The sequence below is a fragment of the Amblyomma americanum genome, chromosome 5 (genome assembly GCF_052857255.1).
Source record: "Amblyomma americanum isolate KBUSLIRL-KWMA chromosome 5, ASM5285725v1, whole genome shotgun sequence".
Lineage (NCBI taxonomy): Eukaryota > Metazoa > Arthropoda > Arachnida > Ixodida > Ixodidae > Amblyomma > Amblyomma americanum.
In genome coordinates, this window is record NC_135501.1 from 158,593,309 (window position 1) to 158,737,487 (window position 144,179).

At 49.2% G+C, this 144,179-nt stretch overlaps 1 protein-coding gene and 1 non-coding gene across 2 annotated transcripts; one reads left to right on the forward strand and one right to left on the reverse strand.

The window, feature by feature from the left end:
• The first annotated feature begins 51,941 nt into the window (after positions 1–51,941).
• On the forward strand, positions 51,942–87,889 carry LOC144134287 (inactive tyrosine-protein kinase 7-like). The gene is made up of 12 exons (XM_077667235.1): positions 51,942–51,966; positions 52,707–52,994; positions 54,342–54,489; positions 64,466–64,602; positions 65,220–65,516; positions 66,460–66,798; positions 68,293–68,574; positions 71,336–71,608; positions 75,070–75,261; positions 77,014–77,247; positions 77,911–78,143; positions 81,201–87,889. The coding sequence occupies exons 1-12, from the start codon at positions 51,942–51,944 to the stop codon at positions 81,777–81,779; spliced, it is 3,027 nt and encodes a 1,008-aa protein (XP_077523361.1). The 3' UTR covers positions 81,780–87,889.
• A 25,698-nt stretch (positions 87,890–113,587) lies between these two features.
• TRNAS-GCU (transfer RNA serine (anticodon GCU)) lies at positions 113,588–113,674 on the reverse strand. The gene has a single exon. It is a non-coding gene; the product is annotated as a tRNA-Ser (tRNA).
• Between the last annotated feature and the right edge of the window lie 30,505 nt (positions 113,675–144,179).

A 144,179-nucleotide genomic window follows, 5' to 3' on the forward strand; every position in this document is an offset into this window, starting at 1 on the left:
CGGATTTCGTTTTGTCTCTTGATTCGTTTTTAGCCCACCAGAACGGGGTTGTTGCCAGCAGGTCGTGACGCGAATCACGTGGGCACACAATAAAATCGAGGGCGAAATGACCACGGGCAATGCACGTGACGGCGTTCGACAATCGATATCTTTACACTGAAGTAAGACTGCGCGATCAAGTTCAGAACGATGATTGTTGCAGAGTGCACGGATTCGGTACTTTTGTCGAAAACTACAGAACTCTAGTGAGAAATTGATATTGGGGACTCCGGCGTGGCTCTGTCTGCATCGCTAGAGCCTGAAATATCTCGAGGGTGACGGGACGCATACGTGGCTCACGTTTCCAGTGCTAAGTTCCAAGACTGAACAAGATCTCCACCGCTTTACCCAGCAAAAATCCTGATGGCCTGCGTGGTTTTGGCAGATATGCGTTTTCGGCTGTTATTTACTTGTGGCATATGTCACTCTGAGCACATAACATGTATGTGTTCGTTTGTAGATGTCATGCAGTGGCGGAGGTCATGTCATCAGGTACATGGTTCACCGTACAGCAGTCATTCGGAATAAAGGTCCTCACCCGTTGCGGTGAGTGGGAAACATTTATTACATGTTCTGCCGCTGATCCCAGGGTAGCGGGTGCAAATTAATCCGGACCCCTCCACTATACGGCGTCCCTAAAAGCGGACGTTAACCCCACAGTTTACAGTCTGTTATAAACTTCATCTTAGAGTTGAGCCTCTTGTACAATCCGCTCCGAGTCGATTTTCACGTCCATGTTCACGTCTACATTCGACCGGGTTTCAGCTGACGCCGAGCCTCCGTAGCTTCCAGAGTCCTGCACGGTTTTGCTGGTCGCTGCTGCCCCACCACGAAGTCCGGAGGCGCATTCTCGCCTCGTTAGGCTTAGCTCGGGGCCCTGTCATCGAATAATGCGTGCAGGTGGTAAAGGGAGAGAGCGGGCCGGAGACCTGTTATCTCTCTGCTGTTCTCGGAAAGAGGCCGCCCTAACTAGACAGGCGCCAATGGGCAAGGAAAGACTATAACGACCCCGCCGGACGGGGTGCCGAGTTCGGTCCGAGCGACTCATTTCGTGCACCGGCCTTCAAAATGCCTCGGGAAGTGTGCTCCATCATTGCGTGCACTGTGTTAACCAAGTGCAACTATTGGTTTGCTTTGTTTTTTCTCGAGGCATTAGCTGTCTCGCCTGTGTCGGCCGCTAAAAAGGTGCCACTTATGGTTGTCAATGGTGCACAAACCAGTTTTTTCCTACCCATGCATGGCCTCTTTCCTGAGTGCTCCCCCGCCCTCACAAACACACACATTTCTTTTTAACTTGTTTGCTTTAGCACTGTATCGCCCACTTGGTGGACATTGCGGCGCCTTTTTGTTTGTTTCAGTTTTCGTGTAATTCAGAACCTTTCAATAGATGTTATGTAATGCATGTTTGAGTTTTAGCATAGCGTCCTGATTTGCCATTGCGCTTCGCAATGAGTGGCAGTGAGATGACCCCCATAATGCGCAGGTCCACACGGGACGGAGAGGCAAAGAGACACCGTATGGCTCAGTTTAAACAAACAGGTATATTCAATAATTACACATGATTAAGATTATACATCAGAGGCTGGGGCGTCCGAGCTTACGTGCCGACGACTTCATGGGGGCGATGGAGTGGCTCCGGAGTTGGGCTCGAGCGGTTGCTGGCAGAAGCTGCACGCCGTCGGGCTTCGGCGCTGAAGGCACTCTTGGCGAACGATGTCGTCCTCAGCTCAGACTGGACTGCATCCGTTTACATGCGCTTTTAAGCACTTGATTAACAAAGGACTAAGGGCGGTCATTTCCAGTGGCCCGCCCAAAGCATCAATTCCCCAATCCAAAATAACATGCGAGATGGGGACCACCCCTTGGGTTGGGCTTAGCCTCGAACCCAGAGTCTGTTAACAATACAAACTAAATAAACAACAAAAACGCCACCACTCTCTCTCAAGTGAGAGTATACACAGGCTCTCTCTTCGGAGCTAATTCACTAGCGCCTGTCTTTCCACATTCTTGGCGAGTACTGCCTGTCCGCCATGACAGGTGTCCGTCACGGCCCTTCTGGGAAGCTGTGGGTGCCTTCCCGGCGATAGCCCACAAAGAAAGGGGAAGGAGGGAAAGAATGTTGTCTTCGCGGTAGCGCATAGCGTCGGCTGTGGTACGGCGCGCTCTGGCCCGCTGACAGCTCCCTTGTCCTGGAATGTGCCCGGAAATTGGGGAGGATAAAGCCTGTTTCCCCGGGGCGGCGGCGGGTCCGGTTGTTCTGGTCGTCACTCAAAGACCATGGCTGGGTAATTGATGATGCCGCTGTCACGGGTCTCCGTCTACGCCGCGCCGTCGAACGTGGATCCTCGTAGCGCACACGGAATGTCACAGCAGTATGGGCCCTTTTTTTAATATTTGAGCACCTATATAATAATGCGTGTTTGAGTCTAACGTCGTGATGTAAAACCCCATGTAAGATAGCCGGCGTAACGTGTGTGTAAGGTAGATGTAGCAGAAGCCGTGACCTCATGGTGCTATTCTGGGCACAAGTTCTCGCTGCCATTTTGTTTCTCCTACTGCCATTTTGATGTTCGTAAGTGCCACTTCATTGTTTCGAAGTTTTTGCCAGCACCGTTGTTTGTCCGGGCCTGAAAGTTTAGGTATTTGCAAAAAAAACAAAAATGCCTATAAACGCCTGCATGCGGCATTAAGATTTTGCCTGCCATTTTGCTGGTTTTTCGCAAAGGTCATTTTTTTCCCCAGATTTCTAAGAAAAATGCCCAAGACCCCTTCCAGCCTCTCCCGGAGAGAAACCGCTATTAATAAATGATAAAGTATAAGAGGATCACTTTATTTAAACTGCTGTTAACTCTTGGGACCACCCGGAAACAAAATATATGGTTGGTGCGCTATAGGGGCACTGAGGGAGAGTTCATGGTGAGCCATTTATCCTATAGTTTTTTTGTTCTTGTTTTTTTTTTTTTTTTTTGGGGGGGGGGGGTTCCAAACAGGGTGTTCATGTTTAGAGAAGTACTTCTTGTGCTAATGATACATAGCTGTGTGATGCGTGAATGCTGTGGGAGAAAGTGTGGAGCCTCAAGTTCAATGGAACCTAATACGATCATTTATTACTGCGTGAATCCAGGAGTGTCGTGCTTGTCTGATGTGACCAGTCGCGCGCAGTTCGTTGTAGTAGCATCATAAATAGGTCGACGTAATATTTAGATATTTTTAGCTATTCGATTTCGCTGCTGAACAGTGAGATGCATTACTCATAGCCATCATTTTAGGTTCTTAAGCACCTTATTTTGCAACTTTATAGCGCTTAAATTGCCTACCTATTTCAAAGTTTTTAGGCGACTTTACTTGCAGGCCCTACTTATGACCTTTCACAATATTCGTATGCGTAACGACTGCATTTATATTGACTATCCACACTATGACCTATGGATAGATAGCCTATGGATAGACAGACTGTAGCCGTACTGTTGGCTTTTTATAACTCCTCTAGTGTAGACTTTTTGAACCACAGTCAGTGCCAAAGAAATGGTGGCGATATCCGTACAACGCAATCCCCTATTTGTCCCCTTCCCGTTTATATAATCCATGAGTACAAACTTTATAAGGCCCACGTTACTGTCATAGACCATTGGGCAACAGACTAACCCAAGGCTAAGTCAGTTTGCTCATCTGTCTCTGTAAAAACACAAGCTGGCTGCTGATCCGGAGTTACCGTGTTCGAACCCGACCGCGGCGGCAGCGCTTTTATGGAGGAAAAACGATAAGGCGCCCGTGTGCTGGGCGATGTCGGTGCACGTTAAAGATCCCCAGGTGGTCGAAGTTATTCCGGAGCCCTCCACTACGGCACCTCTTTCTTCCTTTCTTCTTTCACTCTCTCCTTTATCCCTTCCCTTACGGCGCGGTTCAGGTGTCCGTCGATATATGAGAAAGATACTGCGCCATTTCGTTCCCCCCAAAACCAATTATTATTATTATTATTATTATTATTATTATTATTATATTATTATTATTATATTATTATTATTATTATTATTATTATTATTATTATTATTATTATTATTATTATTATTATTATTATTATTATTAAATAATGTTCCGAAGCCACGCGCATTTACAGTTGCACGCTGTCTCCGGTTCCGGAACGTTGTAATGCCCTGCTTCGCAAACATCTTGCTTACCGGGTCAGACGCATGCACAGGACTGACGTGGCAAACCGGACCTTGTCCCATGGCTTATACTGTACAACACACACATTGTCGTCGTCACCGCGGCGTGCAGTTGTCGCGCCGTCCATTAAGCCGTGCCAACCAACCGCCGCCGTCGCGACAGCACTCGTGTCACTGCAGCGCGTCGCGCGCCACTTCGTCTTCATTTTCTCATTTTCCAGCTCACCCGGTCTGTACTCGGGGGGGGGGGGGAGGGGGGGTGGCTAATGAAGACTAACCTCCTCCCGTTGACGGAACGAATTAAAGGCCGGAGACGGAGCGGGAACCGAGCCGCTCCTCTAATTCGCTTTGCCCTTCTCCCCTCTTCTTTGTCTCCCGGTCATCATCGCAGTCGGGAAAGGAGGAGGACACGAGGCCGGAGAGGGAAAGGAACTGCGGGAAGGGAAGAGGGAGTTAAGTAATAATGAGAAATGAAAGAAAGGTTAGATGCCGGAGTAGCTAAAGTGAGCAATACGCGGGGGTTTGAAACAAAAGGCCTTTCGCGGGAAAAGTAATAAGAAAACGGAAAAGGGGAAAAAAGGGACACCCATACGGAACAGTGGCCTGGAAATCGAGTTGGTTGCCGACGGGATTCATCTCGTTCCTTTTCGGCGCGGTGACTGGCGCGAGTATCGACGACGACTTCCAGGGATGAATTCGTCCCTAGAAAGAAAGAAAACAAAACGGGAACAAAGCAAGAAGTGCGAGAAGCGCGGGGAAAACGAGTTAAGTGAAACAAAGGGTGTGTGTGTGTGTGTGTGTGTGTGTGTGTGTGTGTGTGTGTGTGTGTGTGTGTGTGTGTGTGTGTGTGTGTGTGTGTGTGTGTGTGTGTGTGTGTGTGTGTGTGTGTGTGTGTGCGGGGAAGTCAGCCGATAGGCTTTGACGAGAGGAGGACGAGGCGGTACACTTTCAGCCTTCATTACAGGCTGGGAAGGTAAAAGGGAGACCTGCCTCGAATGACTTGTGGTGAGGAGGTTCAATCGAAAGGGGGTTGGGGAAGATGGGAAGAACGGTGTTGGATCCAGAGCCGCTTGGATAGGTGGTCTGGAACAAGCGCTGCACGCTGGGAATAAAGAATTGAAAATAAAAGAGTGACTGAAGAAAGAATTAAATAGATGACGCGTAAAGAACAAGCCGTGTCGCGTCGCTGGAGCTCTCGGGAGAAAGGTTAAAATAAGTATATTAAAAAAAATGTGCAGAGAGCAAGGAAAATAAAATGTCTGGGAAAAAAGGATGCCCATGTTTGAAATAAAAGAGCACAGCGCTAACACTAAAAAAAGGGAACTACGTTTTCACCTGGCAGAGGGCGCTACTTCCTCCACGGACAGCGCGTAGGGAAAGCAGTCGTGGGGATGAACAATAAAGAGGAAAAAGGAAGGCGTAAAGGCTCTTGCGGGCTCTGTGGGGATGGTGGTGATGGTGATGACGATGGCTGTGGGGACATCAGGGAACGGGGCAGCGCTCTATGGCGGTGTGGCTTTCGAGACTGCGGGTGTTTAAGGCTATAACGAGCGAAATCTCGTTGGGGTCGAATCAGGTGCCCATATCGAGGCTTCTGAACGGAGGGGGAGTATTGGAAATGGCAGTGGGCGAGAAGGCAGCATTGGGTTTTCGGAGAACAGCGAGCTCTTTATACTGTTTGCCTTGCTTTCCCCACATCTCTTATTACTTATTTTTTGTTTTTGTTCGCTTCCGCGCTTAATTTGGCTTATTAGCTTCTTTCTTGCTCGGTCTGCGTTAACTTTGCTGGGGAATTCTGTAATGGATGTTTTCTTTTCTCTTCTTGCTATTCGAAATTAGCAGTCAGTGAGTAGATATTTTCCCGTTCGTTTTGTCATTTGTTTGCTTTTTCACAAATATGCTAATTTTCGTCAGCATGCAAAATCAGTTTTATGTTTTCTTTATTTCTTATTGCTGTGATGACCCCCATAATGCGCAGGTCCACACGGGACGGAGAGGCAAAGAGACACCGTATGGCTCAGTTTAAACAAACAGGTATATTCAATAATTACACATGATTAAGGTTATACATCAGAGGCTGGGGCGTCCGAGCTTACGTGCCGACGACTTCATGGGGGCGATGGAGTGGCTCCGGAGTTGGGCTCGAGCGGTTGCTGGCAGAAGCTGCACGCCGTCGGGCTTCGGCGCTGAAGGCCCTCTTGGCGAACGATGTCGTCCTGAGCGTCTATGCAGTAGAATTTCAATAGTCGTCCGTTTCTTCGAGGATGGTTCACAAACCGTTCCTCTAGTGTCGTTCGGCTTGGAAGATGAACAGGAGGCGAGCTTGTAGATGATGACAGCAGAGCATAATTTTACAACATACATATACAGAGAGTTAAACTGGAAAAAGCAGAACTGAATTTACAAAAGAACAAACTTTGCACTACTTTACTCATCGACCGGGCAGGTTAGTGCCTAAGTAGCATCACATTACATGCTAAGCATGGAGCCCCAGCTCAGACTGGACTGCATCCGTTTACATGCGCTTTTAAGCACTTGATTAACAAAGGACTAAGGGCGGTCATTTTCAGTGGCCCGCCCAATGCATCAATTCTCCAATCAAAAATAACATGCGAGATGGGGACAACTCCTTGGGTTGGGCTTAGCCTCGAACCCAGAGTCTTGTTAACAACACAAACTAAATAAACAAAAACGCCACAACTCTCTCTCAAGTGAGAGTATCCACAGGCTCTCCCTTCGGAGCTAATCCTTGCCCCATGCATGCATACCGCCACCCACCATCGGACCGCGTCGCCCGTCAGCAACAGAGGAGGGGGCGAAAGGGCCCACGATGCTGCCGGGCTACCGACGGCGGGACACAGCTAATAAGCATGAAGGGGTTCGTCTGTCGCTCCGGGAAACCAGATTAAGGGTCGCCCCTGTCTTCCCACATTCTTGGCGAGTCTTGCCTGTCCGCCATGACAGGTGTCCGTCACGGCCCTCCTGGGAATGCGCTTTTGTTCACTAGCGCCTGTCTTCCCACATTCTTGGCGAGTACTGCCCGTTCGCCATGACAGATGTCCGTCACGGCCCTCCTGGGAATGCGCTTTTGTTCACTAGCGCCTGTCTTCCCACATTCTTGGCGAGTACTGCCCGTTCGCCATGACAGGTGTCCGTCACGGCCCTCCTGGGAATGCGCTTTTGTTCACTAGCGCCTGTCTTCCCACATTCTTGGCGAGTACTGCCCGTTCGCCATGACAGGTGTCCGTCACGGCCCTCCTGGGAATGCGCTTTTGTTCACGAGGCACGGCGGGAAGCTGTGGGTGCCTTCCCGGCGATAGCCCACGTCGTAAGGGGGGGGGGGGGGGGTCCGTGCGTCAAGCGACAATTTTCGTTCCCCGTATGTACTCGGGGGCTCTCGGTTTCCGCGTGTGCCGGCGTCCTGCTTTCTGCAAAGGTATGCAGCTGAAAAAGAGGGGCGGCCTTAAGCCCCAACTCGATGCACACACAAGGAATGTACCTCGTAGCACACAAGGAATGTCACATTGCTTTCAAGTAGTGTCTAGGAGGCGCGTATTCTCGGCTGTCTTGTCTTGTCTTTTAATCTCTCTTTGGTACAGAGCAACATTAAGTACGGAGGATTTCGCCCTATGTGGCTGGGCTAATTGTGTCGCCGGGTACTTTGTAACTGGATGTTTCCCATTCGGTGCTTCGTTTCATTCCCTGTGCGCGTCACAGCCTTAATTGGCTCACGGTAGTGTGCGTTAACGTGTTTGTGAAGTCCTCTTATATTTGTTTATTCGGATTTGGACGCAGACGAACTAATCTGAATATGCGAAACCTTAGCTTGAATTTGCGGGCTCACGTTGGCTGCATACGGAGATAGACGCACCTGCGGGTAGTGAGAGGGAGAGAGAGAAACATTTATTACTAATAATGGCCGTTACCAGAAGACTGCCGAAGGCGTGACCTAAGTTGCGGGCTGAGCAGTGTGGAACTTACGAGAGGTAAATGATTTGACGAGACGATACGCCCATTCCTCATGTAATACCAGGTACCCAGGGTACTGGACGAAATAAATAAATAAAACGCTTATTGCATTTGATGTAGCTCGTGTCTTGGTGCCACTATAGCTTCTTATGTTCAGGACCAAAGTTTCCCTCTGCAGAGTGAGGTGCGTCCTCGTGACGTCACCCTTCGCGACGCGAGAAACTCCTGCTTTCAATAACACGTTACCTCTTCGTGTCTGGTCACGAGCTCTGTCTTCACATGGCAGGTCAAATGCAATGGACGTCCTCTTGAACTCGTAGTTTTAAAATCGTAACGCTGACCGCCAGAGACAGTGGATTGAGCTGTGGAAACCTAATACGTGTCAGTGCGTGCGTTGAAAGTGTTTTGAAGCAGAAAAGAATGTAAAAATAAAGACGGGATGTGGCAGACGGAATAGAGGCGCCTGCAGGGGGGTGCGAAGCGGTAGAACAAATCTCGGAGCAGACGGAAAGACAACACTCACAACGCTCTGCACCTCCGCGCAGCTCGTCTGCACGCACCGACGAAGTCGCGGCCCTGTGCCATTCATCACGTCGCCGTCGGCACCATCTGCGCCAATAAAGTTGTTTCTCTCTCTCTCTCTCGCGCGCCCCCTTCCCTGCCTCCCAAACATCTCCCTCTCCCTTCACACCAACTTCTGCTAGAGATGGCGGCGGCAGGCTGAACCGTGAAAGGAGAGAGGGTGTGTGGGAAAGAAAAAAAACATTAGTTTGCGCGGTGGCCACCAGTGGCCGCCAGCGAACCTCCCTCCTTCTTTTCATCTAGGGCTATATATTCACCCGCACCTCTTTCGAACGCGGTACACTGGCGCCAACAGACACATAGCAACGCCGGTAACCCGTCTCCGTTCGCATTTCTAGCGTTTTACTGTATTCGCCCTGGCACACACGTCTTGTTTTCAAAGAAGAGCGCTTTCTGCCTTACCTCCCCGGGCCGTTAGAGGCGAAATGCATGCGAGGGAGGAACGACCGAAGAGAGAGAGAATATGTGTGTGATGGAGTGATAGAAGACTGAAAGAAGCGTGATGCAAGATGCATGAGTTTTCACTCTCGAAGCGCGGCTGAGAGCGACGCGAACATTCTGTCTGCGGGGCAGTCCTGTTTCCGTTCCTTTTCCTGTGCGCGAATTTGCGCGCGTCCATGTGTCTCCTGTCTCTTCGTCATTCGCACCGCGCCGTCGCTCGATGTGGTTGTCACCTCTCGCCTTGTCTGTTGCATGCTCCCTATACGGATATTGGCCGTCCCGCTTCATCGTGAAGAAAAGTAAAAAAAAAAAACTGAAACCAATTGCGTGTAGTTTGAAATGCATATTTACTACGTGCGTGCTTTGTCTCCGTTGACATCGCTGCGGATATTCAATGCTTGAGAAATAGAGTGTTGTTCGCTGTCGTGCTTGTACAAGTAACGGTTTATTGAATGCCAGTACAGGGCTTTCTTCTCCATTCCGGACATTGAAGTGCTCGCTTTAACGCTGCGCTGTGGGTTCCGAGATAAAGGAGCTTGTCAACGTGCGCGTGCCATTTTTAAGTTTTTTTTTTGTGTAACACGCTTATCCATTTGCTACATAGTCGAATCATGCGTCTCTCTGAGACTCGCTGCTAACTCGGTCCCCGGGCCGCGACTCCATTTTGCTCTTTTCTACGCGTCGCACTATTTTTAAACAACCTTTTTCTTCCTTCGTCTTCGAGGCAAAGTGGAAAAATTTATCCTTTGTTGCTAAACAGCGACTATGACTTCTTCAGCTGTTCGTTTCACTAAGACGAACAAACACTACCTTGCAGCTGCTCCAACTAAGGTTGCACTCCGAATTCTTGTTCACGAGGAAGAATATGCATCAGCAAGAATTAATATCAAAATTTCCTACCCTGAACGAAAAGGTGTTTGTCGCAGGCTCCAAAAAACAAGGTAAGAACTGCCTTCTCTCTCTCTCTCTCTCTCTCTCTCTCTCTCTCTCTATATATATATATATATATATATATATATATATATATATATATATATATATATATATATATATATATATATATATATATATATATATATATATATATGAAGGAAGCCAACAGTCACCGGAACCAAGGTGCATAGGGGAATGTTTATATTTTTTTTTATTTGTAGTGCCGATTAGTGGGACGATAATACTATAGAAACATTCCCCTATGCACCCTGATTTCGGTGACTGTTGGCTTCCTTCACACACACACACACACGCATATATATATATATATATATATATATATATATATATATATATATATATATATATATATATATATATATATATATATATTATAGCCTCCTTTTTTATCTCCCTATCTCATTCTTCTTTTATCCGGCCGCCGCTGTGGCTGAGTGGTTATGGCGCTGGGCTGCTGGCCCGAAAGACGCGGGTTCGATCCCGGCCGCGGCGGTCGAATTTCGGTGGAGGCGACATTCTAGAGGCCCGTGTGCTGTGCGATGTCAGCTGCACGTTAAAAAACCCAAGGTGGTCGAAATTTCCGGAGCCCTTCACTACGGCGTCTCTCATAGCCTGAGTCGCTTTGTGTCGTAAGACGCCCATGAAACCAATCTTCTTTTTATCTTTCTTGACTCCCCGACTTTCCCACTTTATCAGAGCTGGATCGGAGATGCATCTCTAATCCAGTTTCTGAGAGGCTATACCCTCCTGGTCTTCATTTCATGCTCTGATTGGTTTCCGGAGCGCTATATAAATGCCCGCCTTAAGCTATGTCTCGGTGTGTGCACCGACGTCCCTGTTGCCGCCACTCCCCTTCCCTGTCGCCGTCCTCTTGTAACCGTTCTCCATTCATCCGTCCATATCTGCATCGTCCATCGATTCATCCATCTAGTCGCGCGCACGCGAGCACGGTAAAACGTACCCGGCGGGCTCCTCCCGGTCTTCACTGGGATCCCGCACCCTTGTCCTCATTGCGTATTCGCGAACAGTACACGCGTGGCGGCTTCGTCTCGTCTTGGATTTTGGATTCCTCTTTCTGCTGCGCGGCACGTGCTTTGGTTGGTCCCGGTCAGAAAGCGTGTGCCGCCGCGAAACGAGGAGGGTGGGATGAAGAGAAGGAAGCTGGGAAGACGGCTTGTTTCGTCTGGGATTCTCTGCGCTCTGCAGCCGCCACGCCTCAATCGGCTGTGAGGTACCGTATTGACTCGGATGTAACGCCTACCGCTTGTTTCCTTAGAACGATCGTGGTTGCATGTTCCGAAGTTTCGTCCCTCTCTCGGAGGAGTAGATCCCTTGCAAAAATTTCTTTAGACAGTCTGTAGAGTGTCCGTAGACTTTTTCTATAAAGTTTATAGACTATATAGACGAACCCTAGAGAACAGTCTATAGGCAGTACAAATCGTATGGGTAGTTTACAGACAATCTATAGATTTGATCATGGAAGACAGTTGGGCTAGTTGGTGTGTATTCGTTAGTGACTGCGACATTGCAACTAGCGTGGAAAGCACAAGGACAGAGGCAAAAGGAACAGAAGGAACTAGCGTGCTGTCTCGTCTGTTCCTTTTGCCTCTGTCCTTGTGCTTTCCACGCTAGTTGCAATGTCGCAGTCACTAATCTATAGATTTGTGGCCATAGACTTCTAGTAAACTTGTCTGTAGACAGTCTAGAGACTACGAATAGACAAAAGGAAATATATACAGGAAGGCAAGAAAGTCTACAAGAAGTCAATAGACTTTCATAGATGATTACTATGAGGAATAAGCGCAAGGGTGAAGTGAACCCAGGAAATTCAAGCTCATGAGGGTAACTTTTATGGCAACCACTCGCCCGTGCTTCCTAAATGACACTACAGGAATTGCTCCTGACGCTCCTGTTGCATGCCCGCTCAGTTGAATTAGTGGATTTTGTTTACAGGGGCGGTGGCCTCAAAAACCTTCAGGCGGGCTTGTTTAAAAGTTGACCAAATTATTGCATGGCGTGTCATGTGTGGTTTGACCTTCCGAAACTGCACATGTCGTGTGCACGAGGGACGCCCCATGGAAGGTTGCGAAGTAATGGCGCCCAGCCGAATGCCATAAACACTGAGCCGCCGCGGCGGCTAATTAAATAAAGCGTGTTTAACAAAAGGCAGCCTCTGAATGAATGAACCATAACATGCTGGACATAAAACGAGGTCAGACGCCAAACATTGTGTTATTTTATTTTTAGAATGGCGCGGAGGGCAGCATACGTTGTTCAAAACGTGGAATTCGCCTGCGCCCAATAAATGATTTACTGCAACTGAATTGCTTCCGTCGCGGTATTTCCGCTTCTGTTTGAATAGCCCGATGGTCGCTAGAGGTCAAAGATTATTTCAGGCCACGTTTGAGGCGCAACGGACCAATATATCGCTGCCTCACTGTTTTATTTCTTTCCACGTGTTTTTATGCCAGCTTTTTCCTAGACATATGAATGACAACAAATCAGCAAGCAGTTGTGACGTCGCTGTTTCTGTATTCGTTACATGACTTGGAGTCAAATTTGACGTGAGTGCTTAAGTTGACTCCACTCTCGCGATCCATATCAGTTTTTTATTATTATTTTATTTCGATATACTGTCAAACCCAACCGGGGTTTTTACAGGGGTGGACGCACTTCAAAAAATACACAACTTCCAGATAAAACGGTTTAGAACAGTAAGCAGTTGTACAATGAAAACGATGGGTCTAGTTAAAGCAAGACAAGAACAAACAAATTCGATGTAATCAGTTATACAGAACAAAGTATATATCACCAACATTTTAACAATATTTAGTCAGTTTTGTGGCAATATACTCAGCTCGGCAAGCTCCAAAAATTTGAGGTCTGTCGGCTGCATTACAATCGAAGCGTCAAGGGCATTCCATTCGCGCACTGCTCGCGAAAAAAAAAGGAAAGATAGAATGTGTTACTGCAACAAAAAAATTCACCAAGTGTGAGAGGATCTTTGCGGCGGGTTATTCTGGAGTGGCTTATATTGACGAAGTCTTCAGAGTTGGGCTTAAATGAATTGTGCCGAAGTAAGTACAGGAATTTCAAGCGGTGCAGTTTCGATCGGATAGATAAAAGCTGAAGTCCTGCGCGATGCAAAAGTTCAGTAGGTGAATCTGTGCGCCTGTTTTGATTATAGATAAATTGCGCAGCTTTTCGCTGCACACATTGTAGTGCGGCTACGCTAGTGCCTGTGTAAGGAAACCGTGTAATGTTAGCATATTCTAATACCGAGCGTATAAGCGTAGTGCATGCCAGAAGCTTTATCTCGGGAGGCGAGTTTTTCAAAGCGCGTTTGAGGAAAAACAGTTTGTTCATTGCCTTATTTGCTACATACTGAACGCGCAAAACGTACGTATAGTTACGGTAATCGGACGCCCGGCCCTTAAAGAAATGGCCTGAGGCTTTCTATATACCTTTTATAGACTGTATTGTTTGCCTATACACATTTCCTTTTGTATAGTCATAGTCTATGGACTGTCAGTAGAAAAAGATCTACTAAGAGTGTATGGCCATAGACTGTTTATGAGATTTGTATTGTCTTTAAACTAGTTTATAGGTTTTGTACTGTCTTTGGGCTAGGGTTTGTCTGCAGAAAGCCTATAGACTTTATAGACAAAGTCTATGACCAGTCTATAGAGTGTCTAAAAGGCTTTTCTTAAGGGCCGAGCCATGCTCTGCACGTGAACCGCAAAGCTGAGGGTCACCCAGTTAAGCTCTCACAGTGTAAACTAGGAAGGACGCCTAAAATCGAGATGACACGGTACTCCTCCGTCACCCTCCGCCCTTCCTCCCCCCTTTGTTTCGCCAAGTCCGCAATGGCGTATTTATAGCCTCGGACTCCGAGCACGTGCCGCGTTCGGCCACGTTTGCTCCTCCCGAGCCGCAGTGAGTCTGTTGCTCTCTGCTTTTTGGTGTGTCCGTCCGTGCTCGTAGCGTGGCGTGCCACAGCTTCTGTTCCGAAGGCCATGTGCGCCTTTCTTTCGGAACACGCGCACACACAACGTTTACCCGTATGCGCGCGTGCGTGCGTGCGTGCGTGTGAGTGCGGGAGGATGTGCGTTCAAAAGGTTGGGGAAAGAAAGGCTGGTAGGTGGTGCGAAGAGCGACCGTCCACTGGTGGCAGTGGGCGAATGTCTGCAGCCGTCTTGTAGTGTGTTCCAGAAGGCACTGCTGTTGAGGCAGGACTTCGGCTTTGTAAGTGTCTTCCACAGGAGTACCCTTGCGATGTCTTGGAAGTGGACGCGAGCAGGAGGGATGCGGTTTGCTCGGCCCTTACGAAGTGTAGTACGATCGTACGAGATAATTTGCCATGTTACCTTAGAGGACAAAGGACTTGGGCGCTCAGTTACGTGTAGATAGAGACACAGACCAGAGCAACTAGTCCAAGTCGACAGACTTGAGAGCATTGATTGATTGATTGATTGATTGATTGATTGATTATACTGGTGCCGATCAGCGGATACAAAAACTTAAGCCTACGTTTCACGACAGGCCGGTGGGCAAGGCCTGTCAATTGCTTCTATAGCAGCTTTGGCGATGCTAACGTGTTAATACGCCGGGTGGACGAGCTCGTGCTGTTAGATAAACCATCTCTGGCTAGACTTCGCTGAAACCAGTATACAGAAAGCAATGAACAGTGGCTAAACAGCGACTTGACGTCGTAGTTGGCGCTGTGCTCTAAATGTATGGCGGGGTCTGTCTCTCCCATTTCTTGCAGCTCTCTGGACGGAGGAACTGTGCCACCAGGACAGTGTACCGGTTTATGTTGAACGAACACGCCGAAGAGGGACAAAGCAGAGTGTATGCAAATGCACACTGTCGAAATCAAGTCCAGCGAACAAACTAAACTAAACTAAACGACGTTCATTTTTTCTCAAAACGTCCGTCGTATACATGTAAGTGGTGGACCATCGTGCAACGTGGCTCTGCACTTCTAGCTATCCACAGTATACCTACGGTTCCTCTCAAGTCTTCTTTCGTGTACTTATTCGTTGTTCTTGCAGTTTGAGAGGTACTATCAGCGTTGCTCCTTGGACGCCGTGTTCACCATGAATAAAGGAGTGGTATACCCCGCCCGTCCTAACAGCTGCTCCTGCGGCGTAAGCTTTGCGCTCGCAACGGATGCCTACGTCCAGTTTCCTGCGCACACCCTGTTTATGTAGTGCATGTCCAGGCGGAAGGAGCTCGCGAAATATTTAATCGGCTCACGGAAAAGATCCATCGCACAACTGGCGTTTTGTGCCCAGGTGTCTTAGCGTTCTGCTCCCGTCGTCGCTTGTGCGTTGGGTATACTGAGTGCAAAGCATCGATATGTGCAGTCCAATCTCGTTATAACGAAACGGTTCGTAACGAAGTGATGGTTATAACGAAGGAGCGAAGATTCACCTTGGAAGCTTTGTAAACACGCTCTATAACGAAGGTACGGCTATAACGAGGTAATCGCCGGGAGCCTTCAGCTTCGTTATAACGAGGTTCAACTGCATGGTGTCATGTGAAAGCGAACGTGCCTCAACGGCGGTCGAGTCGCCAGCTTGGAGGTGAGTCGACTTCAGTTCGAGCCGACTCGAAGTTATCGGTACGAATTTCCTTAGTGACGAAAGCGTTTTTCCTTGACCTGTGCTCCTCTCCAAATGATTTTTAGTTTATTATATATTTTCACACTGAATTTTCACACTCAACAGGTATGTTTATAGTTCTAAAAGCATATTTTATCATTCATTTATTCATTCATTCATTCATTCATTCATTCATTCAATAACTACCCTGCATTCGATCGACTGTCTATGCGGCTCGGAACAGGTGTTTCGTCGGAAATAATCGGTTGAGTATGACGAATTCAAACAAGTGTGCTATATTCCTTCGTCCGAGATAAACGCTGCTGATGAAAGCAAATTTAAGAGATGAAGCTTTCCTACTCTTTTTCACAGAGCATTCCCGGATAGTCGGAGGTGTCCATTGCTCAGAGCAGTCCGCGAAACGAGAATTTTTTGTCCAGTTATTTGCTTTATTATGCAGCCTCCTCCCGCCCCATAGCTCATTATAAAAGAAGACGGCATATATATGCGCGCGATTTGAAGCGAAACCACTCTCTTCTTAATACAGTCTCTCCGCGCGTAGCGTATTATGTGACGACTTCTCTCAGAATGTCTCCTTCATTCCCAATTCACTTTCATCCCCTCACCGAGCACAGCCTTTTTCCCGCCGCGCGGTCTCATATTCACAGTCGTTCGTTTCCCGCAGAGTCGGCCGCCTTGAATGAGCCTCCTCTTTTTTTTTTTTCTTCTCCATTTTTATCGAGCCCGAACTTCTTCAAAGACGTTCCTTTCAGCCTCCTTCTCTCGGTCACTCTGCTCAGTTCTTCAGTCGACATTCTTCTTGGTTATCCCCGCTCCCTTTCTTCCTTTATTCTTTTTCCCCTATTCATCCCCTTTTTTAGGGAGCTCGTATAGTACGCCGTGTCCCGACAATGGCTAAATAATAATCTCCTCATACAGCGAAGCCACAGGAGTCCTGCAGCCTCCGCCAACGCGAAAGAAGATTCTCCCCTACGGCGACGCGGAGACAAGAGATAGATAATGCTTTTGTCGACGGGGGCGGAAGGAACGAATTTATGGCCGGATTCTGGGTGCTCCCGAAAGTGCATAACGAGTTTCATTGTCAGTGCGCGCGCCCCCTTTTCGGGGCAACCGCTTCATATTAAACACTCCTTCTTGGTACTTTTCTTTTCGTGTTTTATTTCCCTTTCTTTTCTCGGGCGCAATTTACTACCAGTGCGTATGCGACTTAAGAGAATCAGCATGACGCGTTTACTTTTCCCGGAGGGGGGGGGGGGGGGGGGGATGTTGCTGTGATCTGACCAAGCAAATCTTGCGGGCGTTATACGGGCTCACTCCCCGTTGGCCTTATCCCGCATACATGCCCTGATATTTTGTCTTATGTGCTAGTCTTCGAAGCTTTGATTTTGGCCAGCCTTTTGGTGCAGTGTGCTTTTGATTGTGACAAAAATAAGGGTTTTATCTTACCGCGCGCTACCCTCCCCTGTAGACACTGTCCTCCTTATAGCAACGATAGCCATATCGCCTAGGCATTGCGCAGTTTAGAGCACCGTCATTAGTATGTCTGTCGTCACAAAATACTTGGTGACGTCAATTAAGGGACAAGGCGAGACTGTCTCCGCTTGAGAGTTTGCATGCGTACTGAGAATGCTATAGAGAGGTGTGGGGTTACGCCGACATCTTGAGCCGCCAGTATGGTAGTTCATCCGCCATTCGGAATAACGGGAAGTGCATCGACCTTTTTGAGTTCCCTTCAGGCGTTTGTCTCTCTTCTCATACCGAAGTTTCAAGAGTTAATTTGTTCGCTTAACATAAGCAGTTCGTTAGCTTAACATGAATAATTTATTCAGTTATTTTCCTCCTACTAATCCTTTCTTGCTTGCAAAGCTTGGTATATTAGGTATTGTATTGTGTTTAACGTCCCATATCTCCCCTCTTTCGACCATCGGGTGGTTTCAAACTGTACTTCCATGCTTAAAAAAACGGGAGAAGCAATGATCACGTTTACTGTCATCATTAAAACCGCTGCTTCAACACAAGGAGTCAATGACCTACAAAATATTGCATCTTATATCCTCATTTACATAAAGTAATTAAATTGAGAATTCTTGAACCGAATCCCAGTGGAGCCATGCACTGCTTTAAGATATCAACGCATGCGAAGACCATGCTGCGAGGGTGAAGTAAAACCGATGAAAGACATGAAAAACCACAAGTGACATTCTTTAGAGCTGCCTCTCTGGATATACACGTTACTCTCCATCATTCGCTGTGCTGCTGAGCGATTGCAGCGCCCTCTAGCACGCCGCCGCGATACTGCACGGTCTTCGCTTGACCCTCGCGGAGAACGTCACGCCTCATTAGGCTTATCGGATGCGAAAGGCCGCAACCGTTAAGGTATTTTGCCGTCGTAAACGTCACGTGCCGGTTATTTTACAGCTTGCAGCTCAGGTCATGAAGCGTTCCATTCCCGAGGATCTGGCAAGATACACTGTATAGCTTCTTGGCGTGTGTTTTCTCGTTGTTTGTTTCCAATCCGAACTTCCCTAAATGATTCATAGTCTGCGCTATTAAAAACCGCGCGCCTCTCCTCTCACGTATTTAATACCGACCACGAGGGGGCGCTCGCTTACACCGGCGTGGTTCGCGAAGCGCAAACTTCGTGTATGCCGTGATTTATACGGTTCATTTCGTACTAAGCGCGCAGACTAAACCGAATTAAAATGGCACCGTGCTTCTCCGAGCCGTGGCGTATATATAGAAACAGCGGGGAAATTTTACGACCGACGGAGGCTGGGCCAAGTTTGACGGGTCGCGGCCACATCCACCGCCCATATGCGCGCACAGCCGTCACGGAGTAAGGCAGTTCACCCCGCGGGCTCTGCCTTACGTTATAATACCGAGCCCAATGCCGTGGCTTTATGTAAGCGGGTGAGCGGGCACGAAATTGTAACGCGTTATTCCTTTTTTATTTGTTTTATTTACTTCGTCTTTTGCGTTGCGAAGTCATTAAACCTAGCCGCCCATATAGCGTGCCGGTCGGCCGGCCCCAAGAAAAGGGAGGGGGGGGGGGGGGGGCATACGTGAGTAATTATAACGTTGCGCCTGGTCGTAAAAGCGCGTCTTCTGTTTATAGTATTTATATACGCGGCGTGGTTGTATACGTATAACTCATGTGGCACGGGCTTCTGCGTGAGCTGTATGTGGGGGGCCTTGCGAAGCACAATAAAACGACGGCTTGTGTTTATATTTTTTGTTCGTTTTGGACTGATGAGTTTTACTTGGCACGCTTGCACGTCACGGCGCGGGTTTTGATCGATTTTCAGTACTGTGCCTGCGTCGATACTGAAGCTCGGTTTATTTTTTTTTTTCTATTGCTGCTTTACTCGTCCCAGCCAGCAAGCAGGTACGCGAGTGCCGTAATAGCTCCGGCCGCTGTAATAACTGGCTCAAATTTTTTGGCATTTCTTTCGTCGGGAGGCGAGAGATAAGACTTTAATAAGGTTCAAAACTGGCGGCTATGTAGAGACTGGTATATGGCTCTTGCTTCGGCCCGATAATGACGTGGCGAAAAGAAAAATGTGTAAGGAGGCCACGTCCACGTTTGGGATCTGATTTGAGATTCTGCTTGCAACCGGATGGCATCCATTTTCCATCAGGAACAGTGCCCCCTGGCGCGTTACCTTCACGAGTTTTTTTTCTTTTTGTATGTGTGTATGTTGCTGGAATCGATAAGTTACGTTAGGTTATAAGCGGCAGACGCTTTAGCGCGTATGCGCACTGGTGCGAAAATGTTGCCCCCCCCCCCCCTCGAATTCTCTACATTAGACCTGCATAACACTACATTAGGCCAACCTATTAAACCATGTCCAGATTGTTTACTAGTTTTGCATTCGCTTTAGCCAATGTAACGTATTGGTATAAAGTAACAAATACTACACTTGAGCTCGACCTACAACAATACTGATTCAGTTCCTTGCGCTTTTTGTTTTTTTCCTGCCTGTGGTTTACATTACGAGGGACATCCATCACGGATGCAGAGGTTTCGAAATAATCGCCGCCAGCTTCGTACGTAGGAATTGTGCGCAAGATGTATAAGCGATAAGTGTTAACAGAAACATCGCATATTTCACACCTACGGTGTTAGACCACTTAGAAGCGTTGTTCCAAAGGAGAATTCATACGGGCTGACTATAGTACCGTTTAAACATATAGAAATCTACGCATATGCACCAGGTTTATCACTTCCAAGCGTAACTTTGTGAACTGCGCGGAAACTTCATTTATGCTATATCTTCGCGTGCAGCTTACTTAATTCCTCATGCTGCACCTTGACGTCATTTGGAGGCCTCCAAACTGTGCCCGCCCAAAGACGGCACTTTTAAAAATCACTGGCGAACAAAGCTGGTCTAAGCAACGGTAATGATACCACGTGGTGATTGCTAGATTTCTTGTAGAACCTCATCAACGAGGTTTCTACTTTGCATGAAACGATTGTCCATTGCAATATTACTGCGCCTTTCTTTTCATCTCTTCATATCTTTTAACCTAACCTTACATAACATGGTACTCCCTTTACGTACAGTGTTAACAGTTTTCCTTGTGTTAATTTCTAACAGCTGTGCGTGAGGGGATGCAATGTTTAATTTGTGTTGCAGCATAAACCAACATGGAAATATTTCGTAAAGTTCAGTTCGCTTTCGGAACTGCCGCTGAAAGTCGTCAAAACTATACTGGTTATGCGTATCACTGTTAGGCAAACATCGCCACGACAGTCCATATCCTCCTAACGGACACTTTTATTTGGGCGCGGGGGTGTGGGGGGGGGGGGGGGGGATGGCACCAAAATGGTTATTTAGGACTCGTGCTGCCATCTGTCGGCAAACAAAGAAAAATGCTTTGGACGAGCCCTACTCGTCTTAAACCGGACACAGAGGGCTTGAAAACACGACAAGCTGAGCTCGTCATGATCCAGAAATGACAGTTTATAAATATGACAAGCCTGGCTCGTCTAAGGCCGCTAATTTCAAACTGGGATCCATGACCAGCCACCAGGTATAAGGATCCTCGCGCATGTCTTTATATGAATGACGTGCATGCGTTTAGAAACAAAAAGAACTTACCGAATGTAGGGAAATATTTTCTTTTTCCGTTACTACGTAGCTGAATAGGCAGCTTTATGTCTCACTCAAGGCAATGACAATGTCCATGGCGATATCTTCATGTCGAGTATTCGTCCAGGACGACTGTTTACACGGACGTAATTAACATCTCGAGGTGCAGCTTTAACGAGCGTACTTAGGCGGTTTATTTGTTCCTCGTTTGCGTCAGTTTAAAAATATATCACGCGAGCGTTTGGTCAACCGGGAAGGTTATCTGCGCCACAGTTACATCCGAAATTGAATTGCTTCTCTGTGCTTTACCATGGCATTGCGACAAGTCAAGTCGTTATAGAGCACCTGGTTAGATCTCGCCGACATTAAACGCAACCCCGGCTGCTCGTTTCCAAGTTCATTTCATGAAAAATTGAAGAGGAAAGTTGATGGCCGAACTTTACAGAGGTTGAAGCGCAGGCAATTTCGAACCCCCCCCCCCCTCACACACACACACACACACACACACACACACACACACACACACACACACACACACACACACACACACACACACACACACACACACACACACACACACACACACACACACACACACACACACGCACGCGCACACACACACACACACACACACACACACACACACACACACACACACACACACACACACACACACACACACACACACACACACACACACACACCACTCACCGCCGCAACATTTCAGCGGGCCGCCACCGCGGTTGACACGCAGTGAGGCCGATATGGCAGCAGCGAGGTTGACAGGGCTCCCCTAATGGACATGTCGTGTCGCTTGTACGCGGGGAGAAGAGTGGGTCGGTCGCGGCCAACTGCTGCACTTTAGCCACACAGTCTCCTCCAGCGCTGAGCTTGACCGCAAGGGTGCGCACCGGCGCGCAAGACCGGAAGTGAACGGCCAACTGCCGCAGATCCACTTCCTGAGAAGGAGCTCCCATCGGGACTCCTCCTAATCGCCTGGGCTAAAATGTGTGTGTGTGCGGGGGCACGCTATGGGAGGACGTCGTCGTCTTGTTTTGTGTGTGTGTGGGGTGTTCGCCGCTTTCTCCTTGGTGCGGTGCTACTTGGCTTCGCTTTGTCTTACGACGAATATAGTGCACTGTACTATTACAGGCCATTCCGTGATACAGCTTCGATAGGCTGCCCTATGCTTCGCCATCGTGCGCTAGAGTGGATCTCACTGAGCTGCGCAGTGGTTGTATGCATAGGCTTCATCACAACACACGTTTATGCGGTGGTGACGTGTTTCGTGATGTGTTGTAGCCCGGTTTAATGAAAAAAGATGCGGTATCATGGTTGTGCGTGTAGCTTTCGGCTAATGATGATGATGATGATGAAAAACATTTATTGATGAAAACCATTTATTCATGAGTATTCACAAGAGTGCGGCTGAGCTGTCGACGCGCGCCGCTTTCCATTACCTCAAAAATCGCGAACCCGTGTGCAAACAGAGACCACGCGCGAGACTTTCAATCTGCACCTGCAGAACGCCGTCCGGAGTTTGGAGTGCTCGCGTTTTCTGCATCTTTGAGTCTGTTGTTTTTGCTGGCTGTTATCTGTGGTGGCCCAGATTAAAGCCAATGTATGAATGGGAGGGACATTCCCGATATCGTTCTCCTCCAGTGCACACCTCTTTCTCTCTTTTCCTTCTTTCACACCCCCTTTAATCCCTTCCCTCACGGTCAGCGCGGTTAGGGTGTCGACCGAGAAGTGAGGCGCAGTTGCTGCGTCCTTTACTCGCCTCAAAACCAATTTTTAATACTTGCGTGAGCAAGGTCCGCCTCCTTCGGCTTGAATAATCTTGGTGGTAAGGTTCAACGAACGCCGGAAAGTACCGTGTGTTGTCTCGTCTCGTCTGGCTTGTGTCTGGTTTGTGGAATACCAAAAAAGAAAGGAAGCTTTCCTCGGCCATATAGTTTCTTTTATTTTCCTTCATTTGACAGATTTTCAATCGAATGATGTATTGGATTTCAGCCAAAGTGTCCACAAGGATTCTATATTTCGTCCGTGAAATTTGCCTTGCAGGTAGTCAGTCCCCCCCCCCCCCCCTTTTTTTTTTCACTTGCCAGGCTCTCTTATCGCTCCATGCTTTCGTGAAAAGGACCCACCGGGAGGCTATAGTGCTTTCAGAAAAAAAGGAAAAAGGTCCTCCAAATAAAAGGAAGCGGTAAAATGCCACGCGTGCACGCACCCCCCGGGGGCCCGATGCGCGTGTGGAGATAGCGTGCGCAGAGCCGCGGCTCGTCCGTACCCATCAGCCGATTGAGTAACGAGCCCCGGGTTACGACCCTGGACGCATGGGCGTTCCTCATGCGTGCGCTGCGTCTGCTCGTGTCACGCCCAGGCCGTATAAGTGAATACAGCAAAACAGAAAAAAAGACTGAAAAATCGCATTCAGAAAGCGCTTCTTGCAGCGGTCCTAGCGTTTGTGCACGTGCGCATGCGCCCTGTGTTAAGATACTACGTGCGCGGCCAATACAGCAGCTGTGCGCTCCTAAGCCTTTTTATCTTGTTTATGGGCATTTCATGGCACAGCGGTTGATAACAGGATTGGTATTACGTATCCTCTTCGTTCCAGCTTGCATTGTGATGGTCAGTATGCATTCGCATAAAACTGCCGTACATGTACGGCACTGCCGTACATGTACGGTGCGCCCTCTGATGTCCCGCCAGCTCAACAAAGAGCGTTATCGTGAGTCTGTACCGAACAGCTCTGAAAGCGTACTCGAAGGTTCCCTTCCTTGTTGCGTTGATACAGGACGCGTATGACATCACGGACGACTGATGACGCTGCCTAAATTGAAAGAGGCCGTGTCATTCAGGAGACAAATGGCCGAAGATTCCTCGTAACGAAGCCCGGTGGTAGGTTGTTCGGGCCTTTCGAGAGACTTTCTGGGGCATTGATTTCGTGGTACTGGCTTCCGTTTTAAATAATGGCCATACGCGTGGCATTGCCTACTCCTGTTACACGTGCGGATGATTCTTTTCATCGACCGGGCTCCATATACCCATAGCGGGCATGTTTGTATTTGCATCTGCATCGCGCTGTGTACTATAGATTCACTCCGACCCGACGTGTCACGCCTAATCTCAAATCGATGCCCGTGCCTCGTGCAGCTGTAACGCTCGATATCGGAACTCGCTGCTGTACCGAACGAACCATTTCTGGATGACGAGGCGCTCTGTATATGCATCAGTTCGTCCTTCGCTTCTCCCACTCGCGGGTCGGTGGGTCGTCGCCTCCAGGGGTCACAAACTGGGCCATGCGGGAACTTCAGACAAACCCTACTGAAAATATGCTACGCGATTTAGGCCGCGCTATGCAACGAGTAACTATATTGTGTGCTCCCCAGAACTCCTGGTTTAGCCGTCTGACATGACCAGGTGGTTAAGAGCGCCATGGCATGGAAATCGCTCAGCTACCTTATGGGACCTCTCTCTGGTTGCGAGGCTTGGTCGAGGCTGCTTCTCCACATGACGAGGAGCATTGGAAACTTCTCTTTCTCTTTTCTCTTATTATTTGTTCTGTTTGCTTCCCTCGTCAACTAAACCAGGATGTTTAAAACACTTTATGTAAACTGCTACTATACGCTCTAATCGTGATATTAAAGGGCTAGGTATGTAGGCGCAGCAGAAAAGGATCAAGAACCGGGATGGGGGGGGGGGGGGGGGGGTAGGGATGTAGAGTTTTGTGTTGACGAACATCGCATGCTGTAAGCAGCAAGGAGCCAAAAAGAAAAAAAAAACACCAGGAACATTCATCACGTCACTTCCGGCGCTAATGCCCTCTATCGGCGCACGGACCACCGATCCGTTGCTGGCTATAGCGTTGTGGAACGAACGAGCGAACGGGGATGCAGTGAAAGAGGTAGAGAGGGCGTGGCCCGTACGCACATCGACTCCTCTCCAGGCGTCGCGGTAATTACGGGGTAATCAACGGAATGAGAAGGAGGATAGTGCGCATGCGTGATCGACTGTGTCGCGATCAGTCGCCGATCCTCTTCCCTCCCTCACCGAGGCATGTTTGGCCTGCATCGCGAACTCGCTGCGGTGCTCTCTCCTCCCCTCCGATTGATTGCCTTGGGTGCTCTATCGTGTTTCCCTCCCCTCCAGTGATGGAGAAGGACGCTTGTGCCAACTGCTTATATGTATCTTTGCAGCTTGCAGCGGAGACGTATTTTCGGCGAATGCTTACGGAGACTGCATTCGATCATTCTGCTTCGATTTTTGTTGTGAATTGGTCGATATTCGTTACCGTCGCCATTCACCACATCGTCATCGTCATTTACTTTGTATTCCAGCCACAACGGGGCACGCGGTGCAGTGAACGTATGACTTATGGGCCCTTATGGTAACGGAGTGGATTGCGTGGTTAGCGTAGATAACAACGTATACCCAGGGGCGCCAGAAGGCTGGCTTATACACTATCGGGAAACTGAGGACAGGGGGCGCCTCAGCTGGCTTCGTACAGGCCTGCTTAATGATCAGTGGGAGCCGTTCCTGTACAGCGTAGGTAATCAGGCTTGCAGTGACGACGGCAACTTTATCCACACTATAACGGCAGGAGGCTGGACTCGCGTTAGTCAGGCCTGCACTGTAAACACAAAAGGAGTGAAAACGGAGTAACCTGTCCTCTAGAGCACTCCCTTTAAGGGACAGGGTGTGCTTCTCAAGCCCTGGTGTAGATTTTCATCAGTAAAAAATACGGAACACTTAACGGTTGGCAACGGAAACCAATTCCCTCTTCAAAACACGCGAAGTTCTTGCAGTTACGAAGATTTTAACCGAGGCTTAAACCTCCTTGTTTTGCTAACCTTGGGACCTCCGGATCCGCGTTTAAAAGCCTCCTCTCATAACTAACTGCATCAAATTATTATGCTTTGCGGCGGGAACATATACACATACCTCCGTTGCAAGTCTAAGCATTCCGTGTATTTAGTGATTGAAATCTATATACTCTGGAACTTGGGCAGCATACCCTGCGCCTCCCATACAGGATTCATTGTGTTTAGACTGTACCTGTGAGATTTTCTATTTAAACCGCAGTCCATCTTTCTCTGTCTTTGTCCGTACACCGTACCTTACCGAAGCTTTTCGACGTTCTCCGGGGCACAAGTCCGGCACATTGAGTCCTCATCCTTGGTCTATATGGAACTCCCTGTTGGAGACCTTAGTAGTTCCTCCGCAAAGGGCCAATACCTTGCTCCTACGCTCGGTCGCTAGCCAAATGAATTACCGCCAACGGCTGCCATCGCTCCTTATACATCGTTTTGTCTGTGTTTCATCAAGTCCGCCATCAGTATAATCATCAACCTAACCACGTCCATTGTAGTACTAAGGCCTCTTGCACTCAGCTCCAGTGAACCGTGACCTGTGCCATCGGCGGCTAACCCATCCCCGAAGGCTTCCTATAACCACATCCGCTTACCTGACTATCGGCCACAAACTGCGTTATCTTCAAATCCGCTCACTTAGTGTCTAAGCGGCCATCGGTCAATCTGTTTTACTCGTTACATGACCCGCTCAAACCATGAAGGCAGGAAGGGAAGCCAGAGGCCCCTTTAAACGTTTCAAATTTCATTTGTGCCGCATTCTTTCTAAATAGGAGTTTATATTTACAAACTGCCTCGCTATTGTGTTTCTGTAGGCTTGCTGTAAGCTACCAGCACCAAACCGTAGGAGACGCCTGCACAACAAGAGACTACATGTCAGTTTCCCTCTCAGTTGATTGCTCTCTCTTCTTCTTGAGGACTTTCCGTTTCGTTTCCGCTACCTCTTTTACAAGACTCGGCTCCTACCTCGGACCATCTCTTCTTTCCCCTGGTCCGTGGTGTCCGGATATTGATGACCTCGCCGCTGTCTCTAAAGCCCGAACCTTCTCCGTGAAACGGAACCTTCCGCGTGCCCGCGAAGACGGCTGAACGGAGTGTACGCGAGGCGGGCTTCATCGATAAACCGAGTTCCCATTGTGTCTCGACGGGAAAGCTATATAGGAATCACTGCGAGCAAGTCGATCGCTGTGTTCTCGCTTGCCCAGCCGACTCCGTAATGGCTCTGTCACGGAGAGGGCGCAGGAATGCTTCGGCCCGTTTCGGTACAAAGCTCTCGGTTGTGTACGTGTGTGTACACCGGCGAAACGGCGGCGCCCGAGGAATGTCCTGTTCTTCGAAGGAGAGAACAGATTGAGATGTCATTCCCTAGCGGCTATAGGGGATGGCACTGCGAAGAGATGGTGCGCACCCTTACAAAGATATCTTTACACAGACTATAGATTGTCCATAGACTTCTGTCTATAATGTCTATAGACTCTCCATAGACAAATCCTATAGACTCTCTATATACACATCCTGTAGACAGTCTATAGACAATCTATAGATTCATGTCCATGCACTTTTAGTAGACTTATGTATATAGACAGTCTATATACTATGAATAGACAAAAAGTATCTAAATATCTATAGGAAGGCAATCTAGAGTTCATGAAACGTCTATAGACTGTGTATATACCATTTTGATAAGGGCAGGGTGGTTATACGAAGCAGCTCAGAATTCACTTGGAGTGGTATTTTTTTTGTTGTTGTTGTTGCTTGGAATCGCGACTAGCCGCTAGTGAAGAGTCCGAAAACTGTTTTCTGTTGTTTGAATAACCTGGTATTAATAACAGAAACGGGCCAACTAGTAAAGTTAAGAGAATAAAAGATGACTTGCGCTTTCGTCACGTGTTGTTTTGCAATGCCCTCTTGAGCTGTGCTTTAGCTTTCTATATAGCGTTTATTTTGCTTCATCAGCTGTCCTGTCTCGCTTGCTATGTGTTGTCCTCTTCGGCGCTCCAACCCTTTTCTGGAAACATGCGCCAACTTGCCCCACCCCCCCCCCCCCCCCCCCCCCCCCCCTTCCAACAACGTATTAGATTGGTCAGCGAACAGCGAAACGCAAATGGGTCTTTATCTGGAGTACACTCAAAAGCAAAGGCTACATTGACGATGGCGGGAACTCGCCGGTCAGCAGAACAGAAATGTCCCTCGTTTGAAAGTAACTGATTTCAGTTTTATTTGCTTCCGTGGCATTGAATACACTAACCGTGCCAACACGAACATACTATCATATAAATCGATTACATATGAAACCACTAGCCGTGAGCGAAACTGCATGTTTTGTTCAATTACGGAGTATTTGGTGCATCTTGTTAGTGTATCTTGTTTGTGGTTGCTATGTAATTGGTGCTTAGTTGAGTTAGTGTCGTTGGTAGTTCTTTGTGCCGGCAGTTTAGATTTCGTGAATTTCGTCGCATATGAGTGATGTACAAAAATCGCGTTTACTTGGCTTCCAGGAGACTCCTTTCTATTGCCATTGTACTGGTGAGCGGAACCGGTGTTTTGAATTTTTTTTTTCATTTTATTTTTGCCTCAGGGTTAAAGCGAATACTATCCGTAGTTCAAACTCGCGGTTACCAGCTAAACCTATACCACTGAACTAGGTTTATATCCTCTATCATTAATTTCAGCGCCGGCCTGTGCCGCCCAAGGGAAACTTAAATTACAAAGCAAAACTATTAACCCTTACATCTCCAAACAGCGACGCGCGCTTAGCGTTGCGTTCGCATCACGTACTCCGCAGTAGTTTTTTATCCCTTCCTGCAACGCAGTCCCAGGCGTCAATGAATCACAAGAATAAGCAAGATGGCCACGCACCCTCCCCAAATTGCGCCAGCGTTTACTTCGAACTGAAAACAAGCAAGAAAAAAAGCGCCGAACAAATGACGCCGCCATCGTGATGGCTCAGAAAAGCATTATAAATAACGCGAGGGGAAATAAACTGTTTCATCTTCTCTTCCAAATGCGCCACGCTTACCGCTCTCGCCCAAAAAGCCCTTCCAAGAGATGCTGCCCGCGGAAGTGCTGTTAATCTCCTTGATGCGATGCCGTACGTGAGGCCCTCTAGCGGCGTCGCTTTATATTTTTCCTCACCGCCGAAAAAGCAAACGCCGCCGAGCTGCGCCCAATCGCAGACGAAAGACAACATAACGGTTCCCGCTTCTGCCGCTCTATTTCCGGTTCCTCCGAAACAATGGCGTCTGGCAGACGACGCTTTGGTGCAGACGAAAATAAAACACCGCGGCCTTTCTGCTGCTCTTTTTTTTATTTCCGGTTCCCCCGCGGCATCTCCGGCTGGGCTCTCGAGTCGTTTGGCTTTGGATTTGGCTTTCTTCAGCCTTTTACAGCGCCCACTGGCGGGCGTAACTGCGGTGCACTTAAGTCCCGAGTGCTTCGCACGCTTCTCCGCTTTTGTGCAGTTTTTTTTTTGTTTCGGCGGCGCGAAGCTAAATTTCGTTAACGCTGCTTCGTCGTCGTCTTATTGTTTTCTTGCAGCCTGCTCTGTGGCGATCGCGGATCCAAATTTCCTCTCACTTAGTTGGAGTGGACCGTTTGTCTTGTGCCGACGCCTTGTTGCGGTCGTTTGTAACTGTTAGCGGAGAACGGGCCTGACATACGTTACGATCGTTAACCCTTAATGCGCGATCAGGTCTAACGCGTGAGAGCCGTTTACCGGAGAGTGGCTTGCGTCTTGTAATGTGACATGGCGCAGTTGGTGGGGTTTTATGGTAACGGTTGTCCTGAATGGCTGTTCTTGACTGTAATGCGTACCGTTTACTTTTATGAGCCGTTAGGCTTAGGTGAGTCTAGTTAGTTCACTGAGCGCTCTAGCTGCTTTTTTTTGCTTTTGCTTTGGTGTTTTAAATGCCGTAATATACCCAGACGCTATGCCATATACATGTCCTCTCAGGCACCGGAGACTGATGTGTAAGTTTCATTAAATTCGGAAATTTACTTCAGTTTTTGTATAGCGGGTATAGAGAGAGAGAAAAACTTTATTGAGGTCTCTTAGGAGATTGGCGGTTCGGTCTTCGTCTTCAGCGCTGTCGACGCTTGACCTCTGTCAGCAAGGTTGGGCCCCTATTCCAGGGCTCCACTGAGCCTAGCTGCTTCGCTTGCGTGCTGCACTAGTGCCCTTTGGGCAGTGAGCTCGCAGCTGGTGAGCCGGCCCTCCCATTTATCCGCACTCGGGGTTTTGTGTTGGTGGAATGCGTAGTTGCGTTCGCACTCCCAGGTGATATGGTACAGCGTGGGGGTCGCCCCGCACCACGGGCATGTGTGCCTGAATTGTGTAGGATACATTTAGTGTAGGATGTGTAAGTTAAAGTAAGTTCCCGCTTGCAGCCTCCGCCAACTAGCTGCTTAATTCTTGCTGCGTTAGACACTTAGGCGGAGGAGAGTATCTAATCCTCCTTCCTCTGTGTGGAGTTCGCTGACCATTCCGCGAACTCGTTGATCTTGTGTTCTCAAGGAAGGCCGCTCCAGTGGGGTCGGAAGTCCCCAACAAAGGGGCCCGTCCCGTCCCTGCCTCCCCTTCGTGCGGCGGACGTCCTCGTTTACGCCGCGCCGTCACGGGGATGACCCGCCGGGAAAAAACGCTAACCATGTACATACAGCTGTCGACATGTGGTTGTTAAGGGGTTGACGAGGTTTCGGGGGCGCACGAGATACGGCTTAGTATTAGCCGAGTGACCGGAAACCCACTATTCCCATAACGACTGTGTTCGTCTCGCGCGGTGTATTCTGTAAACACTTTAGGGATCGTTTTGTCGCGTGTGCGAAAGAGATAGGAAGGTAGTAACGGCTGGGCCGTGGGTGCCGTGGGAGAGAGTGGTCGCGTTTGTGCTGTTTGTCTATTTGATTGCAACCTCTCCTTTCCCAAATGTTTAATCAGCACTCTTTCCCCAATCTGTGATTAGTTGGCGGAAATCCTTACTTTCCTTTCCCTGACCACTGATTGGCGAGATGGGTCGTTTGTTATCTTATTGGTTGCTGTCCCCGCTAAGGGCGGAGACAGAGGGTTTAAAACCAAGCGCTCTGGGTTGAGCGGCGGCTGAATTCGTCTGATCCACGATTTAGTCATGTAAATGGTTTTCTCCTTGCTTTGTTTCTTCTCGTTTTTTTACCTATGTTGTAAATAAATAGTTAACCTTCTCCTTTCCTTGAGTAATGTGAATGTTTACGAGTAGAACCACCGGGTCATCAAGAAACCCCGATTTCATATCATCAAGTAGTTTCCTCTCATCGCCACCGGAAGGGGAAACTCGACTCTCTGTGAAAATTCAATATCTCCGAATATCCGATCTCAACGGTATAGTGGTGACCCAGGGTTTGTGGCTGCTCAGCTCGGTACGTGATCTCGCGAGTTAAGCTATCCGCCTTTTCGTTACCCTCTATTCCCGTGTGTGCTGGAATCCAACCTATCCTGTGGGTTGTGTTGTGTTTGAGATGCCCTACTCTGCATAGTCTACCTTTCGTGCAGTTTCTGCATGCTTCTTTTGAGAACATTCTCGCCTTCGGCCTCCTCCATCGTCTTGAAAAGTTGCGTTGAATTTTCACGTTGCACTGTTCTGCTCTGAGCGAGCCTTCTGCCCCGAGACTGAATAATTTCAGCAATGTGGGCGCGTGTCACCCGTTAACAGCACCCGCGACAGGTAAAACACGGACGACTAGCGCGATTGCATTTCGCCTGTATGGGTAAAGCGTTCTCCGTGGTTAAGGCCCGGTTTTTCTGGCCCGGCCGTCTGCACGCTTCTCTAATACTCTATATCCACCGATGAATGTCGCAGTCCACTTACTCCTTATTCGCTCGCTGGCGGTTGTCTGCAGACGCAGCTTTGGCCATGCCAGCTGTCCTCGTCTTCACGCACTCTATTGCGGGTTACGCATTTGATGCGTAATGTTGCCTTTGCTCTTTGTGCCGACTTGCGAGCATAACCAGAAGTCTTGTTTTGTACTGCATGATTGAACTGTTTCAGACTGATGTACAGGGTGGTACATTTTTTTTCTTCTGCCTTTTGAAAACTTGTATATTGTTATCGCAATCGTTGTACTGACCGAAGTGTATCTGCAAGATTTTGTTCATTGGTGCAACCGCATGTACAAGGGGCCAAGGCCTCTTCAGGCTCTCAGCCTTTAGCCTTGGCCTCCTCTTAGGCACTGTCTGAGAAAAAAAAAAAACGCGTTCATGGGAGTAAAAAAGAGAAGTAAGCTTACCTCGATCACACACCCTTCTATATAAGCGTATGCGCTAGAGGGCAGCTTACTCCCTTTATTACTCCTTTCTCTTTACAGTGTAGAACGTGAACTGTGAAATTGGAGCGAGAAACTGTCACAGTCTGTCAGCGTTTCCCTGGCGTCATTGGGAAAGGTGGCCTGTCAGAATCGTGTCGGTTTTTTTTTTTCGGAAGAGGGAAATCTTCTATACTTCCGGTTTTTTCTTCTTTTTCTCCCAACTTTTCTTTTTTTTTTTTACGGGGCTTCGCGCTTTGGCAGTTTTGCATTTCACGTTCCCTGTTCACGTTTTGTTCGTATTTTTTAAAAATTTTCTCCGTCGCCCGGCCCTCCTTTAGCGTCCACGCCGCGACGCTTGTTGCCGGGTTCCAATCTCGCGTGACGTGTCGGGGAGAGGGAAACGCCTCTCTCTCTCTCTCTTAAGCAGGACCCGACGCCAAAGGTTGAGCCGATGCGCAGTCGTGCATACACTCCTTCACTCCCTGGCCGACAAATTCGCGTGCTGCGTGAATAACCGCGTACGAGAAAGGAACCCAGTGGAGCGTCCTCTGACCGCCATGTCGTGGGTGACGCAATATCTACTGCACCCAGACTCCCAGAAAAAAAATAAAATAAAATGGAGCACTAAAACCATGTAGACTGAACCAAAAGGATACTGCGTCTTAAATGTATTCTCCCCAAGCTTCCCGCTTACATTTATTTTTAAATTGTTTTTGCGCAATCTTGTAACCTCTTTCATCTACTTGCGCCACCCGTCTTTTTGCGAGTACAGATCGGGCGATGCAGATTCTGGGAAATTTTTTGTCGTTTATTTGGTTATTTTCTGCGCTCACAGGGGGTGCGAGAATCGGTGTGATGCTCAGCGGACCGCAACAGCCGGGCTCGTAATATTCAAATGGCGAAGGAACGAACAGGGGAGCACCGACCGCGAAGCGTGCGGGCGCCTTGGGCTGATTCCGGGCAGTTCGCACCCTTTGCCCCGCAACGCTCGGGAGGGATGCGGTGAAGCCGAACTGCGCAATAAAAAAGGGGGCAAAAGGGTGTAATTCCAGGGGGCAGATGCATGCCTGATTACACAGCCGACACTAAAGGAATAGTGGTTACCGCACAGAACCGCCAAGTCCAATTCGTAGTAGCTGCTGTTTTGCTGCTCTTGCTCTAAAAGATGTTTCTGCACTTCTTTTCCGCGTGTAATCCTTACTTGTTTCTCTTAAGTCGTGTCCTGGGGCGCACATTGCCGTTGATTTCCGCTCAATGCAGCTTTTGGCTGGTTTCCGCTAGGAACCGGAGCATCGTCGAGGGAGAGCTATTTCGATTTACTGAATAGGAACTGCCCGTGCATGAACCCGAAATTCGCTCCCTCGCTTTTGGTCGAATGTGCTCGTCGCGTAGTGGTTCTTTTGGCTGAGTTTCGCTCGCCGCCGACGTTTCATAGGCGCCTAGAAAAATAAAAAAAAAAATATCTCCCTGCTTTTGGACTTATGTGGCGGACTCTATAGCCGCAGCCTTAGCAGACTAACCGGTTTTAGGGAAACACATAAAACAAGTATTGGAACTGCGTAAACACTGCATAAAAAAAGTCAGCCTACCCCTGCTCTGTACTTGTGTTTATCAGGTGTCTACGCCCTGTGACGTCAGCGTAAATCAAACTCAGCGTCGTGAAACAAGCCAGTGTTTTTCATACAGCAAGGCTGCTAAAACTACTGGTAAAGGACCCGGCCGCATAGGGCGTCTCATGACGCCTATACTCTAAAATGAAGTCTTCGTGTTTTATATGACTGGCGCGGTGTTCTGGGGAGCATTCTCTTGGCGCTGCAGTCACCTCGAAGGCCGGCGCGCAGGTCTTCTATACATAAGGGGGAACCTTGCGATGTCAGCCATAAATGTACAACATATCAGCTGGGGCTCTTTTTGGCTATTGCTCTCCGTTGTGCCATAAACCGCGAAATTAATTATTTCATTCATTCATTCATTCATTCATTCATTCATTCATTCCGATGTTTTCGCCCTTTCAAAAGGTGAAGAAATCACAGCGACAGGCGGATACGAGCTTGATTCACAATAAATCCAAATTACAACCAGCGATGCAGAGAAGGAAGGAAGGAAGGAAGGAAGGAAGGAAGGAAGGAAGGAAGGAAGGAAGGAAGGAAGGAAGGAAGGAAGGAAGGAAGGATGGATGGATGGATGGAAGGAAGGATGGATGGATGGATGGATGGATGGATGGATGGAAGGAAGGAAGGAAAGAAAGAAATCTCGGTCATCGGGGAGTTTGCTGTATTTCGAGCTGTCACCGCTGTACAAACGGTCGGTTAAACGAAAATCACGTGACTGAGCGGTGCGTCTATGCTGCCGTATCCGTGGGCTCTCACCATTAAAAGAGACCGTATCGTTCGCTGTATCTCACCATTATCTGCTCCTGTATCTTATCATCGCAACCCCCTGAGAGACCGGCGCAGCGTTGTTGAATCCAGCTCCACGATAAGGGCAGTGTACGCCGACTCTCTCGGCCTTCTTCCACTTGCCATTCGAGGGCGTCCTTTTCCTGGCGTCCTGCATCTTCGCCGAGCGATCGAACGGTTCTCCCGCGCTTGCAAGGTTTCCACCCCAACCGCTTCCCTTCTTCTGTCCTATATACTTCCCTACCGGAAATGCTTCCTGCCTCTATTTTTCGCCGCCTCAGGGGGGTTTCCCGAATTTCCTATCGCGGTCGATTTTCGTCGATTTATGTCCTTTCTCTTCTTCCTTTATATAATCTTTATTTTTTCCTTTTCTTTTTACTGCAAGACCTCCTGCGTACGTTGTTCTGCGAGCGTACATCCCACAGCGCACACACGGAGGACTCCCCCTCCGTCAAGGCGGCGTCAGCGTATCCCTGATTTCCCTTTGAGATTTCGATACAGCCCGCAGACAGTCTGCGCACATTTGTCACTGTTCTTCTTTTCCCTGCATATGTGTACGCGTCCAACCTCGGCCGGCTTCGCGGTGCTCAGCAATGCGTGACCAGACTCGGTATTATTCCCTACCGTTGGTCTTCCCCCTTTAGCAAACGCCGAAAGCATTCAACGTGAAGTTCGCCTATAGTAACCGCGGGATTGTCTCCGGGACTCGGCTTTTTTATAAACACAGCAGACTTGTTGTTTTCTTCATTTTCTTTTGCTGTGCCAATCAGCCGGTCGTCGTCTGTTCCTTTTGTTCAGTACATATCGACGTCGAACGGAACTCAGTCAGCATTTGCCTGTTGTAAACTTCGAGTTGATCCTTTATTATTTCGCGAGTGTTTTGCGTGGAGTCTCCGGTACGGAGCAGTGCTGTCGCAACCTGCAGGAGCAACCGTGGACGTGTGTGCTTGTCAGGCCTTATCACTTATTCATGTTTGTGCTAGCAGCATGTGCAGAATCTCTTGAAAGGAATTGAGTGCGTATGCACACCAGCTTTTACACATCCAAGGGATGTGGCACCTGCAAGATCTCCCGTAACGTGCACTCAAGGTACCCTAAATTCGGCATTCGCGTCGATCAAGGTTTCCTTGTTGCGTTGGCCGATGAATTCGCTGCTTGTAAGGAGGTTAAAGGGGTTCTGAAAGGGGCTCTAATCAAGTTGCAGTATGGCTGAGATGTTAAAGCACGCTCTTCACGAATACTGTTCAGCAAGAAATTTTCTAATACGTTTTCTAGAAGCTGAGTTATCTGTAGTCAGAATTTGAATTTCAGCGTCTTCGCGCCTTTCCCTCTCCTCTCGTCACTTTTCGAACGCTGGAAGGTCGGCGCTCCTCCGCCGGCCCCACCTCCGGGGGAGAGCTTCCTGACCCGCCGGAGCTAAGCGGCTTATTGGCCGAGGCCTTGGCAGCTGCCTCACGTCTGAAAGAACCTAACCAATAGCCACCGCTCAACATATATACGTAGATGCGAGCGACGGAGGAGGGTGCGAGCATGAAAAAGTCGCAGGGAAGGGCTCGCCAACTTTCGCGCGTGATTGTGGGTCCCCTGCTGCGTGCAGAAGTGTAATATTTGGCTCAGGTTTTCATGACAACACAATGCAGTGATTAAGCGAGTTGATGTGCTTTCCTCGGAAGGTGTTTCAGAGCCCCTTTAAAGTTTTCCCATAAGTGGTTTATCCTGACTGTCAAGGTTGATTTCACGTCCTATGTCTTATTATTTTGGTCCCAGTTTTCATATACATTGAAAGTATCGCGGAGCGATTTCTTTCGATTGGTTAAACTTGTTTTGCGGGCGCATCCGCGCAGGACTTGTATAAATGCTGTCTGCAGGCGCAGCGGGACGAAAACAATCACCAAACTTGTGGGACTCGCCCTTGATCGCAGCTCTTGTTGCACATTACACGGTGTTTCGCCTAAAATATTACAGAATTTTGAAAAATTCGCTTTTTGAGTTAGAAGAGCGCTTTTCCGGCATATCATTGTCAGCGGTAGAGCACATCGGAATACAGCTAAAACGCGTTAAATAGCAGGCCGGTCAACTGATATCGAATAGTTAGCTCCTTAACTATTACTGTTACTCTCCTTAATTACTGAGAGTCGTGCAGCCCACTATTTGTAATACCTATATCAGCTTTTAGAATTTCAAAAACGCAGTTACCCTCGGCGCTGTGGTGGCCCAGCAAATTTTTGGCTATTTCGACGAATTACGTGCACTGGAGAGGTTGCTTTGCCTGCAAGCTTCTCGAAAGCGCATGTATTTCGGCGCGATATAGCCGAAATTTGTTGGGCCACAGCACCGAGGCTAACGGCGTTTTAGAAATTTTGAAAACTGGTATGGATACTACTTACGGTGGGCTACACGCTTCTAAATATGTAAGGAGCCTAGCAGCAATAGTTAAGAAGTTAACTATTCAATATTAGTTAACCAGCCGGCTAGTTAGCAAATCTCAGCTGTATTCTGATGTATTCAGAATATAACTGCATTCAACTGTATACAGCTGACAATATTATGCCGAAAAAGCGCTTTTCTGACTCAAAAAGATAATTTTAAAAAAGTGTCTAAAATCTTACGTGAAACGCTCTGCATATATCTCCTTCGGCACGCATCGGGACAACGACTAGCTGCTGCATGCGTGGACAACTCCGGGCGGAGCTTTTAACCGTCTCGCTTCCGCTCTTTTCGACCAGCCCCGTTCACTGTTTCCGAACGGACGAACTCTTTAAGAAGCTCCATCTTTGTATCCTTGCTCAAAGCGTTACCCCGCGGTATTGCCCGCCTCACGCGTCGAGCTATTCCGCGAAGGAAGGCCTATCTATATACATGCGCGCCCCCACACCGCGCCCGTGATAAACACTGCGGAGCTGCGAATGCATCAACACACAAAGCGGCGTTTCTTCTTCATCAGCCCTGCTACGTCGCTTCGCTTTTTCTTTTATTTTTGTGGGCCACACGCCCACATGAAACCGTCGCCTGTGGCGCCCTCCTAGCAGACGCAGTTCGGCGCCTTCTTCGGTCTCTCGGTTGCCAGGTCGTATGGAGGGAGTGGCGGAGTTGTGGGGGTGTATATAACACGTGGAGTGTTGTATACCCCCTTCCATTGGAAGGTGTTCCGGGAACTCAACTGTATGTGCCCGCTCCCCCGTCTGCCCGCCTCGCGGTCCATCTGATACGCCGTTCCACGTCGGTTCATGCGTGCGCCCAGGACTGCCTAGTCCTGCACCCCGCTTTCCTGTACCGCTCCCTCCCTCGCTTTGCGTACTGTTTTTTTTTGTTATTGATGTTTTTGATGGTCTTGCCAGTTTCAGTCTTTGTTGTCTGTATTGTTGTTTCTGTTTTGTTTTTAATATTGCGCGCCGTTTCGATAAACACGCCGATCACAGAGCCTCCTTCTGTGTCGTATGCGGCACTCCTCCCTTTTCTGTCGTTGTCATACGGGATGAAGGATGTAAACGAAGCAGCGGAATACATTCGGGATCGATGGGCTCTGTGCATCACATTGTAGATACCCCCGCATACGCTCTGGTTCGTTCTCGTCGTGCCAGGTCGGTGTAAGAAGTGGCTGGGTTCCGGAGGAGATGTAGATGAGGCTCTGCTAGTGGTTACCGGTTTGACTGCCCCGTGAAAAAGACGATGCAATGGACGATCGGTGTGTGTGACTGCGCAACGCTTACACGGTGCCCCCCCCCCCCCCCCCCCCCCCCCAACAACTTAGGTATTCAGACAGAAGGGTGCAGAAGACGGCCTACTCACGCGAACCTATGTGCCGACCCAACTAGCCTCTTTAACCATTTTTTGGTGAAAAAAAGAAAGTGGTAAGAAACCGTAGCCGCCTCATGTCTCAGCTCGCGTTTACTGTATACGTGTCAGTAAGGCTTAAAGCGTTAAAAAGACTTGACGTGGCTCGGACTCACGTTTATGCGATGGCGTTAGCACCATTGCTTTCGATACATATATAGGGCTCGTAATTTTTCGTGCTACATTCTTTTGTCTCTATGTCGATATTCGAACGGCACTCTGGCCAAACTCACAGTCTTTGTCTCGCAGACAATTCGTCCAATTCGTCGCATTGCTGCGAGAGGCTGACCTCCGACGTCTTGTTCAGATGTTTGTTATCAGTCGCCTCACATATACCCTCCCTAACCTCTACCTTAGCTGCCAGGAACAAGACCGCGTTGACTACCTTACTGGACAGGCATACAAAGCGGCTCTGTCTCCCTCACCGGACCCCCACCTATAAACTACTGGCATTATGGGTCTACATCACTGTGACGGAGCTTTCGGAAGCTCATCTCACCGCTCAGTACGAGCATCTCACCCACATCACCACGGGACGTCACATACTCGACGAGCTTGGAATAAGCTTCGGAACGACCGACGCCGACAAGGCCCAGCTTCCGTCCCATATCCACAGCAACCTTATCGTTACCCCTCTACCTAAAAACAACATGCACCCAGAGTATCATGTCGCTCGCCGCAACGACAGGGCTAAGTCTCTGCACAAAACGTATTTGACAGATCGGACAGCGGTCTACGTCGACGCCGCCGAATATCCCGATCGCGATGCTTTTTCGCTCGCGGTTGTTAACTACTGTGGACGGCCGTTGGTTGCGTGCTCAATTCCCGTCATTTCGTCTGAAAAGGCCGAGGATGCGGCCATAGCCTTGGCGACGGTCTCCACCTCTGCAGAAAGCATCTTCAGCGACTCTAAATCAGCGATTTGTAACTTCGCCAAATGCCGGGTCTCCCCCGTCACCCTATCTCTCCTCCACTCCTCTAAGGACGAAATCCGCCCAATCCAATCGATCTGGGTCCCTGCGCACTCGTCCCATATCCGAGGGACAAGGAAGCCCACAATCATGCCCGAGGATTCGTCGACCGGGATGGGATGTCGCCCGTCCAGTGCACGGCGAGCGATCGTACGGTTACATTTTATGACATAACCATGCACTACCGCTTAGGTAGACTTCTATATACCCCCGCACATATTTCTCTAACCAAACCACAAGAGGTTGCGTGGAGGAAACTCCAAACGAACACCTTCCCCAACCCCGCGATATATGCCCGCATATACCCTGGGGTCTACTCTCCCTCCTGTCAAGTATGTGGCCAACATGCCACTCTATCCCACATACTCTGGGCTTGCCCTCAGGACTCCCCTCCGCGAGGTTTGCAGATCTCGAATCCAGACCAGTGGGAGGCCGCATTGCTCAGTTCTGACTCGGACACACAGATCCGGGTTGTGACAAGAGCCCTAGAAGTCGCCGAACGCCACGGGCTCATGGCCACTCAATGGGGATATAACCCTACACCATCTGCTACTTTTTAGTCGACGAAAATAAAGTTTATCCTCCTCCTCCTCGAACGGCTCAAAACTTCAGGCTTCCATGTGCGTTCTAATAGGAACTCAATGGAGGGCACTTGTTGCTCTTACAACTTACATGCTACAAGTCAAAACAGTTATCTTCGCTTTATCAGCAGCGAGAATCCTTTTACTGCCAGTTTCCGTAACGTTAGCGATCGGTATACGAGCGCATTGTTCTTCACGTTAGCGCGGTTTATTCGAGTTCTCCGTTCATTTTTGTCTTTTATTCGAGTTGCTAACGTAAGAATCGCAATCTTGAAAGCAATTTCTGTCTTCGTGCCTCTTAAGGCATGAGAGTGATGTGGAGGCTTGAAGTGACAGATGGCCACTTGCACTGAGGATACAAGAAGTGATAAAGTTGAGAGGCTTATCTTTCGGTTGCAAAACAGTACCGATAAGAAGCAACTTGGGCAGCCGTCTCGGCGTATTTCAGGTTTCTCTTCTCGTATAGGCGAGATTTAAGTGCTATACGGAGCAACGGTGAGGTATACGCTGTTCAGTGGCCAACCGAGAACCCGACTTCCTGGAGACTTTTAAGAGCATGTATAGATCAGTGGAGAAAAGACTTCCCAGAGGAGCAATCGTGTAAAACAGCGCCCTATTGGAGTTTATAGAAAAAAAAAACCCAGAAAACTGGAGATTTATGGTCTTCCACATTAAACTTTACTCGGTGAATAATGGATGCGTAAAAGAGCGAAATATTTAAAGAGACAAAAAAACGCTTAGAAATATCGCTACTACTGTCCACGTCACGATGATTTACTAAAGCGGCGTAGCTATCACGATCTCCCCAGCCAAGACACGCTGTCTTGGTTTGATTTACGGTGGTGCCTGAAGTGATTTACTCTTGGATCAGGCTTATACGGTGTATATAAGACGGTAGCGGAGTTGGACAGCTTTGAGCACTCGTGGTCTGTTTTAGTGCCGATCCTTATGGCTAACCCTTCCTTTCCAGCTATAGTTGTGTGTGGAGTCCCCGGTGGTGAGCGGCTCGTTAACGCTGTAACCTGTCGGGAACTCAACTCCTGCCGAAAGAGTGGGCAAGACGCAAGACTTGACTTGTTCAGTTCGTTCTTTTTGTTCGTTATTTCAGTAAGTTCACTCAGTTTAGAGTTACTCTACGCTGAGCTACGCTCCGAAATCCGCTCGTCTTCTGTGAACAGTTTGTGGGAATTAATTTACCTGTTCTGGGAACGACCCCAGCGCATATCTCTAGCCGATGTGAGTTATCAGCAGCGCCCAGAAGTTCGCCCTGGTACCGAGACGCGCCCTCACTATTCGTAGCACCTTAAATTTGGGCTAAGCAACTTACGCTTTCTTTGACGCGCTGTCCACGGGACCTTTTCCTTGCAGGTGTAAAAATTCTTACGGCGTACTCTGAAGAGATGAATTACCTTAGACCGCAGTAGAAAGCTACAACGGCCCCCGAAACTGGTTAGTGTAATGTAGGCGATGCATGAATCAAGTGGCACCAAAGACAGCTGTACGACAGTATAAATACCTTTATTTAATTTTCTAAGTGGAATTGCCCACTGAGGAAGGCAAGGGACCTCTTTTCTTTGGCCGATGAACGTGGAGCACTGTGGACTAACATCATGGGAACGCTGCAAGGGAATCATACCAAGCACGTGTTACTGGTGGAGGAGGAATTTACTGCTGCACTCAGCCTCGAATTTAATGAGGGCCAAGTGCGTGGATGGCGATTGAGTGAACAAAAACAAACAAACAGAATTGCATGCTCATCCAACGACAAGAATGACTGCCACGTTCATTTTTGTCGCCGAAACGCATTCTGTGACATGGACGGCACATTTTCGCGCCCCTCCTTTCGACATCCGCACTTTGCAGCAGTACTTGTGTGTTTGCGCTGCAGAGCTAACCTGGAGGACAACCAAGAGCATGTATGCATGTCCCTATAAGCGTGCGGCGTGTACGCAGCCACGTGCAGGAGCACGTGGCTGCATGGAGCATGTTTAAGGAGCCACGTGTAGGTTGGAGTGGGCTATACATGTAGTTCAGGTGAGTTTCGGAGAGCCAGCAGAAGTAGTAAGCGAACGGCTACCATGAGCGTGAAAGATTACACGGGCTAGTTCCAAGACCATTCTATGGAAATACATTTGTGCAGCTGTGGCGTCCGAAGTAGAGCGCGTCCATCTTAATTTCTTCCTTTTTTTTTTCGTGGGTCTGTCGTACTTCCGCATAGCTCCACAGATTGATATTCTGGTGCCTAACCTCATGATTAAAGGAATTTAAACCGTTAAAACCGGCTCTTGCGTGCCTAGTAGTTACACTGAAAGCAGAGCCGAGTTGGGAACCATGTTTCCTTCCGATAAGAAAAGATAAATAGGGAGACGCTTTAGATGAAGCACAGGAACCGCGGAGGATAACTAATTAGCAGTCCCCCCGAGTTTACGCATTACCTAATTGAGCGCCGTGCCGAACAAAACTATGTCGCGGAATTCAATTTCTCGCGCAAGAGGCGGCGCCAGGGCCCGTGTTGTTACGAAGACCGATGCGGCGCTAGGCGGAAGCCGCGCGCGCGCGCTTTTACCCGTGGCGCCATCTGTGCGGTCGCGGCGTCGGCGGCTTTTGAGCCAATAAGCGCAGCCGACGAGGCGCGCGCTTTGTATGCGGCGGCTGAGCCCGGCGCGAGCCATTAATTTTCCCGCGCCCAGCCAGGCCCCGGCACGTGGGGAGAGCTAGCTCTCCGTCTGATTAACCGCGCTGTCGGGCCACTTGTCTGGGACCGAGGAGGAATAGGAGGGAAGGGGGAGGGGGTTCTACTCTTCGCTCTATTCACGCAACTCCTATCGCTCCCGCACCTTCTATCGCTCTCTCTCTCAACCATTTTTTCCCCCCTGTGCTCTTCTACCTTCCTGGGCAACAGTACTAATGCAGGATCAGGCTGGGCTTTTGTTTTTGGATGTTTCCGACGTTCCTTGAGTTCACTGCCTGTGCCCCTTCACCCCTTTGACTGTTGTGCATCTTTGGAACTGTGGCTTTGCTTTTTTTTTTCTAATATTCATGGAGTTTGATTGATTCAGCATCGGCCTAATACGTTTTCGCATCCAGTTCTTCGCCCACATTTTTTTTTGTTATGCAAGAAAACCAGATAAGGAGTGCTTACTTAATTTGTTTATTTTTTTGTTGCCTGTGATATTCAGTGCCTGCTACTTGTCTTTGTAGTAAGCCACTGTTCTATCCACTAAATGAAGAACGAGCCCCAAGTACTGTGCAGGAAGGAGTCCGCCAAGCATATATGGTCGGTTTCTTTATTTACTTTCGAGCGGTTTTCATTCGCCTTTGACAATTGACACTGTTTTTATTGAGTTTGATTACGCGTAAAATATTTTTTTTTTCCTCACCACCCGAGTCAGTTTGTTTCTCCGCTTCCGTGTACGTTGTTGCTGATGCTGGGCCCCTGGAAACACACAAGAGTTCATTACCTTTTCGATAATGACACGCTTCACGGCGTCGCGCGCGCAGCCGCGGGTTTTCGCGTCTGACATCTTCCGGGCTTCTGTCATTAAACTTCGGGCACAATTCGATTGCTCGCGTCAGGGACAAACGCTTTTCGGAATAACTCCTGACGTTCCTCCTTCGTTTTCGTTGTCTCGTTCCTTATCTTTCTATTATCTGGCGTCGATGTACTCAAGGGGTCACACCTTTTTCGCGTTATCGCTAGTTTTTCGCCGTCTCCCTCACGTTCTGCTGTCGATTTTACGGACGCGCATTTGGGGCCTCAATTTTTTGCTTGACTTTGTGTTATTTTTCGTGTTAATGGGCTAACCGTATTCGCCTTACATTTCATGTTAATCCCCATCACCCCTTTCCCTTCCAGTCGATTTTTTAAATTTGTTTTTCTTACTCTGCCAATGCACGATGTCTTCATATCTAGACACCTTTTACGTGATAACGTAGTTAAAAGCCTCGTGACCAAAAAAAAATGTGTTGGTTGGTCATAACATTCGAAGATTGGCTTGAAAGAAATGACGTCACTAGACTGGATCATTCCCATTGGCCGGAGGCAGACGCCGTCACCATACAGTACAGTTCCCATTGGCTGCAGGGAAGCGTCGTCGCCACTGCAGAAGTGGCTTCACTTCCTGTAAAGGCATCAACAGCTTGGAATGCTAGCGCATTGCGAACACATAATTAGGTGTCCCTGTCATTTTTTTTTTCGTTTGTAATGGGGGGCACTGCGTTGCCGTATTTTACGCTGTTTAGAGTGTACTGCAGTGCATTTCATAGTATTGCATTATGCACTGTGTTAGCTGTTTTTCGCACTGTACGGACTACAGTAGTACGTTATGTCCTTTCTTCAGCCGCTTTTTTCTCGATCTCCCGTTGCGTAATGCCCCAGCAGAGACCCTTTGTTGAGGATAAATGAAATAATGATGATTATTATGAGCTCACACAGAATCCAGCTTTTCCTGTCGACTTCCGGGCTGTTGGTAATAGCTTTAAGCGGCGAAAGTCTTTGCGGTATGCGCATCTCACTGTCCGTACCGCGAATGAAATAACGGGAAAGAATAACTGAAGCAAGAAGTAATAACCTTTGCAGAACAATAAAAAAAAAAGGTAACGGAGAACTTAATTAGCGACGCCGGTCTCTTCCCTGAGCTCGATGTGGGAGCGAAGATTCTGCAGAATTAACTTTCCGCGTCTGGCTGGCGTCTGGCAGGAACATTCCCCGCGCACACTTGAGAAACAAGTTCGGAGCGTTTAATCTGAATGCCTGGCGCGGTCTTGTCGCCCTTCCCTTTTTCCTGCCCTGTTCTACCTATCTTTTATTTTGTGTTTCTGTATCTTCTATCTAGTATTTATTTCCTTGAAAAGAGAAAAAATATCTTCCACGTAATTGCTTCATATCCCGGGTGCAGTTTCCTTTCCTTTATGTATAGTGGAGCCTCGGCTGAAGCTCCAAGGCATGATGAAGTCAGTCTTCATTTAACTGTTTTCTACCTATGCTTTTTTTTAATTTTTATTCCCTCAAAATTTTTCACTCTGGCCTTGAATTTTTATTTATTTATTTGTTTATTTTTATTTGTTATTATCATCTTTCCCTCTGTCGCGACAGGAAAGTTGCAGGTGCTTGTTCAAATCGCTGATAACAAGCTAGAACACACGTGTCACATACCGCTTGCATGCACGGCATGGTGTTCAGCTTAGCCGGTGGTCGCACGGCCTCATTTGTAGCTAATTGCACTGACACTTCCGTCCATCCATCCATCCATCCGTCCGTCCGTCCGTCCGTCCGTCCGTCCGTCCGTCCGTCCGTCCATCCATCCATCCATCCATCCATCCATCCATCCATCCATCCATCCATCCATCCATCCATCCATCCATCCATCCATCCATCCAATGATTAACCGTCCTTTTCTGGATTGCAGCCAAATGTGCGAAAGGACGGCAGACGAGAAAAAAGGACTCCAACTAAATCGCCTTCCCTTACGGCACGGTTCGGGTGTCCACCGAGATGTGGGGCAATTACTGCGCCATTTCCTTTCCTGAAAAACCGGTTTTACAACTCGGGAGCATCACTTTTCCTATGTCCCTATATATACTTTCCTGGTCTGTCCTGTTTCCGCGCCGTTGTTTCATCCAGATTGATTACCCACTTGCCTCAACTCCCATTCGATGCCACATATATAGGAACACTGCACTCTGAGCAGAAAGGAGTAAAAAGCAAGTAGCTGTTCTTTACCGCACTAGAGTGCGCTAGAAGAGAGCTTACTCTCTTTTTTACACCTATACAGGCGCATCCGTGTTTAGAGTGTACTGGAGTAATAGGTGCCAGCACACGAGCAGAGAAACAAATTCAGTGCATTCGCTCAATGGTGTAAAGGCTGTAGGCAAGGTGGCCGAGGATACAGTGGCCGCAGCTGACGCAGGACAGGGTTAATTAGAGGAATAGGGGAGAGACCCTTGTCCTGAGGGTCATGAACTTGAATCGCAGCCACTGCGGCCAAATAGCAAAGCTGGCTCGCTCTCTTTGCCGCTGCAACCACGCGTGCCCGTCAACGGCCCTGCCTTTCTATGGCTTCGATCGGCACGGGAGAGACGCTAACGCCGGCAGCAGAGTGCGGCAGTTGAAGCAAAAAACAAGGTCGGAGCAACGACGACGCAGCGTTGGGTGCCGATTCGGTGCCAATGCCCCCTTTGCCGTCGCGGGTGGCTTGCTAATCAAAATCGACCCCTCGACTCAGAGAGCGCAAGCCGACGGGCGCGCTCCAGGAGACTGCTGATGTTGCGCGTTTGATTCGGAATATCGGATTAACCCGGCTGATAGGCATTGCTTTGATGTCGGCCGACGAACGTTTGCTGTCTGGGCAGTGCGCGAAAATCGTCGCGGTCGGTGTATATATACAAGACGACGCTAAACTGCTGCGCCAGCGTTGTCGAGTGCGTTACTCCCCGCTCACCACTGCATACATACAAAGCAGCTTCAAGTGAAAGAGAAGGCAACTGATGGATATCAAATGGCACTTGCGTGTTATTGTTCATTTGTGATTTTCCAGGTTTCGTAACATTTTCTTTGTGGCTGTAGGTGATTTTCGTGGGTATATTCTTTATTTGGATGGCGTCTATAATTAGTCCTCGTGGTTTAACATCCCGAAGCCGCAAGTGGGTTTTGAGAGACCGCGTCGTCCATGGAGCACTGCCCATCAATTTCGGTCACCGGGGGCTCTTTAACGCGTGTTGACAGTGCACATGGGAGTTATCGCATTTTGCTTGCATCTAAGTGTGCTTCTTCGTGATGGCAATTATTACTCGCTTACTGCGGTTTGCACGCCGTGAAGTGTTGCGATAATGGCCTATTCAGACCTTAACTGCTACCACTGAGTGAGCATTTATTGACAGACAGTTACACTACAGCGCCGAAAGGTCACGACTGGGGGGAATATGTCGTTTTGGCTTTCTATATGCAGCGTATATGGTCTGTACTGTTTCCGCTGCTCTAAAGTTTAAGCATGTGTATACGGATTTCAGTATGAGCGTACGAGTTTTGAAGTCTTTGTGCTGCAGCGACTTATTCGAAAAAAAAGTAATGGGTAATCAACAGCTGACGTTGCGCTGTATGATCCCAGATATATCGTTAATTCGCTTCTGACTCTAACCCTGTTAACCTATTTACGACTCATCCTTCAATCGTTTTTATTTTCCTTTTTTGTGCCCGTTGTATTAACGCTTGTGTGACTCAGTGTGCTGCATTTTGTTTTGTTGTTAAGACACGGTGGTGAGTAACAGTCGCTGCTGCGTCGACCTTCAGTCGGTTTTCACCACGCCAATTATCCCCTGAAGTGTGTAATCTCGGCTGAATAATGAGTTCCGGCTTATCAACTTCAATCCCGCTTGTCTAGCTGGCGTCCGCTTTCACGTTGTTGCGTCACAAGGGAGGCCTTCCCACTCTCCCTAGTACGGGGGGGGGGGGGGGGCGTTTTCTATGCGGTTTTGCTTTTGTCTCATTCTCACCCCCTCTCCTTTTCTCCCCTTTAATGCGTCCCGCGCCTCCTTGCACGGAGTCACTACCAGCCTGTCCCGAGGGTGCCGTCAACCGTGGCCCGTAGAGAGAGAAGGCGCTCCCCGAGCGCCGCCCCATTTTCCCTACCCTACAGCCAACTACGGGATTCTCTCCCGTTTCCCTTCGCTTTTCTAGGGAACGGGCTATCCCTTCGCTCCGCACTCCCTAAAGCGTGACGGGACGGCCTCCTTCCCTCCGTGCTACGCGCTCTGTGGGCGAACGCGTAAAACGCTGACCCACCTAGATTAGAACGGATGGAACGAACTGGGAGGAAAATTAATGGCGCCCGGGGAAGCACGGATCCGAAAATAGAGAAAGTGCGACGCGAGAATGAAAGTTTGGGGGGGACGTGAGTTAAGGCGAGGTGAAATTGGGAGAAAACGCGGCGAGCGATATAAATCAACGTGACTCATGTCGTAGCTCGCGAGTTTTCGGGAGGGCCCCCACGTCGGAAGCAGGTGAGGTCGTGACGTAAGCGCCAACATAACACGTGCGAGCTGTGGAGAGTATGGAAAACCGTAGCGGCGGATCAAGGTCGCAGGCACTGTGGATGCTTCGCCCTGAGGGCCAACTTGTAATTGAACGAACCTTATCTAAACGCTGCGATGCAGCCTTCGCCACACTGACCCCACGTGGTCGCCTCCAAGCGTATGTCTCGTTCGTTCTTAACGTTTTTTTTTTTACCGTGTTGTATAGAAGGGACAGCAGGGAAGAAATCAAAGGGATTGACATTCTGGGCTTGCAACACTGCGCGGTTGCTGCCCTGACAGCGTATTGATCGCACGAACTTGATCGGCTGTCGACGTCTTGTCGACGTCTGGGTTCCCTCGAGTGGTCCGGACCGGCGTCTGTCAATCACTTTGCGCCAGCGGCTGGATCAAGAACACTCCTCGCAACTAACACCGGCGTTTTCACAACTAACTGGAAACTACGTGTTCACATGACGACCTTGTGGCCAATGAACACCGGGCACCGGGCAATGAACATCGGGTCATCTTTGAGCCCATGAGAATAACGTATTGTTTTGGAAAGGCACTGAAATAATGAAAATAACCACAGCAAAACGGAGCTGAGCGGTTGTTATACACATGAACGTTGCGTTTAATCGTCTCTTGGTTTTGTAGCCATGCCGTGGTTACTTCAGGTCAACCAAGGTGAAAAGCCGCAAGTTTCTTGCTTTTGGTTCAGCTAGCTGCCAAGGTAAACAAGTTAGTAAAAGCTGTAGACTGACGTAACTTAGGTAGTAATGTGGGATTCTTGATAACACTAGAAAAAGTGAACAAAGGTTGCGGAGGAATTGTCTTCGAAGAGACCCCCGGAACGTTGGCAGTAATGTTATGCACAATGTACTCGGGTGTTCGAGGTTTCAATGCAAATCTGCAGTTTCCACTGGCGGTCCTCTTGCCTTGGCAGCTGTAACCAATACACGCCCTGTTAAAGTCATCCTTTGCATTACGTTAGTTTAGTGAACTGTAAGGAAGTTTATAGAAATAGTCGGGGACACGTAGTGCGACATTGAAGCAGCTGCAGTTTGCTGCTTCTGTAAAGGTCATCATCAGCAGCTGCCTGTCTTCGTCCACTACCATACCGCTACCCATGCATACCCATACTCCTCCAAATAACACTGTCATGTGCCAGCCGCTGCAACCTTCTCCCCGCAAACTTTCTATGTTTGCCTCCTGTTTAAATCCACTCGTTAGCACTCAGCCCTCATAGGTTGTCCTCTCTGGTGTTATCAAAAATACCTCCATGGTTTACGTGCATTTGTAGATGTGCAGTAACCCTGTCTTAAGACGGCTATCAATGTCTTCTTAGATGACCGTTTTTATTTTTCTCTTCGACCTTTCCAGAAAAGCCTTCACCGCACGTTTGCAAGTCTACTGGAAGGAGACAGCATAGTTATTCTGCTGGGACAGGCGTAAGCACAAGCGGCGGTTAACGTTCTCACCTGACATCAAGACTTGCTGAGTCCTATCATCCTAACCCGTGTAACCCCGCGCGCCTGCTTAGCGGGCCTTGGCGGCGCGGACACATTTCTCAACCGCTGCCAAGTAGCTTGGGAAGAAAGCCTCTCTGCGGCACGTCGACTGTATCCAGCATAGCATCGTTCATGCAGTTCCCTTGACACCGCCCCTGAACGGCAGTGGCACTGGCAGCAGCGTTCGCGGCCAGTCGTGACCTCGGCGTCGCGGCAAAGCGTGCCGCACGGTTCCTTGACTTCTTTGCAACCGGTCGGATCCGTTACCCGCCTCGTCGTCTGCTGCTGCTCTACGTCCTCACGCTACTCATGCTCCCGCTCGAGAAGCAGACGGTGTGCGCGGTGGCGTATGACCTCGCCTCGGCTTGTCTCGGCTTCCTTCTTGGCTCGTTGTTCTTCGTGATTCCCGGTGGCGCGTCTGTTCTGCTGCCGTCCATGCCGCGTGCGATCACGACTGCGTCAGTAAAACAAAATAAATAAAAGAAAACAGGAAAGAAACGGCAGCTTGCACGCGGAAACGTGAAGCATGGTACGGTGGAAATCGATTATGCGTTTTTTTTTTCTTACGTCCTTTCTGCTTGTGTTTTCGCCGCTACTCCGTTAGGAGCGCGCCTGTCGTTCATTTTCTTTTTCTTCCGTCGTGCCTGCGGTGGCGCTGCGGTCGTTTCTTTGTGCGTCGTCTGCAGGCCTCGATAATGAGGGCGATGGGGTCAAGCAGTGCGGTGTATATGGGAAGCCGATTACAGGCGTAAGACTTCTGCTGGCCTTGTGGCTTGCGTGCTCTTGTGCGCGCCATTTTGTTTTCATTGTCTTTTGTTTCGTCTTTAAAGCGAGCGTCTAAAAAGGTTTCTGTGGGCTCGCGATTTACTTGGCCCCTACTTTGGCTCAGAAGGTTCACGACCTACCATTACCCCCAGATCGTGGCCCGCTATTAATTAGGCCACACGCTAAGTTTTGATCGCTTTGTCCGGTTCCTTTGTCAGAGCGCCAGTTAAGGCGTCGGTTTTGCAGGCCGCCATTTAGCTTACTAATGGGCGCACATGCTTACGTGTTGTTCTCATGATCTAGCCGCTGCTCTTTTTCGGACTTCAAAGCAGCGCAACTCTGGTCCCAGCCCTTATCTAGTGAACACAGCCATTGGATAAACCTGGCTTGCGGCTGCACTATGTATTGAAGTTGGGAAGCCTTCGCACAAAGCTGAAGCAAAGACACTCTGTAATTTCTCTTTTTTAAGGGGTTGGAACGCAATTTTTTAAAGAGGCCATTCATTGTAAATGCGCATTTACAAATCGTGGTTGACACAGTACCTGATCTCGCACTTCCTCGATGGTGCATTTATATCTACCTATAGATCAGTATCATGTTTACAAACATAGGAGTCGCTTGAGGAAAGAGTCGGTGCCTTCGTCCCCCGTTACGGTTCGCGGTTTACTGGTCACAACGTTTCGGAGCCGTCTTCCATCTAGAGTTGTCTAGTTGTCTTGGCCCTCTAGTTTAAACGACCGTATCTGAGAGCAGGTGTAGCACACGCGCTCCACGAAAAGCTTGTCGGATTGAAAAAAGAACACCCCGCTGAGACTGAGCGCCTATAGACTTTGTGGGAGTATGTCCGCGCCATCACAACACCCGCTTATCGTGTCGTTTTAAAAGGATGTCACCTTCAAATTGACGTTGCGTACCTTCGTAGGTGCAGCTGTGGAAGGAGAAAACTGTTTTAGCGTGTTTTGTTTACACCCGCTTCTACACTCTAAACAGAAAGGAGTACGAAGGGAGTAAGCTGTACTCTAGCCCACTCCCATTTTATAAAAGAGGGTGCGCTGGAGGTCAGCTTGCTGCCATGCGGGCGTATTCGTGTTTTAGAGTGTACGGGCCGCTCACCTTGACTGATCCTTGTCTTTGAGGCATCTTTTACGGGCCCGGCTCTTAATTCCCCCCTGAGGAATCAACACAAGGCCGGACCAAGCTTCGGCCAAGCTTAGGCCAAGTTTGTGCTCATGCCGGGTGCACTTATCCGCGGCGGCATTCAGGGATAAGAACCCAGCACCTACCACGTGCGGTGTGAGGCTAGTGTTGCGATCCGTTGTCGGCTTGTTTGCTTCCTACAAGATGAACACCAGTGACCGGTGAAAGAAAGTGGGCCAACTGTGCGGCCTTGGTTTTATCTATTGCTACATGTACAGCTACAATGAATGTGAATGTGATCACAGTGATGTGATGTGATTGATGGTCACACACTCACCAACAGAAATGAAACTGCTGCAGAGGACCAGCTGGCTCTCAGATATCATGTATTTGCATGCGAAAAGACGTATCTACATTTAGTGAATACATGCAAACAAAATAAAAGGCTTTAACGAATTTTCAAGCTTAAAGTGACCATCCTTCAAGTCGCGTCAGGCTGTGCTGTGGGTGGCAAGTCTCGAGGACGCGCGAACGGTGATATTGGGGTGCACGTACATTCTAAATGGGTTAAGGTTCGCTTGATTTTACTAGCGCACATTAAAGAACATAAGTGCAAGTTTCGCATCCATAAACTTGGTCCAGAACCGCCTGCAGATAACAGAGCTTTGCTCTTAAATTGACGCTTCACAGCCCAGTGAAATTACCTATGTTCGCGATCATGGTGTCAGCGACCGCATACAATCGTGAGCAGTACGAGGGAAAAAAGCTTTTTACAGTATATTGCGCATTTTCTTGTTATTTTTTCACTAAATTTGATAATGACTTTTGAATATTATATGGCAAGAGGAAAACTGGTTAGAAAACAGAAAAAAAATGGCTGGGGCTCAACGTGCCATGAACCTAGTTATACGAGCGAAAGCTCGCTTAAACATGGCCTCCACTGTCTCAAATCAAATGTAAAGCTCAAGGTTCAAGGTCAAAGGTCATGAGGTCAGTTCATGCCTCATCCACATCGAAAATCGGAAGTTATACCCCGAGGAGTAGAGCTGTCGCTCTAAAAAACCTGCGCTTTTTAAGCGTAATTTTCGAAAAATCAATAAATGAATCATCAAACATTGTTCCCTATAACATTGCTCACGACTGTACATGTCTGGCGTGTCCTGTCACCAGGGTCTCTTCTCTAGGTTATTAAGGCGATAGCCTTTGATTGCTCATACTCGCAGTGACCGTCCGTCCGTTACATTGCCGCGTAGGTCACGTGGCGCCACGCTCGCGCCAGTTGCTCTTCTTCTCTGTCGTGAATTCAAGCGCGGCAAATTCAAATCAGTGCACTGAGTCGCAAACGACTTTCGCCTTCCCGCAGTTAAGAGCCTCCAAAGAATTTTTGTGTTTCTGCCTCGTGTTTTGTTTCCTGACCTTGTATCTATACAATCTACAACGCATTCCTTATTCTTTCCGTGCCTCTTTCTTCCTTGCCCCCCAGGGATCGGCGAGCAGGTGTCGGTGGAGCTGCACAGCCCGCCGTCTCCCCCCGAGCTGGCCGTGGGTGGCGAGCTGTCCCTTCGCTGCCGGGCCGAAGGGGTGCCCGAGCCGCAGCTCGAGTGGTTCCACAACGGGGTGCGGCTGTTCCGCAGCGAGAGGGTGTCCTTCCGCGGCCGACGCTTCCACATGGCCGCCCTCACCCCGGCCGACAACGGCGTCTACACGTGCGCCGCCTCCAGCGAGGCCGGCATGGTGCGCAGCCGACAGGGCTTCGCGCTCACGCTCGCCGGTGAGACCTTGAAAAGGGGAATGCCGACAGGAAGCCCTAACAAGATTTTCTTGACTGCCTGCTGAATTTTTTGTGGGCGCGAGCTAACCTACCGGAAGGTAAACAGGGCGCGTCTAAATTTCCCAGGCCACAGAGTACGCTTTTCGGTAGTACAGTCGAACCTCGTTGTAACATAACGGTTCATAACGAAATAATGGATATAACGAAGGAATGACGATTCCCCTTGAAAGCTTGGTCAACACGGCCTATAACGAAGTGATCGCCGGGCCACTTCAACTTCGTTATGGCGAGGTTAAACTGTATATTCTGTCACTTAAGACGCTTAGGATGCCTATCACGCTACCAAGGACCTCGGAGGTGAGAATGACACGAATACTGAAGAAGTTGGCGCGGAAAAAAACGAGGACAAGCGTGGACAAAGACAAGCGCTACTCACAACTGAAGGTTTTTTTCCAGACATATGCTCGAAAAAATAGGAAAACGAACAAGAACGAAACAATAAAATCATGAGCTGCCATGGGGTAACATGTGATTTTCATGACTTTATTGTTTTCTTCTTGTTGGTTTTCCTATTTATTCGAGCATGTGTCTGGAATAAGCATTCAATTGTGAGTAGCGCATGCCTTTGTTTGTCTACGCTGGTCCTCATTTTTTCCGCGCCAACTTCTTCAGTACGGACATCAACCAACTAGCCCAACTTTCTGCTCTCTTAAGTGAGAATGAGACTTCTGTGACTCTGAGGTAAGCGTGTGTCGCAAGTTGCAAGCCCCACTGCCGGGCTCAAAAACAAGTTCTCTGGCCTGGGAAATTTCGAAGCACCCTGATCATCGCCGCGAACACGCTAGGCAAGGAAGAGGAGCACACACAAAAGTTCAACGCACACTCAGCACAGAGGACACAGGATGAGGCCCACTAGCAGCCATCCGTCCTCGGTTCTCTGTATTCAGCGTGGGCCCTCCTTTGTGCTAGATTAATCTTCCGAGGCATCTGCTCTCTTGGGCGAAAGTCTCCAAGACGCAGGAAAAACGATTTGGGGCAATCGATTATATGCTCTTAAACGATCACTTCACACGAATGCCACTCATTAGTGCACCTGAGCCCGACATCGAACTACGGGTGTTGTCTTCAGCCACCGACTAATAACGGAGCTGTCGGCTTCGGTAACCGCTAGGGCGTCCTGAAGACTTTTGATCGAGGCCGTATACTTACAACCGGCCCCTTTTGCGACAGCGACGACAACACCTGTAATAGTGGCAACAACGAAGAGACAGACACCTGCGTTGTATAGTTTCCGTTTTCGGAGTACACGTGGCGACGGGGATCCTGTCCGTTACCACGCGTGCACAGGCGAGAACGTGCCCCGGATTGCCGTGCTGCCCGGCGACGTGACCGTGAAGCGCGGAGACGTTGCGCGGCTGGACTGCGTCTACGAGAGGGCCGCCGTCACCGAGTGGTACGCGCTGGACGGGGACGTGCCCCTCGCCAACACCACCAAGTGAGTGCTGACTGCACCGGGCAGCGACGTCGTTGTCCCTGTTGCCTTGCGTGTACACCGGCGCCGTAGTCGCTTTCAACCGTGTCAGCTATAGACGGTGTTTCACCTGAGAATTTTCACTGTTTTCAAAAATAGACATTCAGAGCTAGAGCTCTACTCCTCCGGGTACAACTTTCGATTTGGATGTGGATGAGACAATGACATGACCTTCAGTGACTCACAAGGTCAAACCGAGCTAAACTGCGTGGTGGTACGCTCCAAGCTATGGTAGTATGATGCAGAAGAATGGTGAGTTGGGCGAGTTGGATGTAGTTCATTATGGCGGTAAATTCAGCGCGGAGGGACTAAGCTAGGGCACAGAAAGGGGACAAAACAAGCGCTGTCTCGCAACTAAGTTTTATTAAGAAGGAGCGCAAATATATACATACAGAAAATCGGCATAGGTGCGATAGGCACGTAGTAAAAAAATAGCGTAGAGGGCACTGTCACCTCCAAAGTTCAAAAACCAAATACACTGCGCCACAGATCAAAAAGGTGATACGTCATGAGGCATCTAAAAGTCCTATCTCTCTTTCAAATAACGTGACCGAGGGAGGGCTGACACAGGCATCTTTTTTCTTTTCCATAACATACGCCTCCAGAATCTCTCGAGTGCGCTGGTCGCGATGCCGGTACAACACGGTGGTTTCTTTGAAATCAACTTTGCGAACCCGACCGCGGCGGCTGCGTTTTTATGGAGGAAAAACGCTAAGGCGCCCGTGTGCTGTGCGATGTCAGTGCACGTTAAAGATCCCCAGGTGGTCGAAATTATTCCGGAGCCCTCCACTACGGCAACTCCTTCTTCCTCTCTTCTTTCACGCCCTCCTTTATCCCTTCCCTTACGGCGCGGTTCAGGTGTCCAACGATATATGAGACAGATACTGCGCCATTTCCTTTCCCCAAAAACCAATTATTATTATTCACACCACTTTATTTTTCTTGGTGCACTCTGCACAGTGTTGAGCGATTATTGCACGAACGGTGAAGAAAAATAAAAAGGTATGCAAAGCTGATTTCAAAGAAACCACCGTGTTGTACCGGCATCGCGACCAGCGCACTCGAGAGATTATGGAGGCGTATTTTATCGAAAAGAAAGAAAATGCGCGTGTCAGCACTCCCTCGGTCACGTTATTTGAAAGAGAGATAGGATTTTTAGACGCCTCAAGACGTATCACCTTTTTGATCTGTGGCGCAGTGTACTTGGTTTTTGAACTTTGGAGGTGATAGTGCCCTCTAAGCTATTTTTTTACTACGTGCCTATCGCACCTATGCCGATTTTCTGTATGTATATATTTGCGTTCCTTGTTAATAAAACTTAGTTGCGAGACAGCGCTTGTTTTGTCCCCTTTCTGTGTCCTTAGTCCCTCCGCGCTGAATGTACCGCCAAAATGGTAGTATGACCACTTGATTATATGACTATGACCATTGGGCACCTGACCTTTACCCTTGTCCTTGACATTTGATTTGAGACAGTGGAGACTATGCTTTACAGTGCTTTCCCTCGTATAACTGGGTTGAAGCCAGGCTCAACCGCAGCCATTTTTTTTAGTAGAAGAGCATAGCATTGCCAGCGTTGTACTACATCAGTTTATAGCTAAGACGTACTAACTAGCAGGCTGCTAAATTAATATTGAAAATTTTACTTTTTAACTATTAGTATTAAGCTCCTAAATTACTGAGAGCCGTGAAGCCCGCAGTAAGCAATATCCATTTCAGTTTCGAGAATGTCGAAAACGACGTTGCCCTCGGCGCTGTGTGTCCCAACAAATTTGGGCTACATCGCCCCAAAATACATACGCTTTCAAGAAGCTTGCAGGCAAAGCAACCTCTCCAGTGCAGATAACTCTTTGAACTAGACCGCTGGCAATGCTACTCAGAAAAAAAAAAGAGCTCTTCTAACTCAAAAAAACCTTTTTTTTTAATTGTGTAAAGCCTTACGTAAAACGCTCTATATATGTCCGATTCAACCGTCCATCTTCACAGCGCTCCTGGAGCAGAAACGAAACGTTTTCACGTCGTCAACAATTGTTGGTGCTAAGATTTGAAATGTTCTCACCAGAAAACGGTGTCAAAAACATCCCGCCAGCTCCTTTTTTTTTATTTTTCATGTGCACCTAAGGCAAACTTGCATTTCCTGCTGGCCTACAGCTCTTTATTATTTTTTCCCGTATTCCTGCCTACACGCTTCCATACTGCTTTAACGCCTTACGGGCCATTTTGGTTATACGCCTCGCTTAGCGCCGCAGAGCGCACGTGTGTGCTGTACCAACACCCTCTAAATACTTTCTTCAGGCCTCTCCAGGCCCTCCTTTCCACACGCGCTACGTCACGCCAAGTGTCCGGTCAGGCTGCTCACCAAGCGCGGCTCCGCTCCGCTCGGTTGTCTCCCTCGATGTGCTCGCGCTTGCCCGGGCAAGCACAGACACGAACGCAGTCTTGCAGTGAGCGTCTAGCTGCTGCTTGAGTCTTTCAGCCTGGCGTTGGGTGCATTTCCGTTCGCTCCTCGCACGGCTGTGTCTGTTTCGTGTGGCCGTTTCTTGTGTGGCGTGCGTACCTGTGCTAGCGCACGAATGGGAAACTGATTGCCTGCCGTGTAGCGAGTGCAACTTCGTGAAACATGGGCCGGTGCTGTGTTCCCGGGTGCCGCGGGAACTACCAGAATGGTCCCAAAGTACGTGTTTATTGCTTCCCAAGAGACGAAGTACGAAGAAAAGCCTGGTTGCGAGCCATTCCACGGAAGGATTTCACACCTACAGAGCATTCGAGGGTAAGACTCTGAAATATTGCTTAATAGGCGCTGGTAATTATCTTAGTTGTGAGCTGTCGCTCCCGGAAAGGCATGCTGTCTTTGTAGGCAATGATATCACTTCTTACACTTATGTATGAATTGTCCAGGAAGCATTTAGTTCTGTGGATGTGCATAAGGCTTGTGTAAAAGCTGTGTAAATATGTAAAAGCTGTTCACTATTCAGACTCTTTTTACTTAGTGTTTTAGGCAATGGAGAGTCATGGCGAATGGCCTTGCTTCATTTTCTCGTGCAGGTGTGTGAACTGCACTTCCACGCAGGCGACTTCATTACGACGTTGTCACACCAAGATGAACTGACAGGGAAAATAATAGAGGTGAAGCGTGACAGGCTACAGTTGAAGATTGATGCTGCGCCTTCTGTTTTTCCAAACTGCCCAAAATACTTGTCCTCAACGCCTGGACGGAGTGAATCGCCAGAGACGAAAAAAGCAAGAAGGGAAAACGCTGCTTTGCAGGAGGCTATGAGGAAGTCACTTCAGTCTAATGAGCTTGAACAGAAAAGAAACAAAGTTTCATCTTACGAGGAGTTCAAATCTAAGTTGCCTGGAATCTGCAACACGAAATTCTGGACCGTTTCTGTCGATGAGCAGTGCGTTAGGTTCCTTCTCATCGAGAATGATCCTTCACCTAATGTGAAATGCGCCTTGGTAGTTCTCCCTGATCTGTCACTTTCTGTTTTCTTGAATGGAGTGAAGCTTCTGTCGCTTCCTTCAGGCAGGATTCTGCCAGCTCAAGTATGCGACACCTCCAGCCTGTCCTTGCTGCTAGAAGAACTCGAGATAGGCTTGCATAATATACCTGAGGTGACGAAAGAGTCGAAACATACTAAAGTATTGCAGTTTGTCGGTTCACTGCTTGCAGACCTCATTGAGGACAGTGATACGACGAAAGAACAGTCTTCTTTGCTGAAATTTCTGGTTGAGCAGATAGAGCTTCTCCTCGCGAAACAGCATGTGTATAGCGCAGAGCTGCTGGTATTCGCCAGTATTTTGAATTCAATTTCTCCTCACGCATATCACTTCACAAGAGCTGCATCAAGAATCATTCTGCCCCATCCTTCCACACTGCGCCGTGTTTGCTCAAATTACAAAGCTGACCCTCTTGTGGAGCAAAATCAACCGCACTGTCTCTCCTACATCCGAGAACGAGTCAAATCAATGAAAGACCACGAGAAGACAGTGACCCTGATGATCGATGAGATCCACATAAAACCATACTTCGACTACAAAGGGGGCACAATAGTAGGATCGTCGGTTCATTCAACGGAACCAGCAACAACAGCCCATGTGTTCATGGTACAATCACTCCTTTCTGCAAACAAGGACGTCATTCACATATTACCTGTGAGCAAACTGAGCGCAGAAATTTTGCACGAGCATGCTAAGAACATAATCATTAATGTTGAGAAAATGGGGCTCAAAATTATCGCTGTGATAACGGACAACAATGCTCTGAACCGCAAGATGATGTCGTTATTTGCTACAAGTCCTCAGGTGAGCATTGTCTATCCCCATCCAGCCGATAACGCTCGCCCTCTTTTCTACGTGGTCGATCCTGTGCATCTCTTGAAGTGCATTAGGAACAATTGGATTAACCAGAAAAACCCTGGAACATGCCTCTATTTCCCTGAAATGGACTTGAGTGGAGCAATGCCCGAAGGGCCTCCTCGTATGAAAGCTGCTTCTTTCGCAGCTGTGCGGCAGCTTTATTCTTCAGAGAAGACGTCGCTTGTGAAGGCTGCTTACAGACTGAACGCAAAAGCCGTGAATCCAACCTCAATGGAGCGGCAAAATGTAAAGCTCGCTCTCGACGTCATTAATCAGTTTGTTTCAAATGCCCTCAGGACACATGGTTCCGCGTTCAAGATTCCTCAAGCTGAGTCGACTGCTCTTTTCATTGACGTTATCCTCACATGGTGGCAAATAGTCAATGTTAAGACCCCTTGCAAAGGCCAGAGGCTAAGGGACAGCATGCAAGACCCTGTAAGGTCTGTTGATGACACACAGTTAGCTTTCCTGAGCGGCGTTGTGGACTGGTTGGACGCTTGGGCAAGAATAAACATCACCAGTGGCTCGCTGACGAAAGAGACTCACAGTGCTTTGCGACTGACATGCTATTCTCTGGTAGAACTCTCGCGCTACTGCTTAGAAGAACTTCACTTCAAGTACGTACTGCTGGGCAAATTTCAGACGGATGCGCTAGAAGACCGGTTCGGCCGTTGCCGCCAGCTGGCAGGATCACAGTACCACATTTCCGTGCGTCAGCTCTACGAATGTGAGAAGAAGCTTCGTCTTCAAAAACTTTTGACATTTCCACGCGAGGAAACAGAGTTTGAAGACGTAAGTGAGGATCTTGTCCCATGCAACTTTTCTGTGGCTGTCAGCGACGACGATATTACACACGCCCACTCTGACATGGATGCTATTGTCTACATTGCAGGATACGCTGCTCATGCTGCTTTAAAGAAGCTTTCATGTTCTGCTTGCTTCAGCACATTGGTGATCGAAAATCGAGAGATCGAAGCGGAAAATACTGCCATGATAGCTAACCTGTCGAGAGGAGGGCTGAAGTTTCCCCAGCCATGCACAGTTCACATGGTACTGATGACTAAACTAGTTGCAGAGAAGTTGTCTTTTGGAGCAACCGCGGAAGATTTTCTCTCCTGTAGAAATCAACGTGGTGTCGTGATTTCACAGACGATTTCCCTCCTGGACGAACACGACATTGAGACATGTGAAAATGGCCACACTGCACAAACTCTCCTGCGCTTGGTAGTACGCGTTGCAACCAACGTTGTTCTAAACAACTTTTGCAAACTAAGAAATGATGCCATACAAGACAATGCGCAGCAGAAGGCCGCAGCCCGGAAAGCAGCAACGCTTAAGAAGAAGTAAGTTTTATTCCCAAGCAATAAAAATGCTTTGCGCACACTTCATTGCTGGTGTCTCGTCGTTTTTTATTGTAAGGGTCAGATTAGCTGTACAAATACTCAACAGCGCAACATTATTGTGAGTGTCATTATTGCTGTGTGTGAAAGCTTTAAGCAAAACACAATACAGAATAAAACTAACACAATGCGCAGTAGACAGTGTTTTTTTTTTTCAATGTTCACGAACTTCTACTTTAACAACTAGATATACGCATGTGCGGTCTGTGCGGATGGATTTTACCGCACGGCAGACATCATGTACGTGATAGAACCTAATAATTAGATGATTAATTGAAATTAACTAATCAATTTTTTATTATAATGACCAATAATGCGAAATTGGCGGCCGTATGCTAAATTGTTTATTATAAAAAACTGTATTAGCAGCTCGAACTTTCTTGACAATAAGGTGTTCTGCAATAAAAAAAATATATAAAGCAGATAAAATGATAGCCTAAGGCGCGCACAAACTAGCGAATTTCTTTTCTGCAGCAACGACAAAAATGAAAATGAAGGAATCACTTATAAGGCAGCTACGTACGGCAGTACCCGAATAGTGCAGACGGGCGCGGCGCGCTGAAATCGCGGAGCGCGGGGCCTGCACGGTCCCTTGGCGTGACGTCACGCGGCCGGTGGAGAGGCCTTAGCATTGAGAGGGTGTTGGCTGTACTGACTCCTACTGCGTCGCTGCGTTATACGGTGAAGCGTGAGGCAGAGGAAGTATCGGCTCTGGAGCGCTTCTAAAGCACTCCAGACAGGAACTTCCTTGTTTAGATCAGATTACTTTAACGCGCTTTTTTTTTCTTCGAAAACGAAAGGAGCGCTGAAACTTTCGGCCTGTGAGCCATATATTTCTTCCTCCTTGTCACTTCAGTGTGCGCACCGTATTGGTGAGATACCCTCTGCATCTTTTCCTTGTTGTTTGGCCTGCAGTAAACGTCCTTCGTCCGAATGGCGCCGGTATACCGTGTCAAGACCAATCATATCACTTGTGCTGGAAGTAAATCATTCTTGTATATAGTAGCCGTAGTAGAAACATATAAAAAAGAAACACAGATCTTTGTACAGCCCAGGCTGACAGTTCAGACAAAGGAAATGGGCCAACCTTCTACCCGTGTTTCTTCGAACAGAAAAAAAAAAAAGATCTCAAAGCTTTACGGGTTATTTTTTTCTTTCCCGCGCCTCGTCACGCAATGGCGCAGACCCGGTGGTCGCTCCCCTTAAACGATGACGAATCGGAAATCCGTTCCCTCCGCACGTCACTGGGTGACACGGAGTCAAACTTATAAGGGAGATTTATGACGCGTCCCCGTATATACCGTCGACCGATGAACGTATTGGGAGTTTTTTTCTTTGTTTTTTTTTTCGCCGCCTGTCTACGGATCGAGCCGGCCCAACGGGATCACGGAATGTTCGCTGGCTGCAGCCCTGGAGGGCACTGTGACACGTGAAAGAGGGAGGCTGTGACGTCGGGAGTGGTTCATGGTGGAAACGACGTCGCTTGATGAGGGGGCGCTGAGAACGGTGACACTGAATCGTGTCGAAAGGAAATAAAAACAGAAAAGTAGCTCGCCGCCGAAATGTCGCCGTCAGAGAGATCCAACACTTACACACACGACACCGCGGCTGCTGGAGCTGGAGGACGAAATAGGCAGTAAAAATGTCTCGCCTGGCTCCCTGAAGTGGGCTCGTCTCGTATCCATGGGCTCGCAAAAAAAAAAAAACAAGAAAATTGCCGACATCTCCAGGAGAAAGCCTGTACTGTTTGACGAATTTACGAATGAAAAAAAATGTGTCTTCTAATAAGACGGCAATGCGCGACTTTAAAGGATTTCGCCTCATTAGACATTGGCCACCGTGTCGGCTTCTTTAAAAGTTCATCGCGTTCATGCAGGATTCTCTGTGCGTGACCCTGTCGCGTTCAAGCTAGAACACTTGCTAATTGTGCGCTGCTCAGTTCGTAGAGGAGTTAGATCATAGTATCATAATGAACTGTAATCATCACGGCAGGTATAAGCCTACGAACTGATTATGTTGCGAAATTATGATGAATGAACGAACAGTTTACACTTGGAGCACCAGAAATGCCGTATTTACTCGCGTAATTTGTGCCCGCCCATAATTTGCACACTCCGAACTTTTTTACCCGGATTTCTAAAAAAAAAAAAGGCCTTTACTCGCATATTTTGCGCTCTCTAAATTGTTCCGGGGCCCTCCACTACGGCACCTCTTCCTTCCGTTCTTCTTTCACTCCCTCCTCTATCCCTTCCCTTACGGCGCGGTTCAGGTGTCCAACGATGTATGAGAGAGATACTGCGCCATTTCCTTTCCCCCAAAAAACCGATTTTAATTATATACAGTACCAGACCACCAGCATGTACGCGTGTGCGCGCAAGGCAAGCTTGGGAAGAAAGGTGCGCGCGCGTCGCTGTGTGCGGATGCGAAAGTGGCGAGGGCACGAAGCATGCGCCGTTTACACGGCTCGCTCGTTCCCGCGGTCGCTTTCCCGGACAAACAGTTGAGCGCGCGCCCGAATCCGAAACTACCGAACCGTTTGCTGTTCGGTTTGCCCTATAGTCAGCCGGGTCCCACGCGAGGGCTCCGCTTTACCGCCCGTTATCTCCTTTTCCTCCCACTGCTGGCTTCGCGATTGTATGGTCCTGCGTTTATTGCTCTGTGCCCGCCGCGGTGGCTCAGTGGTTAGGGCGCTCGGCTACTGATCCGGAGTTCCCGGGTTCGAACCCGATCGCGGCGCCTGCGTTTCGATGGAGCCGAAACGCTAAGGCGCTCGTGTGCTGGGCAATGTCAGTGCACGTTAAAGATCCCCAGGTGGTAAAATTTTTTTTCCAGAGACCTCCACTACGGCACCTCTTTCCTCCTTTCTTCTCTCAGTCCCCCTTCCTTTATCCCTTCCCTTACGGCGCGGTTCAGGTGTCCGCCGAGATGTGAAACAGATATTGCGCCATTTCCTTTCCCCAACAACCAACCAACTGCCCTGAGCTGCGCACGCGCCGTCATGCCATTCCGCAGGGAACCACGTAAGGTGGGGCGGGAGGGGGTATGCATCCTATATTTGGAGTCAACTTTTTTTTTCCCCCAGCGAGGAGTGCTATATGGGAGATATACGTGTAGGCGGAAATACAGAGTATATATTGAGCGTTATGATCTTTGTAGGGATAGTGTGCAAGCTCTACTTCACGAGTTTCTGTGGCGCTTGACTTTGATTGTGACCTTGGCCCATGCAGAAATAAAATAAATATAAACAAACGCCGAGCGACGGGGTGTCTAACCCGTGGCGGCGCACACAGATCAGCTTCGCTGGCCACTGCACGAGAGCACCTACCACCGAAGCCGATCGCGCCTCGTGTTAAACTGCAACTTCTTCTTCTTCTTCTTCTTCTTCTTCTCCTCAAGTAATATGGCAACACACTCTCGCGCTTCTTCTTCCTCATCTTGTGCATTGCACGTCGTCGTCTTCATCAACTTGGTTTCGGTTTTATGGGGCTTAACGTCCCAAACCGACTCAGGCTGTTAGGGATGCCGTAGTGGAGGGCTCGGATAATTCCGACCGCCTGCGATTCTTTAACTTGCACTGACATCGCACAATTCTCTAGCATTTCACCTCCATCGAAATGCGCCCGCTGTGGCCAGGATCGAACCCGTGTCTTTCGCGTCAGCAGACGAGTATACCATAACCACTGAGCCACCGCGGCGGCGCTTCATCAAGTTCCGTCCGCGTCGCGAACAGGTCAGATCAGCTTGACCTCGATCAGGGCTTAATCTGAGTCTAATATTGTTGTCAGGCATATCGAGGATCCAGCAAAGGAAAACCATACATTATCCAACTAGGCTAAATATATGCTTTTGCACGTTAAAACCCTACCGCTTTTTTAGGACTTAATTTGTTAAGAAAATTTTCGGTAATTTGCGCACCTCCTTTTTGAAACCTTAATTCAAACAAAAAAGTGCACAAATTACGCGAGTAAATTCGGTAAGTGAGTGAATAGAGCATGCACGCACAGTTTGGATGCTCTTTGTAGTTTTAATTGCGATTTTTTTTTTAAGGCGTGGTGAAATTACGGCTTCAATGATGAAACTACGCTTCCGTGGTTTGTCTACTCCTAGCATGCAGCTGTAACGTGAGTCCAACTGAAATAAAGTGCGATGTTCGATCCGTGGCCGTCTTGTTCATTTCCTAGGACCACGATCCTGGGCAACTCCTCGCTCCTGGTCCACAACGTCCAGAGCTCGGACGAAGGGCTCTACCGTTGCGTCGGCGTCGGCCAGGACAAGAACGCTGCGCAGCAGTCCTTTGTGGCTCGGATCAGCCTCGCCTGTGAGGATTCGCTTCGTATTTAAGCACGTCCATTGGCGCTTCGAGGTAGAGCGCATTCTTTCCGAGATGAGCGGGACAGCTTATAGAGGCATGTAACAGTGTACGCACGATAGCAAGGCGGGCGAGATGGTGATACATTTTTAAAAATAACAGCGCTTGTCTTGTGTTTTCTACCCTTGAAGTCTCAGTTTTCCGCGCTGTTATATTTAAATGTGTGCGCAGCTGCTGCATGAGCATGTAGCAACTACGTACACTGTTGCATCCTCATGCTCTTAAAACTGCTATGCAGCGATAAGGGCGCCAAATCTTCTACTTTGTGACTGCTACTAGTTTCATCTCCAGATGTATCTTTATTTCTTCCCCTGCTGGTTTATATTTTGTCACAACTCCGGAATGAAAATGTTGCGAGCATCTGCAAATGTCGTTAGCATGAACTGGTGATTCAGTTGCTCTGTCAGGTGCTTAAGTTTTAGCATCTGTCCTGGGAAAAAGGCTATATGATGGCGCTCCAGTCCTTCCAGCTACAAGCTATATCCTTGAAGCCAGTTGAGCTGTTTTCTCTTCACCTCTCCTGTCACCTCGCTGTATTTTTCCCCCTCTCCGCGTCTTCCTCACAGACCTGGAGGACTTCAAGCACGAGTCCATCGAGCCTCCGCTGCCCGATGACCGCAGCGTGGTGGTCCCCAAAGGCGGCCAGCTGGAGCTGCTCTGCGTGGTGCCCGACGGGCAGCCGCGGCCCCGTGCCTGGTGGGAGGACCCGTCGGGCCACACCATCGGCGACAGTGGCCGCGTCCGGGTCTCCGGCACGCGGCTCCTCATCGACGCGGCCAAGAAGGGCGACGCTGGCAACTACTCCTGTGTCGCCCAGAACATGGCCCACACCCGCCGCACCAGTGTGGCGCTCTTCGTCGCCGGTGAGCATTGACGGCACTTCAGTTTATACAGTCACCTAGCTTTGCGGGAGAAAACACTATTGAAGTAATGAAAGGTATGATTTGATGCACAGGGCGTAGTGTCCTAAAGCGACATATGGGCTGTGAGGGACGTCTTTTTTTTTCTAAGTCGAAAGCCTTCAATGACTCATAACAGTATTGAAGTAATGAAAGGTATGATTTGATGTACAGGGTTTAGCGTCCTAAAGTGACATATGGGCCGTGAGGGACGTCTTTTTTTTTTTATGTCGAAAGCCTTCAATGACCCATCGTTGTCCGTCCGTCCGCAAAATCTGTCACACTACGACGTCATCAATGACATAATTGCTATAACCCATATACTCTTAGCAATTACTAAGTAATTGGTGATTAGTAATTAGTGAATTAGTCATTAATTAGTAATTGGTAAAATAAATAAATAAAAGAAAAATACAAAGTAAAATGAATATAGAAACTAAACATAAAATTTAAAAATAATAATGTATTTAAAAGTTTTACTGAAAATAAAATAAACAAACAAAAAAATTTACGAACCCAAAAACAAAAAAGAACAAAAATAGTCAAACAGAAAAAAGAAACTACAGAAAAAATGCAATGCCTACAGGCACTGTGGAAAAAAACCTGTGCTCTAGAATGTTCCATGCTTTCGCATTCCTGCATGTAAGCAGACTTAAGTGCGCTCAAAATTTTTTTTTTACTCTGCGGAACAGAACAGTGCGGGGACGGGATAGTAGATTAAAACAAAATCACTGAAAGATAAACACTGTACAATTCTCAACGGCATATCTTTCTTCTGCTGTGGTCCTACTTGAGCGCCGTTTGCTCACCTGACCCGGGAATTTGTTTACGAGTGCATGCTGCCCACGGCAGCCCGAACATCATTGCTACTTCCATGTCGTCATCCCCCATACTTGATTCTTTGCAGTGGCCCCTTCCATCTCGTCGCACCCACTGGAGCTGACCGTGGATGAAGGAGAGGAGACTTTGCTCATGTGCGCCTTCTCGGGCTCTCCAGCGCCCGTCACACGAGTCACGTGGCAGCATGATGACAGGCCGCTGCGACCCGCCGGACCCCCGGGCACAGGTGGAGACTCGATCGCGGCTGCCGTGAGCAACGGCGGGTCAGGCCACCTGACGACACACCCCAACGGGACGCTGCACATCCGCAACGTGGGTCTGGGTGATGCGGGCGACTACTTCTGCAGCGTCAACACTACCGGGTTCCCCGTACAGACGGCCAAGGTGGCCACGCTGAATGTCCGTGGTAAGTGCTTGCTGTGGGATCCAGATCGTGTTCATTTTACATTTTCCAGGGAAATTGATGAAACATTTTTCGTTTGCATCAGACAACCAGGAAAATTTGCTTTTCCTGTTTCGTCAAACCTTTAACAGCCAACAGAGACCAGGTTTCTTTGAGCTAGCATTTAACTGCTATTCATCTAGTAATGCGTGCTGTTTGGTTACCAGGGAATAATTAGATCTATTTTAAATCGGAGAGTCATTGGAACTTCTAGTTAAACTTCTCACCACCGAAACAGAACTCACCTTCACCTCAACCAATTTGACAAAGCTGCATGTCCTTTTGTTGTCGCCATATGATTCACCAAAGTGGAGGTTACTATATTTACATGGTTGTAGGTTATCTATATTTTTTTAATTTGAAAATATGAAGTGGGGGAGTCGACTTACAATTGAAACCAAAGCATGACACCATAAATAAAGGTGAGACAAACGCGATATCAGGGATGCTACAACTTTGTTGCATTTTTGCTGTGGGGCTCTGTGGCATTCATTTCTCTTGGTGATGGCCTTCCCATGGTTGCTAAGGAGCTACCTGATAACGCTACCAGGTTCTACTCACAAAGGAAAAGCTTAAATGTCCTCCAATTTCTTTTTTTTTTTACTTTCAACTATGCACTCAATGCTGAAGGGAGTGTTGATAGTTGATGGAAGGGCCGCTGTTGTAATCGCGACGGCGTCGCCACCTGCAATGGCAGCGGTGCTGGGGAGTGTCTGTAGCTGACGGAAGAGCCCGCCACATTTTACCGTTTTTAATGTAGTGCTTTGTAAATCGTCATTTATGCTCCGGGTTCGGTATCGAAGCAGGTTAGCGTCCGGCACTCGTTCATGGCTACATTCAAAATGGCTGTCATTCCTTACGCGGAAGAAATGAACAGCTGCACGCCAGGCCGCAAATTCGACATTTCGGTACGGGTGATGCAGGTGTGGCGGCAGTAGCGGGCAAAAATTTTCAGGTGTTTCATGTGATTTCATGGTGCGGCTGCTTGCGAAGTGCGGGATTTGGCAAGAAGACAACGCTAAAACTATGTACTGTGGGACTGCAGCAGCGATCACGACGACAGTGCTAGTGAGGATGATGGCGCTAGTGTGGATGAGTAGGTCAGTGACTAATGCATTTTCGTTTTGGAATATGCTCCCAGGCACGCCCGTGCGCGGCAGCCGCTAGCTGTTGACGATAAGAGGAGGCGGCCGGATAATGCTATCGCGTTCTACTATTAAAGGCGAAGCTTAAGCGAACTGCAAGTTTTTTCCTGACAAGCTATGGGGGTCGACTTACAATCGTGTAAATGTGGTCCCAGCAGCCATTTTATCTTTATAGTTTTACTTCATGTGAAACAACTGTACAATGCACTGTTCTCAACACGGTGAGCCTAATCTCCTTCCTTTTTGGTGTTTTCGTCCTTTCATTAATAGTCACTTCTCCTGTTCCTTTCCTACCCCGTCATCATTAATACAGAGCGCCTGAAGTTCGTTCCGGCGCCGGTGAGCCGCAACTTGGAACTGGGCTCCAACGCCAAGGTGTACTGCCGCGCGCGTGGCAGCCCTGTGCCCATCGTGCGCTGGATCAAGGAGGACGAGAGCCGCCAGCAGCCGTCGCTCGAGTGGCCGCCGCACATCCGCGACGAAAACGGCACGCTGCGCTTCCAAGGGGTGCGTGCACAGGATGCAGGCCGATACACGTGCGTCGCCACCAGCACGCAGGGACTCATCAATGCCACCGTGCGCCTGGACGTCATAAGTGAGTAGCGGGATATGGCAATGGCTATACCTTTTCTAATGAGGGTGCTGTCTGGATATTCCTCTTTCCTTTGCTCTCTTTTTACTCCCTTAAGAGGAAGGGTAGTTCCGTGCATAGAAAGCCCAGTCAATTGTTGCATGGGTGTTCCCTATATCAAGGTTGGAGTGGAAGTACAGAAAACACCCTTTATGTAGTTTAGCTATTCCTCTCTCCTTCATTATTTTTACTCTGTCATGATGAAGGGTGCACCTGTGGGTAAAAAGCCTAGTCATTTGTTGCTTGGGTGTTTTTATATGAAGGTTAGAGTGAAAGCACAGAAAACACCATTGATGTACCCTAGAACCCAGGGATTCATAAATGCCACCGTGTGCCTGGACATCATTAGTGTGTGGTGGGATCCAGGACAGACTATATATATATATATATATTTATTCAACAGGTGGGTGCAGTTTGGCTGTTCCTGTCCTCATCCTTTTGCTTTTGCTCCCTTTTCAGTTTTGTAAAGGAAGTGTGCGTTCTGTGGGTAAAGGGCTCATTTGATCATGCATGGATGCTTTTAGTGGCATGATGGGTTGCAAATAGAATAGTTGCCCTTTTCCCACATCAGAGAACCTGACATCTCAGCAATGGTACAGGGAGCCTACATGTCATCAGTGAATGCCATGGCCGGGAAGACGAGCGTGTTTAAGAGCGTTAGCTTCCTTCCTGTCTTCCTTCAGCCCCATCAAGGAAAGAACTGATGAACAACCTCGTCAACAATAGTATGTGAAAAATTAATTCCATGTCAAGGTTCTTCAAAAAAAAAACGTTCCCGTGGAACATGATGAGAAATTGCACACGCCATCCACGCGACCATTGCCGCCATGGCTGCCCCAGCTCGGGCCGAGTGTGTGAAATTGATGCTTGTTTTGTATCGGCAACTTTTTATACTTAGTGCACTGGTTGCTATATTAGAGCATGGAAAACAAGTTGACAGCTTTTAAATTGGAACTTATCACTTTTATCATTGCTGTAATTGCCGTGCATATTTTGGGCTATTATTGGTAAAATATGTTATGAACTTCAACGCAATAGCGGTGTAGAGAATGACACCCGCACCCGGTCCGCTGGAGTTGCGGCATGCGGCATGTCACAGTAGTCACGGTCTCCGAAATGGAAATTCGTTTGGGTGGTTGGGCAATTATAAATAAACAAATATAACACTACCTTGCCCGAAGCGCCTATGTCACAACGGGTTGGAGACAGAAAGAGAACGGCTTAATAAAAATTAAAAAAAACTAAGCTGTAACGCGGGCACACAATATGTTTGCAGCAGCGTGTCGACCCATACAAACAGTGCAGAGCTTTGAGGGAAGTGGTGTTATTCACCAGGAGAGTGTCTATGGGCATTTTCGCATGCAGCGCACACAGTGCAATCAGCTTGATGTTTGCCGATAAGCCAGCTTCCATCTAATTTCACAGTACGTTTACTTCTGCGCCTAATGACTGTACGATGTGCTGAGCCACAGCAGCATTTATTTCCTTCTCGACGTCTTTCCAAGCGGTAAAAAAAACTTCCCATTTAGTTTTTACCCACGACCAGTTCTGCTCAGTTGGCTCTCAATTGGGAATTTTTGCTTCCCACTTGACCCAGAAATGAGACCACTTCCCAGTTGGTCCCCAGTTCCTACCATTTGGCTCCCGACTGGGAGTTGATGTTTCCCAGTTGGTGGCGAACTGGACCATTTGCCTCCCACTTGGTCCCCAACTGAGGCCAGTTGGGTTCCAACTGAGGCCAGTTGGGTTCCAGCTTGGACCAGTTGGGCTCCAACTGGGTTTCAAAGTGGAACAGCTTGGCTTCCAACTCCAGTTACTCCCAGTTGAATTTCCAGTTGAAGGTTTTCACATGGGAGTGCAATGATGACAGGTCTTTCAAAGTACGAAACGAGCAGTGCAGAAAACAAACGGCCAACGCTGCAAAGCGCATTGACATGAACGTTAAGAGGCCCAGCCACGTGAACTGCACAAACCCGACTACACACATAACGTTCGACTTTCATGGCCGCCGGTGCTTTTGCAGCACAACTGCTATGGCTCGTTCAGTGGGTTGTGTGGCGGCCATCGTTGAAGCTTCAAAAGAAGCTAAGTTAGCAGGAGAGAGGAGGAAAGATCAAGCCCGAACGAGAATGGCTCTGATTCGACAGATGGCACGCTAGTGACGCTCGCGTGTACTGACTTGCCCCACTTCCGCCTGCATGCATCGTGCTTGAAATCGGTGACCAAAGGGAACATGCCACACCTGTGGACGGGCGATACCCCCATTCAGCTGTGCTGTCGGTTCCTATTACCGAGAATAGTAATTATTAATTTTGTCAATCAGGGTGCTCTTTTGCTATTTTCATACTCTTGTTTCACTCCTTGTTCACTCCTTTAGAAGGAAGGGTACCTTATAGGGTCAGCAGCATGATATGATGCTCACTAGGGTGCTCTTATAATCAGGTATAAATATGAACACGGTGACACTCATTTTTTACTCTTGCCTGTGTGAAATGCTGTTTATTTGCGGCATGGCCGTTTGGCTGCTAGTATTGGAGATGAGCTTATCAGTTGATTATGCCGTCATAGCTTTCTCCAACGTTTGTTTTTCCGGAAGTGCACATAAAGCTGTGCCTACTGCACAGATGGGGAGTGTAGGGTCTGGCTACTCCTTGTGTGCTTTAAATTTTCTATTTCAACACACTCGGTGACTGACAGATAATCCCATGATTCCCCACCACTGTAGTGATGCCTCGGTTCACGGTTCAGCCATCAACGACGCGAGCCGTAGAAGGGTACAGTGCCATGCTCCACTGCAAGGCCACGGGCGACCCGTCGCCCACCATCCAGTGGGACCGCAACAATGTGCTCAACAACTTTGATCCGCAACGCTACCGGGTGCTGGACAATGGTTCGCTGTACATCTCCGAGGTGCACCGCGACGACGATGGCAAGTATGGCTGCACGGCCGGAAACAGCGGAGGCCTGCGCCGCGTCGAGGCCAGCCTTGTTGTCCTGGGTGAGCACTCACTCTCTCTTTCAGTCCTGGTGTGCTTATTCAGAGCTCTTTGATCATAGCAGTTGTGAAAGTCTGCCTCAAACCTTACTAGTTCCTGTGGCCACTTCATGGAGGTTATCACATGGAGGCAGCAGTTGGGAGCGGCAGATGAGAACTGTCGCCGTACATCACCAGTAAAGTCAGAACCGCTGAAGTGCACTACTTGTTATAGCTCTTCATTTATTTATCGGAACTGTCATATTTATACACCGTGTTATTGCAGCCTTTTCTCTGGTTTTGTCACCATGGGCACTGACGCGTGCGTTTATCAACTACGGTTTAACTCGAATGTAATGCCTTTCTTTTGGTGCGAAAGCACTCAAAAACGCACCAACACCGACCAAGAATCTTGTCACTTGAACCGTTCTTGTGCCATCGCCTAGCAACAGCAATGTCATGTTAAGTTAAAAGGTAAAAAAAAAAGCAGAGCACATGGTTACATCTAAACTTGGCCCAGCCACCCACAAATGTGAGCTTGCACAACACCATGGTGACCTTCAAACTTGGCCCGGGCAATCTGCAAAATTTGGCCCACCCAACCCTGAAATTTGACCCTGGTAGATTTGGGCCAAAATCCATGTCTAGCTATAACTGACTGCGCCCAACATGATGGTGACCTCCAAATGGGGCTCAGGCCACCCCCAAAATTTGGCCCATCCCAAAAATTTGACCTTCCTTAGATGATTTGGACCAAAAGCGATGTCCAACCATAACTGATTGTGCCCGATACAATGGCGACCCCCAAATTTGGCTCGGGTCTATGCCAAGATATGAACTTGGCAGTTTGGGAATGCTTTCGCACTATACAGTCGCTGACCGATATTTCGGACTTGAAGGGACCCGAAAAATGGTCCGAATAATCGAACAGTTCGAAATATCTGTGAAGTACAAAAAAATCACTTTATTGAGATGAAATTGGCTTAAAAAGTAACTGATTTTACCTTGCAGAAAATTTCTCTTGCTGGTGACAATATGCGCCTGTATTTGCGCCAAAGTAGTGCTTTCACTGTACACACTAGACAGCAAGGGCATGGTGTTTAGCTGAATACTTCCCACGCTTCTTTGACGAACCCGGTGGCACAGGCGGGGCCACGATGACCACAACCTGAGTGTGCACCACACCGCTCGTCGAACACAGGCAGAGACAAAGCACTTTTCATTCAAAGCAATGGAACATCAGGACGCAATCACAAAACGGCAAACGGATGTAACTTTGTGAAGACGGAGCGCCACTCGGTCGACGTGGTCAGAGAAATCAAAGTGATGAAACGGCAAATGACGAACGTATGTGACCCGCCGCGGTGGCTCAGTGGTTAGGGCTCTCGGCTACTGATCCGGAGTACCCGGGTTCGAACCTGACAGCGGCAGCCGCGTTTCGATGGAGGCGAAACGCAAAGGCCCCCGTGCGCTGTGCGATGTCAGTGGACGTTAAAGATCCCCAGGCGGTCGAAATTATTCTGGAGACCTCCACTACGGCACCTCTTTCTTCCTTTCTTTCACTCCCTCCTTTATTCCTTCCCTTAATGCGCGGTGTCAGATGTCCGCCGAGATGCGAGGCGGTTGCTGCGCGATTTCCTTTCCCCAGCAACCAATTTTCAACGTATGAGACAAGTGATAACTGCCCACAACAACGATCCGACTGCTACCTCGAAGTGTCAGGGATCGCAGGGACCTCTACCGGCAAAAATGAGGTACCGAAAGTATGTCAAGCCAATCCAACTGCAGAGTAAATCCACCTCAATCCAAGATGGCGCCTTTTGCGGCGGCGAAAAGCCAATAAGATGGCTAATTTTGGCCCGCAAGCGACTGAAATTAGTCCCAAGAATCGAACTTTCGGACTTTTAAAGTCCGAAATATCTGTCGCAAATATGTATGTGCTTCTATGGGGTGACTGACGGTGCCTCACAGAAGTCCTAAATATCCTACAAGAATTATTGGAGTCCGAATTACCCGTCGGCTACTGTAATCGGTTTAACCAAGTTAAAACTGACAGTTTTTACCGAAAATAGAAGCAGAAAGTCACCCCTCGCGGTATGGTCGAATATTATGCAGGGGCACATGCACACCAGTATATTCATTTACTCACATGTCATCCCAGTACGGGAAGCGGAAAAAGAAGAAATGCTGTATACGTCAACCAATGGATGCCACGAATCGCATTCAACTAAGGCATCCGTAACAGCGCATTACATATCGGAGCAGCAGCGTCGCGGCGGAGTGTTGAGAAAGTCTTTATTCGATACAGCTCATTTTCACACCGAGTGGTAGTTCAACGCTCTTCATCCAGAGGAAAGCACACGAGGCCTAAAGGCTTTCATTTCTTTTTGTTAAATTTTGGAAGACACCCTCAACAACCTCAACACTGCCGATGTCGCTTGCTAACAACAGCGATTTGCTTCAGGTGCACGGAATGCTTGGCGTTGCTATTTAACCCGCTAAAGGCACTTCGCTGCTTTGCTTGGTATCAGTATATGACCCACTTCTCTACAATTTCCAACTTGCGTGCCACCGTGCAGTTTTTCGATGCCTCCACTCGTAACTCATTTAAATGATGCTGAGAACGGCCACTGCGGTGTTCAGGAGTCGTGATTAGCAGTGCGGTTGGATGACGGGGAGTTGTTTCGTTATTACGACGAGGCCTTTTCTAAACCGCACGGCCAATGCAGTGACGGCGTGGCGAGATTATGAGCTTACCTTCATATTGGTCTTATCTGAGAATCTTTTGCACAGGCTGTCTTGTAAAAGAGGTTTTCATGGAACCTTTGTGGAGTAACTGCCGTACTTTGTGAGGGCTCGAAGGCAGCTTCGCCTTCCTATGAAAACGAGGCACCAGAAAGTCATTTCTTGAGGTGCTTCTGTTCATAACCTTCAACTCACCTTTCCCTCTATTGTGGCCTCATTCATCACGCTACAGTCGTGTGCTTTTTACGCGACAGCATATGTGCCCTATGTCGGAGTGCCCCGTGTCAGTACTTTAGGCTACTGCTCACAGGCGTCGCGACAGTCCGCTAACCCCCAATTTTTTACCCATTGAGACAGCATGAATTGCTATACATCGCCATCTGTGAAGTTTTTCAATTGGCATTATCAAAGAGCTCTGCACTCTCCCACCTTATTTTAGGTGGCACTATAAAGTTGTACCAGGTGCAAGATGCAATTTTCACAGAGAGACCAGTATTATCTCAGCTCAGTGCAAATGCAAATGCAGCCACCTCTGCCAGTAGCGTATTGACAAATGCATTTTCATTACCAGTGGAGAACGGCTATCGACCTCGTGTATTAACTCCCGACTTCAACTAAACCACTCTTTCTTTAGAAAAAAACGATGTGGCTTTTGGATGGAAATAACCTCTAACTTTGGCATAGCAGTAGAGCATGTAGCTTCTGCGTCAGTAATAAACGCTGTCTTCCTCGCCGCATAGATTCCGAGGGATACTCATCAGGCAGCCTGCCAGGTGTGGGTGACCCCGGCGAGAACACCATGGCCAAGACCGTCACCATCACCCTTGGCGCAGCAGCCATCTACATGATGCTCGTCATGGGACTCATGATCTGGTGCCGCTTCCGCCGGGCACGCAGGAAAGCCCTACTCCTGTTACAGGTCACCTCAGAAGGTGAGGCCCAGAACTTGGTGGATTCAGGCGGCGTGCGGGGCAGTGTTCTGTAGCAAGTGAGCGATTGTAATGTACTGGAATGCCGACCGCGGTGCGGTACTAGCATGCTGCGCGGAAGGTATACAGGAATGAAGCTTAATGAAGAGAGGTGACACAAGGATGCATAAGTTATGGAAAAGAGGGAGGCCATATTTCAACCACGGAGGCCATCATGTCAGGGTTCACAGCAAGGCCAGTGTCCCTCTTAAGGCCGATTCACACGACGGTCCGTTCGCCCACGGCCAGCGCATCACGTGTTCATGTGCCACTAAAAACTGGCCTGCGATCCGATGACGTCAAGCGGATGCGACGGACCAAAAGAGGAGACGATGAGCTGTGTGTACCACGGTTGCCAGATGATTTTAAATCATTTGGCAACACTGGTCAAATTGGCTTTTTCCTCCCAACCCATGACTGCGACTGAAAGGTGCAGGTGCGGCCCTTTGTCCAATTCCTCAATGTCATCTTGCTAGCCCAGTTGATCGCTTTGTCATGGTAGCGAACACAGTGCAGCTTGTCAAAACAGTGCGCCAGCTCAACGTCACTCAAGAGAAATGCGGCAGCCGAAATATTAGCAAGAGCGGTAGTTGCCAGAGCTAGCGTGTGCATCTTCGCGGGCCGCCGCTAATTCCCGCGAGGGGAGAGGCACTTGAACTTCCTTGGTTGTCCAGTCCGCGGGCCGACAGCACATCTCTCAGTTTGGTGACGCATGAACACGTGATGCGCGGGCCGCGGGCGAACGGTCCGTCGTGTGAATCGGCCTTTAATGGCACATGGCTGAATCCACTGCAACGCTGAACAGAAAAGAGAAGCTCAAGCAAGCTTTCTGTTCAAATGGCATCTGGCACATAGTAACGGCATCGAGCGCTGTCCAGGTCTTCTAATTAAAGCTTTGTAATCACAGAGAAGATCGTATTGTGGACGGCAGCTTGTAGCACTGCGTTACAGTGATCGCATCTTATTATCGCCCGCAAGCTGTGATTCCCTCAGGCATCAAAGTTGCTCAAATGTCAAGGTTGCGTTTATGAGCACCTCAGCTGGGGGCTAAACAACGAACAGGCGTTAAGTGTCTATAAAGAAAAAGAGTGAACGTGTGCACTCGCTTTTGAGCAGCGCCTCACATGCTACGGCCGTGCTTGGCAGGGACAAGACCTTGAAGCAACCTTGAGGTTCAGTTTAGCTTGGGACAGAGTAAGCTTACTGGCTTGTGTCGTTGATTGTGACCATGCGTGTCTCTGGCTCATTCTGCTCTTCAACAAGGTCAGCGGCAGAAGTGTTGTGGTATGATCTGGATGGGACCCATTCGAAAAATGAGGCAAAGACCATCTATAACTCATCTTAGACAGTGCTACACCAGTACTGCAAAGAAGTTCATGTTTACATCTCTTGATGACGGTAGAGGCGGAAACTTTTTCGTTTTTATTTTGCGTCGCGCCTTTCTTAACCAACAAAAGCACACTAATAGCCCAGCAACATGCTTTTTTAGAGACGTAGACTGCTGGCCCTATCAAACCGGCATTATTCTGTTGTGTTAGCCACCTTGGGAGCATTGAAGGCAGAAACAATTGTTAAGCTCACTGAATACAATCGTGACCAGATTACGCTTAAGGTATGTCTTTGCTGCATTTCAGTAGCCCAGCTATGGCACACAGGGATTGCCTTAAATAGTGATATTCATCGGCCTCATTGTGCACTCATTTTTGTGCTTTCTAGTGGCAAAGCCTGATGACGACACCATTGCGCCGACCGAGATGCGCGACAAGCCAATCATCGCCGGGGCGTTACCGACACGGGACTCCATTGTGGCACATGGCGAGAACAACACGGCCGCTGCTGATGCCCTGTCGCATAGCTCGGGGTCGCATTCACAGCAGTCTCGACGCAGTCGCAGCTCCTACGACCGATTGCAGTACCCGCGCCAGGATCTGCACACTATGATGCTGCTCGGTCAGTGTTTGATCGTTCCCTATTGTAGCCAAATGTAACGTTATTAGCGTGCTGCATGCAAGTTATTCGAGGTAATGGCAGAATGTAATGAAATCGCACATAGAAGAGAGAGGAGGTTCTTGCCATCATTTTTTTTTCTTTCATGAGGAATATACTTTAATGAGAGAAGGGGAAAAGCAAGAGGTTGATCAGAGGAAAACACCAGTTGGCTAACTAGCACGGGGAAGAAAGGAATGTGTGTATATAAAGAGAATGAAGAAAAGAGAGCCATGTACAAAGGGAAGTATAGAAATCAAGTATCGACTCCACACAGGAATGCCCTAGTGTATTGCATAGGAATGACGTCCTCAGGACACAGAAAAGCACCTGGAAGGCCTTTAGAGCCAACAAGTGCTGAAATCCATTGTGCAAACAGGATGCCACCGCTTTATTCAACTGTCTTCACCAAAGTTGGTCATAAATGCACCCCTGCCCTGCTCCTTTCATCCATGTTCATAGATATTTCATTGATCTATGAAGATAGTTGACGGAAAGACAGGTCTTTGTAGATTTATGTTTTCCGAAAAATGAAAAAAATGTTTGTTTATACCAAATCAGCGTTCTCAACATCACTCGCTCTTTGTGACTGTCATTTGAATGCATTGCTTGTGTCTGGTGTTCCAGGGCGCGGCGAGTTTGGTGATGTGTTCCTGGCCAAGGCGCGGTCCATCTGCGAGGGTGAGGCTGAGACGGTGGTCATGGTTAAAGCACTTCACTCCCGGGACGAGTGGGCGCATGCCGACTTCAAGCGCGAGATGGACATGTTCCACAAGCTGAGCCACGAAGGTATTGCCCGCCTGCTTGGTGTCTGCCGCGACGTCGAGCCCTTCCTAGCCATCATGGAGTACACTGACTGGGTGAGTGGTCACGCTGCACTATGGGTACTGTGCATTATCCTGGTGCCGCTGAGCTTTGGTTTGCGCATGGGACCGCTGGATATGAAGAGTCCCTGCAATGGCTTTGAAGGTGGCTATAAAATGCATGCATTATTATAGAGTAAAGGCTATTGAACACTCACGCCTCGTACAATTCGTGAGCCGATTATTTACAAGTCATTTTTAAAAATTCTCATTCGCGGGTCTCGCGGCGATGTCCGCTGCCGATCACTCGTGTGAAATCTGCCCTCGCAACATCATAGGCTAGCGTGACGTCAAACGTAAGGGAACCTTACTAGCGTGCCAAAAACCGCAACGACGTTCGTAGACTAAGAAGGAGGGGTTTACGGCTGGCAGGAGATGGCGATGCATGGCTCCCTTCCACTTATTACCATGCTGTGGTGGGGGGGTTAGCGGCGAAAAAGTAGGCCAAACCGGATGAAACATTAGTGGGAGAAGCATGGTCCTGGCTTGCAAATATTTCTTTTTCTGGCTTTATGCGGTGTATGACTTGAGTGGAAAAAATGTGGAGGGTCATTTTTTTTAAACGTCGTTATCTCTGGTACCATGTAACCTATATTAAAAATGTTTGCAGAAGGATGATGGGTGGGTGGTTCAATATCTGTCAGTCTTTCGTTTTTCTTGCCCTAGGTGCACACCATTGCAGTTAGCCTTAAACTGTGCTTAAGCGTATTAAAGTACATGCCGCGGCCGCATTTCAGTGGGGGCAAAAGACATCCATGAGCTGTGTGTTGTCGGTGCATGTTAAAGAACCCGAAGTGCCCAAAATTGATCTGGAACATCCACTGTGGCCCCTCTTTCTTGTTTCTTTAACTCGTCCTTTGTCCTTTTTTTTCCTAGCACTGGGAGCGAGACAGTTTCTGTGCCTTTCCTTTCCTCATCACCAATTTTCTTCTGTGTTCCCTCCTGACGCCTGTCCCTTTCCCATGTCCTGTGTGTAGTCATGCGAACGCACGTGCTTTGCTGGGTTTCCTCGCGAATAAAGGTTACTGCGAATAAAGGTTACTGCGAATAAAGGTTACTGCCGTAAACAAATTTCTCGGATGATCACCATGATCACCGTTGTAAAAATGTGAATTTCGGCTTTTGCTGGAGTGTTTTCTTTTTTTGAAGTTTAAAGTTTATTGACGGAGATGTGTGGAATGTCTTGCGTATATGCCAGTACAGTCGAACCCCGCTACAACGAACGTCGCTCCAACGAAATATTTCCAATCCCCCATCAGCTTGCCATAGAAAGTAATGGAACAAATTTCTCATCACAACGAACCATTTTTGGGGCGTGCTTCCGCTTCAACGAATTTTTTGCTATGCGAAGCTGGGTTTAAAAATCTATCTTAGAATAAAATTAGCATATAACCGCCCATCTGTGTACTTCCGTAGGTCCACGCTGCTTTGTTTCACTAAAGTTTCACTGGAACCAATTGATCCACTCATTCAGACGCACATTAAGACCACCATTACTTGGTGGTGATGACAATTGGGCTGGCTGCCTTGCGACAAGGCGCGGGTGCAAGCTCTTGTTTCCTTCCAAGCCAGAGCCGCAACCAATCCGTCGCCAAAGGGCGCAGCAGCCTGGCAACAGCAGTAGCGCATTTGCCCTAGGTTTTGTCACTCATGCTTTTGCGCTGCAATCAACATCAACACGAGCATGGCGACTTTGTCTAGGAAGCAGAAGTTCTTTTCTCTTGAAGAAAAGGCACGAATTATCAGCGGCGCATCATCGGATGATGACAGCGACGCTGAGGATTTAGCACCAACATCTGCACTAAATGTGATGGAAGCATTTGATGTGCTCCACAGATTTATTGGTGCTCACGGTGACGACGTCGCGATGCAACTGCTCACCGAGGGTAAAGGTCGCGCCACGGCACTGGTGGCCAAAAAAAAGGAGCAGAAGAAGCTGACCAACTTCTTTGGAAATAAATGATGTTTTGGGACTATGTTGTCCAACCTGACAGTGTTTTTGGGCTGTTTTCGCCTCAACGAAATTTCGCTTCAACAAAATTTTTCACGAGCCCCGTCAGTTTCGTTGTAGCGAGGTTCAACTGTACAATCTTATTAGCACCACAACTGAGGTCTAACGATTGCCGTTTGGTGGCAGTCGCTGCGGTGGTTAAGTGCTTTTGGCATTTGGCTCCTGAGCCCATGTTCACAAGATCGAATTCTGGCCGCGACGGCTGCATTTCGGTGCAGGCGAAAAAACAAGAAAACTTGATTAACTAAGCTATGTTTTAATTAAAACATTGAGGATGAGCCGTTGTGCACTCCATTTTTGCTTCCTTACTTTTTCTTTCATTCTTCTTTTTCTTTTTGCTTGTGCTTCCTCTTCCCTCACTCTTGGGTTAGCTCGGTGCCAATCCGCTTGGGCGCCAAAGCAAGCCAAGCCATCTACGATGAGTTTCAGTTGCACAATGACTCAGGGCTCCAATTAACATCTCACTGTAAAACAAGCATGTGCTGTGCAGTGCCAGCGCACGGTAAGCAATCCCAAGTGGTCTAAATTAACCTGGAACCCTCCACTGCAGTGTCGCTCGTAGCACGTGTCACTTTGGGACAATAAAACCCACATATCATCTGCCACCTTTAGCTGAGGATGTTCGAGTAGTCGGGTGCAGTAAGCTGCTGTGGGGTAGGAGGTGGGATTTTGCTTTCTGTGCTTCCTATTCTGGCACATTGCTTTAAAGAATGGGGCATGCGGACCATAAGACAACACCGACGATAGCACGAAAGAGGGGGAGCTAGGGCAAGCTAGTGTGGTGTAAAGGTTGTAGGGTGCCATGACCACTCGCTGGCTGCCCAGCTAATAGGTGGCTTCACCTTCTGGCAACCTCCCTGAAGCGGCCACAGCAATGTCGGCATTTTAAAGTGGAGCTTCACAACTGGCACGATCAACGATGAGTGATTTATGCAGTGCGCATGCTCTCCCATCTTGCAACGAAGGTGCATTGTTGCCCCCATCGTCACTCTAGCTTGTCATACCCTCAGAATGCAACAGCTTCCTCTCATTTGTGCACACAGGGTGACCTCAAGCAGTTCCTGCTGGCCACTCAGAAGGACAGCCAGCGTAAGGGTCCCAAGCCACCACCACTGAACCAGGCGCAGGCCATTGGCGTCTGCCACCAGGTAGCGCTCGCCATGGAGCACCTGGCCAACCACCGTTTCACGCACCGGGATCTGGCGGCACGCAATTGCCTCATCACCTCACGGCTTGACATCAAGGTCAGCTGCCCCGCACTTTGCCGCGACTCGTACGCTGCTGAGTACGCGCAGCATCAGAACCGCTCGGTGCCCATCCGCTGGACACCAGGCGAAGCACTTTTCGAAGATGAGTGGTCCACCAAGAGCGACGTTTACTCCTTTGGCGTGCTTGCTTGGGAGGTCTTCACCCAGGGCCTGCTGCCGCAGGGGGACAAGGATGACGCGACAGTGCTCAGGCTCCTCAAGACCTATGAACTGCGGTGGACGTCGCCCGCGAGCGTCCCCACGCCATTCGCAGAGTTGCTGAACCGCTGCTGGCAGCGGTCGCCCAGAGACAGGCCCACCTTCTCCGAGGTGGCAGTCCGGATTGGCGAGATCTTCGTGGATAGCAACGTCTGAAGCCCACTCATGTCATCAGGTTTTTACATTCAGGGTCATTTGGAGTGGGGGTTACGGTAGGTCGTCACAAGTTTGAAAAGTTGTGGCGCAACTACCAGTCATTGCAAGGACACATTTGTCGAGGCTCTTATTAGAGCCTCATGGTTTATTTAATTCAGGTGTTTGGCTGGGCTGAGTTGAGTGCACATGTTGTCAACGTCAAATCAAATGTGAACAGTGAAAAAGAAGGTCCTAATTGATTAAGACAGAATAGGGGCACACCTAATTTTGAGTTAAAAAACACAATGACTTCTCTTTGGCAATGTCAAAGAACACTGGCCATACTTCCTCTCTGCCAGCTTATATTTTTTTGCGTGCTACCATCTGTATTCACTGTTCACACTGCATTTAATGTTGATGATACCAGCCAAAAAGCCTTTATTTTATGGAGGTTATATGCCAGGAGAACCACAATCTTGCTGGAGGGACACTTGAATGCATACTATGCTGCCATTTTTTTTTTTAATATTTGCATCCAGGGTGTTCACTTTACAAAATAGACCCACTAAGAGGTCTGAACCAACTTTTTGGTGCATGATACTGCCAGAGCACATTTTAGTGCATGCAGACAGACTGCAGAGATTTCTCTGGACAACACTGCGAAGCTGACCTATTTCTGCTTAGCAGTGTTTTTTTTTTTTCATTTTTGGGCTAGTCGCTCACATCTTCCAAATGGTAGAACATAGCTCAACACAAACAGCCAAAGTGAGTAGATAAAGGTACCTACTCAAATGTGCTTGTACTGCCTTCTGCCGATTGAAGACTACTGCCTCTTTCACGTTGATATGCAATTCCATGTCCCTTTCTCTGAGCACTCATAAAGCGATATCGCATTTCTCTAAAATTGGCAACATGGTGACGTAAAACTGACTGTTGAGTCCACAATGACACTGTTATTTAGACTGCGAAGTTTCTGTTTTTATACGTGACTTGTGCTTGCCTGCTGTATCTTCGAGGGCTATGCACTTAACTTTGTGCAGCAGTGGCACTGTGTAGAGATCTCTCACAAGTGCAGAAGGTGGAGCCCATGTCTTTTGTTCTTTCCAATTGTTTAATCATTACAAGGTCGCAAACACTGTGTGAGGTTTGCTCATTATGAAGTGTGGTCTTCACAAAGCATGGTAGCTACTTCTTAACTGCAATGCTTTGCTTTCTTGTGGACATGGCCATGGGCTGAGTCAAACTGAGAGCACTCTTGGATGTTTGCTGCTTCATCAAAACCGAACAGTAATGAAATGCTAACTCCTACCCATCTGCACTTTCTGTGTACATGCTCATTTTCTCGGCAAAGCATGAAAGTGAGCCTTGGATTCACTTCACACAGAACAGGGATCGAGAGAGAACTCTTCTTGATAGGTGGCCTGCCTGTTAGTGCGCAGTTATGAATTGAAGTTCTTTGTTTCTAGCAGTAGCGCACCTGTTCAGTGCAGTGCGACTGGTAGTGGCTGGCAGTCCAACAAGGAGCATAGCACCTCAGCCATTTGCAAGGTCATGGAGTGGGACAGCATAAGAGGGAGGCTTGGTTCAGTTCCATTGCACCTCTGAGGTGTGCGAGCAGAGCATCTCTGGCAGGCACAGCCATCGGCGCTAGGTCTCATATGTGTCTGTACTGTACATCTGAGCCTATCAAGTGATGGCTAAGCCTAACACCTGACACCTCAAAGCATTGCTGACTGGCAGCATATCTGACACAAGGTCCCCTCATGTGTCCTAATACCTGACTGCTAACACTGACACCTAAACCTTGCATCTGAGAGTATTGCTGACTGGCAGCACCTTTGGTGCTAGGTCTCCTCATTCATCGAAACACGTAGCCTAACAGCTGACACCTAGTTAACCGAAAATGTTCCACGGAAGCAGCACACATCTGTATCTTTTTTGAAGGCACGGAGGAGTTTGAAGATTGGCAGGACTCCAAAAACAAAAGTTGAAAGCAGAGGTGGTTCGCGTCGACAAAGCAATATGTGTGCTCTTCATTGGCAGGCTCTGCTGTACAGAACCAGTAACATGAGGCTGCTCATGAAAAAACAACAATGTGCCACAACTCTCATGGCTGCCTGACTATTGTCGTTGCCATATTTTTCTTTGCAACCACCTCGAATATTCATTTGTCTAGTTTTTTCTGCATCAGGCCATCTGACAGTCTTTGTTGCTTAATACAGTGCCACTGCATGCTTCTCCCTTTACAGGAGTGAACACACCCGCTTATGTCGAAATGCAGTCATTACTGTCAAGCAGACATCTGTATAATCTGGAACAGCAGACTGCCACTATTGCTTTACCTTAGTTTGCCATGGCTAGTTTGCTTAGCCAAGGTTGGTTGATAAGGTATTCAGCCATTCAAAGTTGCCTAATAAGCAAATGCTTTTACAAGGTTCATTCGTGCAATTCACAAGCTAAATGAATAATAATATGAAACATAAAGCTATATACGTAATTTCTAGCCAATAAAGTAAAGATGTGATCAGGCTCGCAAGTAGCTATGAGCAAGTTATTCTCAGCAAAATCAACATGAAAGAAGCGGGTTCATTTGACACGTGTAATTTGAAAATGTGCAATTGCATTGCAACTTTTGTTGTCCGCAAAAGTACAGATGTGTTTTTACTCGTTTCTTACCAAGGTGTACAATGCCATATTTCATCCTATGCTTTATATTTATGAGTAAATCTCGCATACGACTGCGGGGCTAAAGCAATGTAAACTACAAGCCATCGCTGAATGCGAGTGTCAACTTTAGTGTTCTTTGACCAACGAAGTTTTGTCATGCTGACACCTCACATGATGTTTTATATGCCTTTACTTCTATACATGTTTTTACATCTACTTTTGTCCCATCGGGTGCAGTTTTTTTACTGTAAATATGAATATATGGCACTCATTTGCCCCTCTAGCCTTTTGGTCGAGTCGTCATGCCAAGTCCAACGTTCCTGGGCTAGTCATCTTTGATCACCACCTTTGACATATAGGATGACGTGGTGCTTTTTATAAATGTTGGACAGCTTTTTTATGCAGAAAGTTATACACACTTTTACACCTATATACTTGATGTATACATCATATGTTTCATTGTGAAGAATGCAAGAAATGCGGAAAACGTGGAGGCACTTTAACATCCTGAAAAGTCCCAGCTTTTTTTTATGCACAGTATGATGTGTGTCAGATAAAGATTACTGTTAAGCTTTCCAATACGGCTGTAGCTTAATGTCAGTGCCTACCCCTGATTGGCAACATTAAAAACATATTAGCAACACTACATGGCAATTCGGATACACTAAGGTTTTCAACAAGGGACACAATAAAGTCCTTTATGCTTAGAAAAGGTTCATGAGGAATGAAAACTTTGGGATTTCAACGTTGCATGCTGTGCTTTCTTTGTGGCCTTTGCCACTGATAATTTTAAGAGCTGTACATCGTGCGCCAAGCTTTTGTAAACTTGCTTGGCACAGCAGTGTAGATTTTGTTCAGTGACGTGCAATTAAAACGATAAAAATGTGGTGATTCTCAACAATTATTCAGTAGGTCACCAGAATCATGATTCTTTAAAACAACTGCTTTTCTTCGGTGTTAGTATAAAATAATGACAGCGGTTAATTTCTCCCGTTAAGTGCTGGCCTTTAGTATTGCACTGTTCATCAGTTTCATTTCATAGGAGTAAATTGGCGCTAGGCGAATTCCGCTGTGGGATCCACTCTTTATCCAAAGTCACAGAGTGAAGGATGCAATGCTACAGTGGGGCAAACAATTAAGGGGCCAAAAGGACTTATGCTGCATCAGGAATAAAAAGAATAAAACAAGGATGCTCCCTATAGGGACTGTGCGCTGATGGAAGGCTTCTTAAGCTACGTGATACGGTTATGCCAGGCTGAAAATCAGCGGCCAGCTGCAATGTCTCGTAGGGCTGATTTCGGCACCAAGCATGTCCTAGCACTGCGTGCCAAGCCAGTGCTACCCAATGGACGTCTTGCAGACGTTCAGGATGTCTGCAGGACATCCAAGGGACTTCCAGTGCCCATTGTGCAGTGCTGTGGCCATCAGTAGCCATACTGATAGTGAATTTCTTGCCACTATTTTGCCATGACATACTGATACTGTGTTCTGCACAGGCAGCTGTTCAGGCTCTTGTAGTGTGATTTTTCACATAGGCTGCAAACATTTCATTTTTAGTAGAGCCTATTAGCAGGTTTAAAAACATCGAAATGTGTATTACCGCATGTGGTGAACACCGTAGTGATGTTAGGCACTGGTCCAAGTAATTGAAAACATCAACGAACAGTGAGCTATTGGGTAGCCAACAGAAACGAAAGCATCAAAGCATGGGTTTGTATGTAGGGGTGCATTTTCTTTTGAGAGTTAAGTTATATTTTTACATGAATTTAACCATGCCGGCCAATTCACATGGTTCTGGGCCCATTAGCAACTCAATTTGATTGCTTCATTCTTTACATTGGGTAGTGTAGATAAAAATTAACTTTGCTACTTTGTGTGTGTACATTGTAATGGCACTTGCATGCTGTGCTGAACTCATTAGAGCTGTGCTTAGGGATCAGGAATTGCTTTATGTTTACCTCAGCTATCAAGTAAACTTTTTGTTGTGAAATCAGGCTTTGCTCCAATCAGATGGCGCTAGATTATTCAAATTAGCTGTCAACTTTTCCATTCACTGTGTTGTACTTAAAGTAGAATTCTATTACGACGGAGCCCGTAAACAAAATGTACAGTTGACAGCAAAAGTTAATGGGATGCGAGTGCGGGGAAAAATTATTCTGTTGTAGTTGCATAAGCAAGCCTCATGAAATTCCCATCTGCCTGAGGAAACCAGCATGCTCCACCCATTGGTACCAGTACTAGGCAAGTGGTTGCATTAAGATTCTTTCACCCGCATCCCAGAAACTTTTGCTGATGACTGCACAATACACAAACCTGTCTACAGCATTGATATCTGTGTTATGGGTTGCACAGAACAATGAAGTGCTGGAGAGCTTGCATGTGAATGACATTTGCTCTATCTCTTTATGTTGCTACTTTTGTTAAGTATGTTTCTTCCCAAAACCGCACCGGCGCGATGTCACGTGTTGCGGGTATCTTTACACGCCAGTATTTAAGGCTGTTTCGATGTGCAGGGCTTCGGACGAATAACACATTGTTAATGAGAGCCGGTAGCTACCTGAAAAAAGCACGTAGAAATAGGCAACACAATATGCAGAGAGCTATGCTTCCTATTAACAAGGGTGTGCTTTGTATTTAGCGAACACCTCGTTTCATAACACCAGCTGCATGGTGCAAATAGCAAAAAAAAGTTATTTGTAAGGAATACTGTTTCTGTATTTGCATTTGAAGTCAGCTGTTATTCTATTCACAACTGGTAAGTATTTTCCCAAGTTTCTTGGTATTGAACCAGATACTTGAACTTGAATATTTTCGGAGTGAGAATGAAAATTATGTTCAAATTAGCCATTGTCATGTTAACCTTTAAATCACCTTTGCTTCAAAAAGTGTCTTGCATTTGTATATATATATTCACAAAGATTTCTTGAAGGATGCTATTTATAGCAGTTGACAAAGCAGCTTTTTGTGGTCACAAGCGGCACATTGTACTGAAGTTAAAATCAAATGGAAGAAATAGGCTAATGCTGTCATAGGACATAATGTTGTCATGTATCTGGACCATAAGTCAGTTACGTTATTGAGCATATTGGCATCAGAGCTCTACAGTGGCTTCCTAATACCTTTGCAGCTGTGTTTTGAAACACCGGTGGTTGCAAGGCATTGAGCGCACCCTCTATGCTGCCTTTTGTAGTTTTTTTTTGTAAGTGTGTGCATGTGGAGTGGTATGTTGTAGCTGAAGTGCTTTATTCCTAACATGTATAAAGATATTACATATTATTGACACCTGATCTCTGTATCTTTTGTGCTCGTCTCAAATGTTTACATGAAGTGTCCTCTGCCTATTTGTGACTCACCACTATTTGTATGTATGCTATTCACATACCCTTAGATTGTGACTGCTTTGCGTTTTGTACATAGGTGAACAAGCTTCGAGACTTTTTGAGAGAATAAATATTGCTAGAAAAGAGGTGAATGGTCTTAATGTCCCTTTATTTGCCATGCAAATCATATCTGAGACAGGCCAATAATACCAATAGATAATTCCATTTTTCAACATCAACAAGGAAGGGTAAGTTATAGCTTCAGCGAAAACAAGAACAGCATATACCTTTGAGTCTCCAAAGTGTGCTGTCAGCCACTGACACAGCACTTAATTGTGGCCACCTGCTTATTGTTTCCAGTGGAGGGTTGCCATGTTGAAAGCCCTATTTTGGTTCTGTGGGAGTTTATAATAGGGGGATAAATACTGCCACACTGTTAGCCATTTCCTGGCGCCACCATGCGGTGCGACAGCACCCGTTGGTCTTCCTTGTCTTCCCCGGCTCGCGCGTGGGTTGGCTCAGTGTGTCTGCTCTGCTAGTCCTGGTGTGCCCTTTTGCCCTTTCTGCCGGCTTTCGGTGATATTTTGGTGCAGGCACTGGGTAATTTCTCGATGTACGAAGAGCTCCCGGGAGCCTCCGACGAAGCCCAGCTACACCCCATGGACACGACACCTGTACACAAAGCAAGCTGCCACTTGTGAGGTTTGGATCTCGATCAATTTCGACTCCTGATGGCACCACCCTGTGCAATGATGTCCACTGCGGCAAGCGAGACCCTCCAGGATGCCATCAGTTCTTCACCGCTGCTTCTCCGTGCGCTGCACCGCTGCTTCTCCGCTGCACTCCCGCGTCGTTTCATGGCGACAAGTTCGAAGACGTCGAGGACTGGTTGGCCAGCTACGACCGGGTTGCTGTGTTTAACCTGTGGGACGAGGACCGCAAGCTACGCAATGTCTATTTTGCCCTGGAAGACGCCGCCAAGACGTGGTCCGCCATCCCCACTTGGCGAGATTTCCGGCGACAGTTGCGCGACACCGTCGGCAGCAACAAACGGAAGGAGCAAGCAAAGTTGCCCTGCAGTCCTGAGCGCAGCGACGAAATTAGAGTGTCGCCATGTTCGTAGAAGATATATCATGACGTGGCTCTTCAACCGCGCAGATCCTACCATGTCTGAAACGAAGAAGGTACGTCATCTTATGCGAGGAGTGAAAGAGAAGCTTTTCGTAGGACTAGTGCGCGACCCTCCTAGCAGAGTGGTTGACTTTGCTCAGGAGGCGACAAGCATGGGGCGCGCATTGCAGCAGAGGTTCGCGTATTACGGCCATCCAGCGAATATAACTGCAATGGACGCCAGCATGCCGCTGCCCGGCGCCGAGAGCGAGGCCCTCCGTGGGCTTGTCAGGAGCATTGTGCGCTAAGAGCTACAGAAGCTTCGCCCTGTCGAGCAACACCCGGGTGTCGGAGCCATCTTGGATGTCATTCGTGATGGAAGTCCATCGAGCGGTGCAGCTATATATAATGGCCTGTCCCCAGCCGCCGCCTGTGCCGTATGTCATGACGTAGTGAAGCATTACGCAGCTCTGCGCCAGGACCACCGTCGTTTTACTGTCCTGCTCCTCCTGCACCGCATTAACGCTTCGCCTTCGCATTAAGACTTCGCCTGCTCTCTCTGACGCGCGACCGCCCCTCAGAAAAGCACGCGCGTGGTGCGCATCGAACAACAGGCCCTTAATTGTGCTTCCACTGCGTTGAAGCCGGCCACATACTGCGCCTCTGCCTGTGTCGTCGGATGGGCCTGCGAGGGTTTTCACCAGACGCACCCCGTCTACGCTGTGGTGAACGACCCTGTGACATCGAGCAGTACCTGACGGCCAGAGTCCCCTCTGCGCCCTCGCCACAGCGCCCGTCCAGGCCGCCGTCGCCCCGTCGGTTCTCTTCCCCTGGTCGCCAGCCGTACATCCGGCAGTCCTCTAGTCCACGCCGGGACAACTGAAGACGGCGACCTCTGGGGGTAGGGCCGCCGTCGCTCCGCAATTCGAACAAGCTCCTCCGCTCGCCGACTTGACCCTTCAACCCGATATTTCACTCCCTGCTCCGACCACCTTCCGGCGCCCAAAACAGCCTCTGCTCGACGCCCCATCTCTAAGAACACCTCGACCCTCCACTCCGGAACATTCCACTGCGCGCGTTCCAGAAAATGAGGTTGTTTCAGCCGAATTACCGCTCCTCGCTGACAACCACCATGTGACTGCCCTCGTCGATACCGGCGCAGATTTCTCACTTATGAGTTGTGGTCTTGCTACCGTCTTGCGAAAAGTGCTGACACCCTCGCACGGAACACAAATTCAGACCGTTGGCGGTCACGTGGTGATGCCGCTCGGCGTCTGCACCGCTGGATTGAGATTCGCGGTATCATCTTCACTGGTTGCTTCGCTGTGCTGGCTTAGTGCTCCAAGCACCTTATCCCGATTTTCTTCGCGAAAATGGTGCTATCATCCACCTCCGCAAACTCACGGTAACATTCTCCGCCCCGTGCACCATATAGCCGACGACAGTGCGCCAGGCAGACCCGTTTTTCGCGTGTCCAACGGCCAAACACTCTACCACCACGTGCCAGCTCGTTTGTTACGATGGAGTTCGACAACCCGCGCGCGTCCAACGGCATCGCAGAAGCAAACCTGTATTTACCCAACAAAGGCAAAACCTCCTCAAAATCTCCCTAAAACAGCCCCTCGGGACATTTGGAATCTCCCCAGGAGGTGCTCATTTTTCATGAACACATCCAAAAAACGCCCTCACAACTAGCGGTGTCCAAAAAAGTTGTGCATCCCAGGGAAAGCCCCAAAAGGTTAATGCTTCATTTCTCGGCTCTGGCTCAATAAAATTATTTCTCCTTTCTCGTACAGCCTTAAATTCAGGCATCTAAGCGCACATATGTGCCAAATTTCAGGCACATGCTTACGTTACAGGTGAGTGTAATACGTCTGTCCACTCGTGTGAATGCATGCTGGTTCGGCCGTCCTGGACTTACCTGTTTATATGAAATGTGCTAGCATTTTACGCACAAAGGAAATATGAATTCAAAAAGTCGCCCGATCCCGCCCATATAACAGGAAATAGCAGCGCAATAAGGTTGTCATTTCAGTTGACTAGATGCTCTTTGCATTTAAATGAATGCAAACAGTAGACGCATATATATATATATATATATATATATATATATATATATATATATATATATATATATATATATATATATATATATATATATATATATATATATATAATTTTTAGGCGATTTATTAATCTAAGTACTATAATATCCCACTGATAAGCACAACACATAAAAAAAAACATTCCCCGATGCACCTTGGTTTCGGTGATTGTTGGCTCCCTTCGTAAGTTTGTAAAACGGGCCCCTCATTTCCTTTAACTTATCTGCTAATAGCTTAACGAGGGTCTCGGTTCTGGCAGTCTTGATGCCATAGGTAGCTTAAGAGGGCTCTCGCACAGTTTCCGCCCTCCCTGTTAGACGACGTTCCACGTCACGCTCGCGGTATTACAGGACGTGTTACGTCCGCCGCTATGGTCGAGGGTGGCGCTGGTGAACACTCAAGGTTCGCTTACACCCAATGAACATAAATACCCACGAGAGCAGCAGATTGGACAGCCGTCGCCGTAGCTCAGTTGGTAAGAGCACAGGACGCGATATTCGGAGGTCGTGGGTTCGGATCCCACCGGCGGCATAGTTCTTTTTTCTGCTGCTTTATTTCTTTAGGCGATTTATTAATGTAGGTACTATAATATCCCACTGATAAGCAAAACAAAAAAACATTCCCCTATGCACCTTGGTTTCGGTGACTGTTGGCTCCCTTCGTAAGCATATATATATATATATATATATATATATATATATATATATATATATATATATATATATATATATATATATATGCACCATTTAATACACAATGTACGTAGCGCTACGACACCAGCTTATAATAATGGCCACTTTTATCTTCAGCTGTGGGAAATCTGAAATATGGAGCAAGAAAAACATAATGCAGGCTGAAAGTTGACGCACATTAAGCAAATAAGGGATACAAAAGCATATATATGCACACGCAAAAGCAAACCTATGTAAAGAGCAACTTGGGTGCCGAAAGAAAAGACGAGATGGGCGTACGCTACAGATACGCGGTTTCAGGTCACGGATTTTCTGCAGGTTGAAACCTCCCTCTCGCTTTGCCTTTCGCACAAGCCTCGGAGTAAGCTTCAGCGTCGTGTTCTCAAAAAATGATGATTAGTTCTACTAGGAGCATAAACCAACATACCTTGACGACGTCGAAAACGGAACCCCAGGGATGAAATAAAAGGCTGCAACCGTGAATTCAACGCAGCCTTCTGTCCTGCGCCTTCTCACAGCACAGCGAACGCTCAAACATAAGCGTTACATCCTCGTTACACCCCCCTTTTATTTTCTTTTGACTAAATTTAGGGATAAGACTGCTTGGAGCCAGACGGGAAGGGGGGACGTCTTGAGGTAGGAGCCCTCCATGGCGCGCCGCACCCATGGTACAGCAGACCGCGCGTGCGGCACAATACGGCGTAGGAGACGAGCACAAGGTGATCAAGGCACAAGTAATCCGGTGGGGGTGGGTTGGGAGTCAGCGACGCGAACACAACACAAATTATACCGCTGCGACAGGACGGCAATGTAGGTAGGTGGAGCAGATTAATCCATGGGCACTGGCAGCAAGAGTGTGGTGGGCCTCCGAAGGTCCCTTTCGCCTATGACCGCAGCAGACGTCCACGCTGCCTCCAAGAACACGCCGCAGTTGTCGGAGGCGCTGAGGAATGCAAAGTGCGTTCTAGAAGTCGCCCATTGCCTTGAACTACGCCGCCGCGAATGCAGACTGGAACAGCTAGCGGCATTATGGAGTAGGGCCGTGAACCTTAGCGTTTTGCTTCCATAAAAATGCTGCCGCCGCGGTTCGAATCCTATCGCAGCGGCTGCGTTTTTATGGAGGCGAAACGCTAAGGCGCCCGTGTACTGTGCGATGTCAGTGCACATTAAAGATCCCCAGGTGGTCGAAATTATTCCGGAGCCGTCCACTACGGCCCCTCTTTCTTCCTTTCTTCTTTCACTCCCTCCTTTATCTCTCCCACTTACGGCGCGGTTCATGTGTCCAACGATATATGAGACAGATACTGCGCCATTTCCTTTCCCAAAAAACCAATTATTATTATTATTATTAGCTGCGCAAAGGACTTGCGATGCGCCGCCGCTGCATCAGTTCCAAAGGGAACTATGTGGGCACGCCAAGGTGCGCGGGAAAGTCACCATAAATCCGTAGCTACGAAGTCCACGACAGCCCAGTGATGAGAGCAAGATGTGACGTTCCTTGTGTGTGCTACGAGGGTCCGCGTTCGACGGCGCGGCGTAGACGGAGCCCCCAGTGGCGGCAAAAGCACTCAAGGGAAAGCAGTTCAGCTGGAAGAGAGGAGATCGGCGACAGCCGGTCCCGTTTTGGAAGCAGCCAGCACACATGTTTCTACTGTATATGGCTGCAAGCAACTTCAGTGGGATTGCTTTCGGGCCTGCCGCCATGGACCGCACGGAGAAGACCCAGGTGACAGCTGCGTCCAATTACCGAGCCATACTCGTTGAGAGTGAACGACCAAAACGAAGGGGTTTAAGCACAACCGGACCCCCTTTCCATAGTGTCGGCACGAGTCGAACGCCGCCGCCGCCGCCACGGGGAGACGGGCGTTATCTTCCCCAATTGCCGTGACCGTGCCGGGGACAAAGGGCCTCGTTTCGGCGGGCCTGGCCCCGTGACAAGACGGCGGGCATCATCACCAACACTCCCGAGCACATCCTAGGACAAGGGACCACTTTCCCGGCCTTCTAGTGACCTCGCGTTCCGGCCTTGAGTGGCGAGTGTCATTTGATGGAGAACGGAGGCCGGTGACCCGCGGGAACCGTCAGCGGGCCACAGACCGTCTACCGCAGCCGACGCTACCTCGACGACAACCTGCTTTCCCTCGGACTTAACACGTGACGGGGACGAGACCATAAGTGCGGTGGTGTGTTTGTGCGCCCAAGTGAAAGCCCTAGGCCCCTCCCACTCCGGCGTGGGCGTCCTCAACCTAGGGAATGTAGGAAATAAAAAGGATATAAAAATCGACAAGGAGTACGGAAAAAGAACGCTCAGGCCGACATCGTTCGCCAAGGGGGCCTTCAGCGCCGAAGCCCGACGGCGTGCAGCTTCTGCCAGCAACCGTTCGAGCTCAACTCCGGAGCCCCTCCATCGTCCCCTTGAAGTCGTCGGCACGTAAGCTCGGACACCCCAGCCTCTGATGTATAATCATAATCATGTATAATTATTGAATATATCTGTTTGTTTAAACTGAGCCATACGGTGTCTCTTTGCCTCTCCGTCCCGTGTGGACCTGCGCATTATGGGGGGGTCGTCACACTGGTGTCAGAAGTGGGGTCTCAAAAGCAAATGTCCTCTGAATGCTGCGACATTCATGACTTCAAAATTGTAATCAAAAGGGAATCACGGGACTGATTGTGGGACTTTTACCCCATTTGAGTGGCTTGAGGCACCGGAGGGCTTGAACGAAAAAAAAAATGTCTGTATCTGAGGGAGCTCCCACTCCACAGCCGTCGCTCGGAGCAAGCATGCTGGCATTAGGAAGCGTCATTCCGACGTTTACGGGAGATAAGACAGGGGTTCCAATCTGCGATTTCTTTTCCATGCTAGAAGAGATTGGGAAAATGGGGGGATGGTCCGATGCTCAAATGCTGGGAATGGCGAGGTGTAAGATGGCAGGAGCTGCTCATGATTTTGCATGGCGAGACGAAAAAGTAAAATCCACAAAATCATTTGCGGAATTTAAGAAGCTCGAGTTTGAGCATTTCGACACTGAACCACGTCACGTGCGGGTACAGATGTTCCGTGACGCCGGACAGATGGTAGGGGAGGACGTGCGAACGTTTGCGTCGCGGCTTCAGCGCCTAGCACGCGATACGTTAAGCAGGGAGGAGGAAGGAGACCAGCTAAAGAAGAAATACGCGGAGGATCTACTTAAAGAGGAAATGACCGCTTTGTTCGTGGCTGGTCTGCAAGACCCCGTGCGCCGGTTCGTGCTCTCGCGCAAGCCGAGCAATTTCGACCAAGCCGTGGCGGCCGCATTGGATGAGGAACGAAATGAGGCGTTAACGACAGCCGCAGCGAGAGTACGCGTCATAGAGAGAGCGGTGCTCAACCCTGAGGTTGCTCTCTTGACAGAGCGTTTAGATCGCTTAGAACAGCTGCTATCTCAGCAGGTGGAACGCCAGGTTGAAGCGCGCGCTCAACAGCGCCCATTCGCTGGAAACCGGGGACCGCCACAAAGCTACAGGCGCGGTATGCGAGATTTTGAAGAAATCGTATGCTTCGCTTGCCAGGGTCGCGGACACATCGCCAGGTTCTGCCAAAACGTGCGCCGTGGGGAGCCACAAAGAGAAGCAGGCGAGACACGCCCTAAGCAAGCCTACAGCGGGGCTCCAGATACCGAGACAAAAAACTAGTTAGTCCTCCCCAGCCTGAGGAGCGTGGGGAGGGAGCAGTAGATGATGAGGTGGTGGTGGTTTGTGTGGCCGACGAGGCATGCCCTGTTGTGCGTTGCAAGTTAAATGGTTGTTGCATGGAATTGTTGATAGATACGGGGTCAAAGGTGACATTGCTTAAGGAGAGCAGTTTTAACACGCTTCGAAGGAAGGGGGACCGCGAGATGTTGGAAGCGTCTGGTGGTATGGCAACCAAATTTGTAGGCATAACGGAGGATCCTCTTGGCATAAGTGGACTCTACCGGTTACACTTCTCTCTCGGCGGAATTGCATTGGAGCACCCCTGCTACGTATGCCCGGACAAGGTGTCTCTGCCAAACGGAGTGTCAGGTATATTAGGGCAGGATTTTTTTAGAAAAGGGAAGGTAGTAGTCTCATTCTATGAGGAAGAGGTTAATGCGGGCGGCTCAAAAGTTCCGTTTTTGAACAGGAGAGGGGCTGAGATTCGCATTACCGATATTGACACCCGTCAATTAGTGGGATCATTGGAGAAGGTATATTCGCGGGTTGCCGTCAGGCTGGTCGATGAGGCGGTCGTCCTTCCTTGGTCGGAGCACATTTTGTACGCGTGTGTGCCTTCAGATGTAGAGAGCGGTGCCGGGGGAGTGCTTGAGCCGGTCGACTCTCTCAGCAATGGCCTCAAGGCAGCCGCGTGCCTCGTGACAGTTAATGACGCCCACAGAGTGCCCCTACGGGTGGTTAACTGTAGCCAGCAGCCACTGAGCCTTCCCAAGAACAAAACATTGGCTTTCTTCACCTCTGCGATAGAGCAACGTGAGCCCACCGATACGGTACTCGCAACTGTAGAGCATGCTAGTCCTTCGGCTGCTCCAAAGGCGTCGTTCGATCTTTCTCACGTAAAATCCAGGGCGAGGGAGGCTCTGGCTGGTTTGCTGAACGACTACTCGGAGGCATTCGCCGCGTCCAACCTGGATTTGGGCTGCTGTGGCGTTATAAAGCACAGGATAGAAACCGGCACTTCATCGCCCGTTTACCAGCGTGCGTACAGGATTCCTTACTCCCAACGTGAGGAGATGGAGCGGCAGGTGCAGGACCTGGTTGATCACGGCATTGTCGAACACTCAGTCACCCTGGGGAGCACCAGCACTATTGGTGGAAAAGCCAGATGGCTCGTATCGATTGGTAGTGGACTACCGCAAACTAAATGCCGTAACTCGCATCGATCCATACCCCATCCCCAATATACAGGAGACGCTTTCTCAGCTGGGCTCTGCCAGGTACTTCACGGTAGTGGACATGGCGGCGGGATTCTGGCAGATAGCAATGGATCCGGCAGATGCCGAGAAAACGGCATTCAACACGCCCTCAGGGCACTATGAATGGAAAAGAATGCCGATGGGTCTGGCCAACAGCCCTGCTGTCTGGCAGAGAACCGCTGATGTTATCCTGGCAGGTCTTCTGGGGAGGCTGTGCATCGTGTATATGGATGACATAATCATATACAGTGACAGTTTTGAGAACCATTTGCGCGATATTGAGCAGGTTTTGGTGCGACTAAGAGGAGCGGGTCTCAAGCTGAAGCCCTCTAAGTGCCAATTTCTCAAAAACGAGGTGAAATACCTCGGGCACGTTATTTCAGCTGACGGCGTGCGACCGGACCCTGAGAAACTAAGGTGTGTCTCGGATTTTCCATCCCCGACTAGCGTCCGCCAGGTCCGGCAGTTTCTCGGCCTGATCGGTTACTACCGAAGGCACATAGAGGAGTTCGCCAAGCTCGCTAAGCCGCTCACCGCCTTATCCGCCAAAAATGTCGCCTTTCGCCGGGACCAAAACGCGGAGGATGCTTTTGGGGCCCTGAAAAGGAAGCTAATGAGTGCACCGCTGTTGCGCCACCCGGATTTTAATTTGCCCTTCGTTATGGCCACAGATGCGTCAAAGTTCGCAGTTGGTGCCGTGCTATCTCAGGTTATCGAGGGCAAAGAACATCCCGTTGCTTTTGCTAGCCGACAGCTGAGCCCCACAGAGCAAAAGTACGGAGCTACGGAAAGGGAGTGCCTCGCCGTTGTCTGGGCAGTAAAGCACTTCAGATGCTACCTTTACGGCCGCAAATTCAAGCTAGTCACAGACTGCCATCCTCTGAAATGGGTGATGAGTGTCAGGGACCCTAGCTCGCGACTCGCTAGATGGAATCTACACCTGCAGGAATACTGCTTTGAAGTGGAGCACAAGTCGGGAAAGACACATCTGAATGCTGATGCACTCAGCCGCACAGCTGCCGTGGCAGCTATAGATGAGTTTGTCCCCGTAGTCGACCCCGCCGAATTACGCACAGAGCAGTGCAAAGATCCTGACCTGAAGCGAATAATCGAAAGCTTAGAGGGCGCACCGTCTCACCCCGAACAGCTAGGTTATTTCATTGGCAAAGACGGCACCCTGTGTCGGCGCACGAGGCCAACCAGGAAAGGGACACCAGAGAAAACCGCTTGGGAGAGAGTCGTCATACCTCGGTCGTGGACAGAAAGGGTTCTTCGCGCGTTTCACGATGCGCCATGCGCCGGTCATTTTGGCGTAGCGAAGACACGCAGGCGTGTGGAGCGTTTGTACTTTTGGAGTGGCATGCGACAGGATGTTAGAGACTACTGTGCGAAGTGTCATTCCTGTCTCGAAAGAAAAACACCCAAGGGACGAAGACCAGCTCCAATTCAGCCGTTCCCTGAGGTTTCGGCTCCCTTCGAGCGGGCAGGTATGGACATAATGGGCCCATTGCCCACGACCACTTCCGGAAACAGGTACATTTTAGTATTTGTCGATCACCTTTCAAAATACGCGGAAGTGGTAGCACTCCCAGATCAGAAGGCAGACACGGTTGCAAGAGCATTTGTCGAACAGATCGTGCTCCGCCATGGACCCCCGAGGCAACTCTTGACAGATCGGGGAACGAACTTCGTGTCGCAGCTAATGAGGAGAGTTTGCGAGCTGCTTAAAATCGCTAAGAAGCAGACAACACCGTACCATCCGGCTTGCAAGGGCGCGGTGGAGCGACTGAACCAAACCGTGGCCGGGTTCCTGTCGCATTTTGTTTCGCGCGACCAGCGGGACTGGGACTTGTGGCTCCCGTATGCAATGTTTGCCTACAATTCCGCAGCACACGAGAGCACGGGCGAATCGCCATTCTTTCTTCTCTACGGCCGAGACCCGGACCAGCCTAGTGAAGTGCCAGAGGGCCCCCGTCGTGTCCCATACGCTTCACTGGACGACTATAAGGTTGAGCTAGAATCGCGCTTGCAAGTGGCGAGGGACATCGCAAAGGAGGCCTTAAAGAAAGCGGCGAAGCGCAGGAAGAAGGTGCACGATCGCAGTGCTAGAGACGCGCCGTTTGATGTGGGGGACAGCGTGTACATTGAAAACTGCCAAAGGCAGATCGGGCTAGCTCGTAAGTTCCAGACGAAGTGGAGAGGACCGTGCGAGGTTGTCGAGAAGCTTTCTCCGGTAAACTTCAGAGTCCGAGACGTGAACCGGCGCTTGATAAGGATACACGCAAATCGCCTCAAGTCGGCACCGGTTCAGTATTCACGAAATGAGGAAAGGGAAAACGCGGATTTTGATGGGGACAGAAGTGAAGCGGAGCGCGCAGATAGTTCGGAAGAAACGCCCTCTCCTGCATTTGTTCGGCAGGCGCCAGAGGTGACGGCCGGAATGCCACCGGATTTACTTCATGCATTGCTAGAAGAAGAAGCGCGCGAGGTTGCCGCGCAGATAACGCCAGGAGAGGCTCCTGCCACGAGCCCTCGCGAGTCTCAAAGCAGACAAAGGGTCACAGACTTACTTGGTATGACTCATGAAGGCCGATATCCGCTGCGAAATCGGAAAGCTAAGTCGGACTAATGGCGTAAACAGAGCGGAGTTGTGAACTGGTTAGAATTGTGTAATGCCACAGCTCATAACATTGCTATGTGCTTATGTGTTAAGATATCGGAGTTGGTAGTTAAACCTTTCTGTCATTAAGTAACACCTTCACAGGAGAGCATGCGGAGCGCATGCAGAACCTGCCCTACTTCCTCTCGTTATCTATATTTTTGTCTGTGCCGTGATCGTGCTAGAAGTGGGAGCTCCTTTGTAACTGTGGTAAATTTATTTCGTCCAGTTTGGACTAGAAAGGAGAGGCTTGGGTGCTGAGTTTCATGTTTATCTGTAAAAAAAGATCAGTGCTGCCCCCGGAGACGCCAGTTATGACAGCTGAGGCAAATGGGGTTGTGCAGTGGTGTTGAGTGCAGCGAAAAGTGTTTTGTCGGACGCACTGTGCGAGGCGATTCAGAAAGAGGAGGGGAGCTGCAAGGACTCAAATGTTCGGAGAACATTCTTCTGGAGGGTGAGCGAGTGTGACGTTCCTTGTGTGTGCTACGAGGGTCCGCGTTCGACGGCGCGGCGTAGACGGAGCCCCCAGTGGCGACAAAAGCACTCAAGGGAAAGCAATTCAGCTGGAAGAGAGGAGATCGGCGACAGCCGGTCTCGTTTTGGAAGCAGCCAGCACACATGTTTCTACTGTATATGGCTGCAAGCAACTTGAGTGGGATTGCTTTCGGGCCTGCCGCCATGGACCGCACGGAGAAGACCCAGGTGACAGCTGCTTCCAATTACCGAGCCATACTCGTTGAGAGTGAACGACCAAAACGAAGGGGTTTAAGCACAACCGGACCCCCTTTCCATAGTGTCGGCACGAGTCGAACGCCGCCGCTGCCGCCGCCGCGGGGAGACGGGCGTTATCTTCCCCAATTGCCGTGACCGTGCCGGGAACAAAGGGCCTCGTTTCGGCGGGCCTGGCACCGTGACAAGATGGCGGGCATCATCATCAACACTCCCGAGCACATCCTAGGACAAGGGACCACTTTCCCGGCCTTCTAGTGACCTCGCGTTCCGGCCTTGAGTGGCGAGTGTCATTTGATGGAGAACGGAGGTCGGTGACCCACGGGAACCGTCAGCGGGCCAGAGACCGTCTACCACAGCCGACGCTACCTCGACGACAACCTTCTTTCCCTCGGACTCAACACGTGACGGGGGCGAGACCATAAGTGCGGTGGTGTGTTTGTGCGCCCAAGTGAAAGCCCTGGGCCCCTCCCACTCCGGCGTGGGCGTCCTCAACCTAGGGAATGTGGGAAATAAGAAGGATATAAAAATCGACAAGGCGTAAGGAAAAAAGAACGCTCAGGACGACATCGTTCGCCAAGGGGGCCTTCAGCGCCGAAGCCCGACGGCGTGCAGCTTCTGCCAGCAACCGTTCGAGCTCAACTCCGGAGCCCCTCCATCGTCCCCTTGAAGTCGTCGGCACGTAAGCTCGGACACCCCAGCCTCTGATGTATAATCATAATCATGTATAATTATTGGATATATCTGTTTGTTTAAACTGAGTCATACGGTGTCTCTTTGCCTCTCCGTCCCGTGTGGACCTGCGCATTATGGGGGGGGGGTCGTCACAAAGAGCTGCCGCGCGCGCTGGGGTTTGCGCGCGAATGGCTAGGGGCTGCGCGAATAAGGATGCGCAAGATGGCTTCCGTCCAGCGAGGAAGCCTGGCGAGCGACGGGAGGCCAGTACGGCACCTTTGCTAGACAGCGGCGCAACGAGGACTGCTGGTTTGGAGATGCCTGCAGGAACCGCCGCACCGTGTTGAAGTTGGAAACACAATAGAAGACGGGCACGTTGGTGACCGCCGCTTCCGGCGGTGCGTTGGAAAAGCAGACCGCCGTCACCTGCCTGCAGCATGGAGCCGACGGCACACGTGCAGGAGAAATGCACGCGCCGAGAGAGATGCGGGGTTAACTGCTTCCTTCGGCTGTTCGAGCGAAACTGTTTGATCTCTCAACACGGCGAGCGCAAGAGCAAATCATTCTCTTCCTGCAGCTTGTGGACGAGGGAGAGAGAGAAAAAAAGAGCAAGCGCTCGATTTTTATTTTTTGTTGAAAAGCATTTGTCCGGAAAGTTATACCCAGCTACCTTTCTTGTTTTTGTTTGTGCTTAAAAAAACGTTTGTAGACTCTTAGCACTGCCCTTTTGCTTGTGTTTCTATGTCCTGCCTCTACGGTCTGGAAACGTTTGATAAATGTACTGGGACTGGGGCCTTCCATCCTTTTTGGGCGCACGATAGGGATGTACGTTGCTTGCTGGGTACTGCTGAGCCAACAAGTCTGCATAGCACGGGGCGTTGCCCCGACATCCGTCATCTTCAGTCATCCGTCATCTTCAAACATAAAGATCAGATAGTAAGGGAACTAGTAGAGGCATATCACATTGACAAGGGGGGTGCAGCAGGCATTAGCAAGCCCTCATTATCACTGGCTAACCGCGAAATCACCTGTTTGGAGCATGCATTTGCAGAAAGGTAGATTTAAGATGTTCAGTGATGACGCAGTGTTTCTTGAATGTTTTTTGTCCTGTTTAGTGTTTGGAGGGAATAGTATATGTAGGCACGTGCGTAATAAATCACCAGTTGAAAGTCAGCGCTCGTGTCGGGTTTGTACCGTCCTCGTGTTTATTCGCGCTGTTTTACCATGGATTACTCGAGACTTAGCGGAGGATGATGCTCAGGAGGAAAGTGGCAGTGCGGCGCCCATCGAATCAACAGCTGAACAAGCAAATGAAGCCACGCCACCAACGGAGAAGGAAACTGCAGCAGCAGCAGCCGAGTCGGCGGACGGGACTAATCGACCACAGCAATGACACAGTGCGAGTGATTGCCCTCGTGAAAAACGCGACCTCGGGCGAAGTGCGGAAAACGAGCAAAGAAACAGTGAGCACGTTCACGATAACAATTGTGATAGCTGGGAAAGTGACGACGAAGAATTCTTCGACGCGGAAGATTCCCCGAAAACTAGTGAGACTGTGCTAGAGACAGCCGTGATGGACGTATACGGAGCACTAGACCTCGCCGCGCGCTCATGCGAAGCCTCAACAGTACGATTTTATTTATTATTAGCGGAAAATGAACACGGATACCTTGTGTGATGTATGTGATGCGCCTGAAAGCGGACGGTGTTATAGTGTGAAACTGTGTTTTTGTATTGTGGTTACGACGTGCATTTTTTATTGGATTGCAACGGATGCTGGTGATCTGTTATTAGTGACGGAAAATGAGCGAGGACCCCTTAAAAATCGGGAACGCACGCCCTAACCGGGCAAGGCTGACCAGCTTGCCACTGGGAGGCAAGTCGAGGCACGACCCGCCAGACGATCCGAACGAGAGCCGGCCAAGCCAGCGAGTCGTAGAAGTACGCGTCACCGCGTACGATGAGCGTGTACCCCGTCCCTATCTTGTAAATGGTCTATGTTTGGTTCACCCGCAAAAAAGATCGTGGATGTCTTTGCCGAGGCACGACCCGCCAGGTACTGCGTCCTCGGTCGAGTAGGCAACCGAAGGTGTTAGCCCTGACCCCGACAGGGCTGCCGTCGCTGCGTTCCCGACCCCCACTCATAAGGTGATAAGCGTGCTGTGCGCCGTTTTTGTCCGCCTATTACCGAAGTCTTTTGCGAGACTTCTCCCGACTGGCCGAGCTTCTAACTCGCTTGACAAAGGACAAGAAACCTTTCATCTGGGCCCAAGAACAGAAGAGGCCTTCGACGACCTCAGGAACCGCCTCAAAACTACGCCCATTCTTGGCCACTTCGACGAGGAGGCGGACACGGAACTACACACCGATGCCAGCAACGTCGGCCTGGGTTCCGTCCTCATTCAGTGGCGAGATGGTGTTGAGCGCGCGCTTGCTTATGCAAGCCGCACGTTGTCGCGATCTGAAGCGAATTATTCTACCACGGAAAAGGAATGCCTTGCTGTCGCTTGGGTGGTAACGAAATTTCGCCCATACCACTGTGGTCACCCATCTCGAGTCGTGAGCGATCACCACTCGCTTTTCTGGCTCGCGAACCGTAAAGACACTTAGGGGAGGCTAGCGCGTTGGAGCCTCCGGTTGCAGGAATTCGATGTTACCATCGTGTACAAGTCTGGCAACAAACACAGCGACGCAGACTGCCTGTCCCGTGCTCCTCTCCCGTACATTATTGCTGACGCAGAAGACGATCCCGCTTTTATTTGCGTTTTAACCACGTCCGTCCTTGCTCAACAACAGCGAGATGACGCCGAGCTACGACCCCCATAGAATACCTCAAAGGCCGCACCTCGTCGCCGCCCCGCTTCTTCACACACGGGCTATTGTCGTTCTGCTTGCGGGTGGCATCCTCTACAAGATAAACTACGGCACCACGGACACTCCGTATCTGGTCGTGGTCCCAACGGTGCTTCGAGACGAAGTTCATCGCGCATGCCATGACGAGTGTTCTTCCGGTCACCACGGCTTTTCTCGCACGTTAGCGCGGACACGGCAGAAGTATTACTGGCCCCGGCTTGCTACAGTGGTCCAGCACTATGTCAGGCCTTGCCGCGAGTGCCAGCGTCGGAAGACACCTCCTGTGAAGCCGGCCGGCCTACTGAAGCCCATTGTTCTGCCTCGAATCCCTTTCCACCAGGTCGGCATGGACTTTCTAGGACCATTTCCGACATCATCATTGGGCAACCGGTACATTATAGTTGCCAACAACTACCTTACCTGGTATTGTGAGACGAAACCCCTTCCCTGCTGCACCGCTGCCAAAATTGCTAACTTTCTCATCTTTAGCCTTGTCCTCCGTCACAGTGCCCCTGCGGTCGTTTGGTAGAGGCACGGCTTTTACATCAGCCCTTACTCAGGAAGTTATGCGTCTCAGTGGCGCCAGTCACCGTCGAACCACTGCCTGCCATCCTCAAGCAAGCGGCTCAGTAAAACCATTGCCGACATGCTTTCTATGTACGTCGACACCGACCATAAGAACTGGGATCAGATCCTGCCTTACGTCAAGTTCGCCTATAATAGTGCTTTTCAAGAGACGACGCGCTTCACGCCGTTCCGTTTGGTGCACGGTCGCGAACCCACGACTATGCTAAGCGCAGTGTTACTGCCAGATGTTGCACGTCCCTCCGTCGCTGAAGACTTCGTTCGGCACGCAGAAGCCGCCCGCCAGCTAGCTAGATAGCAAACCCTTACCCAGCAGGAAAGCGATGCTCAACGCTACAACCTTCATCATCGGGCGGTGCTTAACCCCACTGGCTATCAAGTTTTATGTTCAGACCCCAATCCGTCTGCGAGGTCGCTCCGAGGAGCTTCTGTGCCGCTACTTCGGCCCCTACGAGGTAGTTTTTAGCATACCGGTATACGACTCCGGTATGCAAAAAAGGTCTATTGACTACGAAGTGCTCCCGCAAGAGTCTGTTCGCTCCACCAGGCGGCAGGCGGCATCCAAAATCTTCCACGTTGCCAGGATGAAGCCCAGCCACGCCCGCTAGGAATTATTCTTCCAAGTCCAGCGCCGCAGACTCTATTCCGGCTTCCCGTGATTCTGCGGCATCGGGGCGATGCCATTTGCAAGAGGAGGGGCAATGCCACACTGTTAGCCATTTACTGGCTCCGCCATGCTGTGTGAGAGCACCGGCTGGTCTTCGTTGTCTTCCCCGGCTCGTGCGTTGGTTCGCTCAGTGTGTCTGCTCTGCTAGTCCTGGTGTGCCCTTCTGCCCTTTCTGCCGGCTTCCGGTGACAATACTTTTCCCTAGTTTAACCGGGCTGACAATTCAAAACCGCCGGATCCCAATCCGTGATCGCGTACGCTACCGACCACGGCGGGCCTTGCTCTTCGGGAAACAAATGAACGACACTCTGGCTGACACAAACAAGTCATTTATTGCTGCAACAACAACGCCAGCTAGCAACAAAATACACTGAGGAATTGTGGTCGTGCTACTCACCGGCACGGTTACGAGCGAACGTTCTGCCACGCTAGGGCAAGGGAGATACCTCACGGCCGGACGGGACGAGATGCGGGAGAACGTTCTCCTACGAGGCCTCGCCCCGCTGGCGAAGAGTTGAGCGCCGCGCCGGACAGTTCGTGCGCAACGACGGTTCCCCAGCCGGAGAGACTCGTCTCCCACGCGTGCACGCGCAGCAATCACGCCGTACGTGGCTCTTGTGCAGCTGCGGCGCCAGCGCCCTCTCTTGTTAATGTAACTAGGGAAGACACATCGTGGGGAAGAAAACCACAGGGGACGACGCAAGGCAAGGTCCCCCCCCCCCCCCACCCCAAGCCTTAAATAGACCCACGCGCCTGACAGTACATGCTATGGAGAAGTCTCCTGATCTTCATGTCCTTGAGGCAGGTCTTGCAGCATAGGGTACACCATCAGCGTCCACGCAGACTTGCAGACTTTCGCGGTGTTCCGAAGGCGGTGTGAAGGTCTCCGCTGGGACGACTCGCATGGGCCATGGTCTCCGTATCGACAGGTCCACGATGAGAAGGCCGGTTGAAAACTGCAGGCCAGGATTCTGCAGCAGTCGCCAGAGATTTTTGACGTGTTCTGTTATGAACTTAATGATCTCCAATTGACTTCAGAGCATCCCACTAATAAAAGGCTCAGGTTTTCATGCATGGAACTGACAATTTCTAACAACCATATTTGTTGGGCATACTCGCCGCGGTCCAAGAAGAGCCTTCTCTCTTTCCAGTCGGCTCACTTCAAGATTGTTAAGCGCGGTATTGCCAAGGCATGCCTAAGAGCCGCACTGCAAAGATCATGTGTGCATCCAACAAAAGCCAGTTTCTGCTCACAGGTGAATAGGCTATTGCAGCGGGATACCCCAAGAAAATTGCGTCCAGTGTTGCCGAGTCCTTGCTTGCTGAATGTAGTCTGCGAAAGAACAAGCGCACCGATGCGGGTCAGACAGAGAAAAAGAAAACAGCGTGCATCCCGTATGTGCACAAAGTTTCGCTCCCTCTAAAGAAAATAGTGCGCAAAGGAGGCATCAGGCTGTTTCTTTCAGCCAGGAATAAACTTAGCGGATTGTGCAAACGTGTGAACGAGGATGGAAGCAGAAAAAATGGCTGGCAGAAGAAGCATAAGGGGAAGTTTGTCAGCTGTCATGTTAATTGGTGTTGTTTACGAGATCCCGACCTCATGTGGCAATTTCTACATCGGTGAGACGGGACGCTGCATAAACGATCTACTACGTGAAGACGCAAAAGATATAGAGAACACGCGGAAACCATCTTGCATTGCATTGCGCAGAGTGACAATATAGCGAAGCGCATCTCAATCCGACCACTATATATCATCACCCGATATAAAGATGAGACCTCGACGCTCATTTCGGAGGCCTGCCATATACAAAAGCTAGGTAACACCTTTATCAGGAGCCCGCAGATAAATCTATTCCCTAATGAACATGCGTATCTTAATCAGTGACGCGGCTTGTTTTAAAACGGGTTGTGTGGTTGTGCGGTATCTTATTCTCATGTTTTCTTGTGTTTTACTCATGACATTTCCTTTATAAGACGCCGGTAGGACGTTCAATTCCTGGCAGAACAGTACCTGGCGAGCACACTGCGCAGAGCGGAGCCGGCAGGGCCTAGCACCGAGCAGAAGAGGACGAAGTCCGGCGCGCGACAAAGGTCGCAGACAGACCGCACGGGGGAGCCGGTAGCGTGATGGCTAAACTAAGTGCGGCATTGCCCCTCCCCTCTGGAAAGGCATCGACTCGATGCCTGACAGTGAGGGGGAGCCACGTGTTGGTGTTAATAGAATCCCAGGCACCGAACGTGGTGAGAGTTGTCCTAGCGGGCATGGTATGGCTTGAGTCTTGCGACGTGCACAATTTCGGATGTCGGCGGGCGTATGGAAGAACGAACACTCCCTTGCGGGCGCACTTCATACGTAACGTCGCTGAGTTGGCGGAGTACCTCGTAGGGGCTGAAGTAACGGCGCAAAAGCTTCTCGGAGCGACCGCGCAGACGGATGGGGCTCCAAACCCCCACTTGATCGCCAGGCTGGAAAATGACTTCGCGGTGACGGAGGTTATAGCGGTGAGCATCGACTTCTTGCCGCACGCAGGTTCGTTGCCGAGCCAGCCGGCGGGCAGCCTCTGCATGGCGAACGAATGCATCAGCGTCGGCAACGGATGGGCGGGCAATATCGGGCAACAACATCGTGTCCAACATAGTCACGACTTCACGACCGTGTACCAAACGAAATGGCGTGAACCCCGTCGTCTCTTGAAGGGCAGTATTGTAGGCAAACGTGACGTACGGAAGGATTTCGTCCCAGTTCTTATGGTCGTCGTCGACGTACATAGAAGTCATATCAGCGATAGTCTTATTGAGGCGCTCGGTTAGGCCGTTGGTTTGAGGATGGTAAGCTGAGGTCTTACGACGACTTGTGCCACTGAGCCGCATAACTTCCTGAGTAAGCGTGGACGTGAACGCTGTGCCTCGGTCAGTTAAAACAACATAAGGGGCGCCATAGCGGAGGACTATGCTGATGATGAAAAAGTCAGCAATTTCAGCAGCAGTGGCGCGGGGAAGGGCTTTAGTCTCACAATACCGGGTGAGGTAGTCGGTGGCAACCACAATATACCGGTTACTAAATGATGACGTGGGAAATGGGCCCAGTAAGTCCATGCCGACTTGGTGGAAAGGAATTCTCGGCGGAGCAATGGGTTGGAGCAAGCCAGCCGGCTTGAAAGGTGGTTTCTTCCGACGTTGACACTCGCGGCAAGTACGTACATAACGCTTGACAGTCGCAGAAAGCCTGGGCCAGTAATAACGGTGACGAACTCGTGCCATCGTTCGAGAAAACCCGAGGTGGCCGGAAGGAAGCTCGTCGTGGCATGCCTGCAAAACGTCAGTGCGGAGCGCCGTTGGAACCACGAGCAGGTAACCAGAGTCCGTCGGGGCGTAATTCCGTTTGTAGAGGACGCCATCTCGCAAGCAAAACGACGACAAGCCACGCGCGAATAGACGAGGCGGTAACGAGGCGGTACCCTCAAGATAATTGATGAGTGGCCGCAATTCCGTGTCGTCCCTCTGATGTTGAGCGAGGTCGGACGTGGTCAGAGCACCAATAAAGAGGGGGTCATCTTCGAGGTCATCAGAGCTGGACGGGATAGGAGCACGGGACAAGCAGTCTGCATCGCTGTGTTTGTTGCCCGACTTGTAGACAACTGTTACATCAAATTCTTGCAAGCGAAGGCTCCAACGAGCTAGCCGGCCCGAGGGGTCTTTAAGATTCGCGAGCCAGCACAGTGAGTGGTGGTCACTCACGACCCGAAACGGGCGACCATACAAGTAGGGCCGGAACTTCGTTATCGCCCACACAACAGCTAGGCACTCCTTTTCAGTGGTTGAGTAATAGGCCTCGGACCGAGACAGCGTGTGGCTGCCGTAAGCAATCACACGCTCAACACCATCTTGCCACTGGACGAGGACTGCACCGAGGCCAATGTTGCTGGCATCGGTGTGAAGTTCTGTATCCGCCTCCTCGTCAAAATGGGCAAGAATGGGCGTTGTTTGTAGGCGTTTGCGGAGCTTTTCGAAGGTGTCCTGCTGTTCCTGTGCCCAGACGAAAGGCTGATCGTCTTTTGTCAGCCGTGTGAGAAGCTCAGCCAGCCTGGAGAAGTCTTGCACGAGGCGTCGGTAATATGCGCAGAGGCCAAGAAACCGGCGCACAGCTCGCTTATCAGTGGGAGTCGGGAACGCAGCTACAGCAGCCGTCTTGTCGGGGTCGGGGCTGACACCCTCAGGTGTCACAACATGGCCCAAAAACTTAAGCCGTTGGTACGCGAAGTGGCATTTTTCGGGTTTTAGAGATAGACCGGCTGATCGGATGGCCGTCAATACTGCACTCAAGCGTTTGAGATGTTCTTCGTAGGTCGCAGCGAAAATAACCACATCATCAAGATAGACGAGACACGACTGCCATTTGAGGCCAACCAGGACAGTGTCCATCATTCTTTGAAAGGTGGCAGGAGCGGTACACAGGCCAAAGGGGAGCACCTTGAACTCGTACAAACCGTCAGGCGTTATGAACGCGGTCTTTTCACGGTCACGTTCATCGACTTCGATCTGCCAGTACCCACTGCGTAGATCAAGAGAGGGAAAGTATCGGGCATGACGCAGGCGATCGAACGAGTCATCAATTCGGGGCAACGGATAAACGTCTTTTTTAGTAATCTTGTTGAGGCGACGATAGTCGACGCAGAATCGGAGAGTGCCATCCTTCTTGGCGACCAGCACAACGGGCGAAGCCCACGGGCTTGTTGACGGCTGGATAACCTCGTCGCGGAGCATTTCCTCAACCTGCCTCCGAATCACCTCCCGTTCTCTCGCAGACACTCGATAGGGGTGGGGTGGTGTTGTATAGGCCTCTCGCCTTCATCCACTACAATGCGGTGTTTAGCGACCGATGTTTGTCGAACTTTAGAAGTGGTCGCAAAGCAGTCACGAAAAGAGTCGAGGATCATGTGGAGGCGGTGTTTCTGATCGGCGGTTAGGTCGGGGTTCACGTCAGTCATAACGGGGGCGTCAGACGTCCATGCATGGGTATCGTTGAGGGAGCAGGCGTAGTGGGAGACTGAGTCACTAATTTCATCGAAATAGGCTATGGCGGTTGCTTGCGGCAAGTGGCGGTATTCGGCGCTAAAGTTCGTAACAAAAAGCTGCGTTCGCATTCCGCGGAGGGAAGTAACACCCCGCGCAACGCAGACTTGTTGACTCAGCAGTAACGACAGGTTACCTTCCGCAACCCCGTGAGGAGTGCGTGGGTTGGAGCATTCCACCGTAATAAACAAACTGGAGCGTGGTGGTAGCGTGACATTATCATCAAACACGCGAAAAACAGGCCTGTCGGGCTCGCTGCTGTCGGCTATGGCACAATGAGGTGAGAACGTCACGACAAGTTCGCGGAGGTTGATTATCGCACCGTGTTCCCGAAGAAAATCTAACCCGAGGATGAGGTCCTTCGAGCAATGAGCCAACACAGCGAAGCAGGCAGTGAAGGTGACACCACGAATCTCCATTCTAGCGGTGCAGACGCCAAGCGGTGTCACCAGATGGCCTCCAGCTGTCCGGATGTGTGTTCCAGGCCAAGGTGTCAGTACTTTCCTCAGGACAAGCGTCAGACCACGACTCATGACGGAGAAATCGGCGCCGGTATCTACGAGAGCAGTCACGCGGCGGCCATCAACGATGACCGAGATTTCAGCCGAAGCTTGGTCACCGTCAGAAAAACGCTGTGTGAGGGAGGTCGGACTAGGGGATCGTTCACGCGGTCGGGTTGGGGCGTCAAGCGGAGGCGTCTCCGTTCGTCGAAAAGTCGTCGGACTTAAGGGTCGTTCAGATTGTCCAATTGAGGCTTCAAGCGAAGAAGGCGTCTCTGGGCGTCGAAAGGTCGTCGCGGCGTGGGGTCGGAGGTCGGGTCGCATGCTAACGTCGGTGAGCGGAGGATGTTCGTCATTATGTCCGGTGACGGCGGCCCTACCTCCGGGGGTCGCCGTCCTCAGTTTTCCCGGCGCGGGCTGGAGGACTGCCGGACGTAGGACTGGCGAACTGGTGAAGAAAACCGTCGAGGCGACGGTGACCTGGACTGACGTTGGGCAGTGGGTACAGGTGGGACGTTGGCCGCTAGGTACTGATCGATCTCGCGGGGTCGTTCACCATAGCGCGGCAGGGGTGCGTCGGGCGAAAAGCCGCGCAGGCCAATCCGGCGGTACGGGCAGTGACGACGGATGTGGCCTGCTTCGCCGCAATGGAAGCACAGGGGCCTGTTGTTCGGCGTTCGCCACATGTTTGCCTTCGTGACGGGTGGGCGGTCGTCTGTCAGCGCTGTCGTATGCGGGAATCGGTGGGACGGCACGGTAGGGGCAGGAGTGTAGAACGCCGGCGGTGGTGGCGCAGGACTTCGCAATGTCTCGCTGTATGTCATCACATAGGGCGCTGGCGGTGGCGGCGGTGGAGTGGGCTGCACCGTGCGGCGTATCTCGTCACGGACAGCCTCCGAGATGGCGGTGACACTAGGAGGCTGCTCTACAGAGCGAAGCTTCTGCAGCTCTTCGCGAACGATGCTCCTGATGAGCTCTCGGAGGGAGGTGTTCTCATCCCCGGGCCTCGGCATGTGGCACTCCACAGCAGTGATGTTTGAGGAACGGCCGTAGTGCGCAAACCGCTGCTGCAGGGCGCGCTCCATGCCTGCCGCCTCCTTTGCAAAATCGGCGACTGTAGCCGGAGGATCGCGCACGAGCCCAGCGAACAATTGCTCCTTGACGCCCCGCATCAAATGGCGCACCTTCTTGGCTTCCGACATCGAAGGATCAGCGCGGTTGAAAAGCCGGGTCATGTCCTCCACGAACATCGCCACGCTCTCGTTTGGCTGCTGCGCTCTCGATTGCAGGGAATATTCAGCACGCTCCCTCCGCTCGTTGCTGCTGAACGTATCCAGCAACTGGCGCCGGAAGTCTTGCCAGGTGTGGATGGCGGACTCGTGGTTTTCGAACCACGTCTTGGCGGCGTCCTGGAGGGCAAAGTAGACGTTCCGAAGCTTGCGGTCCTCGTCCCACAGATTAAATTCAGAGACCCTGTCATACCCGTCCAACCAGTCCTCCACATCTTCAAACTTGTCACCATGAAACGGCGCGGGCGTCCGAGGCGAATGAAGGAGCAGCGGTGGCGAACTCACAGTTTGCTGGAAGGTCTGGCTGGCCACCGTAGAGGTCATCTTGCGGGATGGCGCGGCGAGGGGATTGTACTCGGGAGCTAAGCCTTTCTAGCGGCGGCTTGACTTGTGGACAGGTGTCGTGTCCAGGGGGTGTGTGGCTGAGCGCTGGAGGTTCCTGGGACCTCTTCGTACATAGATCTTACCCAGCAGCTGCACCAAAAATGTCACGGACGCCGGTAGGACGTTCAATTCCTGGCAGAACAGTACCTGGCGAGCACACTGCGCAGAGCGTAGCCGGCAGGGCCTAGCACCGAGCAGAAGAGGACGAAGTCCGGCGCGCGACAAAGGTCGAAGACAGACCGCACGGGGGAGCCGGTAGCGTGATGGCTAAACTAAGTGCGGCAATATGCTGCCTCACCTGCAGCAATAAACCGTTTGGTTGTTAGTCAGCACTGGTGTTTGTTCTTCTCTAGCCTCGTCTTTCATAGCGCTGTTTTTTATCCAGTTCTACCAGCCCGTATTTGACCTCTTCTGTCACTCTCTGGCCTCGCGACGACTGCTTTACATATAGTGTAGTGAAGCTTTTCGCTTCAAAAATGGTGGTAGATTTGCGTAGTTAGGCCAAATGGAAATTACGTGCGCTAGCAGTTCGGTTTTCACTTCGCTTTTGGTGTTCAGATCCAGTGTTCACTGTGCGGCGCTCAGCTCTTCGCCAGCGGGGCGAGGCCTCGTAGGAGAGAGAACGTTCTCCCGTGTCTCGTCCCGTCCGGCGTCGGAGTTTTCCCTTGCCCTAGCGTGGGTGAACGTTTGCTCGTAACCGTGCTGGTGAGTCGCACGACCTCGATTGCTTAGTGCATTTTGTTGCTAGTTGGCGTTATTTTTGTAGCGTGCAATAAATTCCTTGTTCGCGTCAGCAAGAGTGTCGCTTCCTTGCTTCCCTCAGATCAAGGCTCGCCGTGATCGGTAACCTACGCGATCACGGGGTGGGGTCCGGCGGTCTTTGAATTGTGTCAGCCGCGGTTAAACAGAATTAATTGCTCTTATATGATGCGAGTTATTGGCATTTTAAATAAAAAAATAGCTATATTTTTTTCGCGTGCACTTTTGACGGCAATTTGCGCGGTCACAAGAGGAGATATAACTGAATTCACAGATTTCGCAAAATCCATTGCGCATGCGAACGCTTACCGGAAGCAGCAAGGCCGCCATCTTATCTGCTACGACGCAGGGAGGGGTGACCATAGGGGCGACGCTGTACGGGTCGCTCGAACGTTTAAGGCGAAAGCCTTTCTTGCCTCATCAGTGTGCGCAGGACCTGTCCGCAGAAAACGCGCATAAGTGTTCGCTCCACCTGTCAATCGAATAAATGATAATAATAATAATTGGTTTTTGGGGAAAGAAAATGGCGCTGTATCTGTCTCATATATCGTTGGACACCTGAACTGCGCCGTAAGGGAAGGGATAAAGGAGGGAGTGACAAGAAAGGTAGAGGAGCTGTAGTGGAGGGCTCCGGAATAATTTCGACCACCTTGGGACCTTTAACGTGCACTGACATCGCACAGCACACGGGCGCCTTAGCGTTTCGCCTCCATCGAGGCGCAGCCGCCTCGGTCGGGTTCGAGCCCGGGAACTTCGGATCAGTAGCCGAGCGCCCTAACCACTGAGCCACCGCGGCGGGTCTTAATCGAATAAAATGAAAGAAAAAGATGTTCCCACGAGGATGGGATTCGAGCCCACGCGGGCATAGCCCAATGGATCAGCAATCCATCGCCTTAACCACTCGGCCACCTGGCCCGGCGAAACAAGGCTGTTTTAGAAGGCATATGTCGTAACTTGAAACCGGATATAACGAACAAATCAGACATATCGAAGGTGTAGTATGTCGTAACTTGAAACCGAATATAACTTGATGCCCCTAAGGTGACTTAAGTGCTCCCCTGAATTTTGGGCTTAAGTTGTTGCAGGTTGTTCCGTAGTACCTGGGTTTGAACCAGACCACAGCGGCCGCGTTTCGATGGAGAATGCAAAAGGCGCCTGTGTTCTGCGCCATGTCAGTGCACGTTAAAAATCCCCAGGTGGTCGAAATTATTCCGGGGCCCTCCACTAAGGCACCTCTTTCTTCCTTTCTTCTTTCACTCCCTCCTTTATTCCTTCCCTCATGGCGCGGTTCAGGTGTCCGCCGAGATGCGAGACAGATACTGCGCCATTTCCATTGCCTAAAAAAGAACTTTCAACTTTTTCTGTTGCAGGTGGCTATCAAAACGCGCTTGTCTCTCACTTTACCAAGATTTGACTGAAAAGCATTGCTATACGCATGCCGATGCACTCGTTCTCACGTGTTTTGGTGATGTTTACCTTTCTTGAGATTTTCCTGGCTATTGTCGGTGTCAATGCAGGCAGTCGTTCATGTCACGAAACTTTTGAATTTTTTCCTTGGGGCTTGTTGCACGCGTTTTGTTTTCAGACTTATTTTTTTTTGTGTGGAAACGAACAAATGTACTCAATAGGCTCATTTTCCTCCTCATGTTTTACTGAATTATCTGTCATATCCTCCTGAACGAACCCACACTGAAGCAGGGATAATCGGATAAACATGCACGATTGCGGTCATGCTTCGCATATCGAAATCTGCGCATCAGTCACACACAGTTCTCGTTAAGCTGTTTTCATTTTGTTGCGACAAGGGCATGCAGCATGCTAACAGATGCATTCCATCTGCGTATTCTAATGAAGCGGCATAGTTTCATGTCCTGCAAAAGTAGGCTACGTAAAGCTTGAAGTACATGTTTCTGCTTAGGCGCACTTTTCTAACGCGCGATGCGCACATGACGAAAAATATTAAGAATACTGAAAAGTCAGCATCACTATTTTGAGGCTTTACAACAATACACCAAGGCAAGTCGAGTGAGTTATTCCGTTTTCATGAAAGAAAAAAAATTCGTTGGAGCCACTCAGATATCTCCTAACTGCAGGAAGGCGAAAGCCTTTTACAAATTTTACCCAAATTATAGATATTTCGGTGATCTTAAGGTCACGTGACCTAGGTGGCGATGTAACGGACAGACGGTCACCGAGAGTATGAGTCATTAAAGGCTATCGCCTTAATATGGGAGAGGCGGGTGTGTTGGCTTGAAATATACGTTTTCACATTAGATTATTTGCAGCGCAGCCATATTTTCACTGGGTTGTGGCAGCAGTGTTCTGGTTTGCCGATTTTATACGGGCATCTGCTGCGCATGCGCAGCATGGTACAACACGCACGTCCGCTCAATAAAGCTGAAAACAGTGAAAAGGTGTATAGGAGGGGAAGAAGAGGCTAGAGATTTTGAGCATGCTATACGCTGTGTTGCACGGCCGTTAGCGGTGTGCCTTTTAAGTTGATTTCAGGGCTCCAAGTTCCAGCGCTATTTTTAAGAGCCAAGCTATACCTCACGACCAAAGCTGCGAAAGCTGGGCCATCGCTGAAGCCTTGACCTTGAATAAATAAGCAAAGTAAATAACACCGCACTGGGATTCGAACCTGAGGCGGCGCGAACTGATCAGCTTCGCTGGCCACTGCACGAGGTCACTATGTTATCGCCGCAGCCGCACACGCCTCGTGTTAAACTGTAACGCTCTCTCGCGCTGTCCATTGCACATGGTCGCCTTCATCAACTTACATCTGCGGCGAAAGAGATGAGATCAGCATAACCTCGATTAGAAAGAGCTTCATCTGGGTCTAATACCGTCGCCAGACGTGCCGACGACCCAGCAAAACAAAACAATGAGCAAGTCAGACTAAACACATGCTTTAGCACGTCAACTCAGTTTAACTACGTTAAAATCTTCATATTTTTATTTTTAAATGAATTTAATTTTGGCGGTGGGAACAGGTATACCGTGCAACCCGCTACTACCTCAGAGCTGGTCTGGCCAAGCTGACGGTGCAGCCTAAGCCATGTCACTTTTTCTTTACACTGGGAAATGTGGAGTAAAATGCTGTCGATTTTGCGGTACAAGTGCATGCTGCAAGTATCCAGTATATTTAAGCAATCAGAAATATGGATGTGCATTAAGATATAAGGAATAAATTCACAATAACACACCGTTGTCGCATCTCTGCTGTTCTGATTTTATAAAAATAAATAACGAAGACGCTCTGAAGACTGCGACAGCATTAAAACCAATGTTGCGGCTATGTGTTTATGTGTCCGTGTCAGTTCTTTCACTCCATATAAAAAATGTTGTCACTGCCATTGTATCTTTTTTGCGCACACGTAATCATGCGCTGAGTGAGTCCGCCGAGAGCCTGCTCCAACCTGCTTGTCTCACCCTCTCCCAGTTTCACGCTTCCCCTTGTTTTTCAATTCTGAATTTTCGCACCGTCGTCAGCTGACCTTGTGACATCCTTGCCTTCTGTACCGACGAGCAACTTTTCTGACTGACGGAAGACGCAAAATCGAGGTTACTCGCAAATCGCTGGACAGGTTGCATCTGCCATGGTGGGCAGATTGTGATGACGTCCCAAGCTCTCATGAGCTTGACATCCTCCTCCTCTTGACCAATCAGCGACTTCGTGACAAACGAAGCAGCCGAAATCGCGTGATGCGAAATCTAAAAGCTGTCACATTCAAGAAAAAAAGTGAATGTGGCAACATAAGTACAATGAGCAATGAATGCGCGACATAGACGGGCCGGCTCTTACGAATGGGCTCTTACCCCTTATGTAATACCCCGCGAGGGGTCTTTAAGGTAATAAAATGAAATGAAAATGAAATGGGCGTCAACAACAAGACAGACCAGCTTGTTGAGGTACACTTCATGGCGCAGGTAGCATTGCTGTCTACTACTTGGACTGGCAGACGAGTCCTAAACGACTTACACATCAATTTCCCCCGACAGCTAGACGCCAAAAACGACATCCCAGCTTCACGGAGACGACAATTGAAGGCAACTCTACTACTTGCGAATATGCATCACTACGGCGAGCTCGAGGGCGTGTTCTACGTCGATGCTGCGGTTCCTCAGCAGGGAAATACGGCAGCCGCGGTAATGCACCAAAATCAAACAATGGACGCACTAGGACTAGCAGCCAAGGCGCACTGGCTGCGGAAACAGTGGTGACTGCCCTAGGTACAACACGACCTACCTCCCAATACAATCTTGCAGGTTCACAAACAGCGTATAGCAATTACCTGAGGGGCAGGATAGCACCACTAGCAGCTAAAATCGTGCAAGACAGCTACACCCGTGACTATCAAACCCCACATGAACACCCAGGGAACGAGAAGCACACGCCTCAGCCCGAGCATTTCTCTCCCGGGCACCCAATACGGATGCTGTGGATCCATGCACCTACTCCACTACTAACTTACAACGACATACTTGAGCACCTAAGACTATCCCGCCGGGTCTACCCACCACCGGCTAAGACCCTAGACAAAGGGCAGGAGTTGCGCCTCCGCAAGATAGAGACCAACACTTTCTTCAACCCACGAAGACTACACGCAATAGATCCGGAGCCATTCGACTCGAAATGGGAATTCTGCGGGGAGAACGCGGACCTATACCATATTGTATGAACCTGCTGACTAAACCAGGCTATCAGTATTAATAACCAGCCAAATCAGGAGTAGCTGGGAGGCAACTCTAACCAACTCGGATGAAACGAGTCAGAAAGAACTCGTTGGAATAACGCAGACCGCAGCGTTCGCCAGTGGGGTTCCGGACTGAAAACTCCACCCTCCGCTAAAACGTCCTAAACAGACTCAATAAAATATTTTCACTACTACGCGCATCTAGTCCTCACTTCTTGTGGAAGCCTGAATACGACATTAAAATTTAACTCATCAAACCCACATTACTCAATCCACAACCCGAATCCTTCGGATCGGACCTGACTGAGCAAAGCCATGACACCACTTACAAACTTACCAAAAACTGTTCTTTGTTGAACAAACAACAGAAGCGACGTTACCATGAATGCACATCATCACATGAGAAGTCGTAGATGCACCACGGTAACTGCAGACCTTAAATAACCTCAGAATTAGGTGAAAGCAGTGTGATGACCCCCATAATGCGCAGGTCCACACGGGACGGAGAGGCAAAGAGACACCGTATGGCTCAGTTTAAACAAACAGGTATATTCAATAATTACACATGATTAAGGCTATACATCAGAGGCTGGGGCGTCCGAGCTTACGTGCCGATGACTTCATGGGGGCGATGGAGTGGCTCCGGAGTTGGGCTCGAGCGGTTGCTGGCAGAAGCTGCACGCCGTCGGGCTTCGGCGCTGAAGGCCCTCTTGGCGAACGATGTCGTCCTGAGCGCAGACTCTTCCGTACTGCTTCTCCATTTTTATATCCTCTTCTCCACACCCCCTAGGGTGAGGACGCCCACGCCGGAGGGGAAGGAGGGGGGGGCTAGGGCTTTCACTTGGGCGCACAAACATACCACCGCATCGTGGTCTCGCCCCCCCCTCACGTGTTGAGCCCGAGGGAAAGAATGTTGTCTTCGCGGTAGCGCATAGCGTCGGCTGTGGTACGGCGCGCTCTGGCCCGCTGACAGCTCCCTTGTCCTGGAATGTGCCCGGGAGGGCCGCACCTGGAACGGCCACGCAAATTGGGGAGGATAAAGCCTGTTTCCCCGCGGCGGCGGCGGCGGGTCCGGTTCTTCTGGTCGTCACTCAAAGAGCATGGCTGGGTAATTGATGATGCCGCTGTCACGGCGGCGGGTCCCTTCGTTCTGGTCGTCACTCAAAGTGCATGGCTGGGTAATTGATGATGCCGCTGTCATCTGGGTCTCCGTCTACGCCGCGCCGTGGAACGCGGAACCTCGCAGCACACACAAGGAATGCACCTCGCAGCACACACAAGGAATGTACCTCGTTGCACACACAAGGAATGTACCTCGTAGCACACAAGGAATGTCACACTCGCTCACCCTCCAGAAGAATGTTCTCCGAACATTTGAGTCCCTGCAGCTCCCCTTGTCTTTCTGAATCGCCTCGCACAGTGCGTCCGACAAAACACTTTTCGCTGCACTCAACACCACTGCACAACACCAATGCCTCCGCTGTCATAACTGGCGTCTCCAGGGGCAGCACTGATCTTCTTTTACAGATAAACATGAAACTCAGCACCCAAGCCTCTCCTTTCTAGTCCAAACTGGACGAAATAAATTTACCACAGTTACAAAGGAGCTCCCACTTCTAGCACGATCACGGCACAGACAAAAATATAGATAACGAAAGGAAGTAGGGCAGGTTCTGCATGCGCTCCGCATGCTCTCCTGTGAAGGTGTTACTTAATGACAGAAAGGTTTAACTACCAACTCCGATAACTTAACACATAAGCACATAGCAATGTTATGAGCTGTGGCATTACACAATTCTAACCAGTTCAAAACTCCGCTCTGTTTACGCCATTAGTCCGACTTAGCTTTCCGATTTCGCAGCGGATATCGGCCTTCATGAGTCATACTAAGTAAGTCTGTGACCCTTTGTCTGCTTTGGGACTCGCGAGGGCTCGTGGCAGGAGCCTCTCCTGGCGTTATCTGCGCGGCAACCTCGCGCGCTTCTTCTTCTAGCAATGCATGAAGTAAATCCGGTGGCATTCCGGCCGTCACCTCTGGCGCCTGCCGAACAAATGCGGGAGAGGGCGTTTCTTGCGAACTATCTGCGCGCTCCGCTTCACTTCTGTCCCCATCAAAATCCGCGCTTTCCCTTTCCTCATTTCGTGAATACTGAACCGGTGCCGACTTGAGGCGATTTGCGTGTATCCTTATCAAGCGCCGGTTTACGTCTCGGACTCTGAAGTTTACCGGAGAAAGCTTCTCGACAACCTCGCACGGTCCTCTCCACTTCGTCTGGAACTTACGAGCTAGCCCAATCTGCCTTTGGCAGTTTTCAATGTACACGCTGTCCCCCACATCAAACGGCGCGTCTCTAGCACTGCGATCGTGCACCTCCTTCCTGCGCTTCGCCGCTTTCTTTAAGGCCTCCTTTGCGATGTCCCTCGCCACTTGCAAGCGCGATTCTAGCTCAACCTTATAGTCGTCCAGTGAAGCGTATGGGACACGACGGGGGCCCTCTGGCACTTCACCAGGCTGGTCCGGGTCTCGGCCGTAGAGAAGAAAGAATGGCGATTCGCCCGTGCTCTCGTGTGCGGCGGAATTGTAGGCAAACATTGCATACGGGAGCCACAAGTCCCAGTCCCGCTGGTCGCGCGAAACAAAATGCGACAGGAACCCGGCCACGGTTTGGTTCAGTCGCTCCACCGCGCCGTTGCAAGCCGGATGGTACGGTGTTGTCTGCTTCTTAGCGATCTTAAGCAGCTCGCAAACTCTCCTCATTAGCTGCGACACGAAGTTCGTTCCCCGATCTGTCAAGAGTTGCCTCGGGGTTCCATGTCGGAGCACGATCTGTTCGACAAATGCTCTTGCAACCGTGTCTGCCTTCTGATCTGGGAGTGCTACCGCTTCCGCGTATTTTGAAAGGTGGTCGACAAATACTAAAATGTACTTGTTTCCGGAAGTGGTCGTGGGCAATGGGCCCATTATGTCCATACCTGTCCGCTCGAAGGGAGCCGAAACCTCAGAGAACGGCTGAATTGGAGCTGGTCTTCGTCCCTTGGGTGTTTTTCTTTCGAGACAGGAATGACACTTCGCACAGTAGTCTCTAACATCCTGTCGCATGGCACTCCAAAAGTACAAACGCTCCACACGCCTGCGTGTCTTCGCTACGCCAAAATGACCGGCGCATGGCGCATCGTGAAACGCGCGAAGAACCCTTTCTGTCCACGACCGAGGTATGACGACTCTCTCCCAAGCGGTTTTCTCTGGTCTCCCTTTCCTGGTTGGCCTCGTGCGCCGACACAGGGTGCCGTCTTTGTCAATGAAATAACCTAGCTGTTCGGGGTGAGACGGTGCGCCCTCTAAGCTTTCGATTATTCGCTTCAGGTCAGGATCTTTGCACTGCTCTGTGCGTAATTCGGCGGGGTCGACTACGGGGACAAACTCTTCTATAGCTGCCAAGGCAGCTGTGCGGCTGAGTGCATCAGCATTCAGATGTGTCTTTCCTGACTTGTGCTCAACTTCAAAGCAGTATTCCTGCAGGTGTAGATTCCATCTAGCGAGTCGCGAGCTAGGGTCCCTGACACTCATCACCCATTTCAGAGGATGGCAGTCTGTGACTAGCTTGAATTTGCGGCCGTAAAGGTAGCATCTGAAGTGCTTTACTGCCCAGACAACGGCGAGGCACTCCCTTTCCGTAGCTCCGTACTTTTGCTCTGTGGGGCTCAGCTGTCGGCTAGCAAAAGCAACGGGATGTTCTTTGCCCTCGATAACCTGAGAGAGCACGGCACCAACTGCGAACTTTGACGCATCTGTGGCCATAACGAAGGGCAAATTAAAATCCGGGTGGCGCAACAGCGGTGCACTCATTAGCTTCCTTTTCAGGGCCCCAAAAGCATTCACCGCGTTTTCGTCCCAGCGAAAGGCGACATTTTTGGCTGTTAAGGCGGTGAGCGGCTTAGCGAGCTTGGCGAACTCCTCTATGTGCCTTCGGTAGTAACCGATCAGGCCGAGAAACTGCCGGACCTGGCGGACGCTAGTCGGGGATGGAAAATCTGAGACACACCTTAGTTTCTCAGGGTCCTGTCGCACGCCGTCAGCTGAAACAACGTGCCCGAGGTATTTCACCTCGTTTTTGAGGAATTGGCACTTAGAGGGCTTCAGCTTGAGACCCGCTGCTCTTAGTCGCACCAAAACCTGCTCAATATCGCGCAAATGGTTATCAAAACTGTCACTGTATATGATAATGTCATCCATATACACGAAGCACAGCCTCCCCAGAAGACCTGCCAGGATAACATCAGCGGTTCTCTGCCAGAGAGCAGGGCTGTTGGCCAGACCCATCGGCATTCTTTTCCATTCATAGTGCCCTGAGGGCGTGTTGAATGCCGTTTTCTCGGCATCTGCCGGATCCATTGCTATCTGCCAGAATCCCGCCGCCACGTCCACTACCGTGAAGTACCTGGCAGAGCCCAGCTGAGAAAGCGTCTCCTGTATATTGGGGATGGGGTATGGATCGATGCGAGTTACGGCATTTAGTTTGCGGTAGTCCACTACCAATAGATACGAGCCATCTGGCTTTTCCACCAATAGCGCTGGTGCTCCCCAGGGTGACTTTTGAGTGTGATGACCCCCATAATGCGCAGGTCCACACGGGACGGAGAGGCAAAGAGACACCGTATGGCTCAGTTTAAACAAACAGGTATATTCAATAATTACACATGATTAAGGTTATACATCAGAGGCTGGCGCGTCCGAGCTTACGTGCCGATGACTTCATGGGGGCGATGGAGTGGCTCCGGAGTTGGGCTCGAGCGGTTGCTGGCAGAAGCTGCACGCCGTCGGGCTTCGGCGCTGAAGGCCCTCTTGGCGAACGATGTCGTCCTGAGCGCAGACTCTTCCGTACTGCTTCTCCATTTTTATATCCTCTTCTCCACACCCCCTAGGGTGAGGACGCCCACGCCGGAGGGGAAGGAGGGGGGGCTAGGGCTTTCACTTGGGCGCACAAACATACCACCGCATCGTGGTCTCGCCCCCCCTCACGTGTTGAGCCCGAGGGAAAGAATGTTGTCTTCGCGGTAGCGCATAGCGTCGGCTGTGGTACGGCGCGCTCTGGCCCGCTGACAGCTCCCTTGTCCTGGAATGTGCCCGAGAGGGCCGCACCTGGAACGGCCACGCAAATTGGGGAGGATAAAGCCTGTTTCCCCGCGGCGGCGGCGGCGGGTCCGGTTCTTCTGGTCGTCACTCAAAGAGCATGGCTGGGTAATTGATGATGCCGCTGTCACGGCGGCGGGTCCCCTCGTTCTGGTCGTCACTCAAAGTGCATGGCTGGGTAATTGATGATGCCGCTGTCATCTGGGTCTCCGTCTACGCCGCGCCGTGGAACGCGGCACCTCGCAGCACACACAAGGAATGCACCTCGCAGCACACACAAGGAATGTACCTCGCAGCACACACAAGGAATGTACCTCGTTGCACACACAAGGAATGTACCTCGTAGCACACAAGGAATGTCACAGCAGTGTACTCAGTGTAAACGTCAAGTTGATATTACGTTCACAATACAAGGCGGACATTTGGATGTGCGACAATAATAATTGGTTTTTGGGGAAAGGAAATGGCGCAAAAACCAATTATTATTATTATGTTGCACACCCAAATGTCCGCCTTGAATTGTGAACGTAATATCAACTTGACGTTTACACTGAGTACACTGCTTTCACCTAATTCTGAAGTTATTTAAGGTCTGCAGTTACCGTGGTGCATCTACGACTTCTCATGTGATGATGTGCATTCATGGTAACGTCGCTTCTGTTGTTTTATTAGTGTCCCGTAATTTGCATTCTAACGTTCCTTTCATAATTTTGTTGAGAGTCCTAATTTGTCTAATTCCGGGTCACATTGCATTAAATTATTTCATTCCTGTTTCTACCGTGTCAGGCCGACCGGCAGCGGCAACTAGTGCCAGGACTTAATCGGCGGTTAGCGTGTCCAAACCTGCTTTTTTTCTTTCCAATCGGGCTGCAATTGCTACCTTTCCGACCGTCTCAATGGAACAGACACCATTCAAACTCCCATAATATTGTTCTCTTAGTATTAACTTAGTATTGGTAATTTAAGGCGTAATCCTTACTCCCCCCATTGAACAAAAACCCGTCTGTGCGTGTGCTTGTGTGTGTACGCGTGTGCACGCGCGCTAAGCTGCCATCTCAGGACAATGGCGCACCGCTTAACCGCTGCGCTGCACCACTGCGCCAGGAGTGGTATGCGGACTCCAAGGGATCTATGAATGTTGAGTAGAGGAAGACCATTTTTGCATATATTATACCATTAGCCATCGCGTCATACCCTTAAGGCGGAGCGCGGGCTAATTGGTGCGCAGATCCAATGGGGTGCGGCGTCTTCACGGCGGCGGCTGCTTAGAGACATGCAAAGGTAGAATTGCCAGCCGCTTAGCACCGGGTTGCTTCACGCCGCTGCACGTGGCGACTGCGTTCACAAAGTGAGCGGGCGGTTTTACGCCTCCTCGCACATGAGCAGTTTTCAGTGTCTCTGCCGACTTTTAATTTGAAACTAAAAGGTAAAAAGACAGTTTACCATGCCCCCGCTATCACCAGTGAAGCACCCACATCTCTACCACGTCATAAAGGTCAAAGTAAAATTACATAATCACCAAGGACACGTTCTAGAGAGGGCCTATTTCCAAACATAGCTGTATAACATCGTTATAGGCGTGGTTTGTCAACGCGAGAATTTACGGGGTTAATATAAAACGTGAACGTGAGCATGTCATTGCCGCTTAAAACCACACACACACACACACACACACACACACACACACACGCACACGCACACACACACACACACACACACACACACACACACACACACACACACACACACACACACACACACACACACACACACACACACACACACACACACACACACACACACACACACACACACACACGGCTTTTTACTGATAATCAGACCACTGTTTACATCGACAGGCCTCCTCTCCTCAAAAGCTGGGGTTTTGGAACCTGTTTTGAAGTGCTTTCTTTTAGATGTCCTTTAATGCATCCTCCCTGTCGAGTTTCTTAGGTGCGTGCCTTCTTGTCATTCCAGTTTCGCAGGCGAAGGCAGACGATTCACTCTTCGGTCCCACCTCTGCCACTGAGTGGCTCTATTGGCAGCGGCTAATGGAGTTGTGTGCTTGCTGGACAATCTGGCAGAGTTGAAATCAATACCTTTGAGAGACCATAAACACTTACCCTCAAGTTGAATGAAGCTGTTTGCTCGAGGTGTTTGCAGACTAATGCACGATCGCTGCCATTATGGATCGGTAATTCCTAGAAATTCCCTCATATGTAAGCCTTCACGAAGTGTATTGTTCTCAATCGACGGTAGAAGTTTAAATTTAGATTTCGGATCAAAATAACCCAATAAGGTGGCGGACGATAGAAACGTGAGATTCATACAGTTGTACTCTGTTCTTCTGTCATGGTAGCTTTCGTTTTGCGGCCACAATAAACAAAATAGGATGGGAGCCTCAAATGCTGCGATAATGTTTGCGTCAAGCTCTCTACCTTTAAGTGCATCTACAAGCTTTTGCAATATATAACATTGGACACTCATTTCACGTAATTACTTAGCAAGCTGGAGAATGTTATCGAATGCATTGTGGTCGTCCATTTGTTTTTACAGTTGCAGGATGCTGTAGAACTCGAGATCGATATCGCTTTGAGTAAAGTGGTTCGAGCTGGCGGACATTCACTTGATTCCGAAGATTCCTTTTGAAGGAGCAGAATGCCGAGGTTTCTACTTCGACCGAAAACTTCAGCTTATCAGTGTGTTTAAGGAGAATACTTTAGCTGACGCTCTATTAGGACAAGGGAACTTCGCATCTGTAATTTTCATTCTATGCTGTCTTTAGCGTATATTGGAATGATTTTGGCCAGGACAACTACTTTAGTCTTTATGATTTTGATCCCTGTGGTAAATTGTGATGTTTTTTAGCGACCGCCACACTTTGGCCTTATAATTTGCTAATCACTGACTCTGAAAAGGAGAAGGTGAAATTAAACTATACCTAATGCGATAGCTAAATTATACGCGCCTGACATTTGTAGGTGCCTGAGGAAGCATCTCGTAGGGAAGCCGTTTATTAGCCATTTTATTTTACTTACCAGAGTGAGTTTAGAACTTGAGTAATTGTCAAAACTTAAAAACATCACATTGGCAGGATGTGTTAAATAATAGCTCTCGAGTTGAGGTTCGAAAGGAGCATGATGGCCCAGAAGCTTTACATATATCTCAGCACCCTTACTAGCCTCTCGAGTGTAGTGGCTCTTTTCGACGAAATTATGCTATCAGGTCTTGCTGCTTCAAACGGTTCTTCTGCTGTGCGTATCCTTATTTTACCGCTGTATATAACATCTGATATGAATTCTTTTTTCGAGTTCTTGGCTGTTCCAACAAAGTTTATCCGGGGAAGTTCAGCGGGTATTGAGAAGGAATTTGGGAACTGCAAGTCTCCGACATTCCAAGGAAAAAAAGAGTTCGCTCCAGAGGAAAAGCTGGTGTTTGCACCGTGGTACTGGAACCACACAGCCGATGTTCAGCAAAGGGTTTTGGGCGCTGCGGCCTGTTTTCACGTGCAGTTGTTCATACCTTCCAAGACACCGGTTCAGACACTCCGAAAACTGCGACCGTACCTATGTCAGGTTAGTATCGCCAGTAGGGATGGATTTAACGTTCCCGTGGATCGATTCAATAATTGCCATATTAGGAAGATAGTATCGCCTCTTGAGCTCCATATAGAAGAGGAGTTTATCGGATTCGCTCAAAAGACAAATACACAAGTGGTTTTTGTGATGCCTAGTCTTATTTATTTCAACACATATACGAAACTCGAGCTCGGTGTCCAAACGAATAGAGCATCTGGTATTCGTCCTGAAGATTTTGCTGTTCTGGACGCGTACGCAGCAAGGAACGTCTCAGTAGTTGTGCGCCCCGAACGAGTTCCTTATATGGCTATATTAAACAAGACCGCTGATGTCATGCCGTTACCTTACCCTACTCTTTTTAACTACACGTCCACGTACTTCGTTGGAGCCCAGCACTCACCAGCCCAGCTGTGCATCTTCAGCTTGCGTGAAACTGCCGTGCGCGTATCCTTCATCGACTCCTGGACATCCTTCCTCTGGCTTGCGATGGTTCTTGCCTTCCTCGGGGCGTTCGTCATTCTCATCCTATGTGGCCGGAAAAGACTTGACTTGGCGAGGCATCCGGTTTTGAAGTCCCGTGTGGTGCTGTTTCTAGTAAGCACACTACTGGGCCGTAGCCCCGCTTACTCCGCCAGATACGAGTCGGTCTACCACGCTATTCTGCTCGCTTCGTGGTCGATGGGCATGTTCTTTCTCGGAAACTACATCCAGACCAGCCTCATCGCCATCCAGAGTGTTCCTGTTTTTAGTAGCGGGGCCCGCAACTTGGTGGAGCTGAGGAGCAAACTCGATGAGGGGAAAGTGAAGCTATGCATCACTGGGTACTGGAAAGGCCCTCTCGCGGCTCCCTGCGAGCACGAAAATTGCGCAGCGGGAAACGAGTTAGTTATTCGAGCCGCCTACAACTGCGGAGATAAATGCGGTTTGAGAAAACTGCCTCCGGGATGCTACGAAGCATCACGGAACGGAACTTACGTGGCGCTTTCGATCTGCTCCGAGGACGAGATAGCAGCCGCAGCGATGTGGAACCTGGTGCCCGGAGACTGGAGTGGCCTTGTGGATCGCATGTCGATCATCCTCAAAACTAACCCGGAAAGGTGAGATCGTGAGTTCTGGCTTGTGTCCTCCGGTGTGTAGTCCCCATGGGCAAAGCAAGTGCCTCCGCTTAGCAGAAGAGAATATTAGGACCTTTCTTGTAGCAGTGCATAACAATAGCGTAAGCTGCGAGGAGTAGGATACATTTAGCTGAGCGTTTTACGGCCAGCGGTGCGGAGCGGGCGAGCGGATACGCCAGCGGACAGGCGCGCGAGGAAAGAGGGTTAGCGGATCGCCCGTATTCTTGAGCGGAGTAGAGTCGCTTGCTTTGCTGCTCCACCTATCGGTCACAATTCGAGTTAGAGGGAAAAGAATATCAACTAAGCCTGCTAATAATGCGCTGAAACTGATTAGTAACCTCAAACTGCTCAAACTGTTTAGTTGGGGTCGCCGTCGACAACACAGCAGCGCCGGTGGTTGTGTTGACGGCTGCCATCTTGAATACCCATACATGCCCGCGCGCTGCCTATCGTTCCGCTGGAGAGGACTCCCCAACGGGCGTAAGCTTCGCTTCGCAAAACGCTGGCCAGCCCAGCGACGTGCGCATGCGCAGTGGCGTCTGCGCCCATCCGCTCCGCTCCTCTGGCCGCAAAAACACTCAGCTAAAACTGTCTACTACGCGACAGCGTATACAGCTAGTTCGGCCGAAAGGGCGTCGGCGTAGTAGTCGGCACCGCGTGCCGGAAATAATCGGGGGCTGCGTAAAAAAAGTATCAGGGTAATTTGTGGTTCTAGTGATTGATGATTGATTGGTATGTGATAGGTGATGACGAGTTAATATAATCATTGTAATTTACTGAATAATCAAAGAAATGAAAAAAAAATTGGAAAAGGGCTACAGAAGTGACAAATGCTCAGATTGAAAACCCAGTGCCTGATGATGCTAAGAAAATCTAGAGTGTGTAATTCATCAAGTAATCAATTGAAACAATTGAAAGAAATTAAGAATGAGTTCAAAGGTGTCAAACTACTTACAGTGGAAAGCCTAACCCACTGCACTACCACGTCATACCCTTAAGGCGGAGCTTAATTGTCCTCTCCAGATTTTTTCTTTCTAATATGGTTCTCGAAGCAATGCGCAGTACTTCGGCTAAGAGGGGAACCAGCCGGGACAGTTGGTGCATGACAAGAAATCAAAGCGCTAAGGACGTGACAAGTGAAAGGAGACACACATCAGCGCTACTAAGAACTGAAAGAAATTCATTGGGCCAAGAGCAATATATACCCATGGGCAACGCCCACTGCATAAAGGCATAGAAAGATAAAAACACTAGCAAGGTTTTGCGCATGCTCAGCCACCGAGGATTCTAATCTCTTTTATTTTCAGCGTTAAGGGGGCGCGCAGACACAGGTTTTCCCTGTGCAATGAATAAGATAGGCTTCATACATTTCGCGCATACGCCGATGCTGGTGCTTTCTTAGAACCGTGTTTTTGGCAATGTTTGCCGTGCACTTGCATGTGGCCACGTGGTCAGATACGTTTTTCCTTGCACCTTCTTTTAAGTCTTTGTCATGGTCCCGTAGCCTATCGTTCAGGCAACGTCCCGTCTGCCCAATGTAAGATGACCCAAATGATAGTGGCATCTCATAGACGACCTCTTTTTTGCAGTCGGCGAACTTCTTTTCATGTTTCTTTTCGCATGGCTTTGACGATAGGCGAGCCTTATTTACTAACTTGCAAAGATTACCTTAATTAAGAGTAATAAGAAGTGCAGGTTGAACGTGGTGTAGGCCTACGCACATATATTCAATTATCCTCACGAGATAGACGAAATATTCCATGTTGATGTAGTATTGGCTATGCGTGACGAAAATAGCATGGGATGTTCGCTGTACCTTTAGACGACTTCAATGACAGGCCAGGCAAGAAGCAGGCAGGAGACCATGCATTGAGGGGCAATTGGATAGAGTGTAGGAGTATTGGGTAGAAGTTATTGGTATAGCTTGGCAGAAAGAAATAGTGAAAGGATCATGAAAGCTGAGGTGTCGAATTGGGCCATGTTTCCACAGGGAACGAAGGAGGTTAGTAAGGAAGAAGCACACTGGCCAGTTGGTGGTAAGAAGGAAAGTAGGAGCAATCGGGATTTTGCTGCAGAACAGTTATTCTGCTTTATCTAAGTACGGCGACGTAATGTTCATGAGATTAATGATTATGTCACAATATCATTACGGATAGCGCAATTGAAGAAAGGGGTAGAGTAGCTAGACAGGATACCGGCAAGCTCTCGCACGTGAACAAAAATCTCATTTAGGAACGCCAAAGCATGTCACATCAGCTCCCATGGATAAAACAGAACTAGAAGAACTATCAAGGCTAATCAATGAACGTATTCAAGCAGACAAGATAAATTATACTATGCCGTATATCGACCACACTCGAGAGAACACTGGCTGCCTGCAAGCGGTAAAGAGAGAAACCAGGTATAGCTAAAATCAAATGTATGCTGGAAGAGGCATAGACGGCAATGCCACAACCGTTATGGCTAAGATAGTTAAAGTAGCCGGGGTATCCTACAAAGATCTGTAATCTAACCAGATTTTAACAACCAGTAGTAAAGGAGGCACTGATGAGGAATTCGAGATTCTTACGATAACGAAAGATGAAGAAAGCCTTAGAAGCATTATAAGCTGCTGATGAGACTCGGGTACCTGCAGATCTGCTGAAAGACGGTGGGGAGATTGGGCTAGAAAATCTGTCCACTGTTTACATTAAATGCCTTACGACCTCGAGCGCATGCAAATCTTGGAAGAACGCTAGCATTACCCTAATGCCTAAAAACATGGAACCTATTACTTCAAAAACTGCAGACCAGTCGCCTTAGTGACCGCTGCCTACATAGTACTTGATAAGGAAATCGCTAATAAAATAAAAACAACTTCAGACTTCGATCAGCCTGAAAGACAGGCTGGGTTTTGAAAACGTATTCTATGGTTCGCCATTTACGCACCATTAACCAGGCTACAGAAAGGCGCTGTATAACCCCCATAGAGGTTTGCGAGAAAGCATTTCACTCAGTCAAAACCTCAAATGTCAGACAGAGATGAAGGATCTAGGGTGTAGCCAACTTCTTGGGCATTCATATAAAGTGTGAGTAATATGGTGATTTTAGAGGGGCACCTCATTTTTCACCGAGCACTCCCTTAAAAAAATGGTCTATAGACACTCTATAGACTTCTTACAGACTCTATTGCCTTCCTATAGATATTTATTTTAGTCTACTCCCAGTGTAAAACTGTCTATAGACAAAAGTCTAATAAAATTGTATGCCCATATATCTAGGTTGTCTATAGACTTTCTATAGGATTTATTATTTATTTAGGACGCTAAATGTGCCGCACGGCATAAAACATGATGCCATTATTGAACGTTATTACGTTAAGAGGTTACAAAAAGGCATGGAGTCCAGTAAGGTGTAAAAGGTCACATAATCCTCGGGCATACATGTTTTTCGTTATCCACGAGTTGAAATCGGAGTCATTGTTTGAGGACAGGCCTGCCTCTTGCAGAACGCGAGCGTGCACCAGCGAAGTTCCTGGGCAAGTCCACAATAGGTGGTGAACAGTGCTGTCAGAAGCGGGTGTGTCGCAGTGAGGGCATTTTTCTGGCGCAGGAATCTTCTCACTTTGCCACTGGTGGCGAACTGCAGGCGTAACGGCCACTCCGACACGCATCCGCCTCGGAGAGACCTCCTCCATCCGTGATAGGTTGGGAGGAATGCGGTGGGTACACGAGGGAATAACAGCACGTGTACGCCGCCTGAGGGAGGCTGAAGATGTTAAATGTGTCAGAAGTGGATCTGGTGGCAAAAAGGCAGGAGGTGTTTGCGGTACGTCCGCTAAATGAGTTGACATGTCAGATGCGATGCTATCGACATCTGTGCGTGCTTGAAGCCAGTGTATGAGTATAGGGACCGGGTAAGATTTGCAAGCAGCATGTATGTCCTGGGAAACCCGAAGGGTACCACGCACTTTAAGTGCTTGAGAGCTTCTTGGGAATGAGTGAATAGTTGTACCTAGTTATAAGGAGGGTCGTCAGATAAAGCTGCTATGGCATTTAAAATCGCTTGGAGCTCCAAGGGAAGAGGTGATGAATTTTCAGTACAGTAGGTCTGGAGGCTGTAGAGTTGAGGGTGTGTCGGGCTTATGAAAGCAGTTGATCTCCCCGTTGAGGTTATGGCGACATCTGTGTAAAGGATGCAGTCATCCTGTTCGGTAGAAAAAGTTGATGGTAATGGCGGAGAGGAGAACTCCGACTTCTTATGACAAGCTGGCTTGTTAGATGTAATGTGGCAGTAGTCCCATGGAGGTGGTTGAAGCTCGAACATTGGTCGAAGAGAAACTTTCCGTGCTCTGTTGGTTTGTCGCTGGGCAATTAAATCTTCCAGTGTGTTGAGCTGCGAATACTCCTGCAGCAGACAAATAGGAGTTGCTCGGGGTAGTCCAGTAATGACTCGCATGGCTTCGTGGTTGAGTGCTTCGAGTGTAGACCACGGTCGTTTCGTAAGTTGTTGAAACTGAGCCTGGTATAGGAGCCGAGGTTGAAAGACAGCACGAACAAGTCGACGAGCTGTATCGGAGCGGGCACCTCCAGAGCGATTGGCTATTCTGCGGATGAGGCCACGTGTTCTTATAGCACTCTTGCGCATAGCTGATAACGAAGCCGTGCCTTTGCATGAAGAATGAACATGCAGGCCCAATACATTGGTACGTTCCACTTCAGGAAGAGGTGCGTTGTCAATAGTGAGCACGAACGGAGTGGCTTTGAAAATACGGCGGCCAGCTTTATTGCCCACATGAACGTAACAGTATTTGGAGAGGTTCAGGGAGAGGCCAGTGTTGGCAAGAAAGTTGTGTAGAAGGTTGAGGGCGTTTTGCAGAGAGCCTTGCTGCACCTGAGCTGAGCGATTTGTGGACAAGAGAGTGATATCGTCTGCATATGCCAGAACTTGAACAGTAGGATGGGTGGAAAGACTGTGTATCAGAGGAATGAATGCGATGTTAAATAGAGCTGGGGCTAAAACTGAGCCCTGCGGTACTCCGCGATTAGAAATGAAGCGGCCTGAAGGTTTACCATTAACACGGATAGCAAATGTCCTTTGTGAGAGAAAAGCATGAATTGCTCGACGTATCTGCAAGGGCATGCCAAGTGATGACATAGTGTTGAGAATGGCTTCGTGGAGAATGTTGTCGTAGGCCTTCGTGATATCTGTTGCCAGGACTGTGTGAACGAGATGGCTGTAAGGTGAACGACGTATCACGTCGTTGGCGAAGTGGTCAAGACCATCTTCAGCTCCGTATCCTGGTCGGAAACCAATTTGAGAAGACGAATATTTCTGATGATGGTCGAGCCACCAGGACAGTCGAGTGGCAAGCAGTTTTTCATACAACTTGCAAAGAGTTGGGGTAAGAGAAATCGGTCGTAGGGCCCCAAGAGTTGTGGGTGATTTTCCAGGCTTTGGTATCTGAACTACCACTGAATGTTTCCAATCTGGTGGCATCTCACTGGATGTTGAGATTTCGTTAAAAATTCTGAGAAGTGAACTCAATGCTTCACCGTCCAGATTCCGGAATAGGGCATAAGGTACACAGTCATGACCAGGTGCTGTGTTAGGGCGGATGTCTTCAATTGCAGCTATAAGCTCAGCCATGGTGAATGGGCATATTATCTTATCCTCTGGCTCATGTTTGTAACTGACCGGAACAGCTGCAGGTGAACAGTCACAATTCGGAAAAAAACTGAAGGGCAGCTTGGGAAGCAAATTCATCTGGAGAAAGACGAAGGGCAAGGGGAACACTCTCGGCGTAGTCTGACGGATGGCTTGCGTTCCATGGAATGAAATACACGCCACAAGTGGCGATTGCCGACAGGAGTACTTAGCTGAGAACACCACTCGGTCCAGCGCTTGTGCAGAAGGCGTTTAGAATACCGACGGGCTTTAGCGGTGACTCTATGAAGTTCCGTTCGTGCATTCTGGTCTGAAGGATGCTGAGTGATGTATACGCCCAGCTATAGGATTTGTATGTCCTATAAACTGTTCTGTAGAGTTTGTCTATAGAAAGTGTATAGACTTAAAGGACAGAAGTCTGTGAACTGTCTATAGACTGTCTAAAAATTTTTTTGTAAGCCTGTCCCATTCTTCCCCACGGGATGAGGCAAAATACGATATTATGAAGTTTAAAATTTCATTACACTTTATTTTGCTCCCATTCGGCTGGGCTTTTCATATTTTGTAACCGTGATGCCAGACCGTTAATTCAGCAGCTTTTATTTTTAGATTTCTGTGAATAAAGATTAACAGCGACGATTTTTCGAATTTGTGTTACATTTTCCTTCATTCCCCCTCATGCCAGTAGCAGCATCTAAAGCTTCTCGCATGTGCTTCATGCAGACACCACCACGCATGGATTCTCTCCGCCATTGCTGAAGCTGGGCTCGTAACGCCACTCCGGAACCGTCAGTATCGGCCGACGGAAGGCACGGCTCAAGATGAAGGGTCGAGTAGTGCGGACATATTTTTCGGCGCCTATTTAGCGGGCTGTGCCGTATCCCTCGCTACGCTGATGTGCGAGCTACTTTGGCACTCCCGCTGCAAGAAGCAGAGAAGAAAACGACGGCGATTAGGCCCGTGGTAATGCGGATAAGGAGATAGGATGTTTGCCGGGATGACGTGGCCGTGGATGTTACCGGAGAGGATTCATTGGAGAGATGTGGGGAGAGGTATCTGTCCTGCAGTTGGCGTCGTTAAGATACTGCTGTGGCTGCTACTGCTGATGATGATGAATCCGGATAATCTGTGTTTGCTAATTCAATTAACGTTAACGACCGACTTAAGAAGCATGCAAAAGACCTGTCCAATAGGGAGCGCTCGAATATTGTTGACCACTACATTGCTTGCACAGCTTGTGAACCGCGTTTGCGTCGCCTGTCAATCCTAGGCAAAAGTTATCAGAAAACCGCTCGTGAAACCTTGGAGGCATTTTCTTTAAAGAAAGCGAGATCAGATTGTGGGAGAGGTGTTTGTCCGGCAGTGGGCGTTGTTAGGCTGCTGTTACGGCTGCTACAGCTGCTGATGATGAACGCGGATAATCAGTGTTGGTTATATAAATTAACGTTAACGATCAACTTAGGGAGCATGCAAAAGACTTGTCCAATAGGGAGCGCTCAAATCTTGTTGACCACTACATTGCTTGCACAGCTTGTGAACCGCGTTCCTGTTGCGTGTGAGTCCTAGTCCGAAGTTATCGAAAAACCGCACGAGAAACATTGAAGGCGTTTTTTAGAAAGAATGCCAGATCAGATTGTGTTAGCGACACTTCAGATGCCTTGTACAATGATGAGGTGAATTTTCTAACACGTCTAGTGTGACAACTTTCTGCCGGCTAGATTCTAGGTCACTTGTTGGACTGCGCCAGAGCAGGCCTGTGGATATACCCACATACGCCCTGGTTGTTCCCTCAATTTTTCAGTTGCAAGTTAGCGCCCATGTTTGCCTTTCGTTCTTGTGTCCTGTCATGTTTGCGCTAAAATATATATACTTTGGCTAATTCACATCGCCATTTCGCACTTTTTATGGCATGTCTGAATTCTGATGCCACGTGTGAGTCGAAAGAATTGTGTTTTTGTTACTTCAGTGTTCAAACGAGCGCTTCCTTCTCCTTTCGCACCGACCATCGGCAGCAAGTATCACGACCTCGCGCCCGCACAACTACATTCTCTTCGTCATTGTTGCCCCGGACTGCCAACGACTGGAACGGCCTTACCCGCAGAACTTGCTGCTATCATCTGCCCATCTGTGCTCCTACACAAAATTGCGCATGTACTTGCACAACAACAAAAAAAAAACCTTCTTTGTAGAACTAGCTTAAAAATTATTTGTACTTAATCTGTTTTTTTTTTTCATTTCTGTGTGTCCTAACCGTTATGTAATACCTTGCAACGAGAATCTTCAACGTAATAAAGTGAAGTGAAGTGCTTTATGGAGCAAGAGATATTGTTACATGGCGGCCAGCTGAAGGATTTGACGCGATGAACGACGGCAAAGAGATGACTTTAATTGCCATCGGCCTTGTGCAAGCGCTCGTCCCGTCGCGCGCGCTAGGACAATGGCTACTAAATCGTCTCGTTGGCATCGTTCATCGGGTACCATTCTTCGGCTGGCCGCCACGTAACATCATGGTGATATGGTCTCGAGAATATTGTCGAAGGCATCCGAAGACATCCATTGTACTACCCCATCTCACGTTTGTAGCACTTGCTTCTGGCAGAGATTTTTTTTTTATTCGAGAAGTGTGCCATGAGGCATAAGTTGAAAAAGGAAGGGGGGGGGGGGAAGGAATGCACGGGATTGAAAGTTAAAAGGAGTGAAGAACTGTTGCCCTGAGGTAGACGCAGAGGTTGCTAATGAAACGGTTGTCCATAGTTCACTTCACGTAGTCAATTTCGCGGTTCCACCGCGAGCCCACCTCCCTGAGGAGCCGTTTTCTGATAGCAGCCGTCGCTGGGCACGTCCACAACAAGTGCCGCACATCACAAATTTCCGGTGCAGCGCTACAGTGAGGGCACCTGTAAGGTGCTGGCAGATCTTTGGCACGCCACCGATGACGGACAGATGTTGTCACAGCCGCCCCTGCCCGAATCCGGCGCACGGATACCTCCTCCTGCCGAGTAAGACTACTGGGGAGAGGGTGCGAACACGGAGGAATTAGAGCGCGTGTTCGCTGGCGCAGAACTTCGGAATCGGAAACATGGGACAGGAACGGATCTGGGGGAAGAGGGGAAGGTGGCAAATCGTCTAATGTATGAAGATGAGTCATAGCATCCGCTTGAATGTTATGTGGATTCTGGGCATGGCCGCGAATCCAGTGTATGCGCACAGGACACGGATACTTTGCGCAGAGCACATGAATTGATTGTGAAATCTGGAACGTCCATCGAATAGCCTTAAGCTGTTTAAGGGCGGCGCGGGAGTCGGTGTGAATATGAACTGTATTGAATGTTGGAACGAGAGGAAGGGAAGCAATGGCATTATAAATGGCTTGAAGTTCCAGTGCCGGGGGAGTGCACGTATCCGCAGTATACGTCGCGCGAGTGTTGAGATGCGGATGAGATGGACTATACGCAGTAGTAACTCACCTCTCTGCAGAATGTGATGCATCCGTGTATAATATGCACCCTTCAGGCAGATACGCTGCTGATACCGACGGGGAAACAGTGGGGCGATTGTCAGTGAGCTGGCAATAGGACCACGGTGGAAGTGCCTTTAAACGATGAAGTTTGAGAGACTCTTTACGAGCTCTATTCTGGCAGAGATGCAGCGTTCAGAGCACGACGATAAGCATCAGTTGCACCTGTGGTCCTCCCGCGACGCTACATATGTGCGACGTCGCTGATAGGGTGTGCTACTGTGCAGGCGCGCAGGATGTCGCGCCTTCAAGTTATTTCAACCTGCCGCGGTGGCTCAGAGTGTACTGTGCAATGTCAGTGAGCGGTAAAGATCCCCAGGTGGTCGAAATTATTCCGGAGCCCTCCACTGCGGCACCTTTTTCTTCCTCTTTTCTCTTAGTCCCTCCTGTATCCATTCCCTTACGGCACGGTTCAGGTGTCCTCCGATATGTGAGACAGATTCTGCACCATTTCCTTTCCCCCGAAACCAATTTAATTTCGGTTTATGTATTTTGTAAATAGTGTACAAAGCTCTCCCCTGTTCTTTCTTGCCATCGCCCCCCTCTATACATATCCTCGCTAGCCTCTCCATTTCCCTTTCACCTCCGCCAGCTCCAGCTCGGGTGCTTACGGCATTGGATAGCAATTGCCGCGGCCGGCAACATTCTTTTCCTTCCGTTTTTTAATTATTTATTTTACATAAGCCACTACTAGTACTGTATTTAGTCATTTTAGGTTGTTTTCATTGGAATTATCTCAGACAAAATTGGCTTTTGAGGAAAGGAAATGGCGCAGTACCTGTCTCACATATCGGCGGACACCCGAACCGCGCCGTAAGGGAAGGGATAAAGGAGGGACTGAGAGAAGAAAGGAAGAGGAGCCGTAGTGGAAGGCTCCGGAATAATTTCGACCACCTGTGTACAGTGTACTAGAATATAACCAGGGTATCTTTAACCTGCACTGAAACCGCACAGCACACGGGCGCCGTCTGCGTTTCGCCTCCATCGAAACGAGGCCGCCTTTTGACGGTTCTTGATGAGACCCCGCGCCCCACGGGATGATGACGAAAGAGGCGACGGCACGAGGCAAACCGCTGGGGCCAGCCTCGACGGCCACTCAATCCTGTCACCTGTATTCGTGAAGCCGTAATTTCGTAAGGATTTCCGTTACTCATCATATTGGAGCAGGAGCTAGAGCCCATCATGATTCGGAACGTGAAACTTTGGTGCCTTGCCCATGCATGGATCTTCGGATGACATTGCTATGATGCGGCGCGGAGAGAAGACGGACAAGAATCTATAGCAACTAGCCCAAGTGGGCGCAGCTGGCAAAGGACAGGGTTAATTGGAGCGACATGGGAGAGGCCTTTTCCCTGCAGTGGATGCAGTCAGGCTGTTAATGATTATTATGGCGATGAAAGAGGCTCTGAAACAACGAGAATGGTCGCATTGTACACAAATGTTGACAATGGGCCCCTCAACTCCCTCTGGTCGAAAATCGTTGTAATCCGGTGGTTGTGAGGTATCGTCAGAAAAATATCTCGTGCATGTAAAAAACGGCACGTGGAATTCTTCATCTGTGCTCAACATATCGTGTCGTTGTGCTCACGTCCAAAAGGGCAACAACAGCGCCTCTGTGTATATAGGTCGCTAAATTCCCGTCATAAAAATGAAGAGCACTTCTAATCACTCGAGATCACGCATGTATGCAGGTTCGAGGTAATCTGCTCACAGTTTGGCCAAAGCAGGCTGCAGGCGTCCCGTATTTCCTTTTTGGTTGTTTGCCTTTTTGGTTGTTTGTCTTTTGTTAGATGGTGCCATGCAATCCCAGAAAAGTACCATGACAACGTGTTTCTTTAGCCGAAAAAGATCTTATTTTGCTCCCGATCTGTTGCGAGTTTTCAATGCTCTATTTTTATGAGAAGCTATAGGTCCAAGAGAGAGACAAGCGCGAGAAATATGTTTTAACGCGACAGGGTCAAGTATCCCGTTTCGCAGAAAATTCGGCGTCGTGGGCATAGTAGGCATAATAAACTAACCCGCATGGCCGCCCCATCCAACCGGGGTGGCCACGTACCCTATGGCTAACATGGGGCTAACTGTTTCAGTTCGGCCTCGCGCAACCCGCCATGATCGAAAAACTTGCCGGTCGCGTGACCTTGTCGCGTTATTCCATGTCACGTGACCTTGTGGCGTCATCACGACCTCCGCACCGGATTGTGAGCGAACTGACCTCATTGGCAGGCTGCTGTTTAAAAAAAAAAAAGATTGGTCGCGAGAGATCGCGCGGGAAGAGCAGCATGGGTCGCACGATCTCTATCGGTCGATTTAATAGAAACAGCCACCTGCCAGTGCAGTGGCGCATCGCTTAACATCCACGCCACTGAGCTGGTAGTGGTATGAGGACTCGCCGAGATCTCCGAATGTTCAGTAGAGAATGACCACCTCTGTATATACGGGCACTAACGCACTAAAGCGATCGCTTCATACCCTTAAGGCGGAACAAAAGTGTCCCCTTCAATTGAAGAATGAACATGCTTTCGCACATCTACTCGGTTTAAGTACGTTAAACGCCTGCCAATTTATTTTATTTCCAAGTATCTGCTTTGCAGTGGAGTTTGTTTTCGTGCCATCTAACATCATCCCACTGCAGGGATTTAAAAATAGACGCGTTGTCTCTCTTTCTTGAACAGAAATATATTTAAAAGACGCTTTTAGTTCGTCGGGAAGCTCCCTGAGACATGTGTTGGCATTGGATTTTGATCTCCGCACATATTTTCTTCTTTGTAACCTTACATTGTAATTCCAAATGGTGCTTTGAGTATCATGAAAATAGGCATGTAAGCAATGATCAGTACTCCTTATCTAATACGCGATGTCTAATGTCCTTGGGCATGTATTTTTTGTCCAGGTTACGCAGCAGCTATTGAAGCCGACGTGAGGATAAACATATAGGCTCGTTAATACTGCGAGAATTCAAGAACTTTGGAGAATACGGAAGGTGCAAGGTGTAACATCAACACACAAAGGTGCCCGAAGAGCCTTGCCACCCTTCTTGCTAACCCGAGAACCCCAATTGCTCATGTTCACGGACTAACCTTCAAAGAGTGTTTAAAATTCACAAATGTTTGGGAGCCTTAGCGTGCTCAAATTTGTGAAAGGTGCCTCCAACGTTCAGGTTTTCTTCTTAACGCTTCCAATGTGCTGGCCAAAATGGGGAACCTTATGTAATCAGATGATCTTTGAATTTTTCAATGCAGAGATTGTCTTGAGGCCACACAGCTTCATAAACGGCTGGAAAGTGGTTCCTTTCCAAATGTCAAGGAACTTTCAAGTATGTTGAGAATGTTGGTCCGGATTAGGAGATACCACCCTGAGCAGTTCCACAAATTTATTTTTAGCAATTGTGGCTGCCTGCCTTTTGGCCTTCGCCCTTTTTTGGGCTATTGTTACCGGGGTAGGAAAATTAATAAAACCCGTAAATGCACTGCGGAAGTAGAATCAAGATTTGTTTTGGTTGGACTGTGGATATAAAATGCCCACCGCAGAAAAAGATGCGCTCGGAGATCGCTGTTGGCATGATCGGACAGCGAACGGAACGAAATTGCGAACTCCACGCAAGGTAACGCGTGCAGGAGATGGAATGTGCTCTCCAGACAAAATGTGCTGCCAGTAAACCTAGAATCTGCTTGGAAGGAAATGCGCTTGTGAATAACAAGGCGTGGAGAAATGATCTTTGCATCGAGAGAATCAACTGCACCGGCTTTTCTGCGCCTAATGAGAAGAGTTACGGAGTGAACCTCTGTTTCGAGTCTTTGTCCTGAAGTAAAAAATTCTGCGAACTTACGTTTGAAAGACTCGTGGTGCTCAGTCGATATTGGTGACTTAAAATGGGCCCAGATAAAGTAGAAAAAATGCCACGAGTCCCCACCGTCCGGCCCGCCCCGCCCCGAGCACTGACAGCTGCGGTATAGGGGGAAAATTACGTCTATTTCAAATTTCGGCACAGACGGCCAGGCGAAGCACGTCAAGGATTAGCTGGGGAGGGGAACATGGAGCAGTGTTGAAGCTATGAACGAGGGGGTGAGTTCCACCGATGCTTTACCGCGTACAACTTCTAGAAAATGGTAGGAACACCTTCGATGTAGGTAACGGTATATTTGTTTTCGTCGCGGACGATTCTGTTGTAATGCGCAATTAGCCGACCGCACGGCTCCAGCAACAACGCAATGAAACAAACACAAAGTGTTGTGTAACTAACATTTTATGACGCAAGAGGTAGGCATGAGCTTCGTTAACACGTATTTGCTCGTTGCGGCATAGTAAGTCGCGAAAAAATGAAGAAGTACTGACAACGAAAATGCACCAAACGGGTTCGCAACAACTTACTCAGACCCAACTAGGCCAACTTTCTTCTTTAATCACAATTGCTTACAAGCCATGTTTGAAAACAACGGTTACTCACTGCTGCTTTGTAGGCAACACAGGGCGGTAGGTATTAGCAGTGCGCTGCTAATGCGCAGTAAAATGTTGGGAACAAAACAGCCATCACACGTGTGATACGCAGCTATCAGCTTTCGCTGAGGTTAGCGCATGCACAGTACGTCCACAGTGTCGTCACTTTTTTTTATTCTGTGCGTTTTTTTCCCGGATATGTGCAAAGGCTTTTCTGATTTCCCAATAAAAACGCATGGTAGACAGTACACGTGCCTTCGTGAATGTTTCCTCTTGCTTCGTGCATGTGTTCTCGCTCTTCTCTATACACCACTTAGGCACGGAGTAACCACCTCCCCGCCTTGCTGCATTCTTTTCGATATCTGGAGGTTTTTACTCAGCATAGATGAAATATTGACATCGATATTGACTTATATGTGAATAGAGTGTAACTACAAAAAAATAACACAACTCTCACTCGCCAAACTGAAATGTAAACGCCCAACGTGTAAATGCAACATCGGTCCATGACAGCTCTAAAACTCATGGCGACACAGAAGAAATCCCCCTTAAGATCTCTTTGCATGGCCATGGACATAATGAACACTTTTTGCTCTCGGTCAGTCGTGCTTAGGACTTGCCCTAGCGACACGCAGTATCGTGTTAGTGCTCATATATTGTGATCGGTTCCTAGGCTTAATGGTAAATATTGTTTTCATTGCGACTCTGGTCCTTGATGTGCATCTACGGCGCTAGCTTCTTCATTGTCAGGGTCGTGTCTATAGGACCGGGACTTGCACATATGTTTTTAAGCATATACTGCGCAACGGCTGAGACCAAGCGTCATCTATTGGAGATGGCTAGCATCATCGTTACACCTCGCCCCAACCGCGCCTTTGATCAAACACTTCCACAGTTTTCATCCGACAGGCTAAATGCACCCGAGAACAGCCTAATTTTACTTCAGTGCGGAATGGCGCTGCCGAAGTAACTGTTTATATTTGCGAGCTTTTAGAAGCCATTCCCACAGTTTTCTCCGCAGTGCTGAACCAGCGCGCAAGCGCCTTGAACGGCGTTATTTGTACCCAGGTATTTTGATGTTTGGTATTTTGGTACCCAGGATTGCCCCGTGGTCTCCTCGAAAAATGTCCTTGAAAATGTCCTTTATGTTTTCTAGATATATTTTCAAATCCACGTATTTAAACGAAATATAGGCCATGCATTAAGAACCATCGCTAAAAACACACACAGAGGACGAGACGAGACACATGAAGGCGCTGATCAGCGCCTTCGCGTGCCTCGTCTCGTCCTCTGTGTGTTTTTAGCGCTGGTTCTTAATGCAATGAAAAACAACCAACTCGCCCAATCCTCAGTTCTTCTACAGTTCAAGTATAGGCCACTGCCTATTAACATGTTTCCCGCGGGTTAACCAGCCCGTCAACTATTGTTTGAGTCACTTTGAGGCTTCAGCCACTTCTATTTCAATCTCTAGCTTCAGCTTCAGCAAACAAGTCTGAAAAGAGCTGCTAGGTACTTGTTTCGGAGCTGGAGGAAATTGATCACTGAAGGTTCTACGATAACACTTTCGCAAAGTCACCAACACGCCATCGGCTTTCACGCCTCTACAGCAGCGGTTAGTTGGGAACGGGATCTCCCTATGCTGATTTTTGGTTGACGGTGTAGCAACTTCCTAGAATAAAGCGCGGTACCCGCGGAAGCCCACTGTAGTACGTATGCTGTTGACATGATTCCTAGAGGGCGTGACAGCAGACAGTGTTGACAGTCTTCAGGCATCTGTCTGCTTGGTAGTGATACCACTGAGCTGTATTCTGTACTGCTCTGTACTGCTGAAGCCACTGTCACTGTCATCGTCGCTCTCTCTCCACTGGCCACTTGCAGGAATGAGACCCGTCGATGTTGGGTAAAAAGTTGTGGTCTTCCACAGGAATATGCACTTCGCGTTCGAACAGCCCTTTGAGGAAACACAAGACATACAACTGTCATAAATACACACGACGGCATTACAAAGCCTAAAGAAGGGCAGCGGAGCAAATATTCGAGCTTCAGAGTGAGGTTCGTGCCATAACACGAACCACATATTCGCGCATGTCCTTCAGGAAGAGAATATGACATCTCTATAGCTTCCGGCCAAGCGCAACCACACGGCAATAAAGAAAAGCAACACAGCTTCCACAGAAGCTTCTCAGTCCCTGGATGAATTTTTCTTGAACTTCGAAGTCCTTGTGCAAGATGTACAGCTTTGATTTCAGGAAAATGGCTGCACGCGGTTGGATGAGAATAGAAATCACTTCTTAATATGGGTTTTCTCATAATCGGTAAACCCCCAGAAAATGTTACTACAGAAATACACGCGATTTTTCGCAATCATTCAATTCTTTTTGTATATATCTATATGACACATGTTTTAGAGCACTAACACTAGGGTTTCCACTCTACCGAAACGCCTTTGTCTGCTTGTCTGTCTTAAGCCTGCTTCTGTCAGGTGGGAACCTTCCCAGCCTTGGGCCGTTTTCGGTTTGTCTTTCTGGTCCCTCTGCGACTTGGAAGAGCTCGATGCCAGCCATGTGGGTGGCAGGTGAGCCACTTAGGTCACAGGACTATGTGACGTCATCGTAACCTGCCCTCCGTATTGTGAGCACACTGACCACCGTGGCTGGTGGCAGTTCAATCATTGGTCAAGAGAGGTTGGTCGGGAAGAGCAATCTGGGTCTCACAAGCCCCACCGGTGGAAGCACCTGCCATCGAAGGGCACTGGTGTGGCACATCGCTTAACCGTTGCACCACTACGCCAGGACTGGTATCAGGACTCCGATTGATCTGAGAATGAAGAGAATGACCAATTCTACTACAGTAAGTCTGAAATGACGCTCATCTTATGATATGTCAACTAAGGTAAGCCAGTTAAAATCAAGCAAAACCATAGAACTTAAAGATAAACTATGAAAAATCAGCGAACAGTGCTAGCGCACGATAATTCACGGTTAGCCCCAAGCTAAGCTGCACGCAATTGCTTTAATTATTAGCTATGGTGTTTAACGTCCTGGGACGACATATAGGACGCCGTGGTGCAAAGCTGCTCATTCATTTAGACCACTTGGGGTTCATTTACGTTATTTGTCATCGGACTGCACAGGGACATTTTAGATTTGGCCTCCATCTAAATACAATTCAGTGGTCGGAATCGAACTCGATTCCATGGGACCAGCACACGAAAGCCAAACCTACTAATCTATCGAGGCGTTTGTTTTTTATTAGTTTTATTTTCTAGTACACTTCTGTCTTTCGAGCTTTGAAATGAAAAT

Bases quoted from the DNA above. Each gene is read 5' to 3' on its own strand.
- LOC144134287 (XM_077667235.1), top strand. From the start codon at position 51,942: ATGGTGTCAGCGACCGCATACAATC. The intron at 52,995-54,341 runs GTGAGACCTTGA...ACGCGTGCACAG, and splicing joins CTTCGCGCTCACGCTCGCCG to GCGAGAACGTGCCCCGGATT. The intron at 54,490-64,465 runs GTGAGTGCTGAC...TTCATTTCCTAG, and splicing joins CCCCTCGCCAACACCACCAA to GACCACGATCCTGGGCAACT.